General features: G+C 41.8%; 2 protein-coding genes and 1 long non-coding RNA gene across 4 annotated transcripts; 2 read left to right on the top strand and 1 right to left on the bottom strand.

The window, feature by feature from the left end:
* The first annotated feature begins 3,560 nt into the window (after window positions 1-3,560).
* ADAMTS5 (ADAM metallopeptidase with thrombospondin type 1 motif 5) lies at window positions 3,561-53,470 on the top strand. 2 transcript variants are annotated; one of them, XM_049627967.1, is made up of 8 exons: window positions 3,562-5,565; window positions 17,349-17,481; window positions 29,225-29,392; window positions 38,581-38,864; window positions 39,884-40,067; window positions 40,439-40,614; window positions 42,963-43,138; window positions 47,316-53,470. In XM_049627967.1, exons 1-8 carry the CDS (start codon window positions 4,462-4,464, stop codon window positions 47,881-47,883), a joined length of 2,793 nt encoding a protein of 930 aa, XP_049483924.1. In that variant the 5' UTR covers window positions 3,562-4,461; the 3' UTR covers window positions 47,884-53,470. The 2 variants fall into 2 exon arrangements, with proteins under 2 accessions (XP_049483925.1, XP_049483924.1); XM_049627968.1 differs by lacking the exon at window positions 29,225-29,392 and having other exon boundaries at window positions 3,561-5,565.
* A 67,158-nt stretch (window positions 53,471-120,628) lies between these two features.
* LOC125920800 (uncharacterized) lies at window positions 120,629-123,751 on the bottom strand. Its single transcript, XR_007457201.1, has 3 exons — window positions 123,526-123,751; window positions 121,674-121,807; window positions 120,629-121,027 (listed from the first exon to the last, which is right to left on the bottom strand). It is a non-coding gene; the product is annotated as an uncharacterized LOC125920800 (long non-coding RNA).
* A 2,291-nt stretch (window positions 123,752-126,042) lies between these two features.
* ADAMTS1 (ADAM metallopeptidase with thrombospondin type 1 motif 1) lies at window positions 126,043-134,911 on the top strand. The gene is made up of 9 exons (XM_049627969.1): window positions 126,043-126,983; window positions 128,647-128,993; window positions 129,340-129,472; window positions 129,753-129,920; window positions 130,600-130,886; window positions 131,135-131,321; window positions 131,412-131,587; window positions 132,516-132,691; window positions 132,854-134,911. Exons 1-9 carry the CDS (start codon window positions 126,299-126,301, stop codon window positions 133,551-133,553), a joined length of 2,859 nt encoding a protein of 952 aa, XP_049483926.1. The 5' UTR covers window positions 126,043-126,298; the 3' UTR covers window positions 133,554-134,911.
* Window positions 134,912-144,179: the final 9,268 nt, after the last annotated feature.

The raw sequence follows: 144,179 nt of genomic DNA on the forward strand, positions 1-144,179 counted from the left end.
TTCTGAGAACCAGAACTTGGAAAGCTGAGTGGCCACCCAAGGAAAGGGCTGGCCCAGAGTCTTCAAGGCATGCATAAAGGGCCTTAAGTAGCCACGGAGAGGCTGTCTTCCTCGCATCCACCATCAGGCCCCAAAGGGAGACGATACTAAGGAAGCTCGAAGTACAGTAAGGCCTGGGGTAGGGAATCTGGGTGTGGGAAAGGAAAATTATTGCGCAGAGTTGAGAGGCTGTGATTCTCCTGCACGGGAGGTGAGGAGCAGGTGTTTGGCTAGAGGGGGAGTATTTTATTGTCACTTATTTCCTCACCCTTACCATTAAAATCATAGATGGGGGAGGGGAGGAAATGACACTTTAGCAAATGGAAATGTGAGAAAATACTACTTACAAGGATACACAAGTCCTATGGAGTGAAGCTGTCCTGGAAATACATAGCTCAGAGCACCTGCAGGGGTTAGTTACTCTCTTGCCTTTCTCCCGCCATATTTGCATTTTCCAGCCCGTAGTCCAAGCAGCTCCTGGTACAATTGGCTCCTCTCTGAACCGTGAGCCTCTCTGAACATCAATCATGGCTTATTCATGTTTATGTGTCTCCGGAGAACTTCACACAGCACTTGGTAGCCAGCCCTCGACAGACATTTGCGAAACTGGATAGATTTTAAGGGGTGCTGTCGATTCAGCACCAACTGAAGAAGTCAAGTTTTCAGGATTCAGGAGAGCTGACCACCGGTGGACTTGTTAACCCTTGTTAACCGCGGGCAATCGCTTTGGTCTCTGCTCTCAGCTCCTCTTTGGTACCCGGAGGAAGCGGCCTTAGGTGATCACCAGGATAAATTTCAACTATAACTTCCCACTGGCTGGCAGAGAAAGTCTCCTTCCCCTTTTGGGAAATGTAAAATTACGTTATCAGGTGTGATCACGTCCTCCACCAACGCAGCGAAAAGTTCTGGTTAAAAATGCACAAATCCAACGGTATTTTTGGAATAATCAAAGACTGAAGTAGCAGTTAGCCCACCTACGCACGACTGCTAATATATTTTAGCCTTCTACTGTAAAAGGAAAATAACAACTTGGACTACTTTCATCCAGGACAAATGACTTCCTTGGACTGACAAGACATTCATTGCTCTGGAACTTAGCACTTCATCCTAATCCACGAGGGTAATATCTGAAAAGCATTACCAAACGAACTTCCTAAAGTATCCAAGTTACTTTCACAGAAAAGTTAAAATCACCCCCAAGTAGAAATCGCCTGACTATGTAAGAATCCACTCATCCTATTTATAAGCTGTCGTTACAGTGCCTTTCTTTGTGACTATGTGGTTCTAATAAATATTTAGTGCTTGATACTCCTGTTTGGAGCCTTCTCTGCCCTGTCCTGTTCTTCAACATACTTCTACACATTTGAATACTCTGAGGACAAATGTCATTATGTAATTAAGCTTAAAGGCATAAAGTTCAGAGGCATGATTCACATGAGAAATACCGTGTTTTTGAAAGAGGAGCAAAACTTTCACTAAGAGGAAAATTCGGCTGGCATTCCCATAAGTGCTAAATAAGACATTTCCTGCCTGTGAAGGCAAATAATTGTAATTCACAAGTTCAAGCCACTGTCATCTAAAATGCTTATCTCGCAAAATGATCTCTGGGAGTAACAATGATGAAATGGTTAACATTAGTAAATCAAAGTTGTTTCAGAGATGGTGTTGAGTGCCGAGTACTGGTGCTCACTTTTCAGTGAAACTGGAAGGAAAAAAAAAAAAGTTTGCTCTCTATTAAGACCGAAGGACCACAAGGTTTTGAGGAGGGACAGAGAAGACAGCTTCCATCTATCCTGATCCTGAACACCTCTGGTCCCTCCAACTATTCAACTGGTAGAATTGGCTTTGGGCAACTGACCACTGAGAGACCCAGGGGGTGTGGAATAAAAAGGGGATGACGGGCCTTAAGCAACAGCAATTTCCTGCCAAGTCTGGAGGTATTTCAGAATCCACTAGGGGCTGTTGGGTGGTCCAGGGTCCCCAAGCGATCATTTCATTTATACACATGAGCTAATGCTCAGGATATGCATCACCCCGCCTCCCCCATGACTGACTCCAGAGGGTCCTCAAGGCACTGGGCACTGGGCACCATTGCTGGGCAATTCTGAGCTTCCCACACGGGGTTCCCCGCCACTCTGAGGACCTCCAACCACTCCCGGAAAAAGCGATCACACCTCTTAGCAAGGATCTGGGGAAACCACCTGTAGCTCAGGGTCCGCTGAGGAAGGCCCACTATCCGGCGCATCTCTGTAAGTGAAAGCTAAGAAAGGCAGAAAAGTGCTAATTATACAGAATTCATTTTACCCACGGATTCATTAATTAGTCTGAAGAATGAAGGGAAGTGGGAGGTGCTCCTGTTCTAGGAGATCTACCCATTACCAGATAGTGGTCAGAACGCCCTGGGATGTTCTTTCCGTTTCTATTAGGGTCCATAATGACAGGAAACAAAGAAACTAGGAGAAACCTAGTCACAATGACTATGCCACTCACCTACCAATAAGCACCGACCTGCACCCCCCTCTCCCCTCTTCTCCAGTCTTCTTTTTTTTTTTTTCTCCTAACAGGAATTTCTGAGAAGGATAGTAGGTCAGGGCCTGGAGCGATGAGCGGTTGGTTGTTTTAGGACACATAAATACAAATAACGGGTATCTGATTTTCATTTAAGCAGGAGGAAGAAGAGAAAGTATGGGCACATATTTTTTTTTTTTAATCTTATTTAAAAAAAAAAAAAAAAAAGCTCAATTCTCTACCACAGTTAACTCTTTCTCGCCCTGCCTTCTTAGAGCAGAGCGAAGGAAGTTCCAGTCGCCCGGGATGAAGTGACAGATTGCGGGCGCCGAGGATCGGCGCGCGGAGAAAGGCGGGGGGGTGGGGGGTGAGCCCCGGGCTCGCACACAAAGGAGCGGAGTTCCCAGACGGCGAGCGACCCTGCCGCGGACACCGCAGGACTCGGGGCGCAGCGACGCGCCAGGAAGCGCCTGCGGCTCTCCGGCCGCCCGGCCCCTTTGCCGGTGGCTGGGAGAACTTAGTCACCCGGAGCCCGAGCCCGACGAGCGTCCCGCAGCGAAGAGGCCGGGGATCTGGGGAGGGGAGGCACCCCGGGAACGGGGGGCGGCGGGCCGGCGAGGAGGGCGCGGGGCGCGGGGCCGCACGGGCAGCCGAAAGCCCCGGGCGGGCGGACGGAGCGGCAAGGTCTTCGAGGCGGGAGCGCACGGGCGTGCACCGAGGAAAAAAACTTGCGGCAGGAACTTCCTACCCAGGGAGAAGGAGCAGGAGAGAAGGAGGCAGGGAGAGACTTGCACTGTCTCAGTAACTTTCAAAACACCCCTTTCAGGAGATGAGGTAAGCCGGGGTTAGCCAACCCCGATTGGTTGTGAAATATCAGACAAACCCGGAGCCACTGTGGCTTTAAATGAGGCCAAGGAAATCTGTTTTTCTTACCCCAATACTTTATTTTTTCCCCCCCTCTCGCCCTTGCTCCCTCCCTCGTTCCTCCTTCCACCTCGCCGGGTCCCTCTCGGTCTTCCTTTCCTCGATCACCCCCCAACCCCTCCCCTCGCCCGCCCTCCCCCATCTGATTAGGCGCGGACCGGGAAGGGTGGGAGGGGTGGGGGAAGCTCTCCCTTTAAGAGGCAGCTTGCAGTGACGAATTGTTGAAATTGCCATTGCAGGATGGCATGCCGCTATAAATTCATTGTTCCACCTCCTCGCATCTTCACAGCGCTCGAGCTGCTCTCCGCGCTCGCAGCGGCCGACTGGGGATGACGGCGGGCAGGACGACACTGCATCCGAAGGGACACGGACGCGCCGCTTCGCTGGCTGCCCGCAGGCCGCGCCTGGCATTTTTTGTTTCAATTTTTATGGCTTTTCTCCCTCTCTTTCTTCCTTTCCTCCCGGTTCTAGTAGAGTCAAGGACACCCACAGAATAAGAAAAGGACTGGGCTCCGGAGCTTGGAACCCCCGCTGCCGGCGGGTCCAGAGCAGCGAGGGGGCGGGAGGCCGCGCGCACCAGTTGCCAGCCTGGTGCGCGACACCATCCGTACTTTTTGTCGTGCACCGTTAGTGGCTGCACTGGGGGTTGGATTTGGGTTATTCCCCCCCACCCCCTTTCCTTGTATTTGCGGAACCTCCACAACCCGGCGTCCCCCCCCCCTTTTTTTTTCCTTTTTATTCCCCCCCCCCTTTTTTTTCCGGAGCACGCATCCAAACATTTTCCAAAGCAACAAAGAAAAGTTCGCACGCTGGCACCGAGGCCGGGACCGGCTGGCGCTGCCGCCAGGCCCTCCTCCCTTCGACACTTGACTCAGCCTTGCAAGCAAGTGTGTGTTGAGCCCCCCACCTCCCGCCCCGGTCACTTCCACACCGAATAACAGATACCCATCAAGTCCCCGTCGCGCGGCCCCTCCCCGCGGGCGGCGCACTATGCTGCTCGGGTGGGCGTCCCTGCTGCTGTGCGCGCTCCGCCTGCCCCCGGTCGCGGCCGGCCCCGCCGCGGCACCTGCCCAGGATACAGCCGGGCAGCCTCGGGCTGCCGCAGCGGCCGCCCAGCCCCGCGGGCGGCAGGGGGAGGAGGCGCAGGAGCGGGCCGAGCCTCCGGGCCACACGCACCCCCTGGCGCCGCAGCGCAGGAGCGGCGGGCTGGTGCACAACATCGACCAGATCTACGCCGGCGGCGGCAAGGTGGGCTACCTCGTCTACGCGGGCGGCCGGAGGTTCCTCCTGGACCTGGAGCGCGATGGCTCGGTGGGCGCCGCTGGCTTTGCGCCCGCGGGAATTGGTCCGGGTGCCAGCCGGCGCCACCGGGACCACTGCTTCCACCGCGGCACCGTGGACGGCAGCCCCCGCTCTCTGGCTGTCTTTGACCTCTGCGGCGGGCTCGACGGCTTCTTCGCAGTGAAGCACGCGCGCTACACCCTGAAGCCGCTGCTGCGCGGGCCCCGGGCCGAGGCCGAGGCCGGGCGAGTGTACGGAGATGGGTCCTCGCGGATCCTGCACGTCTACACCCGCGAGGGCTTCAGCTTTGAGGCCGTGCCGCCGCGCGCTAGCTGCGAGACTCCCGCGTCCCCGCCAGGGCCTCGCGAGCGCCCCCCGGCGCACGGCAGCCCAGACCCACGCTGGGAGCTGGCCCCGCAGTTCCCGGACCAGACGGTTCCCTCCTCCGAGGGGACCCAGGGACCCCAGACGTGGTGGCGGCGGCGGCGCCGCTCCATCTCTCGGGCCCGCCAGGTGGAGCTTCTCCTGGTGGCTGACGCGTCCATGGCGCGGATGTACGGCCGGGGCCTGCAGCACTACCTGCTGACCCTGGCCTCCATCGCCAACAGGCTGTACAGCCACGCCAGCATCGAGAACCACATCCGCCTGGCCGTGGTGAAGGTGGTGGTGCTGGGTGACAAGGACAAGAGCCTGGAGGTGAGCAAGAACGCGGCCACCACGCTCAAGAACTTTTGCAAGTGGCAGCATCAGCACAACCAGCTGGAGGATGACCACGAGGAGCATCACGACGCGGCCATTCTGTTCACGCGGGAGGTGAGTCCAACCTGCGTGGGTGGTCCGAGCGCCCGTGGAAGGAGGTGGGTCAGAGGTTCAGCCTTGCTGACCGCCTGGCTTCTCCCACATGCCGCCTGCCGCTGCGGATTTGCCGGAGTGCTCCTTGCAGGATAACCCAGCTAGCCTGCAGCCCTGCTCGCGTGGTCTGGGTGTCCCCAGAAGCATTCCCTGCCTTGAATGGCTAGACCTGCGTAGACGATCAGTCAGGCTGGGTGTCTCTAGTCTGAGATACGGTGTCCTAGAGGCATAAATAGGATAAGAAGGGACTAGAATGGTTGAGAAAATGTACAGAGCTAAGTGGGAGAAGGAGAAAAGCAAATCTGTCTTTTTTTTTTAATGTTTGTTTTTGAGAGAGAGAGAGCGTGAGGAGGGCAGAGGCAGAGAGAGTGGGAGACATAGAATCTGAAGCAGGCTCTGAGCTGTCAGCACGGAGCCCGATGCGGGATCTGAACTCATGGACCAGGAGATCATGACCTGCACTGAACTGGGATGCTTAACTGATTGAGGCACCCAGGCACCTCAAAAGCAAATTTATCTTTGGAATGGGTGGTCTTTCTTTCTTTTCTCTTTCTTTCTTTCTTTTTCTTTTTCTTTTTCTTTTTCTTTTTCTTTCTTTCTTCCTTTCATTTCTTCCTCCTCCTCCTCCTTTTCATCTTCCTCCTCTTTCTTCTCCTCCTCCCTCTTCTGCTTTTGTGGGGGTGGGGGAAGGGGGATCTTCCACCTCTCAGCGAGCCTAAATATACGACTTGGTGCAACCTCATGGGAGGGGCTTGTTGGTTCATCCCTTGTAGCCTACTTTATCCATGACCTCTCATTGTCAGTGTCCATACTTCCTTACTGGAACCACTCCTGTGGCATAAGCCGAGGAAAGACTTTTCAAAGGAAAGACTCTTTTTCTAGTTTGGCTTTTTAACGAAGTTCTTACGTGTCCACCTTGGTGAATTTTTGTTTCTGGTAAGGAAGGGATTCGGGAGGGCAAGGAGGATAACCCAGTCTTGTCAGGATCCTTAGTGCCTCCTTTGCCTAGTCCTCCAGTCAGGCACTGCCTGTCCCTCCGGAGCTGTCAGCGAAGGGTCACATCCAGCTTGCATGTTTGGGTTTTGGATGAACGTGTTTCTGAAGCCCCAGTGTGGAAAGACCTGGGCAAAGAGTCAAGACACGAGGAAGGAATGCTTTCCCAGGATTTCCCTCTTTTAAGGAAGATGGTTAAAGGGAAGGAAAGAAACTGATCTCTATAGGCCCGGAGGTTCTGGGAAGAACACAGTATCTATTTGCTCAATCATTCAGTCCCCACCTAAATGTGACATTCAGACACAGAGCCTGGGCTGGTTTTGAGCCTGGCTTCCTCAGAGCTCTGAGCCTGCTTCATGACTGTGCTCTGATTGGCAGTTTTAAGCCATGCCTCTCGGCTGCCTGGTAAGAATTGCCTTTCAAAGCTCATTCTTTAAGTATTTGGGATCCACCCAGGGTAGCTGAAGGATTTGAAAGTTTGAAACATCATGCAAACGCATGGTATGAAATGGAGTGCCCAGAGCTAGGATAGAAGATGCCATGATGGCTTGGAGGCTTTAGAATCATAGGGCTCCACCACCTAATTCTCTGTTTCTACCAAGGCACCCCTGGTATGAAGGAAAAGTGTCGATAAATTTGGAATGGAGAAACACTTGTGGTCCATGGGGGGGACATAAATGCAAACCACATGTAAACAAAGATGCCAGAGGGCAACAGTTTAGGAAGAACCTGGCAGGACATGAGGCTACGCACGATGGAAAATCTTCCTTCTCATTAAGTGATCTAAAAACCATCCTGTAATTTCTCTGCGCTACATTAATCTTTGAAATGGAAGAACATTCATTTTGTAGCCTCCTGTATGGAGTGAACTTCTCCTGTAAAACTAGTCCTTTTTTATTTGGTTTCCAAGACTTTTTTTTTTTTTTCTTGTAAGCAATTTTCCACGTCTGGATTTCTTGCTCTGCTGCATCACAAGAAGCTGCCAAGAAGAAGGCTTCAGAGAGTTTATGGAAGGAAGTTCTCTAGAGACAGAGGAAAAAATACTTTTGTAGGCACACTACTCCAAACGAGTAGGTCATTTTAATAGTTCACTTTCATTTTGGAATACAAATGCACGTTCCATAATTTTTAAAACAAACAAAAATTAATAGAAGACCCCATTACTCCCTACCTCCTCCTGCCCCATAATTTTCCTAATTGCTTCCCAGAAAAAAAAAAAAAAAAAAGGGAAATCCGTTAGTGGTTCTAAATGATCTGCCTATTGCTTTTCTGGATTTGTGTCTTATTTGGGGAGTTAACAATTCCTATTTTCCAAGCTCTGAAACCTATCGGTACGTTTTAAGTAGATAAAGGCAAGGGAGCAAGAGATTAATGGGTCTATCTTAATGTTAATGAGTATTGTAATAACATAACATTTTCCAAAGGAGTCTGCACATGGAAAATATTTTACATGGGCCCTCCGTCGCCTCCCTGCCAAGCAGAAGCATACTTTTGGTAAAGCAAATCTCACTTAGGTTGTGGTTGGCCCTCTGGTATATACATCTAACTTGAGAAGAACCAAATACTTAAAAAGCATGTGTATTGTGACTATATAGACTTAATCTCAAAGAATGCTGTTCACTGGGGGGCTGAGAAAAATATGACAAGACCCTTATGCAGCATCCAGTAAGAGTACCTTGAAATGTAAAGTTAAACTCCACCTAATGCTTCAGAAGGTGAGAAATAAGGGGACGAGAGCAGAAATCATCTGAGCCCTTCCACCGTGGAAATCAGGTACCCTAAGACCTAAGAGAAACGTTCATGGCTTTTTTTTTTTTTTCAATGAGAAATACCCGAAGTTGGCACCTGGAACCTACTTTTACAACTCTGTTTTGAATGTAAGAAGTACGTTGCTTAGCAACCAGACGCCAAGCCATCAAATCCATGTTTTGATGGGCTCTGAGAACCGTTCAAATTTTGTGTCCAGATGTCTTCTCTTAAATTGCTTGTTTTTCAGGCACCAAGTGAATGTGTGAGGATATGTTTTCCACCCCTGTTTACTGGCCCGGGCCACCTTGAACGTTGTGTCTGGGAGTCAGCAGAATGGTGCTAGTAATTCATTTACCTGGCACTCTAATTAGAGAAACTTAGCACCAGTCAATTTTCTGGCAGAGGAACCATTTCATCCTGGAATAGCGCTCATGCTGGAATTCGCACCCCTTCTGCCATCAAACAGTAGACATCTGATCTCCCCAGGATTTCGTTTTGCTTTCCAGAATCCTTTCCTTGTCTCTGGTTTCCTCTTTTGTTTTAAACTAGGTCCTTTAAAGACAGCCTCTTAAACCCGTTTAGGAGACCACACACTCTTCCTTAGGAACAAATGTCCTACCTGCAGGATGATTAAATTGGAGATTGTTTAAGACCCCCCTCATCCCAAACTTAACACGGATCGAAAGCATTCGACTGAAAATGAACCAGCTACAGACTGTGCAATATACAAGGTGCACTCGCCTTCATTAGTTATCACTCTGCCAGTTAATAGGCAATTGTCTCTCAACTAACACCTCTCCTTATGTTCTGCTCTGCAGTGCTGAGAAATAAGAGAGCATTTCTCCTCCAGCAGCCAGCCCCTTGTTAGCTTGTGACAATAGGGAGCCCTAAAGGGTGACCTGAAGCTAGGAGGAAGAAGGATGTGCTGTTTCTTACTTGCTTGCTGAGTAGATTGACTAATCCACTTGCACATCTGAGTTCAAATCCCATTTAAAGTCAAAAGTGAACTCTTAGCCAGGGTTCCTAGCCTGTGTAGATCAATCCTGATCAATAAACATCTAAATAACTCAGAAATGGGAAGACTGGGAGCAGATTAAGCAGCTGTAGTTGACATTTTAAAAACAAATGTAGGGGTGCCTGGATGGCTCAGTCAGTTAGCTCTTAGACTCTTGATTTCAGCTCAGGTCATGAGCTCAGAGTTCGTGAGTTCGAGCCCCGCATCAACAGCATGGAGCCTGCTTGTGATTCTCTGTCTCCCCCACCCCCTCTATGCCCCTTTCAAAAATAAGTAAATAGACATTTAAAAAAACGTGTTGGATGCCCGGGTGGCTCAGTTGGTTAAGCATCGGACTTTGGCTCAGCTCATGATCTCACAGTTAGTGAGTTGGAGCCCTGCATTGGGCTCTGTGCTAACAGCTGGGAGCCTGGAGCCTGCTTCAGATTCTGTCTCCCTCTCTCTCTGCCCCTTCCCCCCTCAAAAATAAATAAACATTAAAAAGAAAAAAACAAACGTGAGTTGCAAATTGCTAAGAGAATAGACCTAAAGGTTCTCATCACAAGAAAAAAAAATTGAAACTATGCATAGTGATGGATATTAACCAGACTTATTGTGGTGATCATTTCACAACATATACATATATCAGATCCTCATGTTGTACACCTAAAACTAATATAAGTCAATTATATCTCAATTGATAAATAAACCAATAAATATAGTGAAGAATATTCTAAAAAATCTAAGGTTCGTTACAGACAAGATACCAAAACACACAGAACTTATGTAATTACTGTCTTTCTGTCTCTCTGTCTCTCTCTCTCTCTCTCTCTCTGTCTCTCACTTTTGGCGCATGGATATGAATACCTTCTATGTGTGAGGCACTCATTGATGCAGCTGAATGCAGCATATGTGGAATATACCTGTTCCCTGCCCAACTGGGCTTATCACCAAGGGAAAAGCAGCAGGTGCACACATATATCACTCTGATTAAGGAAAACTTGGGTAAATGTTGTGACCAGGTTATAAACAAAGTATGTGAAAAGAGAAGGGAGGAATAATCAATTCTGCCCATAGATCTTAACATAATGTCATTGTGTATGTGATATCATGCTATCATTGTGTTATACAACCAAAATATCATCATAATTGGACAGATGAAGACATTAATGAAAAGAAATAGTCTTCTAAGAGTAATAACTGACAAGTGGCAGAGAGAGAACTTAGTCCTGTCTAATGCTCTCTAAATCAAATAGTATGACTAATTTAGTCAGACCGTCAATATGTTCCTAATAAACAGAGAGGGATTCAGAAATTTAAAACGTGGCCCCTTTCCTAAGAATCTGTCCCAGGAAACAGACAAGGAAATGGATAATTGCTATATAGCATGGTGATTTTTATGACACATGTGCCCATGAGATATCATGGAAATGCGTTAGAAGGTTGCCTAACCCAGCTGAGTTCAATTTGGAAGAAGTCTCAGAGTTAACCAGACCATAAGGAGGAAGTAGGCATTGCAAACTTGCCCGCTGTCATGTGCAATGGCCCAGGGACAAAGGGGGTTGGAAGTGATACAGCACACAATATGAAGGTAGAGGTTGATAGAGTCTAGTCTAGAGAAGATGATGACAACTAGATTATAGAAGAAATTGTGTGTCATGTGTATCTAGTCTGTTCAGGCTGCCATAAAAAAATATGTACCATAGATCGGGGGCTTAAACAACAGAAACATTTTCTCACAGTTCTGGAGCCTGGGAAGTCCAGGATCCAGGTTCCAACCTATTCAGTTTTTGGTGAGAGATCTCTTCCTGCCACGTTTTCGATGTATGCTCGCATGGCCTTTCTTCCAGGGTCCGGCATTGATGGTTGGAGGGGAGAGGAGAGAGAGGAGATTTCAATGTCTTTTGTTTGAAGGACACTAATCCTATTGGATTAGGGCTCCACCCTTATGATCTTATTTAACCTTAATTACCTTCTTTTTGGCCCTACCTCCAAATACAGTCACATTGGGGATTAAGGCTTCAGCATACGAATTTGAGGTTTTGGGGGAGACACAGGTCAGTCCAAAGCACCACACTTCAGATTTTCAGTTGTTAATTAAATCCAATGGGAATCTACGGATGTAAAACGGCCGTGACCAGGAGTATGTTCTGGGATGAGCCTTCCAGCGGGAGTAGTTGGACTCCATCCAGGGGGAGCCGTGGCAGGCTCCATCAGTAGCCTTCAAAAGGAGACTTGAGATAATCAAAATGAAAAGAACGGCATTAGAAATACAGAAGCAGGCACCAAATCAAGAGATTTTAAAATGAGGTGGCTGTGAGTTAATTAGCCCTTTTCCAACAGAAGGAGTGCTTGGGCTAAGGTTTGGCCCCAAAATGTTGATAAGATACGCAGGAAATAGTGGACAAGAGGGGACATGGCAGTGCAGTGGAGGCTGACAGGAAGCCTGGCTTGCAGGTTGAATGCCATGCTAATCAGATCTGGGCTCTGGAAGGTAACTGCCGCATACAGGCAGGGCAGTTACAGGAGACAAAGGGACCACTTAGAAGCCTCAGATGATGGTACAGGCAGGAAGCCATAATGGAAGGAAGAGGAGGAGACATTTGGTAGGCGGGATCAGTGACTTACGTGACCAATCAGATGTGGTAGGAGAGAGAGAGAGAGAGAGAGAGAGAGAGAGAGAGAGAGAGAGAGAGGTACAAGTAAATGAAGTCCAGGTTTCTTATCCAGCCCTTCCATTTTCTTCTTTTCTGGAACATCTTTCTCAGTGCTTTTTATACATTTAGTATGCTTCTAAATTGCTGAGTTTTACTGAACACACCATAGAGATAAAGACCATGCTGCATTATTTGTTGTAGGAAAGAATTTGCTTGACCGGGCACAGGCTATAAATGTAAAAGGTAACAGAACTGTCAAGAAAAATATGTGTGATGCCTTACCAGTACCATGGTGAAGGTGGTTTAGGAATTGGGGCGTTTAGATGCGGGTTCAAATTTTGGCTTCACCCGTCTCAGGCTTGCAACTTTGGACATTTATTGCCCTGAGCTTTAATTTCTCCACCTATAAATTGGAGTGTTTCCATTTAATATCAACACAGGTATAGCTGGAAAGACTTAGGGATCACCTGGTCCAAATTCCTTATGTTAATGATGAGGGAACTTTGTCTCAAAGCATTTAAACAACTTATGTAATGACTCTGACTAACAGTGTTAGAATTAAAAAGTGATCTGCGTTAAGGGTGCCTGGGTAGCTCAGTTGGTTAAAACTGACTCTTGATTTGGGCTCAGGTCAGCCCCGGGTCGTGTGGGACTCTGTGCTGACAGCTCAGAGTCTGGGATTCTCTCTCTCTCCCTCCCTCTCTCTCTCTCTGCTCCTCCCCTGCTTGCGAGCTCCCTCTCTCTCTCTCTCTCTCTCTCAAAATAAATAAATAAAACCTCAAAAAAATAGTGATCTACTTTGCATTGACTGTGTCTAATCAGCTTCCATTCCTGTTCTCCAAAAGGACTCTCCCAAGCATTTCCTCCCCCTAACCTCCAGCTTGCTGCTTCCGTCTTTCCCTTCTTTTTACTTTACCTTTAGCAGACGAAATGTCCCATCTTGGAACTTGGGCCACACCATCTTTCCAGCTTCCCCTGATTGCCTTTCACCCGACAAATCCTACATTCTCCAGTCATGACAAGCTTCCTGTCATTCCCCCCAAACAGAGCCTGCCTTCTACCATCCCCTGATGTATTGACCAATCTTTCCTGGTTGGGATACCCCTCCTCTAAGACTTTCAGACTTCTATTCATCCCTCAATATCAGTCACCTCCTTTGAGACACTTTGATTGATTCAGATTCATTCTACATTCCCTCAAAAATCAGTTGTAATAGCATGTCACAATTTGCTTCCTTCTTGGCATATCTGTTTTGCTCACTAGATCGCGATGCTTCTTAAGGCCAAGATCAGATCTTATTTATTTATCACAGTGTCAGCACTGAGCACAGCGTCAGCAGATTGTGGGCACGTCGTAATTGTTCTAGGAATCAATGCATCTGGATCCATGGTCTCGGTATATTTGTATCACCTAGTTGTGTCCAGAAGCATGGACAGAGATAGTATACCATGGGTCACCATAATGGTCGGACTAACAGACCCGATGAACCCAGTTTCTCTTGAGATCTAAATCAAGACCTCTACTATTGGGGATTGCTGTACAGGTGGCCAGAAAGGCACATGACACCTCAAGAATTGGATGCACAGATAAATCTGCATTATGGTGTATATGTTTGAATAGTACTTAAGACTAAAATATGTACCATGCAAGATGAATTCTTCTATCTTAATCACCTTTTCATAGGAATTGGGAAGTCAGACAGGCATCTGAGGCTTATTAATCCCTCTTCTGTGCCCTTCTCTTGAGCTCCATGCTTGCCCTTATGAGATGGTAATATTTATATAAACAGAAGTTGCTGGTATTTAACTCAGGATTCCATTGGACGACGAACTCTCCCTTAATTGGGGCTGCCATTGCTGCAGGTGTCATGATGGCTGCTCTTCTTACCTTGTGTTGCTTTTTGGCTCCTTCCCACAGTGCATTTATGCTGCATGAGAGACAGTCTCCCAGTCAAGGCAAGAAATCCCATGGCTCCCGCTATTCATTCCTCTTTGCACATTCTCATGTCTTCTTGCTTCATTACTGACCACTGGGATTTGCTAAGGGGTCATTGGGACCAGTGGGTCAAGTGGGATTTGTACTATCTTCTAGGCATCTGCTTCTCCAGGTAGCATACTTTTCTGGCTCCCTCCCCCCGACTCCATCCCCAAGAATAGGTCTGGGGTGCTACTAGTCCTTCTAAATTTCATGATGAATCACAGATGCTGACACATTCATAATCCCCTAAACGGCTACATCTGGTGAGTGGTCACCATGTCAATGACTTCCTTGTCAAGTCTTCATCGATCTTGTTGACCATCTAAGCTCTATTTTTGAGTTAGATCCAATGTCCCAGTCATATCTCCTGGCCTACACCACAAGCCACCTGTTAAGTTTCTGCATGCTTTTCCAACGTTTACATTTTACTAATCTTCCTTTGCAGTGCTATCTACACCATGGTGATAAGATCTGGATCCTGCATGAAAAGGGCCATCTTTAACATAACAAAACTATAACGAACCTTCAGATCTACACTGACCAAGCAGAAACTCTTATTAACAGTTTTCACTTAATTACCTTTTATGTGGATAGTATATATGAGTCACCATTTTTTTAGTATCCCCTGCCTCCAGATCCAGAAGACAGATAGGTGGAGGGATGGATGGATGGATAATAGAGATAGATAGATAGACAGATAGATGCTATCGCCCCCTCGTCTCCTTACTCCTAATCTGAAATAACATTTAAAAAAAATCCTACTAACTTCAAATAAAGTGTGCACCTGTAAATGTCATAAATCTCTACCACAAATAGGTATAGGTGTGATGTGCTGTATTCTCAGTAATTTGATGCACAAGTTGAGTTTTTACACGTTGGCATGAACATCGGATCACAACGAAATACAGACTTCTCGTTCGAAATCTTGGGGATGAAACTGTATCTGGGTTGCCAAGGTTTGAAATGCATGAATGAAGTGGAGAGGTTGCCAGTTTACATAATTATAGTTACGAAATTATGTAAAGTATGGCCATGTCATCAAGGGGTGTAATCAGTTGTGCTTACAAAAAAAAAAAGAACAACTGCTTCTGTTCATGATTTTGGCACATGCACACATTTCTGTGGCAAAGGGCCAAGCGCATTTAATGCAATTCACGGATAACAAGGAGAGTTGATAGCCTCTAATGAGCAATTGACCCAAGCACACAGAGAGATATTAAGAATCCAGTTTAAACTTTGTTCAAAGCAGGAGGGCCATTTCCATTTGATGTGACTCTTCGTCTAAGCTGCTGAACGACATACGGAGTAAGAAGGGGCAACAATTCCTGCATTTCGTTATTTGAAGATAACGACCCCCACATTGTGACGATACACGTCACTCTGGGTTTAAAAAAAATGTGTGCAGGGAAAGCCTGTCGTGTCTAGCAAAGACAAGTGAGTCTTTGGTCTTAACGTGACTGAGATGATTGGAGAAAAACTGGATTGAAAATGTATTGTGCTATATTATTATCTCGAAGACTGATTATTATGCAAAAGCGTGTTCCAGTTTCAATTTTAAAAACTACTAATTTGTTCTCAACAGCTGTAATTTGAGATCCCACGGGATGACATATGAGGATACACAGGAAACTTGGGGAGGCTATTGCTGGTTTGGGGACTTGATTCACCAAGGCTACTTGGCCGAGATTTCCACTGTCTGAAGCTACAATGTAATGCATCACAGCTGGGATCTCATAATCTATGGAACACAATAAGGACCTGAAAATGTAGAGAGAGGATCGTAGGGTATATATTTTAAATATTCTTTACCTTGGTTAGATTTGTATGCAGCAAAATAGGGAAGAGTTAGATGACTATGTTGACATGGAGTGGGTAACGTTGGCTATGTAGTAAAAACGTCGTGCTTCCTGGAACGTCCTGACTTCCTGGAACCTGCTGAGAGCTTTCTAGCATACCGTGTATTGAAGGTGTGCAAGGTCTACGTTGCATCTGACTCTATGTCCCAGTTCACCTCAATTAAGCAAATGAGCCAGACATTGTCGTAGTTGGGGATGCAAAGATAATAGCTATGATGGAAACAACATTATTATCTCAACCGGTAAATAGTCATCTTTTATAATGGTATTTAAAAAAACCCTTTTTCGGGGTGCCTGGGTGGCTTGGTCGGTTAAGCGTCCGACTTCGGCTCAGGTCATGATCTCACGGTCCGTGAGTTCAAGCCCCGCATCGGGCTCTGTGCTGACAGCTCAGTGCCTGGAACCTGTTTCGGATTCTGTGTCTCCCTCTCTCTCTCTGCTCCTCCCCTGTTCATGCTCTGTCTCTCTCGGTCTCAAAAAAATAAATAAACGTTAAAAAAAATTAAAAAAAAAAAACCTTTTTCTTCTGGAATTCATTTATGGCTCATTAGGATACTATCTTGCATTTGGGGATGTAGAAATACACAATGTTCATTAATTTTCATTGAAGACGGTGGTCAAACACAAGAAGTTCTGATGTCTCTTAATACTCAAATAGCATTTAAGGGAAGGCTTATTACAGATCGATCATGTACAAAATCCTGGCTTATATTTTCTCTTTATGCTTCATAACTTAAAGTGGTCTCGTGATGTCTCTTTCAGCTAACTCGATCATATTTAATGATCATTTTAATGGGATATGACCATGTTTTTCTTTGAGAAGCTTTTCAAAGCTATACAACTTCTCACCAGAAAAATGCTCCCACTCACTTCTATAAACACAATATATTGCACATATTTTCCGCAGATTGATCAGGTTGAGAAACGCTGCATCGGATGCTATGAGTAAGAATGTACGCATTTTTGAAGACGTAACCAATGAAATTACAGCTGCATTTGGAAATGAAGAGCCAATCTTTCAAGGGATTACGCTTTTGGATTACAATTTAGTTTCCTATTTGAGTTACGGATATACTTGTATTTTGCCACAAACACGTGGTTGCAGTTTGCCCGTGATGCAAAATAAATTATTAGGCCGGGCTTCTGATAAGCTTAGCATGACTTTCGGTCAGAATTTTAGGGCTTTGGTGAGCATGACTGTATGTGAAAGTGATCCTGGCCGTTAAGTGCCTGTGTATATGCTGTACCTCTTTGTGAGAGCCGAGGTTGCTATTGTAAGGGACAAGCTACAATCCCAGGACTTCTTTTTAAATGCAGTTGAGTCCCATCCCCTCTGGGGCCAGGAGATGTTTAGAAGAGTCCATGCCACTCATCTGTCTTTGGAGCATTTCCAGAGCTGAACAGGTGATCCCATAAACCTATCCCCCTCTTGCTGTTTGGAGTGAGCAAGTGACTCGACAAGGTGGCTCCTTCTGGATGTAAATTGATTTTAATGATTTCTTTCTTTCTCCCCGGCAGGATTTATGTGGGCATCATTCATGTGACACCCTGGGAATGGCAGACGTTGGGACCATATGTTCCCCGGAGCGCAGCTGTGCTGTGATTGAAGATGATGGCCTCCATGCGGCTTTCACCGTGGCTCACGAAATTGGTATGCAGCGCCTTTTCTCTTCCCTCGCCAAATCAAACACTTGTAACAGCTGCAACGGGAACCAAAATACTTGGCAATTAATTCCAGATCTCTCCAGGTTCAGATGTACTGCTGGGGATTAAATGTGTTTATATTTGCACTTTTAGGGTTAACTGGTTAGGGAGAAGGAAGGCAAAGTCAGGCACACAGGAGATGTTGCCTGTGGACAGTGTCATTTAAACGTGTAAGAGAAATTGGCGACAGCTACTGTCCTGTGACGTATATCCATCAATGACTCTGAGATGGAATTTGTCACAGTTGACTATGAAATGCAGAGAGGTCCCTCTTGAAAGTTACCCAAGAGTCTCCTGACTCCTCCAGGGCTAATCAGTTTTGCACAGAGATTTGTCATGTTTATTCCACTGTGAGCGATAATAGCTCCTGTCAAAGGTAAATAATAGCTTATAATAAACAGTCCTATCTCGTCTTTAATAACAAAGACAAACTGAGACCAGCAGTCCACAGGGTTTGTCTTCAAATGTCACCCGATATGTGTGTCATAAGAGACACATCTAAATCTTAAGATTGGGAATTTAGGACGGAGTTAATTGTTGAAAAATATCCCAGCAGTTAGGAAATGTGTTTCCCGGGCAGTGACCTAGGTTCCTAGGTATAGGAGTACTTTAGTATTTAGAATTAGATATTAGAATCAGACACATCTGGGCTCAATTCTTCCTAAAGTACTTTCTGCTGTGTCACATTGGTCTTATTATTTAAATTCTCAAAGCTTGTTTTCATATCTGAAGTATAGGCATAATGGTGCCGATTTCATGGAGTTATTTTAGGGTCCAAATTGGGTAGGTTACAGATACCAGCTGTTATTTATAACCACGTATGCTTCTGTTTTGCTTTTTAGGTAGCAAATTCATTTAACGTTAGATGTATGGCTCACCTTTTAGCATCATCTTTTTGGGAGCAGATACTTTTTTTGCTCTATTTCTCTTAAACAGATTGAGGTTTTTAACCTAAAACTGTAATTTTTAAACAGAAATTAAAGCTGCTTTTTCACATTCCTAGTAGGCAGAGAACATTTCACAGAGGGCAGGTTTCTGGCTGCTGTGTTTTCTTTGGAGAGTCAAATAACTTCAAATCAAAGATGTAATTGTGTAAGTCAGCACAATGCAACAGTGAAGTGGAAATCAGTGGTTAAATTTCAATTCTGAAGTATTAATCACGACTCTGATTTTCTTCACTGACACTCTTCTTACTATCTAAGGAAAAAAAACAGCACACGGACATAAAAGCCTTAACATAAATAACCACCTTACAGCATCACTGATAATAATTTAATTTACACATTAATTGGGCATCTGTAGCCTCCAGACGGAGTCTCATCTCTGCCTCCGTGGTCTCTGATTTGTCTCACGCAAGAGATTCAGACACTGAGTCTCCATTTCTTGTCTGTAACGTGGGCTAATGATGAGATGTGTGCTACTTTAAAAGACCTGGCAATGGGGCGCCTGGGTGGCTCAGTCGGTTGAGCGTCCGACTTCGGCTCAGGTCATGATCTTGTGGTCTGTGAGTTCGAGCCCCGCGTCGGGCTCTGTGCTGACAGCTCAGAGCCTGGAGCCTGCTTCTGATTCTCTGCTTCCCCTCTCTCTCCACCCCACCCCTGCTGTACTCTGTCTCTCTCTGTCTTTCAAAAATGAATAAACATTAAAAAAAAAAAAAAAGACCTGGCAAGCCTGAAAAGGTTTTTAAAACACATATGCTATTTGAGCTCTCTGAGCTTGGAATATGTCTTTACCTCTCTCTCATTTATACCTATTAAGCTGATAATGATACAGCCTAATATAGATCCTTAATCGGTATTTATTACCTATAGACGGATGTGCACGAGTGAGTAAGTGGGAAAAACACAAGAGCTGCCCAAGGCAACATTCTGAACATGCAGCAGAAGCTAAGAAGAATTAGCCCAAATGCTCCAGAGGATTATCATTAAGCAGAGATGATTTTGAAAGTACACCAGTAGTTAATCACCATTATTCAGAACGATGGAAGTTCCGAAAGAAAGGTTCTGTATCTGTGGGTAGGCAGAGGCTGCTTCATCTCAGACTCTGTGAGTAAGTGACACTGTTGGATTGTGACATCAGCCATCCATAAGATTATGAGCCCTACATCCTGATCTTCTAAAGAAGAGATTGCAAAGTTCTTGAAGGAAGGGCTATTTCTCCCTTTACCCCTGCAATGGTCTGTTATCACGCGTTGCTAGCATTTGGGAGGTTTCTCTGCAAAAGTATCGCTGTGGCAGTAAATTAAGTCTCTTTGGGGATGCATTAGACTCTCAAGACAACTGGGCTGGCATGAAGAACCTTCCGGCATCACCTTTCCCAGCCTTCCTGAATTCCTAAACCAAGGGTAAACGTGGGCAGGCCCAGCAGCCTGAGAAGTAGGAAGACAGGTGCTGATGAGAACAAATGTTTTATTAAAACTGTATATGTACAATAAGGACTTTTCTTCATGGTACAGTATTGGGCAGTTTTACAAGAGAACAATGATGGAGAAGTATAGGCTTCTATGTGAAAAACTCAAGCCCAAATCTTTGATTATGTGACCATGCCCTCTGTTCCCTTTAATTTCTTGGTTGGGTCATCTCTATTTCCTTCTTTAGAATTCTCTATAATCCATTCTTCAGTCAAACACTGCCCACTTAATCTATCTTTCTGCATTACATGTAGCTTAATTTGAGAAATTTAAGATCTGGGGATAAGGGGATATGGACTTAATTTTCCTTTCACAAAGGGATCTGGCTTGCATTCTCTTTATTTTCTAATTGCTTTATTATTCTTTAATTTCACCTCTTGCCTAGATATTGTGAACATATGTTATAAAGTACGAGCCTTAAAGAAATTAGAGACAATAACCCCACAAAATATTTCCTAATCATCTGTCTGTTATTACAGTCTTGCCTCTGCAGCCAGTGTGATCTTTGGTAATGCCACTCGCTGAGCTGTTTCCGGCACTTTATTTTTAGACTGTTGCATGAAACCATGGGTCTGAGCTAACCATGCTCTGGATTCTAATTCCACTTCATTCTTCTCGTGTGATTTCTTCCCTTCCTTTTATTAGACATTTACCACTTTCCAGATTGGGAGGTTATATATATATAGGCTAAGGACAGTGGTAAAGTGACCTCAGTTTTTGCTAGAGTGCTTTGAAATCTGCTTGAGGACATTCCAAAATGCACAATTTGCTTCATGCATACAGACTGTGGAGGTATGTTACTGTGCTCAAAGCATAAGCCATGAAGAAAATTTCTAGGCTGTTCCCATAATTTTTCTACTTTATTTCTTCTATAAGCAGTAAAAGGATATACAGTGAAACCTTGAAGTGCAAGTAACTTGGTCTGTGAGTGTTTCACAAGATGAGCAAATAGGTCTAATAAATTTTAACTTGCTAACTGAGCGATGTCTTGCAATACGAGTAGTACGTGAGGCTGAACATCGCATGATCACAACCGAGCCAGTGGTTCTTGAAATTTGCTTTGAGACACGAGTGCTTTGGATTACAAACGTGTTTTCCCAGAACGAATTATGTTCGCAAACCAAGGTTTTACTGTATTTGATGAAGGAAAATGCTTTCAGGGGTGCCTGTGGCTCCGTCGGATCTTGATTCCGATTCAGGTTGGGATTTCGCATCCTGTGAGCTCGAGCCCCAGGTCGGGCTCCACGCTGACGGTGCAGAGCCTGCTTGGGATTCTCTCTCTCCATTCTCTCTGCCCCTCCCCCACTCACTCTCTCTGTCTTGGAATGAATAAACTTAATTTTTTTTTTAATTGAGGAAGGAAAAGAATAGTGCTTCCATTAATGGACTTAAAGTTTCTCACGCTATGCCCATCACTGCTTATTTCTGTACCTAGTGGTTTAAAATACAGAGTCATATTTGAATCACAATTTTCTTTGGTCTTTTATCCCCTCTATCTAAAATATTTCTGAAGTTGAAAATTAACGTGAAGTACTTGAACTAGCCTGAAGGACCCATCTTACAGCTTCTCTGTCCATCAGGGTAAAATCAGAATGGCTTCAATGAACAATTCTGAAAAGTGACTCTTTCCCTGGACCAGATATTAATGTGAGCACTTCTCTTTTCCTGCTAATCGTTTCCATAAAAAGAGCTAGATTTTGGAGATATGTAGTCCACCGATGCCAGTGCAGGCTTCTGGAAAATAGATTTTGATAAATATAGACCCTACACAGGCAGTAATAATTTGTCTTCCTCCTTGCTATGTTTTGTGTATGTAAACATCGACTAAATTGTTCGGACATTTTAAGAAGTTGCTTTAAACTCTCGGGAACACAATCCTCATCCGTGTGCCTTGAGTGGAGGCAAGAATGGGGTTATGGCCATTTTATAACCCAAGTGTGAACTGTGGAAAGTTTGCAAGTGAATGTAAGTTTACATTTTGAGTTTATATTTTTAACTTGTCAAACTTTTATTATTGGCTTGTAATAATAAAGATTTCACCTGCTGCACACATGGTTCTCCAAAATAATAATTTTATTGATGTTGGGCCAGCTTCCCATATGCGAGGGAGAACAATCTGATTTTATTTAGGCTAATGAAATCCATCATTTGCGAACTTGCTGAAGCTTTGCTTTATCGTAGTTAATTATAAAATGTGCTAAGGGAATCTCTCCACCGTGAAAGACTCCAAAATGCTTCCTGAGCTAAAGTCAGGCAACTTAAAAAGTCAAAGCCAAGTATTCAGCTGGAGGCTTAGGAAGTAAGTGGTGGAGACACGGCAGCCCGGCTGCCCCTGTTTTGCTGTGGTTAGAGGGAGTTCTTTGGTTGCGCTGATGTGTGTGACTGTGCTCCCAGAGATGATTAGATTAAACAAGGCCATGTTTTGAAAAGCTGCAGAGGCCCTCGAAACACCATAGACTGAAGCCAACACACAGAATCAGATGTCAGGACCAACTGTGAATGTGGAGTGAAAGGAAGCTAGGATTAAACTTGGATTTAAACCCGAACGTATAGCTTTAATCAACATGAGCTAAACTTATTATTATTATTATTATTATTATTTTCTATCTAGTCTGGAGCCATACCACACTGTCTTTCTTGGCCCCCAGATGAAAGGTGGAAATGGGTCTCGACTCTACGTCCCGCAGCAATGGGAGATTTAGGGTTTTTTGTGTGCCGGTTCTGTGTTTTCTATATCCTATCCCAATTCCCATTTCTCTTGTGGAAGCCTCTAGATTGCCTGCCACATGTGTAGAAATCCAAGTTGAAGGTCACATAAAAAGTAAAGACATCACAAACTTGATGCATGATTTTTTCCCCCTCTAATGGTTAGCAAACGTCTCCTTCTCTCCTCAATTGTCTGTTAATATCAAAATTTATCAAAACTACTTAAGATTAGAGTACTCAAGAGCATAACAAAGCGGGGATATCGGTGAGAACAATAAAGTCAGCTCACAATCCCTGGGCCTTTGATACTTGTCAAGCGTATTTTCTAAGCACCTTGCATCTTTTATATTATTTAATCCCCACAAAATGCCATGGGGTAAGCACTATCAATGAGTCACCCAAGAAAGGAAAAAACACAGAGATGTAAGCATCTTTAAGAAGTTTCTAAACGTGCCTGAGGTCAACAGCTAGTATACTGCTAGGGTAAGACTCGAACCCAATTCACTTGGCTCTAAAACCCAAGATTTTGATGCTATCCTATAATGGTTCGTTAGTGTTGATCTTCCAGGAGATAATCCTGAATCGGGTTACAAAGGATTCAATATCCTTTGTATCCACAGCTAGCTAGAAGGCTCCCAAATGAAGTTTTCTTCCTTCCGAATTCTATAACTGATACAACACTTACCATTCATGCTTAACGTTTTGAAATGGGAGTTTGTAAGGGTTTTATCACTTCTGCATAAGGCTTTGCATTTGAATAGACATGTAGGATCCAGTTCCTGGAGCTCCTGGTTCTCTTCTTCAAGGATTCTGGATTCGGATCCCACGTGAGCTGTTGGCTCACTTTTCAACCCCTGGCAAGATCTTCTTACACCTCAATAATCCCAGCTGGAAAATTAGGTAAAATAAAAACATGACCTCATTAAGAAACAGATGCTTCATCCGAGCTGTTCTTTCTTAAGTAAACACATTACAGAGCTTTTTGTGACTTTTTGTAGGATGTGGTGCTCTGTCCCCTTGTCCGTTGGTCAGCTTAGGGTCAAGATACAAGAGTTTGAAATGCTGTCTAATTTTCAGACCAAAGTTTAGAAGAACAACCCAATTTCCTTCCTGAGGTTAATATTATAAGTTAGCCCTAGTTGTAGAGTAACGCCTGAGCTGAATAAGACGCTGGACCAACATTTCCCTTTCTGGTAACGTGTCTTCACCCAGTGTATATGCATTTTCTCAGATTTACTAACATCAGAGTCATTTGTGAATTTAAGGAGGCAAGATACTCTTTAAGTCCATACTGTGAATATCAAAGATGAAATTTATTTAATGAGATCTCACTCATTTTGCCTTTAAAAAGACCATTACCGTACTAGAGAAATTACCGGGTGACTAATTGTTTGCTATTTCTGAGATAACAGTATAATTCAAACTCCTACCCTACAGACTTTGCTTTGACATAATTCACCATGAAATTTGTTTCCTTGTGTAATCCAAATAAGCTCCTTCCAGATCTTACTTTGTGTGATGGGCACTCGTGAGCAAGATTGTTGTATTTGTGATATGATGGAATGTCTGTTAAGAATAGATAAGTATTCTCTCCAAAAGCATTTGCAATTTACATCTTGACTTTTAATAATGATTTCAAAGAACAAGAGGCAGTTCTGAAGTCTGTAGCACTTGGGAAAATATTGGATTACCCAGGTGCATTATTCTCCGAGCTTCCTTCTGACTTCTGTAATACCTTTCATGTTCTTAGTTCATATATAAATGCAAATGTCATTAACATGTGCACTCACTACACAAGTGTGTTTGTTCCTTTCATTGCCTCCAGATTTGAGGTGAAAGGTCTCCAGCTACGTAAATCAAGAATTAAAGATTGACTGCATGGGGTGCCTGGGTGGCTCAGTCGGTTGAGCTTCCGACTTCGGCTCTGGTCATGATCTCACAGCTCATGAGTTCGAGCCCCGCGTCGGGCTCTGTGCTGACAGCTCGGAGCCTGGAGCCTGCCTCCGATTCCATGTCTCCCTCTCTCTCTCTGCCCCTCCCCCATTCATGCTCTGTCTCTGTGTCAAAAATAAATAAACGTTAAAAAAATTAATAATAAAAAAAGAATTAAAGATCGACTGCAAAAGCTAGCCTTGGAAACAAGATGACTTAACGTAGTTAAAGCAAGCTGCTCTTCAATCTTTTGCACGTCTACTGATTACAAACACTAATACTTCCAATTTTAGTTTTCATACGAACACTAATTCTTGCAAATGCAAATACTAATTCCTCCTTAAAGCGAGACTTTGGGACCTCTACTTGAAACCCTGACAGTGAGTTATCGCCTTCTGTCTACTTTCTGCGTTGTCTCTTCTCGGTAGGGGTTTGACTCTAGGCGCTTGGTTGAGCTTCTTCAGATCTCTTCTTTTACCTTCAAAACTGCCTTGACTCCTCCTCACTCTACTTTTCTTTTCTTGCTTTCTTTTTTTTTTTTCAAAGTTTATTTGCTCTGAGAGGGAGAGAGAGAGAGAGAGAAAGGGGGAAGGGCAGAGGGGGAGGGAGAGAAAGGATCCCAAGCAGGCTCCTCACTGTCAAGGTAGGGCACCACATAGAGCTCTATCTGAGCAACCCTGAGATCGTGACCTGAGCCGAGGCCAAGAGTCAGATGCTTGACCGACTGAGTCTCCCACGTGCCCTCCACTCTTCTTTTCTACGTGGACTTTGGAAAGAAATATCTGGCTTTCTGAGGGTGAGAATTGCCTTTCTCTGTGGGTTCCTTGGTTCTATCACTCGGCCTCCTCCAAGGACTTCACCCCTCAACTAACTCTGCTCTGTATTGCTCTAAAGACTCCTCGTAAGATGCATTTTGATAAACCGACACCTAAGTTTAGGTGTTGTAAACATTTTCTCCACCAAGGCTTCATATGCTTCATTTGCCGTCTTAATCTCTGGGACACATTTGTGCAAATCCCAGCTGTGCTAATCCTGCTGAAGGCTGCTTCTCAGGGAAATGCTCCGTCTCTGCTCACATCTGCAATTTTCAACATCCCCGTGGGTGACTGATGAACGAATTCTCACCGGGAAAGGCAGATGTCCTAGGAGATCAGGGACATCGTGATCCATTCTAATTAAACCTTTCACAACACCGACTCGAAATGCATTATTGTCCACTACGACATTATATCTTAAGTTTCCTGGATTCTGGATGTTTCTATGTTTAATAAGCGTTTAGTGCCATAGTGTGTGGTCTCTGATGGGAGTGTCCTTTTAAAATATCCTGCGCTTTTATATGTATCTTGGCATTTCAGGGCTCAGAGATATTGGCAAACCTCAGGCTGACATTAATGTCTTAGCATAATGATCGGGGGACTCACATTTGAAAATGCCACAACTTTTGCTGCTCACGGCCTTTAGTATGGCTGTCACGTCTCTCCTGAAGAGCATCCAAACATTCCTCACATTGATCTTCCATTTTAATTCCTGTCCAGCTCCTGAAGGGAAGTCACATGGGTCTCTCTCACTGTGCCCTGCTTCTAGCTACTGGAACTGACTGCCTGTTTCTGTGGGTGCTTAAATGTTCTTCGCGTTGGCCATGACTCCTATTGTCCTTCAGAGAGCATGCTTCTCCCAACCGGCCGACAGACTTGCTTCATGGAGAACAGAATATTCCTCCAAAGATTCTGTCTCTCCCTTGACCCCTAAGCCGTCCATTCCCGATTCACTTTAGCAGATCTTAGAAAATTCACATCTTCTTTTAGCTCTTACTGGAGTGGAACTAGGATTTGTTCCTGCTCAGAATGGCAATCTTTTCTGGTCGCCATATAAAAATTCCTTATACGTATCTTCGGCAGCAACTAAGCTACGCTGATAAATTAGGAAATTGATGGAGCATAAGATTCACAATATCCTGCCAAGTGGCATGTCAAAAGATTCATAAAACTATAACAAAATATGTTTTTTGTTTTTTTTAACGTTTATTCATTTCTGAGAGGCAGAGCATGAGCGGGGAAGGGGCAGAGAGAGAGGGACACATAGAATCCAAAGCAGGCTCCAGGCTCCGAGCTGTCAGCACAGACCCCAACGTGGGGCTCAAACTCACAAACCATGAGATCATGACCTGAGCTGAAGTCAGATGCTCAACCGACTGAGCCACCCAGGCGCCCCACAAAATATTTTTAAATAAACTGTTTTGCTTATATAATTGAAATCTTTAAAAAATTATATGTGTCGCTGTTCTATATGAAAGAAAAAATTGAGGTACTCTTCAGGGCTTCTCAAAGGTACTTTGGTATTTGCCACATGGTCTGTAATCTATTCTTTTTCTTTTTCCCCTTTTTTAAGTTTTTATTTATTTACTGTGAGAGAGAGAGAGAGTCCCATCCAGGCTCCGCACTATCAGCTCGGAGCCCGATGCAGGGCTCGAACTCACAAACTGTGAAGTCATAACCTGAGCCAAAATCTAAAGTTGGATGCTGACCCCACTGAGCCACCCGGGCGCCCCAGCCTGTATTGTAATTCAGAAGTCTGAAATTTACCCTCCAAAATCACCTGATGCTGTAATGAAAATTCATACGGAAAGTGTTATTTGTTTCGACACATTTGGAGGAAAAGACTATTGCTTTGTTAAATAGATCCGAATATCTTATGAAATAGAATGCAGAAATAGAAAAATAGAAATAGAAAAATCACCTATTTTTCTCAAATATAAAACCTGGATTCAAATAAATGTTAAGTGGCAGAGGTCACCCTAGGCCACTTTCCCTCTCTCTCTTCTATGCCAGGGGGAAAAAAAAACCCAAGTGTGAAATTTCCACACAAATCTCACAGCATTAGCTGATAAAGATTCTACGACGGAAAAGTTCAAGAAGCACAGAGTGCCTTCTCCACAAGTGTTCTTTGCACTAAGTAACTTTAAGCCATTTTGGACAGGACACGGTGAAAGGCCCTGTTTTTTTCAGAGCTGTGGGTTGCATGAAGAAAACTCCATGTACCATCCAAAAATTGGACAACCCCCCCCCCCCCCCCCCACCCGTCTCCTTTTGCGTGTTATTTGGGACATACTTAACAGACGCTGATGCACATTCGTGCTACTGAGGAAATAAAACGTGAGAGCAGGAGGGTTTCCCACAGAAAACTTGCTAGGCTGGCAAATGCTATTGAAGTAAATAACTGTATAAATACCATAAAAATGTGGAGCTTTGGAAGGTCACTGAGCCCTGGCCACTTAAGTTCAGCCACAACAGCAAGCAGCTGCTTGGTGGACAGTTTTGTTATGAGGTGTTGGTGATTTAACAAGTTGGCCAAAAGTAGCTGGAATGTGGAATGAAAGATTTCATCTCTGTTGGGTTTTACTGTTGTGCACTGAACTTTTTTGGTGTTTTTTTTGTTGTTGTTGTTTTTTTGGCAGAATGACCAAAGTCCCTGCCTTTGGCATCCAGGAACCCAATGCAGTCATCATTTTTCTATAGTATTTTATACACCCTTTTTTTGATCCTTTGTGTATGATTCTATAAAACTTTACCAAAAAAAAAAGCTATTAGGATATACTTGTCTACTTTTTCAGAGTCTCTACAAAATACTGTCCTGGAATTAAAAAAAAAAAAAATTTAGATATCCTGGAGAACGTCATTTTATCCTTAGACTATGTGAAAATCTTATATAATAATAATTAAAAAAAAAGACTAGATTATAAGAATGTGGTTGGGACACCGAGCTTGATAGACTGGAAATGGCAGCCTGGGATTGCAGGGAGCATGCATAGTGACCTGGAGCACGAACATCCACGGGGCTGAGTGGTTTGGGACAATCGCCGACGTTTCCAGTAGCTGTTCTCTCTTTAAGCTCTAACACGCCGCGATGGGCATCTTGGTGCCCTAGACGGTTCTTCATTGGGTATGTTTTTCAAAATCTGTCATTTATTTGGGGGATGAGCAAACATGCAGAACTCTCTAAACAAAGGAAACGAAAGGGTGACAGCAAGCTTACCTTTGTTGGGAGCCAGAACGTTACTAATGTCACTCCTCTTTCTTTCCCCCCCTTGTCATCTCTTGGATAGCTACCTGGTAACTTGGCCAAGAAAACAGAAGTCACTGACATTCAACAACCGTCTATTAAGTGTTTGTAACTTGCAGAACATTGAGTTAAATACAGAGGTTTCAACAGTGGATGGAGGAGATGTTCTCTGATCTCATGGGGCTCCTGGTTGATCAGAGAAGGCGGAAAATTAGACAAGTAATCAAAATAATATGTAGTCAGGGCTATGACATAATCCCACAGTTGCCTTGCAAATTCTAGATTCTAAATAAGGCCTGTTTCCACATGTCGTTGAGCATGTGTGATCCAGATGGATTATGGGACCGTCTATTCCTTCGTGTAATTTTTCAGTCTTCCTCTAAACGTTCACCAAAAGTGACTGCTCTGACTACACACAGCTTTAATTTCCCTGGGGGTCCAGTCTGTGCATGAGAAAGCGGTTAAAATGAACTCATGTACAGTTGGGGACAGGGGAGGGAGACCAAGTGCTAGTCTAATTGTCACGGAAAAGTAGAAATGCAAAATCGCTCGTTATCTGCGCTCCCGCTCTTCTCTCCCTTAGGACATCTACTCGGCCTCTCCCATGATGATTCCAAATTCTGTGAAGAGAACTTTGGTTCCACAGAAGATAAGCGCTTAATGTCTTCCATCCTAACCAGCATCGACGCGTCCAAACCCTGGTCCAAGTGCACTTCAGCCACCATCACAGAATTCCTGGATGATGGCCATGGTATGTGTCATTCAAGACAACACGGGCTCAGTCACAAAACTTAGGGGGGATTATTACCAGTGTTACTTTATTACGTCCTCATGAAACCCACCACGCCCTGTGAGACGGTGGTTGTTTAGGTAGGGTCAGAAAAGGACCAAAGGGACTGTCTGTTGTTGCATAATGCCAACGTCCTTGGTGGCATTATAGCTATGGTATTTTTGCTTTGGAATTGAAAAGTTCAAAAGAGAAACAGTGTGGGAGACCACACAGAATGCCTAGCCAGTGCCCTGAAAGCCTGGCTTCTATTCCTTCTTTCACCACTAGCTTCCTGTGAGAATATTGGCAGACATCTTGTTTCCCTGCTATTAATATGACTCTCAGAATTATTTGTTACATGCTTCTCACAGGGGTGTGGTTAAAATGTAGGTGACCAGTCTGTTGGATCCTCTTCACGGCAACAGAAAGACAGGAAAGGAAGCTCTTTAGATTTGCATTCACTGGAAGAATCTGGTTTTATCCTGACAGCAGATTCTCCTAGAAGTAGAATGAAAACTACAGAAAAGAACGAGAAAATCAATCTGAATGGTGAGAAAATACTTTAAGAACTTCAAAGGAAAATCTTTGGTTTTATCCATTAGATACAGTTCAAGAGCATAGCACACTTTATTAAATTCTGTAAATCTAGGATTAGTCCTGTAAATTATATAAAAATACCAAGGAAGTCACAGTTTTTAGAAATAATACATTCTGACCTTTAAGTAGTTTTTGAAACAAGCTGTTGCTAATTTCCTAACATCCTTTTTTATTTTCTTTATTTTTTTCATCTTTTATTATTTTAAAGTTCTAGACACACAGGATAGATGCATTAGAGTTGAGGTAGTTGACCTACAGAGACCGTGTGGTTCACAATTTTCTCAGGTTATAGAAATGGACATATTCTCATTCCTTTCTTTCCTCTTAAAATTTGTCTCTTTCCGAAACTGGTGGTTGAACTGAATATGACAGAAATTTTTGATCGTGATAATTGTCCATAAAATTATCTCATGATGCATGGCTTAGAGTTAGCTGAAGAGGACCCGTGATAGTTGTTTTTCTTGGTTCCACAAAGCTAATGGCGTAACATTTCATAATATCTTAGTGAGTTGGCCATCTTGAACACTGGCTAAGTAACGTCAAAACAATTGATGAATCCTTCAAAGAAATTCTGCTACCAAGTTCTTTGGTATCTTGGAGGCAAAATCTGTTCATTAACTCCATTTTGCTATGTTAGTGGTGAACCAGTAATGGCTTTAGCTACTTTAAACTCTTTAAAATATCCTATTCCTGAAACAACCCAGGCCTAGCCTGGTTTAAAATTTCCCTCAATAGAAGCTGCTCTTTGCTCATTGGATGGACGTCCCAATATCTCAAGGATTTAGGAAAAAATACTAAGAATCCATGTGTCAGGCTTTTTCTTAAGACTAATAATAAGGGGTATTTTTCAGTGCAGCTCAGTTTACAATGCTGACTTAAAAATGATAAAGTCCTGCAATTGAATGTTTGCCTAATTCTCTGCCTGTGCACATTGAACAAGTCAGTATCTAATAAAGTCCCTCTTGGGTGGGGCGTTAGTCTCCGCTCTTAATATCACTTCTGCTGCTTTTTTCCCAGGTTTTCTGAAAATGAGATAGCATTAATATTTTAGTTCAGAATCCACATTACACATTCCAAAAGTTTGAGCTAAACTTTGAATCCCTAAATGAATGGATTTAGTTGCTAAGGCAGCAAATACTTATGGCTAAAACGGGACCATTTTTATTTTCCTGTGCAAGTATTAGGTCAGCTAATTACAATGCTGTGCAGAATTGTGTTCCTTATTGCCATAATTTTGGAATGAGTCATTTATTTCATGTTTGTGGAATTCATGATCTTACTTTCTGTGCAGCAAATATGCTTTCAGTATTGTCTTCATTTTTAAACGTCACTCCTGTATTTAAGAGTCCACGCTCAGATTTTTAAAACTTTTGCAACAAATTTACATAGTTTACATGTGTGTCTCTATGTCCATTCCAGAGATCTTCATGGTAGATAGCAACCAAGAGCATACTTTTAGTCGATGTGGATCTTATCACTTGCGTTGATAAAATCTTATCTGAATTTCCCACTCACATGTTAAATACATCGATTAAATTACCAAAATTCTTGGAACAGCAAATTCTCATAGTCTACTTCCTCATTTATTCATTTCATGAAGCTTAGACTCTCTCACTTTTGAATATATTGGTCAGGCAGTCTTGTGTTATGACTAACACACACACACACACACACACACACACAAAAGCACACACACACTGATTTTTATCAGGAGCCTGTAATGAATAAAGTCATTTCAGAATATGGAGAGCCAAAGAAAGTAGGGTACAATTGCAAAGCTCAATTACGCTCATTTCAAAACAGCACACACAGATACCGAAACAGTGATACCCTCTATGTACTGTGATTTAAGTGGGAATTCAAATAACTTAATAACTTTTACACTGCCACCAAAAAATCGAGTTAAGTCAGTTTAGGTGAAAGTGCAGTGATAGTAAGCCCAGGGGCGCCTGGGTGGCTCCGGCTCGGTCTGTTGGGCTTCCAACTTCGGCTTAGGGCGTGATCTCGTGGTCTGTGAGTTCGAGCCCCGCGTCGGGCTCTGTGCTGACATCTCGGAGCCTGGAGCCTGCTTCAGATTCTGTGTCCCTCTCTCTCTCTGCCCCTCCCCCGCTCATGCTCTGTCTTTCTCTCTCTGTCAAAAATAAATAAACATAAAAAAAAAAAAAGAACCAGTAAGCCTGATTTTGAGATGGTTGAGGCTCTGACATTTCAGCCTCAGAGCTTGGGAGAAAGCCAGGGAGAGCATCAAAATCCTAGAGGAAAGACAAACAAACAAACAAACACATCTTTCTCAAAAGACTAGACTGATACCAAGAAACCATATTGTAAAATCCTTTTACTTTGCTTATAGGAAATGACTCAGACTTCCATGCAAAGCCCTTTCATTCATAGTTAATAGAAATGGTTCTACTATTTTTCTGCACTACTTTTCTAGGCCGCTAACAGTTTAAAGCAATAAAATGGTCATCATGGCAGGGGCCAGGGGGAACTTCTGGCAGGTAAACTGAGAGCAAGAAGGGGTATCGTTTGACAATGAAGGAGAAACCAGAAAAGCTGTAAAATGTAGCCCTAAAACATTAAAAGCTCAGAGGTCTGGTACCTTTTGCCAAAAGGTCAAAAATGGTATCATATCACCATAATCCCCTAAGGTACCTCTATGTTTCCATGTGATACAATGATCGATGCTCAGAAAAAAATGATTTGCTCTATAGGAAGATTAAGTTGATTAAATTGTGACACTAATATAAAGGCAGCAAAGCCAAGGAGATGCTCTCACAAAATTTATACAATTTTTAGATGGTGTCTAAAGAGTTCCTTGTCTGGAAAATCTATTCATGGATAAAGAGCTCATCCGTCTCCTTCCCACCGGTGCTAGAGAAATGAGGTCTTAAAGCTCAGTTAAATTCCCATGATTTGATTTGTTTTTAAAATTATTAGCCATAAGTAGCTGGACATTTGTAGCACTCTCCCACTGCCAAATTTAAATTCATTAATACTGAGTGTTTCCTGATTTCATTCCAACAAGAAGTATGTAACAATTAGGTTATGTTTGAAAAGTCAACACGCACAGGCTAAAATGACTGGACTGCCGATTTGTGATTCAGAAAAGGAGAAGCCACGTCTCAGGGGCACTTCCCCACCAGCCTCGCCAAGATACTTGTAGACATTCTGCAGTGTTTATACGACTTAGCTCTATGCAAGCTGGCGAGGACTGTGATCCCCCAAAATCAAGGTAAGCACTGGCAGAGAAATTGTGCGGTGAAAGCAGGTTGCTGAATTTCTTTTCTCAAAGGCTAATAACCGTGAAGCCAAAAACGATAGCTGTGTCCACTATATCCCGAAGTCCGCGGTGCCAGGTGATGAGGAAGGCCACCCCCCAAACAGGTGCAGCTCAAGAGGACCCTTGACACAGGCTGCTAAGGAAAATCTAGAGACAACTTTGAAATATTAACATGGGACATACTTAAAGAGCTAAGTTTACAGCCATCTACTAAACGCGGAACTTTGGAGATAAAATGGTTTAGAGAACCAGTTCTCTGAATCCAGTGTAGACTATGACGCTAATAACAAGATCTTAACATTCAGTTTTTAAGGCAACACTCATAAAACTCCAGGCCCATCATGACAGTATCTTGATTTTCACAGCAAATGTATTCTTTAAAAAGAGTCTGCAAATAAGGACATATTTAAAGGACTGGTATTTTTAAACAGCTATGCTTCACCCTGTAACAAGGAGACTTTTTCATCTAATTTCCTCGGCATAACATTTGCTAAACAGTGCACTTCAAGCTTGTGACGGTGTCACCAACAGATCCCTGGAATTGCCTTTGGTTAGCGACAATGGTCTGTGCCTTGTCAATGGCCTCAAGGTGTCTCTGTCACCTGGCCCGTAATACATCACTTCCTCTTCTACTGCTAGCCATTCAAATAAACACCTATAAACATTGGGGTCCAAGTGCCCCTATGCATCAGTACTCCTGTATCCCTTGGGTAAATTCCTAGCAGTGCTATTGCTGGGTCATAGGGTAGGTCTATTTTTAATTTTCTGAGGAACCTCCACACTGTTTTCCGGAGCAGCTGCACCAGTTTGCATTCCCACCAACAGTGTTGATGGGGGATGGGAGGGAGGGGAGGGTGGGTGATGGGCATTGAGGAGGGCACCTGTTGGGATGAGCACTGAGTGTTGTATGGAAACCAATTTGACAATAAATTTCATAATTAAAAAAAGATATGAAAGGCCAAAATAACTTCAAGACCATTTTATAGGTTTATGAAGAATAAACATACATTTTAAATCTATATAAAAAAAATAAACACCTAAAAGAACTATGAGTTGCCAAGGAGATATGCTTGCAAGTGAAAGGGGACAAGTTTCATTGGGAATAGTCATTGATTTCTGATATACCATGGATATTCGGACCGATGCTTAATTTCATGCCTGTGCTATTGGAAAGGAAGAGAAAACAGAGAAATTACCATCGTGCTAGAAACAGAGAAGAAAATATGAAAAGAATAGAGAACAACCACATTTGATCTGATGATTTTCATTAATCATTGAAATGAAAGACAAACAGTGCTGGAAATCAGATAGAAAAAAGCCAGAGATCTTTCTACTCCATTTCCTGGAGGCATGGCCGACCTGGCATCCCCCTTAACCTTCTCTGTGGCCATGGAGAGACTACCACCGTCTTTCCTTTAATAGCTCATCGCGAATCTCTGCCTTTTACATTTTTTAATTTTTCATCTTTAAAGCATTTAATTGAACAGGGCTGGTAAAAACGAATATGCAATATGGACACATTTCTGTTGCCTTTCTTCTAGAAACTATCCATTCTTCTATGGAGAAAATGTGAACACAAAGGGGAAAAAAAGGAAGCAGGAAGGAAAAGAAAAAAACAATTTGGCAATTTGTGGAAGAGAGCCCAGCATAGCCCAGATAAGATTTCAGACTAGGATAAATTGGAAAATACGGGAAATAGGTGGGAAGAAGTGGTCGAGTATAAAAGTCAAACACATTAAGAAAAGTCAACCGTAGATGGCTGCTTTTAGAGGTCAATGCAAATGATGTCGAAAGATTGACAGATACCCTCTTTCGCTCTTCGCCCAAATTATACACATTTTTAGAAAAATGGACAATGTATATCCAACCCACTGTGATTTAGGTTTTAAATATTGTATACCGTGCGATTCAGAATCAGGCTCTAGGCTGACTTCTTTTTTATTGTTGTTCAAGCATTCCATTTGGTAGAGGTGTCCGTACCTATTTTATATTGCAAAAGGACATAATTAAGCATATAGATGAAACTGATAGACTGTATGTTTCAGGACACACAGAAACTAATGCAGCAACAAATCCTGATGAGAACACCGGAATAATAAATTAATGGCAATTCTGAAATAAATCATTTTATTTTAAGCAAGAAGTCATCCCCAGGTGACTTCTAAGGGAAAACCATAGAACTGAGATACCATTTTTTTTTTAATTTTTTTTATGGTTTATTTATTTTTGAGACAGAGACAGACAGAGTGTGAGTGGGGGAGGGGCAGAGAGAGAGCAAGACACAGACTCTGAAGGAGGCTTCCAGGCTCTGAGCGGTCAGCACAGAGCCCAACATGGGGCTTGAACTCACCAACCGCGAGATCATGACCTGAGCTGAAGTCGGACGCTTACCCGACTGAGCCACCCAGGCGCCCCTGAGACACCATATTTTTAATAACAAAGCAAATGTGTTATTCATTTTTAAAATTTACCCTTTGGGCGTGAAACCAATGTAACATCATGTGTCAACTTTACTCCACACAAAACAAAACAAAACTTAACACTTGGGTATTAAGCTTTTTAAAGCGACACCACATCCCAAAGTCTCCTTGTTAGAAGTTGATTTCAAATTGAATTCTATGTTTCTTTTTGCTCACCATCTCCTAGCCAGGTGAAAAGACATCAGTGACTGCAAGCCCACAAAGAAGTGGTAAATTATTTTGGCTCAAGACAAACGAAGTTCACCCAGGCCACATGTATCCACACACGTTAAAGGCTCCCCTGCCTAATCCTTAGTTACACAGTCTTACAGTTCTGTGCTTTTCAGTAAAATAAAAAAATTTCTTGAAACAGCACTTTTGAAGAATCGGAAAGTATTCTTGCTGTCTCAGACGTTTGTTAACAGTTCTTGTAACATCAGCCACCTGTCAAGCATTCCCTGGTTTATACAACGTTCTCTTCTCATGTAGCAATGAAGATAATGCTTTTCATAGAATTCTCAGTGCCTAGTCTTACTGTCTTCCAAACAAAGCTTGGTGAGGTTTGACTATCATTCTTTCCTATTGACTTGATGTTGATGTTTTTCTTTTAACTCGATGTTTTTCTCCCAGAGTTCTCTTTGGCTGGATGCTTATTTTTAATGCTTTTTCTGGCTTGCCTTCAGAAGCTTTACCTCTTCAAACGTTCTGGCTCGGAAACTAAATAGGAACTCTATTCTTTATTCATTTTCATATAATGCTTCCATCAGATTGACGAATTCTAAGGTATTCACTTTGAAGAAACTTGACCGTGGTTGTGAAAACATTTGCAGTATACTTAAAATGTGCTGAACTGTTCCTTTTCTCAGTGGAAAGTAGGATTGAAATGTGATTTTCTTTTGTTAAGTGAGAAGAATGACTTGAATGTGTCTAAAATTGTTAAATAATGTTGAGCATAGAGTCAACTGTCATTGTTTTGTAAATTTCCGGTCACCCTTTATATTTCTGTTAGTTGATTTTATGCTTACAGTGTCCTAGTGAGAAGAGAAGCATTCCACAGAGCTTGAAAATTAGGGAAAGCTTAACTGAGCTTGGTCAAGAATACTCAGCCACTTTGTGTTTTGCCAGAATTAGGCTTTAGACCAGGTGTTTCTACCATTAGGCAGGGTATCCACCATTTAAAAGATTCCTCCACGAGCCTGCCCAGTCAGCAATAAAAGCTAGAAATCTATCCACATGCTAAGCAGAGGCGAGAAGGAATATGATAAGGAAGGCAGGCTCTGAGCATAAACCCCTAATAGCTACATGACCTTGGGTCAGTGACCTGTGTTTTCATTTCTCAGTTTTCTTATCTGTAAAATAAAGAAAATATTAGAATCTGCCTCAAAGAGTTCTTGTGAGGATTAAGTAAGCGAGTACATTTAAAGACGTGAGGGGGTGCTTGGGTGGCTCAGTCGGTTAAGCATCTGACTTCGGCTCAGGTCATGATCTCGTGGTCCGTGGGTTCAAGCCCCGCGTCGGGCTCTGTGCCGACAGCTCAGAGCCCGGAGCCTGCTTCGGATTCTGTGTCTCCCTCTTCTCTCTGCTCCTCCCCTGCTCGTGCTCTGTCTCCCTCTCTCTCTCTCTCAAAAATAAATAAACCTTAAAAAAGTTAAGAAAGAAGTGAGAATAGTGTAAATATTTGTTACGTTTAGTACTATTGATAATCAGCAAGCAAATCCTAAAATCAAGTAAACAAAAACGTGCAGAAACCGATGGTTAATGGGCATGCTCCTGTAGGCCCAGAGACAATTCATGGTGCTAACTCACTGAGCAGGGATACTTACGGGAAGCTTTTGAGGGGAGGGGAGGCGTGTATCAGCTCATGAGTTCACCTTGCCTGCATGTATGCCCACTTCTACAGATTCCCCAGCATCACTCCTTGATGCTTCTCACAGTAGTATGTAAGGAGAGTACCAACTTATTTGTGTGACACGCTTCAAGCACCCAACAGCTACTAGGTGCATCCAAGACTAGACCCAAATGGGAGACAAAGAAGAAGAATTAAAAGAAGGGCTTTGTCCCAAATTTTCAAAGATTAGGTCTTGTCTTTGCCCACTGCTCCTTTATTCTGCAGCTCTTGAGTGCTCTGTAGTTAAAATTCACATAAGTCTAGAAGAAACGCCTCATTTCTTTTATTTTCTTCACTTTTGGGGGAGACGTGAAGGTGTAGATCTGGGTCGTTTTCGTGTTTTCCCCGTATCTAGTACGTTTGCTGGGACATCGTAGGTGCTGACCAAATGTTTGTTGATGTAGTGAATGAATGAGGTCTCCCCTTGTAATTATTTACGGAATTAATGGAGAGGGACGTGGATGGGCACATGAGGAAGACCTAGGCTGACAGTGGAGAAGGGTATAAACAGAGCGCACGGACAAATTCTGTTTCTCAGAGTTGTAAATGCTCGTTTATTAGTATTGTTTTTGCTGCTGCCGTTGTCGTTGTGTCCATTGTCTTTTTTCCTCCGGGTCCGTCCCGATTTCCTCTCACCCCTCAGCACAGCGGCTGTTCTTACAGCTCATTATTACAAAATAATTTCACTTGATCATCCCACAGTCATTGTCACAGATGCCCCAGAGCACGTACGTGGCCTGTGAAAATCCGGGAGGTAGTTAGTTGGTGAATGCAGAGAGGCGCCCGCGTCCCTCTCCTGTGGAGCCCCTGCCCCCGGGCATCAGCCTGCAGACGTGTGGCCGGCTTATGCTCCCACACCAGCTGGGGCGCTGCGTTTTCAGACCCATGAGTTGCGTAGGTAGAAGCCTAAACACAGAGCGGCGGTCAATCTCGGTTTTTCTTTCAGGTAACTGTTTGCTAGATCTACCACGCCAACAGATATCGGGCCCTGAGGAGCTCCCCGGACAGACGTATGATGCCACCCAGCAGTGCAACCTGACGTTCGGGCCTGAGTACTCGGTGTGCCCCGGCATGGATGTGTGCACGCGCCTGTGGTGTGCCGTGGTCCGCCAGGGCCAGATGGTGTGTCTGACCAAGAAGCTGCCAGCCGTGGAAGGGACGCCATGTGGGAAAGGGAGGATTTGCCTGCAGGGCAAGTGTGTGGACAAGACCAAGAAAAAATATTATTCAGTAAGTGATTTTGTCACGCAATGCCTGGGGACGCAGGATCTGAAGAACATTCCGGTGACATGTGTGGGTGCTATCACCAGAAGGCTTTATTTCCTAGTGAAGGTATTTTTCCTTGAAAGGCTCAAGGGGAGCATTTGCTCAGTCTCCTCCGCTTTTCAAGGTCCCGAGGAGAGCGTTGACGTACACACGCACAGTGCTTGTCTTTCAAGACTGTCACACAACCACGCATTCTCAGATGCCCCGACAGCAGCCAGAGCTCTTCGCCCGTTCCTCCCGCAAAGGAGTTTATAGCGTTCTTCCCTGCGGCCCCTCTCATCTTCCTGCTGCAGTTGCCAGAGTCGTAGACCCCTAGGGCGTCAGAACAGAGCTAATCATTCCCTGTGGTGCAGTTAACACGTGGCGTGAGTGCGTGGGGGTGTGGGTGCTCTTCGATATCTGTCATATTTCCTCTCGACAGAGAAGGACTCCAGGCTTATCAGGAACTAAGCCAAACTCACGTCAAATACGGTTATGCATGTGACAGGGGATCTGCTTCAGATGGGATGTGTGATGTCAACAAAGGGATGCAGAACTTAGGTGCTAAAGAGGGAGAAAAACATAAATACGATCAGCCATGCCAGGCATTGTGCAAAGGCCTCAGCGGCGTATAGCTTGCTAAAAATGCAGAATCAGAGCTGACAAAAAGTTAGCTGTAGAGCCGTGGTTATTGACGGAAATGGGCAGTATCAGAAGGCCCAGAGGGACCAGGAGTGATCCTTGCAGTGTGCTCAATACTGACAGGGAAACATTCAGATCCTAGTGCCACGGAATGGCAGGGAGCAGAAAAGAGGAATTGCTTAGAATTGGAATTGCACTGTCATTCCAGAACGTCCAATATCTGTGACCATGCCCAACTCAGTGAAAATTTACACCTGGGATGCGGTTTCCACTATGGCATTGAATGCAGAGGATTTCCAAATGTACGTCTTGAATGTTTTTCTCCTTTCTGAGTTAGAAATATCTTCTATTTTCTCTTTCAGACATCAAGCCATGGCAACTGGGGATCCTGGGGGCCCTGGGGCCAGTGTTCTCGCTCGTGTGGGGGAGGAGTGCAGTTTGCCTATCGCCATTGCAATAACCCCGCACCCAGAAACAGTGGTCGCTACTGCACGGGGAAGAGGGCCATCTACCGTTCCTGCAGCGTCACGCCCTGCCCACCGAACGGTACGCTGCTCCCAAGTGTCAGCAACCCACCATGTAGCACTTGTAACCTGTATTCTAGCAGTAATAAATAAAGGAGGCTAGAGAAATAGACTATTAATCTTGTACTTCACGGTTCCACCAGTGTGCGAATTAATAACAGATGCATGAGTGATTTTTAAATGGTTATTAAAAGTAACTCGGTATTCAGAGAGTAGGAAGAAAATAATGGTTGTTTTCAATTCCATGTACAGATAAAACCCTTCCACCCTTGTGTGTCAAGAGGCTCGCAAAGAAAGAAGTTTGCGCCTTCTCCTGAAAATTATTTAAAAGCACAAGATTATGTCTCAGGTTCAGAGTAGGTAAAGTAATCACATGACCTGTTTGTTTTTTAGGGAAATCTTTCCGTCACGAACAGTGTGAGGCCAAAAATGGATATCAGTCTGATGCGAAAGGAGTCAAGACATTTGTGGAATGGGTCCCCAAATATGCAGGTGTCCTGCTGGGGGATGTGTGCAAACTGACCTGCAGAGCTAAGGGGACTGGTTACTACGTGGTGTTTTCTCCAAAGGTAATTGCCCACCGCCTGTCTGGAAGCAGTCGAGCCTTGCTGGAGATTATTTGGTAGAATAAAACCTAGAGCTACCAAATATAAACAGTCATTATTCCATGGGGTGGCTAGATTTTGGAGGGTTTTCTTTTCATCTCTAGAAGGTCTATGTTCTCAAACCTTAACACAAAGAACAAGAAATTATTCTGTACAAACAAAACAAGTCAATATTTCAAAAGCTACTTTTGAAAAGCGTAGCTCTCCATCAGGGAAGGTGTGGTTTGACTTTAACTTCAAAATAAGCATGAAAACAACTAGAATTTCCGAGGTATGTTTGTATGGGGAACTGAAAGCAAGAAAGCTTTCTATTTTTCCATTGTTTAATTAAGAATTCCTTTGGCGGGGCACCTTGGGTGGCTCAGTCGGTTAAGCGTCCGACTTGGGCTCAGGTCATGGTCTCGCGGCTTGTGAGTTCGAGCCCCGTGTCGGGCTCTGTGCTGACAGCTCAGAGCCTGGAGGCCGCTTCAGATTCTATGTCTCCCTCTCTGTCTGCCCCTCTCCCGTTCATACTCTGTCTCTCTCAAAAATAAGTAAACATTTTTAAAAATTAAAAAAAAAATTCCTTTGGTGATTCATGAAGGTCGGTTTCAAGATCATCATCTCTGACCCAGACTGTTAAATGTCTTACACCCATAATATGAATTCATATCCCTATAGTTAGACGCGTTATGATATATGTGCATGAAATTATCCCTCATTTTTCACAGGAAAGCATTTGCTAAGTTACTAACAGTTTTATTTCTCAAAGTGAATGGTATGCAGCAATTTAAAATACTGTTTATCTAATTTGTAAACAGGTGCTGCATTTAAAACTACCTCTGAAATTGGCCTTCAGATACGTGTGACATACTACTGAAAACAGAAGTTAACATCCACCTTAAGTCATTTTGAAAATACTTTCTCTTTTCATTGTAAAATAATACATTTTCGGGGTGCCTGGGTGGCTCAGTCGGTTGAGCGTCCGACTTCGGCTCAGGTCATGATCTCATGGTTCGTGGGCTCGAGCCCCGCGTCGGGCTCTGTGCTGACAGCTCGGAGCCTGGAGCCTGCTTCGAATTCTGTGTCTCCCTCTCTCTCTGCTCTTCCCCTGCTCATGCTCTGTCTCTCTCTCTCTCCTTCAAAAAATAAATAAAAAAGAATTTAAAAAATTTTAAGAAAAAAAATAATAATACAATTTCATTTAAAAACTGACAAAGAAATAAGATCACCTGGAAATGCCACCATCTGGAGACCTGTGGGTCTGCTGAAGTATACCCCACTTCACTTTGCACACATATACACACACTCACATATTCACACACATATATGAAAATAGTAGTAGATACCCAAATGCAAAATACAAGTTTATTTATACATATGACTACATATGCTATTTATATACACTCACATGCACAAACCACAGAGTGCATATTCATACTATTTTATAGCTAGTTTTTAAAATATATACTATTTTTGGGTGTGATTCCTTCATTCCAAATGCATTCAGTATCTTCTAGTAAGTACTTTGCTCTGATTTCCCCAGACTCCCTTTCTGCACTAATATGTTTGTGTCTATTTCAATATCTGACGGTTCAACACACGATAGGGCATGCTTTTCAACCACAAGGAGGTTTGGATGTCAAGTGTAGACTTTCAAATGCATCACTAGAGTAACAATTATGCCACCAAGAAGGATCTCTGCCATCTTTTTTTTTTTTAAACTTTGTAAAATGTTTATTTATTACTGAGAAACAGAGAGAGACAGAGCATGAGTATGGGAGGGGCAGACCAGAATCCGAAGCAGGCTCCAGGCTCTGAGCTGTCAACACAGAGCCCAGGGCGGGGCTTGAACCCACAAACCGCCAGATCGTGACCTGAGCTGCAGTCAGATGCCCAACCGACCGAGCCACCCAGGCGCCCCAGATCTCTGCCATCTTGAGCTTGCTCATTTTCCGCACAAGAGACACGTCCCACATGCGAAGTGAAACGATCGTTTCTAGCAATGTAAAAAGGCGAGACGGTACCTTGGGAACATGCTCGGGATACAGAAAGGGAGAGGACGACCTTGGGTCTCCTGGCACATTTGGAATTAGGCTCAAGAGAGAAAGTGCATAACTGAGATTTATCTCAGATCTTCCTTCTGCCAATATGTCGAGGATGTTTCGGTTAGATACTCCTGGGAACTATGCTTTTTCGGTTGTTTGTTCATTTTTCGATGTACTGCCCCGATCAAACTCAAAACTCAACATTAGGACTTGCTCTCTTACCGTGCAAACCAAACCACCTGCGCACAAGTATCTCCCGCCGCTAACGTGAGCCTCGTTATTCAGGTGACGGATGGGACCGAATGCAGGCCGTACAGTAACTCCGTGTGCGTCCGGGGGAAGTGTGTCCGGACTGGCTGTGACGGCATCATTGGCTCCAGGCTGCAGTATGACAAGTGCGCAGTGTGCGGGGGAGACAACTCCAGTTGCACCAAGGTGGTCGGGACCTTCAATAAAAAAAGGTGAGGGGGTAGAACCCTTGCCCTTACGTGCATGGGACAAAGCTTTAGCCTTGAGAAACTGAAAGGGTGACTCATGTTACGTCACGAGCCATCCGTGGAGGGGTCCAGCATGGCTCCAGTAACATAGGGTCCACTTGAGAACCGGGGAGGGAGAGGAGAAAGCTCTGGTTGCAGAGCCGAAGCTCCTGGTGCCTCTGGTGGCAAATAAACCGCAATGGCTCTGATCAGGGTCAAGGTCTTGCAGAGTGGGAACACCCAGAAGGAAAAGTCGGTGGGGTCCCCACTAGCCATCTCGCTATTTCTGAAGCATCTCTTATTTCTGAAGCATAATTTAGGGAAGGATGGCCAGTTTGCATCATAACGATTTCACTTTACAAAGGATTTTTCATTAGGCTGTATTTTTCTTGAGAAGACCTGTAAGTTAATGGCGGTGATGGAGACAGCAATCCCATTTTATAGTGACCTCTGCAGGTTTAAATCTTCTCTATAAAGAAATATATGCAGTAACATCTGCTTCCTGTCATTGTCCTTGATTATGCTTTTGTTTTAAGTATGTAAATGTATAAAGTATCCAGTTTTGGGGGGGCGTCTGAGGGGCTCAGTCCGTTCAACGCCCAACTCTTGGTTCCGGCTCAGGTCCTGATCTCATGGTTGGTGGGTTGGAGTCCCACATCGGGCTGCATGCTGATGGTGCAGAGCCTGCTCGGGATTCTCTCTCTCTCCGCCTCTCTCTCTGTCTCAGCGCCTTCCCTGCTCACTCTCTCTCTATCAAAATAAATAAATAAACTTAAAAAAATGAAAAAAATAAAGTACCCAATTTTTGGCATGAAATATTATGTTATCAGCCAGGAGGAGGGAGCAGGCTAAAAAGTCTGCTGGAATGCAGGATTGTCTTTCCCCTTTGTCAAACCACTCTTTGGCTGAGTAGTGTTGGCCCGGTACGCATACATTCTTGATGTGTGTGCTGTATTGTCTTTACCGGCAGGTAATATGCAAACCCGATTAACAATAAGGATTTATTAAAATAGTCACATGCCATGTTATTATGCACCGCTGGAAATTATCTTTGATATAGTAAAAAAAAATTGTATGTCTGCAGAATCTATTCTGAGTTAAAAGATGCATTACTAATCTTATTTGCTAGCGATTCATCGGGACTGTATTGAGCCATCTCTGTAAAATACCCTCCGTGTCAATTACATACTGCATTTGTATATATTGCCAAGGTGCAAGACCCCTTAGAAATGAAGAAGTATACCTTTTTGTTTTACAAATGAGGAAACTGGGACTCTGAAAGTGTAGGGCTTATCTAATTTTGCACGGTTGTTAAATGCTAAAGCAAAGGCTATGCCTTAGGTCATAAGATGAGAAGGCTATCTTGTTTAAAAAAAAAAAAGGAAAGGGAAGGGAAGAAGTTCAGGAATCAAATAAGAAATAAAAAACCTTATGTACTATATGCTATGCATTTTTCCTACATAAGCTTAGAAGCCACTTTTTTAAGTGCTAAATTTAGCATTTTGTCTCTGTATTGACAACCAATGTCTGCATGTTTCTTGTCCCATGAAAAGATGAAGAAATTCATGGTAGCGACGAGTGGTGGTGACAGAGCAGCTTGTCAGTTGATTTAACCAAGATTATATTGTGTGATATGACCGTTGAACTATTCCAGATAAATTACCTTGGTCAAATGTGACATATGAGAAAGGACATTGATCTTGGAGCTGAAATCTTGGCAGTCAAGCCCTGACTCAGTGACGCACATCATGTGATCTTTGAAGGGTCGCTTTTATTTATTTATTTTTTTACTATCAGAGTTCTTTTTTTTTTAATGTTTACTTACTTTGGGGAAAGAGAGAGACAGAGACGGAGCATGAGCGGGGAAGGGGCAAAGTGAGAGGGAGACACAGAATCTGAAGCAGGGGCCAAGCTCTGAGCTGTCAGCACAGAGCCCGACACGGGGCTCGAACTCACGATCTGTGAGATCATGACCTGAGCCGAAGTCGGATGCTTAACTGCCTGAGCCACCCAGGCACCCCTACAATCAGAATTCTTGAGAGTAGAATGGAATTAATAGTAATTATCTTGCAAGTTAATATTGTTGTGTGCATCAGAGGAGATGATGCATATTAAAATATTTCAGCAAGCTCACACCTCTTGACAAATACGACCCTAATCTTAATTCACTCCTCCCTCAATGTTCCTCATCTCAGTAAATGGCAGCTCCGTCCTCCTCTTGCTCAGTATCAGGAGAGTAAGAGAATCATATTTTATTGAGGCGCTAAGAAATCAAGGCACTAGGCCTCCTACCTCCCGCTGCCTTGGGAAGGTCAGTCTCAAGACCTCCTGCAATGGCTGATAATCCCAACTGATTCTCACGAATATGAGGAACGCTAAGGAATAAGGATTTAAAACAAAAAAACAAAACAAAACAAAAAAGCTCTCCTACCTGATTCCCTTACCCTTCATTCTTTATTTTCTTGACATCCTGTTCGGCGTCACTTAAACTCTGTATATAATCAGAACGTATTTTCCTGTAACGGTTATAAAGTATGACTGGCAGAGGTAAGGGTGTCGCACATGGGGATGTTGTGAAAGGAGCATAAAGTAAGAGTAAGGGGCCATGGCTTTGGAGCCCAGCACTGCCACCGGCTCAAATACACCTGTTCAAATACTTTAATATACCTCCACTTTATATGCTTCCTATGTAAGATGAGATATCCTCTCCAACACCCCTCCAGGTTATGTTTCAAGCCACGGTAGGTTTGCCTATCATCTCTTGATCCTAGATATTTCAAAAAAAGTAAGTCCCGTAACAAACTCTAAGGCAAAACGTATTACAAAAATAAAAATAATGAGTCCAGTTGGATGGGTAAGCAGTATCATCAGCCTTGCATCTTCTTTCTCCCAACACAATAGAAAGTGGCAGTCGCTGTCCACGTCAGATTCCCAACACACAAAAGGATTTCCCTGGGGAGGAGCCCCTCTCTGGATTCAGAGGAAATGCCTGGGCGGGGCAAATACCTTAGGGATTTTTAGGGTACGAATTAGTTGCCCCGTAACCCCTCAACCTGAGTAAGAATTTAGCAGCAGGTCATTAAATTTCACACACACCAAACTACACGGGCAATTTGTTTCTGTTCAAGTAACTAAGAAAGTAAAGCATATGGGGACCTTATTATCAAATTACTTACGGAGGCAGAGATTTTCACAAAGATGAGTCCTTACACGTAGAGTCTCTTGGTGCTCAGTTAGCATTTCTGTCCTAGCCTTTTTCAAAAGCTGTGGATATTAGAGATATTGATGCCTTTGCCCATATTCCGGAGCAGATGATGGGTCATTCGAGACCTACCTTATTCGTCACCCATCACATAGCCTCACTTTATCTGTCATAAGGTTCACGGACACAGCATTTGAGGAAATTTGCTATGGCATTAAAGATTCACTTTTTTTTTGTTTTGTTTTGATGATACTAGTCAGCGATGGTTACCCACTTACAGAATTTTACATTTCATTGGTGTTCTGCTCAAAGAATCCAGAGTTCTAGTAGAAACAGAAACAGAACTTCTACTGTGTCTCTAGTTCAGCAGTTAAATCCGTGGTTCCCCAACTATTCTGCACATTTGGAACGACTCCCAAAATCCTGCTGTCTCTTCCCATCCTGACAGATGGGATCTAATTGGTCTGGGGTCTGGGGATTTAAATTTTTAAAAGACCTCCGCTTGATTTTAGTCTGCAGACAAATCTGAGACTCGTTAATTTAAAGGTTTCTATGAGATCGAGGGCGGATTTTTGTTAGTATTTACACATATCCCATTTTGTGCCAAAAGAACATAAAGGAGCTTTGTAAAGATGATAGGATTTGTTACGAGTGTGCAATGTGTTTGAAAATCTCAATAAAGTTGGTGTACGTTTTAAAACGAAGGCAGGTGGTTAACATCATCCTGATTTTGAACATCCCAATAAACACGTATACACTCTCATAGTCTACTCACAATTTTGTTATAAGGAAACTAATTTTTGAAGCCAATTTTTAACTAATCTCTTCACTACCTTAAAACGTGTGAAGGTAAGGTAAGACTTTTAGAGAACTCTTATTTGTTTATCCATTTACTAAGTGTTGACTTATTTTTCCTTCTTTCTCTCCCTCTCTCTCCTCTGTGGACATTCCTGCTTCCAGTAAGGGTTACACTGATGTGGTGAGGATCCCCGAAGGGGCAACCCACATTAAAGTCCGACAGTTCAAAGCCAAAGACCAGACTCGATTCACTGCCTACTTAGCCCTGAAGAAGAAAAATGGTGAGTACCTTATCAATGGGAAGTACATGATCTCCACCTCGGAAACCATCATCGACATCAATGGAACAGTCATGAACTACAGTGGTTGGAGCCACAGGGATGACTTCTTGCATGGGATGGGCTACTCAGCCACGAAGGAAATTCTGATAGTGCAGATTCTTGCAACAGATCCAACGAAAGCATTAGATGTCCGCTACAGTTTCTTCGTTCCCAAGAAGTCCACCCAAAAAGTAAACTCTGTCACTAGCCACGGCAGCAATAAAGTGGGCTCACACACTCCACAGTTGCAGTGGGTGACAGGCCCATGGCTCGCCTGTTCCAGGACCTGTGATACGGGCTGGCACACCCGGACGGTCCAGTGCCAGGATGCAAACCGGAAGTTAGCGAAGGGATGCCTTCTCTCCCAGAGGCCTTCTGCGTTTAAGCAATGTTTGCTAAAGAAATGTTAGCCCGTGGTCATGAGCTTACGCAGAGCTAACTGGATGATTCATCACTGATCAGTCGTGGCAAATGGTGGTGATCAGTCGTGGTAAACAAGAGGTCTACCTGAAGCACAGAAAGTCACACTTCAATGTCATTGTCAACAGGAGTCTAATTATGGGCAGAATCTGCTCTCTGTGACCAAATGGAGATGTGCACTGCTTCGTGCGACAGTAGTGACCTTGGAATACAGAACAACTTGGGAGTTATTGAACATCCCCTGGGCTACAAGAATGAAAAAACACTGGTGAATGTAGAATCAGGGGACATTTGAAGATGGCAGAACAGTCTCCCCTTTGTCACCTACCTCTTATAGAATGTCTTCAAAGGCATCATAATCATTCTCATCCATAATACACAGTAGCTTATTTTTACTGTTTGTAAATCATTCTCCCTTGGTATGTCACTTTATATCACTTGGTTCTATTAAAAAATATATATATATATATATATATTTCTATAAAAAATGTTTGACCAAAGTAGGTCTGCAGCTATTTCAACTCCTTCCAGTTTCCAGAAAGAGCTGTGGATGATTTACTGGAAATTAAGAACCTGCTGCTGTTTTCACAAGATTTCACATACTTTCAGACTACAGGAGATCAAATTTTGGTCAAAAACCATTTTGACAGGAAGCATCTTCTGCGAAATTCTAAAAAAGAAAAGGATCTCCGCGTTGCTGGTCATTTAAATAGATACACCGATCCATTTACTTAAATGTCAACTGCCTGTATTTTTTTCAGGCAGCCAGCCAAATGAATGCATAATTAGGACGTAGATGTAGTGTTTGCGTGTGTGTATGTTGGGTGTATTCAAGAGTCTAAACACTAGTTTCCTCATGTTAGAATTTAAAAGGAAGAAAAACACACAAATAGAAATTTTCGATTTCTATCTTCACACTGCTTGCCCTTTCAGAGGCTTCCAGCTAATATCCTACCTTGTGTAATATTCGTACAAAACACACTGCAGAGAGTTTTCTAATTGCATCCCACACGTTCAACACTGGTATACCTCTTACCAGCCAGCCTTGAAAATGCATTAGTTTTCGCTTGTATGTTTTGTTCAGGGGTTCTGTAAGACCCGCAATGTTTTGTACTTGTTGATTTAGTTTGATAGGAGTATTAAAGATCACTTTGGAGTTAGCCACATCTAGAAGTGATCATCATATATGTGGCTCTTGCAAAAGGAAAAAAAAATAGTGGTTAATATTAATAAGACTGTTTCCACACCATACAGGCAGCGATTCTTTGCATTGTCTTTTTAAATCCAAGTATACTGATACTGTCCGTAAGATTTTTCCCAGTTGGAAAGCACTTGGTTGTACCAGTAAGTGTTTGGTGAAACGGGACGATTTTTGAGAAGTTTGTTGTTTCTGTTTCCGTAGCCTGTCTGGGTAGGTTGTACGTTTGGGTGTTAGATATGGAATTTTTTTACAATTGACTGCCTAAAAATCTCTTTTTAAACGGTCAACTGCAGCCCTCTACCCCATAGCTCAGAAAATCCAAGGTGTTCAAATTCATCGGGATTTCTTTTTCTTTATGAAAGATTACAAAGCCAATTGTTTTATATAAAACTTTATAATAATTGTACCAAATGTGCCTATTATTAGAGATTTGCATATAAAGATATTAGGGGACAATTGTTTGAGTTCCCTTAAAGCTCACCAGAGTTTATTTTTATTAGAAAATATTTTTAATATAAAATAATTATGTAATTGATCTTGCTAGATCACATTGATTTCAGCGGGTGAGGAGAATGGAGGTCTCACTGTTTTAAGTATTTTCTTAAGAAATTATTTGGTGAAACAAATAACGTTTTACAAAACTGTTAATCATCCTTTGGCTTCTCATCGACTGACTTTGCTTTAGACATGGTCATTTACTCTTAATAAATTATTCATCAGAGAAATGAGTCCTATATAGAGCTGGTCACCTACATTTGATGGAGGTCACCAGATATCAGGGACAGGAAACCATGCTATTCAAATCACTCAGAAAAGAATTTTAAATCATACCGACTATTTGATTATTCCAAAAGAATTAATAGCCAGGCCAACCTGACTATTTCCCAGTTTTCAAAACAATTTTAATCAAGTAACTCAACTGGGACAAAATTTGTTTTTATCTTTTGTTGTTATATTCGTAGCAGCATGAAAAAAAAAATAATTGAAGGGCAGCCATGTTTGTATTCATAGATTTTTTTTAGTATGATTTATCATTTATTTTCCCCCCAAACAGTGAAGTTTTATTCTTCTCATTGAAATAATCCTAGAGAGCTTAAAAGGAATAAACCACTATTCCGTGCTTTTAAGGAGTTTTCTTTAGTTTTTTCATACGAGTATCAATAGTTTGACTGAGGAATGTATGTCTATCTAAACTCCTGAGAAAAGCGATACAGACTGGAAACTGAAATTCAGAGAAATGGAGTGTTCAATAGATAAAAAGAATGATAAAGGGAAAATCCCCCATAATGAAATCTAATTCAGTCCAGTCTAATGTTGGACTATGCATTTCCCCTTTCCATAGTTGCATCGTGAATGAAGAGTCCAGGATTCGCGATGCTGAGGCTCCTTCCTCGAGGAAAAAAGTTTGTCTGAAAATGCTCAGGATAGTAAGAATCTAATCCCACAAAACTAAACACTCCGGATTCAGTGTCACTAAATAAAGGGAGCCCAGAAGAAAATGACATCTCTTTCTTCTGGAACAGAAAAGGCCAAATTAAGCCCTGCCTTGTTGTTTAAAGGTTTCAGGGCATTGTTTGAATTTGTTCGGTAAATTCAACGTCCTTTGCCTTCCTGTGGAAACAGTTTTATCCCATGAAACTAAGAATGAAGGGATTAATCACAAACAAAAATAAAGTTGCAGCACTGAAAAAAAATGTAATTTATTGTTTTTGCGACTGGTATGTGAATTTGTGTGATAAAAGTATTTATTCTTATTTAACAAAAATATGTGCAAATTCTATATTTAAAAAGTTTTGCTGTTGTCCTACTTTTAATTTATGCTTCATGTTTGTGTATAAAGTACACTTTGTGAGTTTACATAATATACAGCACTGGTTGCTTTTGTATTTTTTTACAGAAGGCTTTCTGCGTGAAACAGGCGTATATGTATATATTCCTCACGTATCCTTATTCTGATACTGTAGTCTTCCTCTCTAAGGAAGTTTTAAACTTACCCTTTCTTGACTAGTGGTATTCGTTACTTGTAGTTACATTAATAAGTCTGTTGGGTTTCATTAATATTAGTTTTTCCAAGTCACAGATAAGAAAAACACTTATTCAAGCAACTGAAGCCTAAGTTCTCAACTTGGTGTATAGATAGCCTGGAAGCTTCCCACAGAAGCTAAGACACAGTTCAGAATCCCTGATACCAGTGATAAACGTAGACAGGGAGCTGTTGATATGTGAAATTTGTGTGCACACAGTGTCCAAGAGCTATCAGTGATGATAAAACCAAATACTGTCCTTTGCTGCTTTAAAAACACTCCTTAAAAATTAATACCATTTATTCTCTAGCATTGGCGGGATCCTATAGTTAGAGTAAACAAATTGCATTTAAGTGATTTAAATACTAGTAATCATGAACGTTGCTACAGATATGGGGTCTCCGTTGATAGAATGTCACTTTGTACTACTAATGAATCTCACAGAGTGAAAATAGGACTTGGGACAAGCAAGGACACCTTTTATCACATCAGCTTGCCTCTGACTGTGATTTCAGTCTGGTCACAGTAATAAGGCAAAGCACCCTTGGATATTCAACTGACCAGCTCCATCTCTGGCTCTGATGTTTCCCCCACTGACTCATTCCTTAATAACAAGGTCATTGTAATGGTTTAGGTGAGCACGGCAGCCAGATTCAATGAAGTCCAGGACTTGTGTATGACTTAGAGGTCACTCTTTGTGAAACAAGATTGGATTTAATAATGGCCAAATTTTGCTAATAGTTTATGGCTGAGGATTGGTGAATATTACTGATCTATTTATGATTAAGTGGAGGTGATAATACCTTATATTTTTTTAACATTTCAAAGTTAATAAATGAATAACCATGAGTATAGAAATGGTCGTCCAGAGCTATCATAGAGCCAGTCTATCATTTAAACACAGAGGAAAGGAACTTGTATGTTTTCTCTATCATTTTTCTCATTTGCCAACACCTATAGCTTTAGATTGTCAAACAGACCATTTTAGGTAATTAGTACACTGAAAAAAACCCAGAAAACTCCCTAATAGCCTCCTTGCTAGCATGAACTAGAGAAATGACGTCTGAAGTTATAGGATCATGAAACACATCAGTCTATAATGCATAATTATATTCTAATCAATTAGCACATGGGAACATATTGAAACAAGAACCCGTTACATTAGTGAGATAAAGAAACTGGAAATACACATGATGTTCAGATCAGAAAAGTATTCATCTGCCAAATGTCTTTCTGGGGTAATGATACCATAGTTCTCAATGCAGATTTTATGGGGAAAATAATGAAGGTATAGTTGGTAGAAGTTGTTGGTTTTAAAAGAGAGGAAGACTGAAATGTACATATTAGCCAACCCAGTTAATTGCACCTTCCAAATACAGTAGCACTTTAGCGATAAATTGGCTACCTGTGGTTCTTATCCTGGAGCTCCACCAACTGGTCCATGTGGACTGTCATAGGTCAAATGAAAAACCAAATGGCCCATCATCTTATAAGGCACGGCCACATCAGAGTGATCCAAAGTCTAACACTGTGAGGAAAACTGTGATTTGTAAATAAAACAGCATATATTTTTTTTTCAGTTTCTTTTTGGCACATCCAATGTAATTTTTATCAAGGTGCTAATATTGATCAGTGACCAACTATCAAATATGTTACTTCGGACTCACTATTTTATTCTACATGATTTTTCAATTTGCAAAAAAAAACTCTTTAAGTTTTTGGTCTAGGCGGGGCACAACTTGATACTCAATGTTTGGGAAATGCATCAAATGGTCAGCCTGATCAGCAGGGTTCAGTGACATAAGCTATAGGTACATCCAGGATGTTTAAGGTGACATCGAAACTTGAAGAGTGTCAGGCTAGAGGAACAGACTTTTAGATGAGTCGTGTTTCAGCACTTACTAAACCATCCGTGTTCCTTTCAAACTAACTTTTTGTTTCCGATACACAAGCTTTTGTGTATATTTAGCCTGACTTTTTTTTTTTAAGCTTTGCAATATTTTATGTCCATGGTAAACCCTTGGCAACTCTTTCTTGGTCTTTTCTTTAACAACCCACAGCATATTAGAAACACCTCAGACTGAGAGTATAATTAGAATAGGAGATCATATTGTGTGTGACTTTGTAAGACGTGACTTTCGATTAAGAAAAATATATTGTCTCCGGATGGTGTCTTTGCGTTACACGCTCAGCCATGACATCAATGTAGGAGTTGACAAACACTGCTTCCATTTAGTATGTTTATTAGAGGAAATCATGCACATGCTTTGTAAATAGACTGCAGATAACTAAACAGATTGCAGAAATATATTTAATTTGATGTGAGCCGTGGCACAAATTTTTGATTTCTATATAAGAGCCTTGTGAGTAAAGACAGGTAATAAACCTAAGTGGGTATAACTGAGATTTTTATATCTTGAAACATGATTTCAAGCCAGAGTAAAATATCGAAGATTTTCATGTCGTCGTATATAAGCAGTAGAATGTGACCTGCTTATTATCTTCAATTTGTCAGAAGTGATGGTGTGTTTCAGTAAATGTAATGCAGTTGAAAAACCAAAAATCTTGGAAAACTAAGACGGGTCTTGTTTAAAATGTCTCTTCCGCTTTGGCAAATTTTGAACCTGAATCAGCTATTGAAAGCATTACCGCGTCTTGTAGCCTGCATTCCACGACAGTTCTGTTATTCAGGTAAACCACTTGAACTGACTCGTTTGGGACCTATACTGTAATATTTTTCGTTGAGGAACAATATCCTATTTTGTAAAGCATTTCCCTATGTGTGACTTCAAACTGTAAAATTAAACATTGGCTTTGTGGTTTCAGTGGGCATAATAAATGTTAATTGTAAACTAGGTTAAAGTATGTACTGCATATAATATGTTTTAGAGTTGGAAAATAGTGTCCATTTATTTTTAATTTTCTCATAAGAGTAGGACCAAGCCAGCTCTTAAGGAAGTCCCAGGTTCCCTGCAGTTTTTACCATTCTTCTTCCATTTGGCTTAGACAATACTTCTACCTTAGTTACGGGACTTTGGAATTCTTACTTCAAGTTCTTCTTACCTGAGTATCACTCGCTAAAGTCTGTCTGGTATTGAAATTCTGATGTTAAATTAGTAACAGCAAGTAACGTAATCACCTTCATTTTTCCTTCTTTAAAGATAAACTTATTCTAGGTAGACAAGGAAAGAGTCAACAATGCACACATGGAAATTCAAAAAAAATTGGCATTCATTCACTAGCAAAAGCCTTTCTGTTTGCGAAAAAACTTTATGGCACTAAGGTTCTTAAGGACGCGGATTCCTTCTAAGCCTGAAATCATTGCTATTTAGTGTGCATCAGGTTGAATTTCTCCCGTATACCAAGTAATATTTCAGAATTGTTGTGCTTTACATGTGCCGCTTAGCAGGATATATAGATTTTGAATAAGTAGTTACAAACACCTAAACTCTTAAAAGACGGTATAGAAACTTAACCATAATAATATTGCTAAGACTGGTTGAACATCTCTTTGGGTCAGGACCTGTGGGAAACATCTCACAAACTTTCCTGCATGTGTTTCTCTCCATGACCATTATAAGGTTGTTCCTAAGATCCACATAGTAAAGGGGTGCCTGGGAGGCTCAGTCGGTTAAGCGCCAGTCTCTTGACTTCGGCTCAGGTCATGATCTCATGGTTCGTGAGTTCAAGCCCTCCGTCGGGCTCCGGGCTGACCGTGTGGAGGCTGCTTGAGATTCTCTTTCTCTTCCCCTCCCCTCCTTATGCTCTTTTCCTCTCTCTAAATAAATACATAAACTTAAAAAAAAATCCCAATATGACAGATGACGATCCCATTATAATAACTGTTAGTGGTCATTTTGTTGTTACCAAGTGTAGGCACTGTTATAAGCACTTTAGATATTTATTCACTTTTCACCCTCTTTAAGCGCTGGGAGTCTTCTATCCCTGTGGAATGGGAGTCTGGTGGGGGGGGGGGGACTATGGGGTGGGTGGCAGACTGTGTGAGATTGGAGAAGTGCAGGGAAGTGTTTAGATGCCCTGTGTGTGGTGGGACCCCTGAGTAAATCCAAGAGTAGTCCTGAAATTCCAATAAAAACGGCAAGGAAACTATGGAGAATCAGACAAGCAGCAAGAAAAGAGGCAAGTGCTCCAAGTGTACAAAGGAGCTTGTTGTTTAAAGAGAGAGGAAAGAGAATTTGATTTAGAAAACTAGTAAATTGCTGGGAAGAATTTAAAAAAAAATGCAGTATTTAACCTTACAGTCTCCTTCACAGCTAATAACGAGCTGGTTCAGACAAGGTCACAGGCATAAAAATGGTCCTGAGGGGTGCTTTTGGATCAGGAGTGGAGTGAAAAACGATGGTTAGAAACGGCACTATAGACCCTGGAAAAGTCCAAATCACCCATAATTCCTGGGTTCTGTGGGAATCTTTCTGGATAGCTCATTGTTTTGTCTGCTCAGTTAAACTCCTGTCTTCCCACAGAACGAATGACTACGTGTCCCAACGCAGACACAAGCGAAGGGTGCACCTTTATTTTTCTCAGTTTCCCTCCGTGTCCATCTCCCGAGGTGAAGAGAAGCAAATCTCAGAATGATCAACCACCTGGGTCGTTCCCAGAAATAGAGAAAGATACAGAGCAGCCCCAGGACCACATCTAACATGAATTCATGAATTCGGCTGTAATATTCGGTTTCTCTTTTCACCTCCAGATGCCCACAGCACCTTGTCTCCCTATTTCAGCCTTCGTCAGGGTTGGCCTCGAATTGCAGGTACAGACTTTGGTTGCGGTGGCTATTCATTATTGAAAACATCAAAATCTTGGGGAGCAGGAAAGGGTATTTCTTAATCACTTGTAGGTGGGCTCATTTCAAAAACTCAGCCATGCGCTGAGCCTAGACGTTGATAAGATTGTGGGGTAATATATTGGTGTTGCTTTAAGCTGCTAAATGTGTGACAATTTTTATGGTACCTACAGAGAAAGAGAACATAGGTGAAAACAAGGAAGGATCCCAATCTACAAGGGATTATTAGAAAGGCTATTAGGTTAGACGCTTAAGTGGAATGAATAAGGTTAAGACCCAGTTATTGGGGCTAGAATACAAGGGGGGAACACAGGACAAACACAGAATCTGAGTTATTAGAACTCACACAAAGTTGTGGAATGAGACTCCCATTTAAGCTAACTGACATAGAGTCACTTGGGCTGCTAGAGGATAGGTCCATATATACACTCAGACTCAAGGACAGAATTAGTTAAAATCTTGGTGTGAAGTCAGAATCACAGTGATAAGAACAAGCACAAACAGGTTTCAAAGAGATAGGGGCGGATGGATGGGAAAATCTACTGCCCGCAGCAATGTTTTCCAAAGTGCGGCTAAGAAATCCCTTGTTGCCATAAATAAATGTAGAGGTTTTCATCAAATAAGTTAAAAATTTAATAAGAATGTTGTGATTATATATTGCTATTCACAGGTCATGCCCAAACTTAGTAGCTTAAGACGGTGGTTTATTGAACTTCATGATTCTGTGAGTCGGGGTTGAGTTGAACAATATGTCTACTCCACAGGTCAACTGGGGTCATTTGGTGAGATGCATCAGGCTGGACTGGAGTGGAGGAGCCAAGATAGGTTCACTCACACACCTAGTGTCTTGACAGGAGCATTCAGAAGGTCAGGGTCAGCCCTACCCTTCGTTTTTTATGCAGTCTTAGGCCTCTCCCTGTGGTATCTTCACCAAGTTATGAGTTTTCTTACAAGATGGTTCTGGGTTCCAAGAGCGGGTGTTACCAGAGTACCAAATGGAATCTACTAGCCTTCTTATGGCTGAGACTTGGAAGGTCCAGAATATCCCATTTTAACACAACTAATTACAAATTTCAACATGTGGGGTGCCTGGGTGACTCCGTTGGTGAGGCATCCGGCTCTTGACTTCAGCTCAGGTCATGATCTCACGGTTCGTGGGTCGAGTCCTACGTAGGGCTCTGCAGTGGCAGTTCAGAGCCTGCTTGGGATTCTCTCTCTTCCTTTCTGTCTGCCCCTCCCCTGCTCACATGCTCTGTGTGTCTCTCAAAATAAATAAACACATTTTTTTTTTTTACTATGTGTGAATTGGCAACACTCAAAGACCTTTTCTTGATTCTTCCAAAAGTTAAGAGATTGTACAATATGCCATTTTTGGAAGTTTGGTTAATCAACCTTTAAGGTTAATTTTTCTGGCTAACCTGTCATTTCTACACACATAAAAATGGAGGTTTTTGTTTCAGAAACAACACTGTTCAGAATCAGAGAGGCATAAGAGTGAACAAGCAAGTGGAAATCATTACCCTTTATATTTATTTCTGTATAAAATAAGCAAGCTACAGACAAGGAGTCGCATAGTCTTATAATTAACTTGGTGTACCGGCCCTGACTCTGGGGAGTCTCCCGGGTTGGGTGGGGAAGATGAATTGATTTTTATTGTTTTTTGTTCTGTTTTCCCAATCTGCATGCCTTTCCCTAAAATAACATTTCAACATGTCTAAAACGTTGTTCTATGGGACCACAAGTGCCTGACTTAAGAAGGCCCCAAATTTAATGTTGTAAAGACAGGTTTTGGTATCAGTGGTACATGTGGACTTAAATAAATAATAAACCTTTATTTTCCAAAGTATATTAAGCTGGCTGTATGCAATAGCGTAATAAATTGTTCAATCACCTTCAAGTCATTTCGCGAGCCAGTAAAGCCCCTCTATTTTAGGAGGATAAGGACTCAGAAAATGAGCTGTTTAGGAGTTATAAATAGCACATTAATTCAACTATCTGTAATGCAATGATCAAGTTCCCATTCCTTTAAAGGGACAGACGTCACTCCTAATCCTGCCAGTTCTTCTGTCATTGGTCCTACAGGGGACCAGATTATGGATGAATCGGTATATAAATCCATCAGCACGGATTTTAAAAGGTATGTACTGTTGAAAATGAGTCAGAAGCTTTTTTTTCTTTTTCTTTTATATGTTTTTGAAAATTTTTTAATGGTTATTTATTTTTGAGAGGGAGAGAGAGCAAGAGGAGGGGAGGGACAGAAAGAGAGAGACACACACAGAAACCAAAGCCAGCTTCAGGCTCTGAGCTGTCCGCGCAGAGCCCAGTGTGGGGCTCAAACCCACAAACTGTGAGATTGACCTGAGCTGAAGTCGAGTGCTTAATGAATGAGCCACTCATACAACTCTAGGTCGGGAGCTTTAAGAAAGGACTCTTGGAGGGGCGCCTGGGTGGCTCAGCCGGTTTGGCATCCGACTTCGGCTCAGGTCATGATCTCATGATTTGTGAGTTCGAGCCCCACATCAGGCTCTGTGCTGACAGCTCAGAGCCTAGAGCCTGCTTCAGATTCTGTGTCCTCTCTCTCTCTCTCTCTCTCTCTGTCTGCCCCTCCCCCAGTCGAACTCTGTCTTTCAAAAAATGAATAAATGTTAAAAAAAATTAAAGAAAAAAAAGAAAAGAAAGGATTCTTAGATGTTGTATCTTCCTCCTCGTGAAAGAACAAAACCATTTTAATATTGGTAGAGTGTCTCCGGAGCCCATGATTTTGTTCCTATGATCCAATAAAGATAGATTCCTAAAACTTCTTTTTTTTTTTTTTTTTTTTTTTTTTGATCATAGGAAGAAACAGAAATGTCCAACACAGGTTCTTTCTGATTGTCCAGTTTTCCTGAAAATAATCCTCTTAAAGTACTTTTCCCTTGATCTTCCGTTTATTCTTTTTTTTTTTTTTGGAAAAATCTATATTGTATAAGGAGTTCAACTTCTTAAATAAATGCACATGTATGCAAAATATTATGTACAATTTCTAGAGAACTCAAGGATTTCGGAAGCTGAACATGAATTCCAATGTAACAGAAAGAAAAATATACATGTTGTAAATGACAAGTTTCCAATAAATAACTTGCAAGTGAAAATTTTGCTCCTAAGGTTACAGCATATTTAGTATACACTGATAATTTTTAAAAAACGTATTTACTGATCCCTTATGTAATGTGGTCTGTGATAAGCCATGATAGCAAATAATACACAGTTCCAGGATTCAAGGACCTCAAGCCAGAAAGAGGTCTCTACAGGTGAAAAAGAAATCATATTGCAGGGGCACCTGAGTGGCTCAGTGGAGCCTCCAACTCTTGATTTTGGCTCAAGCCATGACCTTGAGGTTTGTGATTGAGCTCCACATCAGGCTCCACACTGGCGACGGCACAGGGCACGCTTGGGATTCTCTCTCTCCCTCTCTGCCTCTCCCCTGTTCTCTCTCTCTCAAAATAAATAAATAAACAAAAGAAAAAAAGAAATCATCTTGCAGTCCAATCATTTCTACAAAACGGTTGAAAACAGTGTCATTCATGTAAGATAGTCACCAAGGAAGGAGCTAGACTCTTGAAGTGTGCTGCTAAACTTCCAGATTCTCTTCCTCTTCTGGACGTTGTAGACACTGCTAATGCTAACACCCATTCACCTTCCTTCCTGCGTCCATGTGAACAATGGGGGGCAGATGGTCAGCTGGAGAGTGGGTCCTTGAGCAGTTCACCCAATGCCAGCAGTCAACCACCTTTGAAATTCTTGTCAGTGGGAACTTTTTTTTAAAGGTTTTAAGTCCTTACTAGATTTTCTCTTTCCAAAGCATTTGTAATGGACTCGTTTTGGTCCTGGGAATCCTAATTCAGGAATTGTGTCAGCAGATGGCACCTCCACTGGGGGAAAGGAAAGGGAAAGATAGAGGAACCTCAAACTACATTCTATTTCATATGATGGAAAAGGTTGGGAAGGAACTGGAGAACAACGTAGTACGTTTTCAAATAGTTGACAGGTTATCACGGGAAAGAAAAATTATGATTATTTTATAGAACCGGGGGGGGGGGTAGATTTAAAACCAGTGAGTTTGTCAAAATAAGGACCAATGTAGAAAAAAGCTTCTGCCATTCTCACATTCCAGCTTTTCTTTCAAACACAGTTGCCTCAAAAGTAGCATAACTATAAAGGTTTCTTACTTCTCCCTCCAGTGAAAAATTTCTCAAAGTGTCAAGGTATGGGGCTTCTGGGTGGCTCAGTTGGTTGAGCGTCTGACTTCGGCTGAAGTCATGATCTCATCATTCACAAGTTCGAGCCCCACATCGAGCTCTGTGCTGACAGCTCAGAGCCTGGAGGCCGCTTCAAATTCTGTGTCTCCCTCTCTCTCTGCCCCTCCCTGACTCATGCTCTGTCTCTCTCTTTTTCAAAAATAAACATTTAAATTTTTTTAAAGTGTCAAGGTATGCAGTGTGTGTGTGTGTGTGTGCGTGTGTGTGTATATGCATGTGCATATATATATATATATATATATTACTTTTAAGTATATTTAATAAATATTTATCTTATTCATCCTATAGACTGATGTTCCCTTCATGTATTCATTCATTATGCAATGCTGTCAATCATGAAAGCTTAGTTTTACTTTTTCCCTAGTACAGTGGTTCTCATTCAGGGGAAATTTTATCCCCATAGGGTATTTGTCAATGTCTCGAGATATTTTTGATTGTCACGATGCGGGGGGTGGGGGGGGGTGTTACCGGCTTCTAGAAAGTAGAATCAAAGGATACTGCAAAGAACAGGATAGCCCCCTTACAACAAAGAATTATCCCCTTCAAAATGTCAGTAGCGATGAGATTGAAAAACACCACGTTAGTGGATCCCTCCCGTCTCACTCTACCTGTGTGATACACATTCTCAGGGGACTACTTCTTACCTTCTAAGTGGATGTGAGTCAACATGCCTGTGACTCTTTTCTTCTCGCTGCTGTGGAAGTTAGAGAGGCAGGGGCTGGGGAGTCAGTGCTTCATTCTTGCGACCTTGGCACTTGGTATGTATTCCTTCACATGTGAAGCAAATAATCTCAGGTAGGTTCGGAGCCCTGGGCATTGTTGGGACAGTCGACGGATTATTCAGGTGAACATGACATAGACTGATGATAGGCAATTACTATAAATCACTCTTAGTCTAACTTCCAGCCACGTACAACTGATCGCAAGAAATGCACGGAGATCAGCCTTGGCCCATCCATTCTAGAAAATTAGTATTGTGCCCAAAGCCAGGTTTGCACATTTTTTTGAATGAGCCAAGTGGAATACTTTCCATATAGCCAAATGAAATGAATGGAGAAGAATGAAAGTTTTGTTCCTTCAAGGGTATTTTTACACGATGTTGTAGTTTAGGTGAAAATGTTATTTATTTTTTTTTTTTTTAATTTTTTTTTCAACGTTTTTTATTTATTTTTGGGACAGAGAGAGACAGAGCATGAACGGGGGAGGGGCAGAGAGAGAGGGAGACACAGAATCGGAAACAGGCTCCAGGCTCCGAGCCATCAGCCCAGAGCCTGATGCGGGGCTCGAACTCACGGACCGCGAGATCGTGACCTGGCTGAAGTCGGACGCTTAACTGACTGCGCCACCCAGGCGCCCCTATTTTTAAATAGTAAGCGCTACAAATGAGCGTGTTTCAGTTTCTGGGGGAGTTTTAGAAGTATGACAACTTTAGGAAGGACAAAAACACCATAATACAACAGACAATCCCAATTCAAGTTTTCGATGGGAGTCGCTAACGATAGATATTAGGGTTTTCTTTAAGAATTTGTTTTAAGGATAAGAGCTGTATAAAGGCTTGTATACGAAGATTTTTTGCCAAAATATACATTCTCAAGCTGATTTTTTAGAATACCTCTAATGCTGTTATAATTGACTAAGGTGGGGGGGGGGTGGATGGGGTTTTCTTTTCCCTTCTTTCTCCTCCAGAGTTTCCTAATTTAGAAAGGAAATCGCCAGTAGTACAAATGCTGGAAATTTGGTCAAAACCAAAAAGAAAGCACAATACACAATATCTTGAAGATTAGGAAGATGTGAGGTGGACTGAGGGCGCGTGGTAGGGAGTAGGTCGCTGGCGTCGTGGTTAAGAGCAGGTAAGATCAGGGGAGGACACAGTACGGAAGTGCGCTTACATTTTCATGAGGCTATTACTCATTTTCAGATATATACCGCGTAGTTGCCACTGGATTTCATCATGCCAAACCAGAAGGATTCCTGAGGTTCTCGTTTATTTCTGCTGTCTAAAGCCATTACCTTCCACCTCCTAAAAGACTCAACACCACAGCTTTTAAGTCGAGGCCAAAGACGCTACATCTCTAGAAGCGAGTGTACAATTTGGAAAAAAAACAAAAACAAAAAAACGCTGGCGCTCTTGATGTGCTTTGTTTTTTCTCTCGCAGAAATGGTGCTCAATCATAAGGGTCGGTCTTGGCTCAATTCAAAATCTGACACACGGTGACTGGTATGTTCGCAAGAGTCATCAGAATTGAGGACCATCTCTAAGAACACGTTACCTTGGTTCTGAGTCACTGTGCACGTGATCTAGATGGCGAGTGACTAATTCCTTCTGTCAGTTCAAAGCTAAATGCTGGAAGCAGCCTGTTCTCCTAGATGTTTAACTAAATCTTCTTGGCTAGGTTTACTCGGCCAAAGTCACAAGCTGCCAAAGCACTGTTGCATTTAGAAAGACAGTGGCTTCTCATTTGCGGGGATTCCATGCTTTGAAGAGTATTTACAGGCTCATTCTTCATCCTGGAGGGCCTGACTCTGGAATCCAGCAGATGATGGATGATGGGTCCTCAGAGCATTTAAACCCCAGCCAAGTTTTCCAGCCACACGTCCGTTTTCATATCTGATCATGCTACTTTGTGTATCATTGTGTGTATTGGAACAGGAAGTTAAAAAAAGATAGACTAGGGGCACCTGGATGGCTCAGTCAGTGAGGCCTCCAACTCTTGATTTCAGCTCCGATCGTGATCTCACGGGTCATGAGATCGAGCCTTGGGCCGGGCTCTGCACTGGTGGCATGGAGCCTACTTGAGATTCTGTCTTTCCCTCTCTCTCTAGCCCTCCTCTCTTCACACACTTATTCTTTATAAATAAATAAATAAATAATAAATAAATAAATAAACTTAAAAATAAAAGAGGTATTTTATTAAGCGTGCTGAGTGTGTCGAAATCTTACTAACTTTGATAATCCAGAACAAAGTCATAATAATCCAGAAATCTTACTAACTTTGATAACCAGAGCAAAGTAATAAAGCTAGAATTCTGGTGTTTGCCCCACCTTCTGTAACATTAGATACAACTTAGGAGCTCTACCTGGACGTAGGCTAGAGGATCGCTTCTGTTCCCCTTGACCCTGGCGTCCGTGCCTTATGCCAGATCTCTGGTCCTGAGCCATGTCTTTCGCCTTGTCCCGACTGAAGCTTAGGCGTTGTTCATTCAACAAACCTGGATCTGAGGGTCCAGACGTTGGCACGTTTTCAACCTCTTGGCCCTGTTTTCCCTGTTTGTAAAATGGGGAGTTTGGTATGCCTGTATAATGAAGAGCACAGAGGAATAGCTCCTTAAACTTTGGTTGTTCTTTAATCCTCCTTTCTAAGTGTACCCACGTTCTCTTCGTGGAGTTCTACTTAAAGTTGTCAGTGTCTACAGAGTGTCAATTTTTCAAACAAAACGCCCCGTTCTGGCACTCCGGGGCATACCCAAGCTTGATTTTCTCACTTTGTCTCCCCTTTGCCTTTGTCCTGCACCACAGGGTCACTCTCACTCATCTAAAATGAGTTGGCCCTCGACCCATGTACTTGTATCGAAAGACCCCATCCCTTCTGTATGGCAGGACTCTATCCCGCCATTTTGCTATCGAAAGTGTGCTCTTTTTCTAAGGACCAACTTCACTGTCACTTCTTCCAAGAAGCAAGGAGAACCTCACTCCAAATGCATTCTCCCAAATTCAGAGACTGAAATTCACCCCTCGCTTTTTAAAATCAAAAGTCAAATAAACCAAGCACACACCATGAACTTATTTCAATTCATGGCAGAGTCAACAAGTGGACTAGAAAACAGATACACCTGAAAAAAAGAAACACCTTTTGTTTCATTTTAGCTTAACCTTTTGTCACTCTCAAAGAAGAGCCTGTGTTTGCGTTAATTCTCCACGTAGATCGAGTTCTGAGATCCTTGAGGGGTCTGGTATGCATCCTGTTTGCAAACTGAGATTTCTTTAGGAATGAAGAATAAAAAGTGTTTACGCAGGCCTGAAGCAGAAACCTTGCTTTGGGGCACTGTTATGAGCTCCAATCTTTATAATCGGCATCTCTGAAATATTCCATTTTTCCAAAGTGCAAAGTCGGGTTTCATCGTTCCCTCATAACTTGTTTTCCTAGTGCACTCCAATCAGTTTGATGCCAGTGAATTTCTGTTGTGTTTATTACATTGTGTCTTCTCTCCACCCAGGCCTCCCACCCTCAAGTCCCACACTGTGACCAAGCCTTTGAGTAACCAAAAGCTTATTAGCAAATTTTCCAGCAAATAGAATTTTTTGGAATTTGTTCCGCCTTTGGTTGATGGGCTTACACTGAAATAAACCAGTCATGTTTGTGCTAAACTTCTATTGGAATTTCACTTCCAGTCACATTTAATGAATGAATGAGAGGCTGAAATATACCAACAAAATCAAGCCTTGAGTAAAAATAAAGAGAGGCAGAGAGACACTGAGTAAAACAGAAAGAATGTGAAAAGGAAAAGTTGGGAGAGAGAATGAATGTTCAGTCTGGACTCTGTAACAAAAACGTAAAAAATGCAATGTTCCCTACATTTAATAAGAACATGCGAATGTTCAAGAGAACTAATTTGATTTTATTTTCATGTAGATCTATTTCATAACTTAATTTTATTTTAATTAAACCTTAATTTTATTTTCACATAGATCTATTTCATAACTATGCTATCAAAATATTGATAAATTGATTGATAATATAAATGTTAAAAGTCACAAAATAAACATGAGGTCACAATGAACTGACTTCTCTCCATGATCATGGAGAGAAGGGAGACACATGAAGTGAGCTGTGTGATCATTGCCACTTTCCTTCTGGAAGCACTTTCTAAGTCTCAAAGCAGGGAACAGGAGCCCAAGCAAAGCGTGGCAGTCCCACTGAGTGGATGAGGTAGGCATTAACATTTGGACATGACAGCAGATGGATCTCCAAGGCAGAGTACTGATTATGAGGAAGCTCAGAGAAATAGCTCTAGAAAGCTGCATGGGACCCTTTGAGATCTTAGTAATGTGCGCACAGGGTAAAGTTAAACCTTTCATATAGTAAAACACAATAAGGCTGGGCAAAAAAAAAAAAAAAGTGCTACGAGGGAAAGGGGCGCCTTGATGGCTCAGTTGGTTAAGCATCCAACTCTTGAGTTTGGCTCAGGTCACAATATCACGGTAGTGAGATCGAGCCCTGCATGTTTAAGAGTCTCTCTCTCTCCCCCTCTCCCTCTGCCTACCTCTCTCTCTCTCTCCCTCAAAACAAAACAAAAGCCACAACAGAGTCATAAGCTGAAAAAGTCTCAAACTATTTTGTCTGACTACTCAAACTGGAGAAAACTCGTCGAGTGCCTGAGGCATTCAATAGACACCCCAGATAAAGTCTTTACTGTAGAGCTAGTCCATGCCCCCTCAAACAAGCTGAAAGATAAGCTCAAAATAATCCACAAGTCTCTACATTTCCTGCCAAAATATACTTCAACGCTCTTGAAATGACGGCAGCAAAATCCATACACTTATCACCCATAACATGTGCCATGTCTATAATCATACAAAAAATACTGAACATGAAAAGAAGCAGGAAAGTGTAGTTCATAGTCAGAAGAGAGGTTTGTGAATAGAAATAAACTGAGAAATGACAGACGGTAGAATTGGCAGACAAGTATATTAACGCAGCATATTGGAGCTCCTGGGTGGCTCAGCTGGTTAAGCATCCGACTTCAGCCCTGGTCATGATCTCAGAGTTTGTGAGTTCAAGCCCCATGTCAGGTTGTGCTAACAGCTCGGAGCCTGGAGCCTGCTTCGGATTCTGTGTCTCCCTCCCTCTCTGCCCCTCTCCCGCTCATGTTCTTTCTCTCAAAATTAAACAGAAATCATTTTTAAAACATTTTAAATTAAACAAATGGCATAAATGTTCTCAAGGAATTAAATGAAAATAAGAACAGAATGACAAAAAAATTAAAGATTTTTAAAACATGATTAATGGAGTTGATAAACATAGTATCTGAAAGGACAATTCGCTGGATGGACTTTATAGCAGATTAGAGACTGGACAGTAAAAGATTAATGAATGTAAAGCCATAGCAGTGGGAAATGCAAACTAAATACTGAGGCAAAGAAGATTGAAAAACAAATAAACAGAAGCTGTTACCTGTGCAACAATTTAACTGCCAGAAAAAGAGGAAATTAAAAAGATTCAAAGAAAAAAAGAAAGAAAGAATGGCCAAAATTCCCCCACAAAGCTGCAGTAAACAAGACAGGGTGGTATTTCTCAGGCGCCTGGGTGGCTCAGTCGGTTGGGCATCTGACTTCGGCTTGGGTCATGATCTCGCGGTTCATGAGTTTGAGCCCCGCATCGGGCTCTGTGCTGACAGCTCAGAGCCTGGAGCCTGCTTCAGATTCTGTGTCTCCCTCTCTCTCTGCCCCTCCCCCGCTTGCGCTCTGTCTCTCTCTGTCTCTCAAAAATGAATAAACGTTAAAAAAAATGTTTTAAAAAAAAGACGGGGTCGTCTTTCCAAATGTACAAACATATCACTCAAAGGAATACAATAAAAGTCTTAGGTATAGTTCCACACATATCTGGTCATTTGATTTTCAAGGTATGTGCTAAGGAAATACAATGGGGAAAGGAGTCGTTTCAACAAAGAGTGGTAGAATAACCAGATAGCTATGTAGCAAAAGAAAAAGAACGTCAACACTTACTTCATACCCTGGAGACAATTTTCTCAAAATGGATCATAAGCCTAAAATGGAAAATCGAAAGCTACAAACCTTCCAAAAGTAAACATAGGGAGAAACCGTTAAGAACTTGCTGAAGACAAGGATATTTTAAGATAGAAACAAATTGTTGTATTCCAATACAATGGACTCGGCAACAGAAAGCAAATGAACTTACATGGTGATGCAACTGCATGGTTGAAGGTCAACAATATTCCCCTAAGCTTCGAAAGGTACCTACCCTAATGGTGGCTGATGCGTGACATATGGACACATGGCCTAGGCTGGTCCAAAAGTGTTTAGAGCTTGTGAGACACAGAAACAGTTGGTACGGAATCCTTTCTGATGTTGGCTGCACATCTATCATCCAGGGCACCAGTAGAGGTTCCTACAGTGGCTTCCAGAAATCAGATATGGAAGTGGCGGTTGGGCAAGCTGAGACATCAAGTTGTGTAGTGATGGAAAGGATCTATGGCATTAGCCTTGTTTGTGCAGTCATGGCCATCTCCCAGCCTTCTTTGCTCATGACAATTGCCTGAGCCTTGTTCTAAGTCTTTCTGGCAATTCTGTGAGTTGCTCAGCGTCCATTCGATACTCTTTGCTTCTTGCAATGGTCTCTGTTACCAGTTACTGAGAACTCTGGTTTACACAAATTGTGTCAAATACCATGCATATCCCGGTGATGTGACATTTTATATCTCTAGTTTTGATTCCATCTGCAGACACATAAACACCCTGGAAATCTCCCTTGGATACAAACTAAACATCTATAAAACAGAAACAGAATTCTTGACCTCCTCCTCCCCCGTGAAGTGGTAATTGGCTAACCAATGTACAGTATTTGCTTTCTACAATACATAATTTAGCAGCAACCTGACATCTCCAACTTTCTTTTAATTACTGTAACTATCAAATTATATACTGTTATGCAACCCAGTGCATCCCTTCTCACTTGTATCCCATCTGGATTCACCAGAGGTAAAAGTATCAACAATTGGAAAGCTACGCAAGCCAGGGGTCATCACCCCTTCACTGATCACAAACAATAGGAACTCTGTTGCCATCTGGCCATTGTGAGACCCAATTCTGGACTCTCAGTTTGAGAGGCAGCTTCCCAGGACCACTTCAAGAACCTACAAATGCTGGCATCGGGTTGGATTCCCCAGAAGCAAATACTGAGATGAGGATATTTGAGAGAACGATGTAAGTCAAATATTTCTAGCATGTAAGTAAAGGAGTAAGGATGCAGGGCCGGAAATGGAAAGAGGACAAAAAGAGTGGGATAGTAACAAAGCCCCACCGAGTGTAACTTCAGTTTAGGCACCCTGCACCCCTGGTAGGTCTCACCCCACCGTTGTCCTCCTTGGGGGACAGAGTGTCTATATTCCATCGTGCGCCAGCCATGGGCTAAGAGCTGGTTCTAAGGAAAACAAACTTCTCAGGCACTTCCCCTCTCTGTGCTTGCAGGCAAGGCGGGTTCCAGCAGCCTGGCACAAAAACCACAAGTGTTTGTTTTGTGCCTCTCCCGCTAGACTGCGGGTCACGGGAGGTCAAAAGCCAGGTCATCCTGTACAGCGCTGCATCCAGTGCTTAGCATGGTGGAAAACAGCAACAATGCCTCTGCCTCCGGCCTGGCACTGTTCTGCGCCCCAAGAGTCGGGGTGTGAAATTGGCACGACACTCCTTAGGAAGCAGCGTTCTGAGGGAAACCATGGGAAGTAATTTCGATCAGGATTAACAAGTGCATCTGGGATGTGACAAGGAGCGAGAGCGGAGGTTTAAGGCCAAGTTCAGACATCTGGAGCAGCCAACATACTAGCAGGACTGAAGCAGACAGAATGGAGAGATCCTTCAGGCATTACCGCATCTAAAATAGAAGCCAAAAATATTTGTAACGCCAGGCTCATGGCTGTTGGCATCAGTGAGCCTGGAGGATTAAGGGAGCCAAGGACGACCAGGTGAATTTGACTATTTGATAATAACACTCAGAAAAGACAAGGCACTCTCCAAGGAACTGGGAAATCACGCGGAAGAATGAGCCGTTTCGTCCTGAACCAGTTAGTAAATCAATGAAAAAAATCCAGATACGTAAGTATCATTTTGTGGGAGGAAATGAGGAGAGATTACGCACTGAAGTAATTCAGACATCTTTGAGCCCTACCAAGTTCAAGGCCAAACTGGCCGGTCCAATAGAAATATCATGCAAGCCACAAAGGAATTTTTATTTTTTTCGTAGGTAGTCACATTAACAAGAAAGTATAAAGCCACGGGTAACATTATTATTTTATTTTTATTTATTTTTTATTTTTTATTAAAAAAAATTTTTTTTTAACGTTTATTTATTTTTGAGACAGGGAGAAACAGAGCATGAATGGGGGAGGGTCAGAGAGAGAGGGAGACACAGAATCTGAAACAGGCTCCAGGCTCACAGAGTGCGAGATCGTGACCTGAGCCGAAGTCGGCCGCTTAACCGACTGAGCCACCCAGGCGCCCCGGGTAACATTATTATTAATAAAATACTTTACTTAACCCAATATATCCCCCAAAAGTTACCATCTTCACAAACAGGCAACATAAAACTATCAATGATATATTTTCTATTCAGTTTCTATTTAAAGAAGTTAAAATGAAATCAAATTGAAAGTTCAGTTCTTTTTCTCACTAGCCACATTTCAAGTGTTCGATCACATGTGACTAACGGCTGCTATATTGGACAAAGTAGTGCTAGCATTAAATATAATGATGATGTGAGACTTTCTGAAAAACACTGACTTTAACGACTATCTGTATCTAATGCTTACATCACTGAAATTCTTACTCATCTTTCAGAAGGGCAGATTTTTTTTTTAAATGCACTTATTGAAAGCTTTCTAACGGCAGATTATCAATGAGGCTACTGAGAAAGCCAAAGCAATCATCACTGACTGAAGAGCGTTCTAAGGTAAGCTGCTTTTGTTTAGAATTTGGGGCTCTCTGACATGACCCATGACTTCAACTTGACCTTGTCGCTCTGTTTCTAGATGTGTTGCCGTATGTTAATGAAGTTCTCACCGTGGCATGAATAGATGATCAACTCATGGGAAGGATGTAGAGGGTTTTAAATAGTTCCGATATAAGTACCACTGAAAATTTGGTGTAAAGGTGGTGAAAATTTTTGGCGTAAGCTTCTCAGACTCCAAAGGAATCCTATTGGTATTATCCTACCCGAAATAAGACACAGCAATACAGGAAATGTAAATTCTGAAAATAAGGCCAAATATTAAAAGTTTCTTGTGATAACTTATCATGATTCCTTCTCCCACTCCAGGGGGTGGGAGTGGTGCAAGGGAGAGAGAATCATGCAAAGTCAACTGATTGCATACTGGAACACAGCTAGACTTGAACATTTCTTGTAGTTGGGAATTTTTTCTTATATTATAGAATCAAGGACACCTCCTATCCATGAAAAATGATCCGGAAATATAATCATGAATGCAGTGCAATTTTGTGGGCATTTCTCAGGGAATACATTTTTTTTTTTTTATTTTGGTAGATAGCTCAAAATGGCTTCAGGTCCAGCAACTTCCATTTCGAACCTCTCTTGAAATAATCCCCAACATGAACATATAGTCTCACAATTTTGTTGCCAACCGTAGTCTGCACTAATTAGTTCAAGGGATTTCTCCCAAGTATCACACATGTTTCTGCACTCTCAATAAATGATAACCTGAAAGGAAGGTAGACATCACTAAGGGAGTTATGGGAAAAATTCTTACCAAGAATTACCAGGTTTTCATCACCAATATGCCCCTCCGTATTCTATATCAGAAGCTCTCTTGATTGCCATGTATGGGACAATATCTCAACATTCACTTCAATCGTACCCTCCCTCATAGACTGAAAAAGAGCTTACGAGACAAATAAGGATCTATCTTGGATTCCGTTTGATCTCTACCTACCTTCTTGTCTCACCTGTACTATAAAAATATAGACTGTGTTGGGGCACCAGGGTGCCTCAGTCGGGTAAGTCGACTTCAGCTCAGGTCATGATCTCACAGCTCGCGAGTTCAAGCCCCGCATCAGACTCTGTGCTGGCAGCTCAGAGCCTGGAGCCTGATTTGAATTCTGTGACTCCCTCTCTCTCTCTCTCTGCCCCTCCCCTGCTCATGTTCTCTCTCTCTCTCTCTCTCAAAAATAAATAAACAGTAAAAAAAAAAAAAAATTATAAGGTAGATTGTGCCAGACAAAGGAGATAGTGGAAAGTGGTTTAAGCTTGCTTTAACCATATTCCACAACAGATGGGCTGAGAAAGTATTAGAATATCAATCTACTTTTCCTCAAGACCATTAACCAATCGTCATCAGAGCTGTCCACTCTTTGCTAGTGATACATACATAAAATGCATTAAATACATATTGATATGTATACATACGTGCATGTGGGTATACATCATATATCATCATACATATATGTGTGTACACAAAAACACACATGGCCGCACTCGCTTACCTCTCTCCAGAACAATCAAATGAAAAAGCAACTGGGGAGGCGAAATTTCCAGGACTTTCTGCATCAACTAGTGTGTAGAATTGTACCTCTACAAAAGGCCACTTGTTTGTAACTTACAAATGGTAGCTGAGTCCATAGCTGAGAGCTTGCATTCAGATCCGAGCAGTCTGGATCACATCCGTGACCACAAGAGCAACATAAATATTCATTTTTGGAACGTAAGAGCTTCTCTAGTCCAACTCACAAATCAATGTTTAATGTGTTCAGTATCATCCCTGACAGTGTATTAATAATTCTTCTAGCAGTAGGACAGGGAAACATTTCTGAAGCAGAAGGAATATGCCAGGGTTTCTCCCCCTCTCCCCGCCCTGGGGTGACAAGTTAAAAATAATTTAAATTTATTCCTTAGGCAGTTCTGCTCTCTGATTTCCAAATTTCGAAGATTTACCCCTTCCCATCTGCTGTTCCATAATCTTTTTTTTTTTTTTTTTTTTTTTTTTTTTTTTTTTTAAGAAAGGAGGGGCACCTGGGTGGCTCAGTGAAGTATCTGACTCTTGATTTCAGCTGAGGTCATGATCTCACAGTTGTAGGATCAAGCCCGGGTCAGGCTCTGCACTGACAGTGTGGAGCCTGCTTGAGAATCTCTTTTGCTCTCTCTCTCTGCCCCCTCCTTGCTTGCACTCTCTCTCTCTCTAAATAAATAAGTAAATAAATTTTTTTAAAAAAGGAAAAAAATTAATCCATAAAAAGTAAAATTTGCATAAATGCAAAAAAATGAACTATCATTCATTATATATTTTCTAAGACATTTCTGTAGCTTGGGGGGAAGAAAAGAAAACTGGAAAGTGCTGGAGTGAGTTATAACATTCACTGTGCATATTTATTCAGCCCGTCTATAGACCGTGTCTAATACAGCAACAGGACCACGTTTCTCTCAGAAAATGCTAAGTAGGCTTTCAAAAGTACTTTTCACACGTCACGAGTGATGTTCCGTCTCCTTTTTTACCCTACGAAGGAATTCGGGCTTTCTCAAGGTGGAGCTCAACTTTGTTTGCGGAGAAAGAACAATTGTTGTTGTCTAAAAGAATTTGCCAGAAATGAAAGAAAACAGAAACATCACCAAAATTGTGGTTTCGAATACAGACCAACTTAAAATGCTTCCAAGGTTTTCAGAGTCAACCATACAAGCATGCAAGCAGTTCTATCAACGAAAGGGATGGGGTTAGGAATGTCACAGTGATCTCTAAGCAAAACTTTCAATAGGCCCAGGGTCCTGTTTCCCACTTTCCCATAAACATCCTTCGCGGTGATTCCATGGCAGCACCGGGATTGTCTGGCATACCAAACAAAGCCATAGTTGGCACAGGTACCTCCCTAGCTCTGGAATGAGATTAGAGACGGAAGAAATATCAACATCTACCAAGGCCAATGGAAGCAAATTTAAACTCTCTTCTGCCACCAAACAAACAACCCCAGCCACATCTTAAAAGCCGCCATCAGGATGCTGGTTCGGACCCCACAACCCTGAAGTGGCTTCCATATCTGCGTCCTGTAATTAGTGGCGGGTGTTCCCTCCAGACACTCAAGGGTTAGAGATTGGGTTTGAATGTTGTTCCGAAGTTTATCCAAATAAGGCTGGATTTTTCTTCTGTGGGTGTTCCTCCCTTCTTTGCCTTGCTTGTTTTCTTTCCCACCCCACCCCTACCTCTTCAGTTTTCTCCTCAATTATATTCTATATACTATTTCCTTCTTGACCAAGAATTTCCTATTGTGTCCCATAACTTAGTGCTTGCATTTGATTTTCCAAATGTTCGTTTTACTTTCTACAGACTAAAGACGAGATGAAATTTGTTGTCAAAGAGAGTGGCTAAACTGAAAAAGAGCCACGTCCCTTTTAGCCGGAGGATGAATTGCTCATGCTCGTCCTTCACGAGCTTCGTTTTCGTCTAAAAACAATTTTTTTTTGAAACAAAAAACAATAAAGACTAGAATCAGCTATGTCATTATTTGGCCAGCTAGCATAAGAGACTCTTAAAAACTGAGAACAAACTGAGAGTGGATGGGGGGTGGGAGAAAGGGGAGGGTGGGTGATGGGTATCGAGGAGGGCACCTTTTGGGATGAGCACTGGGTGTTGTATGGAAACCAATTTGACAATAAATTTCATATATTAAAAAAAAAAAAAAAGAACACCGTGTTTTCCAAGTGCTTGAGGAATTACCCCCGCCCCTCTTGTGGGACTGTAATCAGGGGCCCAAGCCTCTCCTACTTAAGCAATGGAGATGTTCCTTAAGGTGGACAATAATTCAGAGCACTCTGGAATTTGAATCTCGAGCGAAGGGACAAAGGGACTGGAAGTTGTTGTGGTTCATCCGTTTCCACTGCGTCTTCCTGACTGGATCCTTCGTGTTATGGCACACTTCTGGGGGCTCCCTGCACTCGCTTTCTCCCTGCCTAGTTCCTGTCGGTCAGAATCCCTCTCCGTTGCATGTAACCAACGAATCCCAACTAATATTCAATTAGGACCTGTCACTTCTGCTTAGATGGATAACACATATGCCAGATTCATTGGATTATAACCACACTCTGTGTGATCAATACTGTTCTTAGGGCTGGAAAAAAATTACAGGAGAAAAGGGAGACACTGACTTGCTCTCAGAGGGCTTACCCTATGGGTAAGATTATTCCACAGGCAACATTACCGTTCCCAGGCACACAAAGACCTCAGCAGGCCTGTGTTCATTATCCAAGCAATGACTTTTCTTGTCACCCACTTAGTTTCCCAAGCCTAAACCTGTAATTCATCCTCGACTTCTCCCTCCTCCTCACCCCACACATCCAATTAGTCACAACTCATTCGGTGAGAAAATATTTATTAGCAAACCGTGTTGACTGTGCTGATGTTACATCTCCTACCTCTTTCCGTTGGCAAAGCCTTGGCTTTAATTCACCACCTCATGATGCGTTTCTCAGGTTCACTTAACTGCAGCAACCTACCAACTGGCTCCTCTGCCTTTTTCCTTCTGATCCATTCGCTTCTATCAAGACGGCGTCTTCTTCCTAAAGTGCAAGTCTTGCCATGTTGCTCTCCTGAGGCTGGCGAACGTCTTGGGAAAAGCTTCACATGTCTCGGTCTGGTATTTACAGCCCTTCAAGGCACTTGAAAACTCTCCGGAAGCAAAGAGAGTTGTGACTAAACAACTGAAAAGGAAAGGTTATCAGGACGTGGCCCTAGCTTGTCTCTCCGGCCCCACCTCTTACCACTCTACACTACGAGCTGCTTACAGATCCTCCAAGAACCATCATCTCATCTCCTGGCTTGGGCACCAGCTACTCCTCTACCTGGAATGCCCTTCCTGCTCCCTGCCCTCATGTCACCTAACTCCTACTCTCCTACCCTCCGGGCCAAGGGGAGCTCCCCCACCTTCATTACCACATGCCATCACCCTGTGCACCCCTCCTACACATTATTTTTCTCTATACTGTAATACACACTAGCACTCTATATTATATTTTTTCTCTTCCTTTGTATGCCTTTCTTTCTAGAAGGCACATTCTGTTCTGAGTTTGTAAACCTTCCGATTCATCTTCGTTTTCCCTGTGCTCCGTAGAACACCTAACATGTGAAAGCATTCAATAAATGTTTTATTGACTGACTAAATACACATAAAATATTTTCAGAAATAATGCCTGCAGAACCTCTTTTATAAATTCAGGGAACAGAGAAGACCTAGAGAGAATACATGTTAAGGCATTCTATTTATAAACACAGGAAACATCCTAACACCTAGCTGTTGTAGAGTTTCAGGACTCTCTAAAAACGCCAACCCTGGATTATAACAAATGTATTACCGCAGCAAACAAATAAACTTTCTAGATTTATGTGAAGTTCCCATCGACTCAGGGCTCCGTAAACTCTCATGAAAAGATATTTAAAAACTATGGATTTTCAGAAAGCTTTACATTTTGTGGGTAACACCTTACATATTGATACGTCAAGCAGACTTGGAAGTATAAGTCAATCCAACAGAACTGGTTTTATGGAAGAAAAAGGATGAATTAAGCCAATCTGTCACAGCCAAAGAAGAAAGATGCCGCATTTTTTGACAATATTCTCTGATTAAATGAATTAAGTCAAAAATAATGGAAAGCTGTACAAGAAACAAGAGTACAATTGGGCTATTATGGAAGGGAATAGGATGGAGTCAAATGGGATAAAATTACAAAATAACATAAACATGGTTTCAGAGGCATTTGTAATAACGACAAAAAATGGCAATATGCATATGGTAAAAAGTGGGTGTGCTGGTCATAAAAGATACTTGAGATAGTCCTTTAAAAACTCATCATTCTGGGGTGTCTGGGTGACTCAGTCAACTGAGCATCCCACTTCAGTTCAGGTCAAGGTTTCATAGTTCGTGAGTTCGAGCCCCGCGTCGGGCTCTGTGCTGACAGCCTAGAGCCTGGAGCCTCCTTTGGATTCTGTGTCTCCCTCTTTCTCTTCCCCTCCCCTGCTCATACTCTCTCTCTCTCTCCCTCTGTCTAAAATAAATAATAAAGTATTAAAAAATTTAAAAAAAGAACTTGTCATCCTTCTTCTACTATGAACAGGTCTCAGTCATCAGCCCTTGGCTGACTGTTCTACAGGATGACTCTCTCTTCCTATCATTGCTGTCTTGGGCCATTGATTACAACTGAGCATTAATCCCAGATCTGTAGCTCCTGTTCTCACTTCTAATTCAGTTCTGATAGACAACCATTCTTCATACACAATTGTCCAATGGGCTTGCCCTTATTGCAAACAAAATGTATTCTGTCACCTTCTGCCTAATGTCAGTGCCTCTGTCCACCGTCTATTTCTGCAGATACTACCAATCCTCCAAAATCATACTTTTCTCAGCCTTTTTGTCATCCTTTACACCAGATCTGTTTCTCTGTTTCTCTTTCTTTCTCCCTGTCTCTGTCTGCCATCACTGAATGCTCCAGGAAATCAAAATCAGCGTAGTTGTAAAATATCCCTCACATGCCAAGTTTTTCTGACACCAGCTAATTTGGTAGAATATCATCTTATCTACATACTGTCAGCATCACTGCCAATGTCACCTCCCTGAACCATTGCCTACTGCTTCTGTCTTGCCATGTCCACTCCTCACCTTCCTCAAAGACATTCTACGGATTCCCAGACTGCCTTCTCACTCTAGATTCATCATACCTATGCAAATTCATCTTGTGTAACGTTAGAATTTAAACTCTCTCTTTCAGCCAAGCCAGTTTTACTGTGTATCAAACATCTCCCTTCCTACCTTTGATCAAAGTCCCCTGCTCCATATGCCTTCGAGGCTCTCTCAACTTATCCCAAATTCTACTTGTCTCCTAAAAGCTTGTTCTAATCTCACTTTTATGCAATTTTTCACTATTCCACCATTGAATCACTTCTGATAATATAACAGTGCTTCCAGTGAAACACGCAAACTAACTTGGATTCTTTTTGCACACAAAAGCTCTGGATAACTATATTCGTCAAGATAGACTAGTATATGCTGTGCTAACAAACAATCCCCGAATTTCAGTGACTTAACAAAAGTTCATTTCTCATTTGTACTCTATGTCCCATGTGAGTCATTGGATAGCTCTACTGAGCAATCACTCAGGTTTCCCAGCAAATAGAGCCTCTAATATTTGGTACTGCATTATCCTCAGTTGCCATGGCAGGCGAAGAAAGAAACTAGAGAATGATGCAGGGGATTTTTTTCTTTCCCTCTGATCAGAAGTGACATAATTCATTTCAGCTCACATGGTCTCACCGAGCTGCGAGTGGGCCAAGAACTGCAGAGGAACAACAGAATACTTAGTGAGCTTTGCTATTTCCGTCACAAGAAAATGTATTAATAATTTCAGCTTAGTTGTGTAAAAAAAAAGTGTCTTGGGGCACCTGGGTGGCTCAGTCAGTTAAGTGTCCCACTCTTGATTTTGGCTCAGGTCGTGATCTCATGGTTTATGAGATCAAGCCCCGGGTCAGGCTCTGTGCTGACAGTGTAGAGCCTGCTTGGGATTCTCTCTCTCTCTCCCTGCCTCTCCTCTACACACTCTCTCTCTCTCTCTCAAAATAAATAAATAAATATTAAAAAAAAAAGGAAGCTCTCAACTCAAGTATTGCGGTGTTTCACTTTGGAACATTACTGTCTGCAGGAAAAAAAAAAAAAATTGAAGACTATGACGACAAATCCCCCTATGTCTCCTGCTGTGGGAGACCAAACGGAAAGCAGCATGGATATAATCTTAGAATCTTAAACCCAAAAGCCCAGGCACATTAGCAGCTCCCTACTCAGCATGGACAAAGGACTACCATTTACTGATGTTGAGCTTAGCTGACCAATAAAGATGGTCTGGAACATATCTGATGTGATACAGCCAAATTCCCTTGAGCTTCCAGAAAAAATATTGAAAGATGGGAGCTAGTAACAGTTTCGTTTCATTGTTTCACTGCTTTGAGGGTGCACGTGTTCTCCACAATTAGAGAGAATTCTATGAGAACAGAAATTGCTTAAGATAAACTCCCCCCTGTCCTCCGGCACCCTATTATCAAGAAATACTCAAGGCTGTTTCATGGTGGACGAGAAGCTCTTCATTAGAAAGACCATTTGAGGAGGGACAGGCAATCCTTCTTCACACATGGCCTCTCCTTCTGTGTGGAGAGTGTTCCATCGTTGACCCCCCACCTCTTCCCATCCCCCCCCAACACTCAACCCCACACAGCTTATCTAACTGGGGAGTTTGGAAAGAGAACCCGGGCTAGTGAAACCAGCATCTTTTTCTCTCTTGAGACGCAGCTGCCCATATGTTCTATTTTACTTCTCTGTGGGCTAGCTCTATTTTTATAGGTAGTGCCCGGTCAAGCACTCCCGTGACAAGGTGAGTAATGCTACATGTAACTCTCTGTAGCTCTGTACACAGAAGCCCACGTCCTCCCAGATGCAGAACACATTCTCCAATTTCAGTTTTAACTGTAATAAGGGTGATATTTTTGTTCTCCATATGTTGGCTCATTTATTGTATTTCTTAATCGGTAAAGAATTTGAGTGGGAAGTAGGGTACAATTTATTACATCCCCCAAATAACCTCCAAAGGTAGCATATGTTTTACATTATTTATTTAAATACAGTTGTTGTCAATATTCATAATAGGCTTTTTGCCATTGTTAATATGCCGCCACTGCTTTAATATTCAATGACACTAATACATTTTTGCCAGTTATTAGAATGTGCAGCTGTCACTAATTTTTCATAGAAAATTTTAATATGAAGTAAGTTTTTGCAAGTATAACTTGCAATATACACGCATCATATTCTTAATCTACTACTTGTCCTATAACTTGGTTATTTACCAAGAGGTTAAAAAAAATAAAGAAGCAACTAATAAAAATCAGCTTTAACATAATATTTTTTACTGACATTTTCCATAAACCATAGACATGCAATAATGTATTAATTTGGATTCAGATAAGGTTATTTGTTCATTCGAAGTTTATGGTAGAGCCATGACTTTAGAGAGAATCAAATTAACCTACAAATGCCAATGTTCTCTGATGACCAAAAAAAAAAAAAAAAAAAAAAAAACTTTTATGAAAAAAAAAAAAAAAAAAAAAAAAAAAAGCCACTGGTCTTAAAAGCTAAAAGAGATTAAACATACACAGCTACCTTTCAAATCAACTCCAAATACTTCATGTAGGACTGAAAATAGAGGTCATTCTTCAGCACCTCTAGCCTACAAGCTGCTAAGAAGACAACGTATGCGTCAAAGCATAAAAGAAAACTGAGGTTTGTCAAATTACATTTATTTGAAGGTCACATAATGATTGTCTGCTTTTAAGCGTCCCCTTTTCGGTGGCCTTGTTATTATATCACATCAAAATTGGAAAACTAAGAAATCTGCACGCGCGCGTGTGTGTGTTAATTAAGCTCTAGCATATTAAGTCTCTGCTTTTCATTTTTCCCATTAACTGCACAGTTTATTGATATCAGCACATACATGGTTTAGTGACTATCTGTACACTTGCATTTTGTCATAAAACGGAAGCTATAAAGTTTTCATAGAGCTTTTCAAATCATGGAATTCAACCCCAGTCCATCCCAGCAGTTATATCCCCAAAAACAAACCCCAGCGCTCACATCCTTGTAAACTTTGGTCTAAAGTACATCTGTTCTTCCCCTGGTAGGAAACTTAAAATTCAGTGGACAACTATCGGACGCTAAGAGGGACCGTGTATCACGGATCGACACAGCCAGAGAAAACTCCGTGGCTTTTCTGATGCCTCATGATTTTTCAGGTAGTGGAGCTAAAATCAAACCAAAGTTTCATCCTTCCGGTTTTATGAATTACATTTATCCACTTCAGAGAAAATATTGGCTCTAACAAGCATCCCCTGTCCTGGTGGGGTGGATTGAACCCCAAGTAGGTGAGAAGTCTGCTCTCAAAATTTCACACAAAATAACAGAATTGCCTGCTTGCCTCAGCTGTTTTGAAAACTCACAGTTCTGATTCGACCACTGACCAAGACGGCTTTGCTGTAAGTTGGAAATGGGAAACATCATTCACTGACCCAGCAGCACCTGCCACTGACTCCCAGAAGTCACTCATTAAAGAGTCTATTTGGCATTTTACCCACCCATTCATCCAGACTCCCAAAGTCCTATTCCTGTAACTACTTAAATCATTGCAAAATAAGAAGCCTAAAAAATATTAACATAGTTGACATAGAAAATATTTCACAGGGCGCCTGGGTGGCTCAGTCAGTTTAAGTGTCCAACTTCGACTCTGGTCATGATCTTGTGTTTCATGGGCCTGAGCTCCGGATCAGGCTCTGTGCTGCCAGCTCAGAGCCCGGAGCCTTTTTTGGATTCTGTGTCTCCCTCTCTCTCTGCCCCTCCCCACTCGTGCTCTGTCCCTCTCTCCCTCTGTGTCTCTCTCTCTCTCTCTCAAAAATAAATAAACATTAAAAATTTTTTAAAAATAAAAATTAAAAACTGAAACAAAATCTTTCACAAATTTGTCGTATGATTTTCAGCCTGCAGGTCAGTAAAAACATCGTCTCTTTAAACATGATTTTAGAGTGTGTTGTACAACCATAGAAGTTTGCCACTGAAATTTAACGTTTCTTTTACACATACTTCTTTTACATTTGATTAAAAAAAAAAAAAACAACGAAAACAAAAACAAAAAAAAAACAGAACAAAACTGCCACATGTGAGTTTGTATCGTTGAAATTATTATGGCTATAAAAACAAAATTAGCCTCAATCCCTTTGCTTCCAAGCAAATCGAACTTTCTGCCCAATTACGGTAATTAGATCATGTCAAGTACTTGATCACATTTACTTTTCTGCTCTTTGCTGTTGACCTCTGTTCTGTTTTGTTTTCATTCGGAATTGTTCTACCTTGTGCTACGTTTACTCTTACAAATCGTCTTCAGCCTTGTTGGATGTGGCTCAAGTGCCAAACTGTTAGGAGTTAGTGCAGGAATTCAGCAAGGAGGCTGCGGTTACCAGACTTAATATCGTCTAGGAGCAGTACGGAAGAGGCAACAGCTCACCAGCCTTCCAAGACTTCACCCGTCTTAGCGGAAGTCACTGGTAACCCTTGCTGGCAGAGAGGTAAAGCAAAAAAAAAAATACTAGCCAGTGCAAGCCAGGACAGGAGAGATAAGCATCAAATATGCTGGGGTGCAGGAAGCCTTGCAATCAGTTTAAGGAGAGCTAAAGATTCTTAAGGAAAGACTTTGTAAGGCCCCCTGGGTCCGAATGAAAATCTGGGTTACCAGGAGTTTATTTACCAAAGAGAAGTCAGGGTATTTTATTGGAAGCACCACCACTTGGGTCATATGTTTAGTTCATGACGTTGAACTACAGAGGTAGAGGTAGAGGTGGCTTTTGAGAAAGGGACCAGGGCTTCCCTCCTGGACCTGTCCGTTCTGAAAAACACTGCCTCCTTGTGAGAAACGAGTAATTGGAGTAAAGGACGAGTACAAGCCAATCAGTTATATAAATGAACGCATTCCGTACAAGAAAGACTATCGACCTGCATCGTCGTGTTCATGAGAAAACTTCGAGATTATTTTCCCGATGTCACGTGGTATGATGAAACAAATTCGTTTCTAAGTCTTTGTCCTCCGGAAGCGTAGGTTGCCCACTGTGGGTTTGTACACTGACAAAAATTAAAGTCCATCAGTGATGTGCTACACATTTCACTCTGTAGAGTGGAGAAGAGCTTTGTTTAGGAATCAACATAAATGTCCACGAACATAGGAAAAACGACACTTTGTCAGATTCTTATTTGATTTAAATTCAGGGTAGCATTTAAAAAATAAGCAGGTTAGGGGTCCTGGGTGGCTCAGTCGGTTAAGCATCCAACTCTTGAATTCGGCTCAGGTCACGATCTCACCGTTAGTGAGCCCCGCATCATTCAGGCTCTGCACTGACTGTGTAGAACTTGCTTGGGATTTTCTCTCTCCCCCTCTCTCTCTCCCTCTCTCTCTCTCTCTCCCTCTCTCTCTGTCCCTCTCCTACTCTTGCATGCACTCTCTCTCTCTCGAAATAAATAAACTTTAAAAAGTGAAAAAAATAAAATAAAATAACCATTAAACCACGCAAATCTCATTGCTATTTTGTTATTACATCAAGAAACCATCACTTCCAGTAGTAAAGCAATAGAGCATCTGTGATAAAGTATTGTTTCTTTTTTCTATTTACATGTTCTACAAATCAGTTAATTTATTGCTCACTTAAATAGAATGCTCACATAGTGCTGACACATCCCCATAGACTTGTCTTCATAATATTTGAGAATTTCAATATATTGACTGTTCCTCTTTTACAAATTGGAAATGCAGCCTCAGAAATTATTTGGTTTTTACCAAGTTCATTCAAATGGAACTTGCTCGTTAAGATCCAGGAAACGTACAAATTTAACGCCGCTTTTGTATTTTACATATTTATATGTTAAAACCCTAAGGAATGTCCACAGTTATATGTACTGTCCTTTGGCTCCCAATAGAAGATCTAATTGATGCTCAGAGACCTTTATCCGAAATTTATACCTGGACTCATCTGAAACAAGTGTTTTCAATCAAAGGTGGACTTATATCTTCTATAGATAATCATATATTTTACATTGCCTACCATTAATCTATAAAATCTATAACATTAAATAATTCACCAAGAAACTAAATTGCTAAGTTCTTACGTAATTTCTCCTTTTAAGTAAAAACAAAACCAAAACCAAAAAACTTCAGAACAAATTTGATCTACACATTTAGCGGAATACCATTTTTACTTAAAACTTACACATGTTATTTTTCAAATAAACATCTTATTTTTAGTAATTCCAAATTTATAGAAAAGTCACAAAGAAAAAATACAGGGAGGTCCTATACCCTGCGTTCAGATTTTCCTAATGTCATTTCTTACATGACCACTATTTAATTGTTAAAACTAATGAATTAACATTGAGAAATTGATTAATTGAACTACAAACTTCATTCAGATTTTAGGTTTTACCAATAATCCTTTTTCTGTTTTGTGATCCAATCCTGGATACTACATTGCATTTTACTGCATTATTTTTTTAAGCTATGTTTATATTTATTTTGGATAAAGAAAATAAATCTCAGTAATACAACAAATCTTATTTGAATTTTTAAAATCTTTAGTATATAAAACATGTAGTAAATACGTAGAAATCTAATTCACTTACTTGCCAGAAGTTTTTATAAAACTTAGAAAACATTTAAAACGTTTCTGATTTTACTACCTTTCGTACCTCTAGGGTAATGATTATTTTCATTTGCTTTCTGTTATTATTAATTAACATGAGTTTGTAGCATAAGCATAAAATTATATGAAAATATTGAAATAATGAATTCACATACGCTCTGAAAAAGTGGAATTTATATTTCCACCTGTTTATTAATAGTATTATTTGCGCAGTGTACAGAAAGATGGGTTTCTGTGGCTACAAATGCTCTGGTTACAAAAAAAGGACTATTTACCTAGAGATTGTAGATGAAATATCTGAGAAAGTGGAGAAGGAGAGAGAAAGAGAAAGACAGACAGAGAGAGAAAGAGGGGGGCGGAGAGAGAGAGACTTCAGCCACACCAGTCTTGGGTATATCTGAGGAATTGTGAATAGAGAGATACTTCATTAAAGCCTTTTTGGAAATTGAATCTGGAACCAATACATATGGATTTGTCACTGAAATCATAGGGGATGATGCAGGCAGGAATTAAGAGATCGTCAATCCATTGCACTCAGGAGTAGTCAATTATGTCGAACAAAATTTTCAAGCCAAGAAGTAAGGAAAACTCAGAGAAGACCGGAGGAATCATCCAAATACGGTTAAATGATTAGAGAACATGATCTTTAAGATGTGGAATTATTTACTCTAGAGAAAGAAATGTAAAATCAATCTTCAATTTTAAGCTTGGCTACTACCCAGAGGATGCAAGAACTACACGTACTGAACCCATAACAGATGGAATTGATTGTAACATTGGAAAGATGTACGTGAGATCAAGGAAGAAAAACTAACTCTTTCTGATTGTGGAAGTTATTCAACTGTTGAAGTGAAACAGTGTTTTTGTTTTTAGCCAATAAAACGAAATAGCAATTTTAGCAGAATTGCATGTTTACCGTGTCCTTGATTTTCTTTGGATTATCTATCCCCACATACACCTGCGTCCTTTGACAATATGTCCACGTCTGGCTATTTCTAAATTTCATATAAATGAAATGTTACTGTATATTCTGCAATATATCTTTGTTTCCTCAAAATTATATTTATGCAATCAGTCCAGGTTAGGGTTGGGATATTTTTTGTTTGTGTTTTTGTTTTGTTTTGTTTGAGAGCTACCTTATTTCCTGGCACCATAAGGTACTCCAAACACATTTTATATTTCCCCTTCCCCCTCAAACACTTTACAGGGAGCCCTCATTCCTTCTACTGTAGGATGATATTTAGAAACCAAGACCTGGGTTCCAAGTGTGCTTATTTCTACCAGGTTGTCATTACTTTTAGACCTGCTCAGTACATAGATTTCAAAGGTATGTATACATATACTAACCCATGCATACATTATATTTATTTCTGTATTTATATATTTGTGCATATATATATATTGAAAACATAAGTAAATATTTTGTAGAAAATGAGATGCAAGTATATGTATTGAAAATATTAAATATTAAATATTCAAATATATATATCACAAGTTCATACAGATATCTCTAACGCCCATCCAACACCACAGGGGTCCCTCTTCCCATTTCCCTTTTATCCTTTTGTAAGGTTTTCCTCAGACAACCAAAAGAAAACTTGGCTCTCATTTTCAACAATATACTTATTTATTTATCCAATCATAATGTAAATCATACTACATAAAGTACTTTCATAATTACGAACCCATACCTGTAATGAGAAACAAATTTCCTCACCACAATGCATTATTTGTATAATGCTATTTTGTATCTAGTTTTAGACTATCCACATATTGTTTGTGGTATACAGTTCTACTGCTTTTTAAAAAACACAAAAAGTCATCCGTCGATGGATACTTGGGCTCTTTCCATAGTTTGGCTTTTGTGAATAGTGCTGTTACCAACATTGGGGTGCATGTGCCCTTTGGATTCAGCATTTTTGTATCCTTTGGGATAAATACCCAGTAGTGCCATTGCTGGGCCATAGAGTAGCTCTATCTTTAACTTTCTGAGGAACCTCCAACCGTTTTCCAGAGTGGCTGCAGCAGTTTGCGTTCCCACCAACAGTGTAAGGGTCTTCACCTTTCTCTGCCTCCTCGCCAACATCTGTTGTTCCCGGAGTTTTTAATTTGAGCCATTCTGACAGGTGTGAGATAGCATCGCATTGTGGTTTTGATTTGTGTTTCCCTGATGACGAGTGATGTTGAGCATGTTTTCATGTGTCTGTTAGCCATTTATATGCCTTCTTTGTAGAACTGTCTGCTTATGCCTTCTGCTCATTTCTTAACTCGATTATTTAATTTTTGAGTGTTGAGTTGGATAAACTCTTTTCAGGTTTTAGATACTAGCCCTTTATCCGATGTGTCATTTGCAAATATCGTCTCCCATTCTGTAGGTCGCCTTTAATTTTGTTGATGGTTTCCTTCTCTGTGCAGAAGCTTTTTATCTTGATGAGGTCCCAATATTCATTTTTGCTTTTGTTTCCCTTGCCTCCAGCGACATGTCTAGTAAGAAGTTGCTATGGTCGAGGTCAAAGAGGTTGTTGCCTATTTTCTCCTCTAAAATGTTGGTGATTTTCCATATCACGTTTAGTCTTTCGTACATTTTGAATTTATTTTTATATGCGATGTAAGAAACTGGCCCAGTTTCATTCCTCTGCATGTGTATCCAGTTTTCCCAAACCCATTTGTTAAAAAGACTGTCTTTTTTCCATTGCATATTCTTTGCTGCTTTGTCAAAGATGGGTTGACAAATAGTTGTGGGTCCATTTCTGGGTCCTGTATTCTGTTCCATTGTTGTGTCTATTTTCTCTTCCAGTACCATACAGTCTGGATGATTACAGCTTTGTAATACAGCTTGAAGTCTGGAATTCTGATGCTTCCCACCTTGCTTTGCTTTTTAAACATTAATTTGGCTATTGGGGGTCCTTTCTGGCTCCATACAAGTTGTAGAATTGGTTGTCCTAGTTCTGTGAAAAATGCTATTATTACTTTGATAGGGATTGCAATAAATAAGATGTGAATATATATTTATATATATTTATATATATATATCACATATGTATAAATATACATATATATGTTTTATATATATATACACACATATATATGTGTATATATATATATATATATATATATATATATAAAACAGAGGAATATTACTCAGTCATCAAAAAGAATGAAATCTTGCCATTTGCAATGATGTGGATGTAACTATAGTGTATTAGGCTCAGTGAAATAAATCAATCAGAGAAAGACAAATACCATATGACTTCACTTATAGGTGGAATTTAAGAAACAAAACAGATTAACATAGGGGAAGGTAAGGAAAAATAAAATAAGATAAAAATAGAGAAGGAGGCAAACCACAAAAGACTCTTAACTATAGAGAACAAACTGAGGGTTGCTGGAATAAAAGTGGGGGGGGGCATGGGCTAAATGGGTGATGGGCATTAAGGAGGACACTTGTGATGAGCACTGGGTGTTATAAGAAAGTGATGTATCACCAAATTCTACTCCCGAAACCAATACTACACTATTTGTTAACTAACTTGAATTTAAATAAAATCTTGGAAGAAAAGAAAAAATTCAAAATGCCACGTATCCGCCATTATTGTGATATAAAGCAGTTTTATCTCCTCCCAAAACCTCTCGTGCTGACCATTTGTTGTCAACATCCCTCCTTGCTTCTTGCCGTAGCAACTGTGGATCTGTTTTCCAGTATGTCAATGGGATCAAACAATATGTGGTCTTTTGAAGTTGGTGTCTTCTCCTTAGCAAAATGTATTTAAGATTTATCTACATTGTATAAATCGATAGTTCTTTCCCTTATATTGCAAAATAAATGTTTTATTTTACGATTGTAGTACAATCTCCTTATTCATTCAGTGGTTAAAAGACACCTGAGTTGTTTCTAGGTTTGGACAATTAGGAATAAGTTTGCCGTAAACAATCATGGAAAGGATTTTATGTTAATATATGTTTTCATTTATCTTGTGAAAACAGTGAAGAATAAGATTGTTGGGTCACGTGGTAAGTATATGTTTAACTTTAAAAGAATAAAGAGTTCAGTAATATTCATTTAAATTATGAAAACTGTGCTAATGTAATTCAATGGGGGAAAGGCGATGATCTTATCAGTCTGATGCTGTGGGAATAAAGACGGCTACAAATTTGTAGACCCCCCTTCCACTGAGACATGGTCAGTATCTCTTCCCTTGACTCTGAGCTTTCCTGTGACTTCTCTCCCCAACAGAGTATGAAGGAAGTGACGTTATACTGATTTCAGACCATAAGTGGACTGACAGCTTCCACCTTGTTCTCTTGACATCATGAGCCACCATGTAAGAAGTCCAACAACTCTGAGGTCACCACACTATGAGAATCCCGAGGCACACTGAGAAGCCGTTTTTGAGCATGAGATACCGGGAGAAGCCCTTTTCAGGATGAGACAGCACGTGAGATACAGAGCAAGAGAGAGTGGTCAAGGAGCCAGGTCACCACACATTTGAGTGAAGAAGCCATTTTGGAAGTATAATTCTTCAGCCCCACGTGCTCCAGCTGATGACATAAATCAGAAACGAACCATCTTGCCAAGCCCTTTCAGAATTCCTGATCCAAATAGTTAGTAAGGGGAAAAGTATAAAATTGGCTCCCACTTTCCTTCACATATTCGAACATTAGTTTGAAAAGGATTATGACTCCAAGTGTAAAAGGTAAAATTATAAAATGTCTAGGTAAACCACTGAAGAAAATCTTTATGACCTAGGATTAGGCAAAATCTCTTAAACAAGATTCAGAAAACACTAAGCATAAAAGTAAAAATTGACAAATGGTACTCCACTGAAATTAAAAACTTTTGGTTTACTAAAGACACCATTTAGAATTTCAAAAGGTTTGCCCACATATTGGGACAAAATACTCCTAACACATACATTTTTTATTTTAAAAAAAAATTTTTTTAACGTTTATTTATTTTTGAGACAGAGAGAGACAGAGCATGAATGGGGGAGGGACAGAGAGAGAGGGAGACACAGAATCGGAAGCAGGCTCCAGGCTCTGAGCCATCAGCCCAGAGCCCGACGCAGGGCTCGAACTCACGGACCACGAGATTGTGACCTGAGCTGAAGTTGGCCGCTTAACCGACTGAGCCACCCAGGCACCCCCACATACATTTTTTAAAGTATTCATTGCATATCTTTGTCCAGTCCTTCTTTTCAATCTCTATATATTTTATGCTTCTTAATTAAGACATAAAATTATATAGATGATTCTATTATTATTTTAATCTGACGATCTTTGTCCTTTAACTGAAATCTTTAATACACTCTCATTTAATATACCTACTCACATAGTTATTGACTTTGTTTTCTATTTGTTCTCTATTTGTCCCATGATACTACTCATTATATATATATACATATATATATGTGTATATATATATATCCATCATATATACATGGATATATGAGCTATATATCCATAGCTCTCTAGTGCGTTTCAAAACATACATTATTTTAATTTTTATCCACTTTTTGTAGTTGGTATGATGGAAGCAATGGTCAGCTTTTACCTTCTATATCCTATCAGAAGCTCTTCATATTAATTTTTCCTATCAGATAAGATTTCCCTTTGCAGAAGTATCATGTGCCCCCTCTTCTTTCATGTAAATTTTAGAATCAGTTTGTCAAATCCACCAATAAACTTTTGAGGTTTTTTGGTTTTTGTAATGTTTATTTATTTTGACACAGAGAGGGTGCACACGAGTGGGGGAGGGGCAGAGAGAGAGAGAGAGAGAGGGAGAGAGAATCCCATGTTGTCAGCACAGAGTCTGCCTGATGCAAGGCTCTGTCTCGTGAATGGTGAGACCGTGACCTGAGCAGAAATCAAGAGTCAGATACTTAACCGACTAAGTCACCCAGGTGCCCCTTGAGGTTTTTATTTTAATTGCATTTCATTTATCAATGAATTCAAGTACTAATTGCTTTCTTTAGATGTGTTTTTTTAAATCCATGATTAGATCTCTCCATTCATTTATGTCTTCGTTTTTAATTTTTTTTATTTTCCCCTTCAAATTGTTAGTACAGTAAATTTCATTCATTGGTTTTCTAATATTAAACTTCTATGGCATTTGGCCACCTGGCCAAGCAGTATTTACCTAATTTTTACACGGTGCTCTGTTAGTTTCTCTAATATTTGGCTAAATGCTTTTGCATCAATGTCACAAAACAGATGACTTGAAATCTTCCTCGTTCACTCTTTTTGGATGCTTTTGTATAGAGCTTATGCTTTCTTATATAATGAGCTGGAATGTTCTCTCTTGGTATATATTTGGAATCATCAATGTTAACATTTAAGTTGTTGATTGACCCCTGGCAAAAATCTTCCATCCGACATGATGTGCCTTTTTTCTAAAGTACAAGTATTCTTGGGGCACCTGGGTGGCTCAGTTGGTTGAGCATCCGACTTTGGCTCAGGTCATGATCTCGCGGTTCGTAGGTTCGAGCCTCACGTCGGGCTCTGTGCTACCAGCTCGGAGCCTGGAGCCCACTTCAGATTCTGTGTCTCCCTCTCTCTCTGCCCCTCCCTTGCTCATACTCTTTCCCTCTCTCTGTCTCAAAAATAAATAATAAAGATTAAAAAAAATTTAAAGTACAAGTATTCTTTTTTTTTCCTTAGTGAGAGTTTATTGCAAGTAAATTCTTTTAGGTTTTCTTTATCTTAAAATTGCACTATTTTGCTCTCATTCTGGTCATTTTTCTAGTGCACTGACAGTTATTTTTTTCTCGGTATATTAAATACATAATTACACTTCAAGCTGTTTCTGTTGCTGTTAATAAATCATCTCAGAATAATTGTCATTACTCTAAATGTTACTGTCTATACTGCTAGCTGGGGTTTAAAAACTAGTAGGTTTAGGTATAATTTTTTTGTTTTTAACCTTACTCTCTCTTCTATTTTTTTAAGCTGTATTCTTCTGTTTTCCGTCCTATGGACTCTCTTACATTTATAGAAATTTCTCCACTATTTCTCTCCAGCTCACAAATTTGCCCTTCACCTTTGTCTAATACACTAATCAACCCATTTTATTCAAATTTTATGTTCTTACTTTTGGAACTTATTTTCAACCATTATTTTATGTTTTGTATCTGATAATGCCAGTGTCTAATGTTTTGCAGGTTTCATTCTGTGATTTGTTTTTTTTTGTTTTTTGTTTTTCCTGCCGGTTTGCCTTCAACATGGCTGGCTTAGCTTGTTTTATTTTGTTTTGCTTTGCTTTGTTTCTGCTTTTACTGTCAGCTCATATTATTGTTGATATTATTTGAGCCCTGAGTTGCAGCGTTTTTTTATGAGAGAGAGCTTTTCTTTGCTCCTGCCAGGTCCCAAGGGCACTACTAACCAGGGACCACTTGACATTGAATGCTTGTATGTCGAGTATTGAGACCACCCAGGAAGTATGAATTCAGTCAGTAAAACTAAAGTCATCGGGCTGTGGTTACTAAGTATAAAAGAAAGCTTTTTATTCCCTTCCATACTGTATCAAAGTTCAAGACAGATTAATTTTCTTGTCCTCTTTCCACACGTAAATGTATGGTATATGGGGAGGCAATTCCTTGTGACATCCCCACAATATATATATATATATTTGTTTGTCCCTGAAGACAAACTTTATCTATACAGAAAATTCCTTCAAGGGAAAGTGAATTGAGAGGGTTTTTTTTTTTCCTCTGTTGATTCCTTGGCTTCTAAAAATTCTTTACTTTCTTAACTATTCACAGACGCATTCAGAAAGATTTTATTTTTAATATTTTCTCCCTCGGGGCGCCTGGGTGGCTCAGGCAGTTGAGCGTCTGACTTCAGCTCAGGTCATGGTCTCACGGTTTGTGAGTTCGGGGCCCTCCTCGGGCTCTGTGCTGACGGCTCAGAGCCTGGAGCCTGCTTTGGACTCTGTGTCTCCCTCTCTCTCTCTGCTCCCCCTCCCCACCGCTCACGCTCTGTCTCTCACTGTCTCAAAAATATATAAACTTAAAAAAAATCTTAAATATGCTCTTCTTTGAATCCTATCATGGGCAAGCATCATTTTTATACTAGTCTTAATAATTTTCAGGTCAGTCAATATGAAATAAACATTTGTTGGCTGAGTGTCTATAGTTTAAAGAAAAAAAAAATGAAAAGTTGCAGGTGGAGATAAAACCATCCCCGTCCTAGAGGACTTTACCCTCCAGTAGCTGAATTATAGAAGTAACCAAATAATTACCAAAATTTGATAGATAACAAAGAGTAATAACAGAGGGGTGCCTGGGTGGCTCAGTCGGTTAAGCATTTGACTCTTGATTTTGGCTCAGGTCATGATCTCTCAGATTGTGAGTTGGAGCCCCACACCAGGCTCTGTGCTGACAGTGTGGAGCCTGCTTGGGATTTTCTATCTCTGGCTCTCTCTGCCCTGAGCTCTCTCTCTCTCTCTCAAAAATAAATAAACCCACTTCAAAAAAAAAGTAATAAAAGAACTATGCATATAGCAATAAAAACAGAAGAAAGGTGTTTCCTATTACCTCAGCCTGTCTCTTTGTATGTGGGGGAAGAACTGGTATCATCTGGCATTTTCTCACTATGGAGTTGTCATAGGAGCACACAGAGAGTAAACAAAACTGCTCAGGCCCAGAAGACGCCAAAGCGTGTTCTGGAATCAGGAAGGGAAAATAAAATAGAGAAAGGTACCGAGATAGAAAGCAGCATTGTGCATGCAGGAAACAACAAACAGTGTTTACCCTGAGGATTTTAGATGGCAAGAAGGTCTGTGACAGGTGAGATTGTACTCATTGCCATGGGCCATGGGAAGGAATGCGAATTGTATCTGCCAGATGAGTAGGACGTATTGTTTTTAGCCGCCAAGCGGCAGAACAAATTTGTAAAGCAGATATGTTATTTATGAAATTTGCAGAGGCTAGAAGATGTGGAATATGCAGGTGTATTTTTTCTTCACTCTGTTTTGTATTTCTTTATTTTTGCTTTAGCATTTTCTGTGTATTTCTGTAACATTTATTTATCATTATCACGGAAATAGATCATTTTATCACCAAGAAAATCAATTTGATGCACACATATATCCCTTCAGAAGTTACATATATCCTATCTACCTGTACATATCCATAGATAGAGAGGTAGGTAGATAGATAGATAGATACAGGTATATATCTTTCTGCATGTTTACATCGTTTGTAAAGCATACAATATGTAATATACGCAATATACAATATTTTATAACTTTTTATTATCTTTAAAAACATAATCATAAAGATTTACCATGCCTTTAAGGTTTAAGGTATTTTTAGACTACATAGCACTAAATCTTATACCACTATTCCAATTTATTTAAAATTGATTATATTGGGGGCACCTGGCTGTCTCAGTGAAGCCTGTGACTCTTGATCTCAGAGTTCGAGCCCCAGGTTGGATGTACAAATTACTTAAAAATAACAAAAAAAAACTTTATAAAATTAAAAAAATATATATATAATTGTTTACATCGGACTATGTTTTGGTTTTTCACTATCATTAAAAAAAAATCCACACAGGGAGACATCATTGTACATACATGCATAAGTACACATTTAAGTGTCTCTTTAAATTATATTACTAAAAATGGAGTCTGTCCCAGTGAAAGGTTAAAAACATACAGGAAACATTTGTGGCACATTTCCAAATTGGCCGCCAATATGCGGTGCTCTTTTTCGTTACTTCAAAGAGTGCAAAAGAGTGCCAATTTCTTCACACTCTTCAACATGGGAATGTAACTTGAGAATTAATTTCAACTTATTTGGATATTAATAAAGGGTTTTTTTTTGATATTTGGTTTGAGACCAACTATGTGTCTTCCTTGGTGAGCTGTGTATACTATTTTAATTTTTTTTATTTCAATGCCCAAATTTCAATAATTGTTCATAAGTGAGCGTTGTGCTCTAAACGCATGAATACTTTGTCATGCACGCAATAAAGAAACAATATTATTCAAAGTAACAAAGAGTACTATGGCAGACTTTATTCAGGGGGACCATAACGATTGGTGTAGGGACCACTGCAACTGGGTTTTGCACTGGGGACAGAGATGAGGCTGTCCTCCAAATATAGCGAGGCAAGGTAGGAATTCTAACCAAGGAGCACTGTAGGGGTCAGTGGATGGAAAACTGCCAAGAGGAAACATCAAGGCCAAGAGGGGATTTGGCTTAACTGGCTTAACAGGATTCTTTGGGGAAGACTGGCCAGGGTGATCAGACATCACCTGGGGGGTGGTGAGGAATGAGGCATCTGATCAGGTATGGAGGGTGATCAGGTATGGGAGATAGGGGACTCTAGCTAACCTGACTTAGGAGGACTCTTGCTGACATTGGACATTGCAGAGACAAACCTGGAAGCCTCAAAGTCAGGATTACTAAGAGAATTCAGAGGAACTTGCATACAGTTGGTCAAAGAGAATGTCTTTGTCACACGTTTTATATATTATCTCAATTACGATCAATTTAATTTTTTTTATATTTTTTGACATTTGACTGTTTTTTAATTTAATTTATTTTTTTTACATTTATTTATTTTTGAAAGAGTGAGACAGAGCACGAGCAGAGGAGGGGCAGAGAGAGAGGGAAACATGGAATCTGAAGCAGGTTCCAGGCACTGAGCTGTCAGCACAGAGCCCCATGCGGGGCTGGAACCCACGAACTGTGAGATCATGACCCCAGCCGAAGTAGGACACTTAACCGACTGAGCCACTCAGGCGCCCCCTGAACACATGACAATTTTTAAGTTAAATCTATCAGTGATTTCCTTTTAATAATGTATGTGCTGTTATGCTTTAAAACACTTTCCTTGCGGCATCTGGGTGGCTCAGTCGGTTAAACGTCTTTGACTCAGGTCATGATCTCACAGTTCATGAGTTCAAGCCCCACATCAGGCTCTCTGCTGTCATGCAGAGTCTGTTTTACATCCTCTGTCTCTCTCTCTGCCCCTCCCCCACTTATGCACGTGCACACGCATGCATCCTCTCTCTCTCGCTCAAAAATAAAATAAACATTTAAAAAATTATAAAAATAAAACACTTTCCTTTCCCAACGATAAAGCAGATATATACATACTTCTATGTTCTTCTTATTCCTTAATTATTTCCAGTTTTAACTTCAGTTGTTAACTAGGATTCATTTGGTATGCACTATTAGAAAATCAATTTACTGGGGCGCCTGAGTGGCTTAGTCGGTTAAGCGACCAACTTCGGCTCAGGTCATGATCTCACCTTTTGTGAGTTCGAGCCTGAGGTCAGGCTCTGTGTTGACAGCATGGAGCCTGGAGCCTGCTTCAGATTCTGTGTCTCTCCCTCTCTCTGCCCCTCCCCCGCTCATGCTGTCTCTGTGTCTCAAAAATAAATAAGTGTTAAAAAAACGAAAAAGAAAACCAACGTATTTCTTGAGAATGTAGGCAAATTTAGTGAAGTGCAATAGTCATATATTCTCTGCTGGATCAAAACATCACTTTTGTCATAAAGTGATTTCACAAATAATCATAAATTGTTCATAGGCTTATATTTTGTGGCATATCCATTCATAAACCAGTTGTTTGAACAAGAATAGCTTTATGACGTTGAATGTCTATACGTTCTCCTTCATTGCTGTTTGTCAAAGATCACTTGCCTCTTCTTATCTGTTAATTCTTATATAAGAAATTCACAATGATTTTGTAATATTACAAAAAAAATCATTTAACCTCTTTCAAGTGTCAAAATTTTATGACTTTTTTTGCTCACATAGCTAAAAAATAAAAAGGAAAAAAAAAAGGCTATGGAGTGAAAAATGTGTTTCTCATACACTCCCAAATACTTTATTCTTCTAGGCAGGGACAATCAGTAGTAATTACTGGGTATCTTTAAGATATATTTCATGCTGGGGCGCCTGGGTGGCTCAGTCGGTTAAGCGACCGACTTCAGCTCAGGTCACGATCTCGCGGTCTGTGAGTTCGAGCCCCGCGTCAGGCTCTGGGCTGATGGCTCAGAGCCTGGAGCCTGCTTCCGATTCTGTGTCTTCCTCTCTCTCTGCCCCTCCCCCATTCATGCTCTGTCTCTCTCTGTCTCAAAAATAAATAAACGCTAAAAAAAATTAAAAAAAAAAAAAAGAAGATATATTTCATGCACATACATGAAAATTCTAATCTATTTACCTTTCTGGTATCTAGGGTTTTTTTTCCCCTCTTTCTTAAAAAAAAAAAGGATTTCTGGGTTGGAAGATTTATTTTCTTTTCAGTGCAGTAAAGATGTTACTCTATTGTCTCCTGGGTTGCCTAGTTGCTGATAAGAACTCTGCTGTAATTTTTATATTCATACTTAATGTATGCACGAATATGTACGTATTGTTTGTTTGTTTGTACGTGTTCGTTTGTATTGTACATATTGTAATGTTTGTTTTTCACTGGGTGCCAGCAAGATTTTCTATTTTTTGGCAGTGTATGATATATCTGGGAATTTATTCTTTTTCTTATTACTTATCACTCTTGGGGTCTTCTGTGTTCCTTACATCCATGATTTGTTGTCTTTCATTAATCTTGGGAAATTCTTGTCTATTATTTCTTCAAATATGTCTTCTGCTTTATTCTCACTCATTTCTCTAATTGCAATTCCAGTTACACATATGTGAACAAATTGCATATTGTCTCATAAATCTTGGATGCTCTATTTTTTTATTATTTTAAAGTATTTTTCTCATATTCAAGTTTGAATAATTTTCTTGACCTCTTTTCAATTATATGGACACTTTCCTCAGCTAGGTCCAGTTTATTGATAAGTCCATCAAAGGGATCCTTGATATCTAATAGCGTGTTTTTGTTTCTGGCATTTTTATTTTACTTATTTAAAAAGTTTCCAGCTCTCTTTTGATATGACACTTCTGTTCATGCATGCTGCCTACATTTATTCATAGTTTGGTTTTTTTTTTTAAGTTCTAAATAGTTTAAATAACTGTGTCATTTCTGGGTCTGCTTCTGTTGACTACCTCTTCATGATGTTTTTCCCCCAGCTTTATTGGGGTGCATCTTAATTTTTTGTTGAACGATGGTCATTGTGTGTAGAAGAGTAGAAACCAAGGTAATTAGAATTTATTCTCAGAAATGGTTACACATCTTCTTTGGTTCAGTACATTATATGGGAGTGGGGGAAGGTCAAGCTACTCAGTAGTCAAACTGGATTAGCTTGTTACCTTCAGGGTTCCATAGACTGCTACCTTGTTCTCAGGGTGTTGAGTATGGTACCAAAGGGTTATTGTGATGCTGTGTCTTCCATGGACATGGATAGGATATCATTTGATCAAATCATTTTGTATCCCTCAAAGGTTGTTTTAAATTTGTTATGTTGCTGTTAATGTTTTTTATCATGTTCCTGTCCAGGATTTTAATGATTTTTTTATGGTTGTAAAAGAGGATTTTCTTACATTATATCTTTAAACTACTTCTTTTCTACATGTCTGAATATTATGACCATGCTAATTTACCTTATGTTGTATAATAGTTTTTACCCGGTTTTCTCAGTTTTAAGTAAAATATCAAATTATGGAATGCGAAACATGTTACTTTATATTCCCAATTTTCCTTGTGATTTATTGGTTCTGCCTCGTATCACTGGTTAGTTCTTCCAGAAAAACGTTAGATAATATTGGTGACAGTGTAATTCTTACATTGTTACTTCAATGGTTTTCTCATTTAGGGATGTCTGGGTGGCTCAGTTGGTGATTAAGCATCTGACTTTGGCTCAGGTAATGATCTCACAGCTCGTGAGATCGAGCCCTGCATCTGGCTCTTTGCTGACAGCTCAGAGCCTGGAGCTTGCTTCAGATTCCATGTCTCCCTCTCTCTCTGCCCCTCCTCTGCCCATGCTCTGTCTCTCTCTCTCAAAAATAAATAAACATTCAAAAAATCTAAAAAGATGTTAACATTTGGGTAGGAATGCCAGAGAATATTTTTCAAGTCTCCAACCGTGGGTTCGGCTTTTGGTTTCGTCCAGCAAAGCCGAGGATGACTGAAAGGATTACTCAAGACTCCACACAAGTCAAGAGAGGTGAAAGGGAGGCTAAGAGTGGTCTCCCGGAGCTGCTTTCAAGCTCCCGTATTTATTGAGCATACATTTAGGATAACATTGCACAATACCCAGTGGGCTACATGCCATTAAGAATGTATAGAAAACGTCCAGAAAAACAGGTTAAGACAGGGTAAAATATTCCATGCAATAACATGGTCTAAGGAATGTATGAGCATAGGTAGGACCTAACCCCTAGATATACATTAACTAAATAAGCAAAGTGTGGCCGCTGTTCTCAGCAAGGCCAGAAAGCAGTGTTCTGCTTTGCAATGTGTTTCCTATAATCTCCTAACCCAGGACAGAGTTATTTGATTTCCCACGTATCCCCCTTTTTTGTATGAAGAATTTTCTTGTTCATGGGAGCTGAGGAGGGCAATCAGTCGTTGTTCATGACATCCTGAGGAGGCCACTATGGTGTAGATCATTCGGAGGGCAATGAGAAATACAAAAATGATTAACAAGCAGAGAGCTCCAATAATCCAAATACGTAGATTGAGGCCATGGAACCAGTTGGTTGGATTCAACCATGTCATATTGTCAAGTAAGTCCTGTTCAACTTGTAACTGTGTTTCCTGTTGAATGTCTCACAGCTGTTGATGGCAGCTGGGAAGACAGAGCATTAATCTCAGATTGTAAACTGTTGGAAAAAGCTCCTTGTAGGTGTCTTTTAACTAAATCCCGGGAGTGTTGAGACATATCGTAAGGAAGTGACACAAAGTCCGCCATGTTGCCAGTCACATTGTATATTTTGAAGATCGACGAGTACCTGTTAGCGGTCCCCCATCCATTCTAGTGCTGCTTCTGCAGCTTGTAGTCTCTACACGATACCGTTATCAACCTGCGTTTGAGTAATTATTGCCTCGGTGACATTAGTCATTACGTGATTGACTACTTTAGCAGTATGGATAGACTGTGTCAGGGAGACTGTTGCGACAGAGGCTGTGACTAGGGTGACAACTGCTGAGGTAAGGAAGGCAGGGAGCCATCCAACAAATCTTGTAGGACTCCACTCAGACATGGCGTGGCCTAATTCAGCAAGACCATTGGACCCTTCCCAGGGCTTTGTTACATTTACTGGCAGCCAAATTTGAGGCTGTCTTTTTAAGATAAACATAGGTGAGATAGAAAGTTTGGTAACATTCTAATGGCTGGCACAGGCTGTGTCCCAAGCCGGAGGAGGTACTTCAAGAACATCATATGGGGTGTCAAATGTTTTATTAACCGGCTTAGTGGAAATGACGAAAACGTAGGGATGAGGCATACAGATCATGATGCTGTCTGAGACATTCTGTGTGAGGCTCACATAAAAGTTATCACTATTAGCGTTCTAGCCACGAGAGATACTGCATAACAAAAGCAGAAGGCTAAGATGCCATGAGTTGTAAGGCCATGGGCTGCACGAATCGTTGTTTTCAATTCTTATTATGGGCCCTGGAAGCCGGCCATCGGTCCAAAGGATGGAGGAGTTGCTAGGTTCTGAACACCCAATAGGTTTGCTGCTGAGGTTAAGAGCCCTTTAGGACCCCCGTTAATGAGAGTAAGGTTTTGAAAAAGTTCCTCTTTATGGCCAAGAGAGGTCCGGGAGGGCTGCCAGATGACCAAAGAGCTACTAGGAGACCATGTCTTCTCCATTTGGCAACGATCAATGGGGAATGGAGAAGAATCATTGGTGGGGGAGGATATAGCGAAGGTGGCTACTGGAATGAATGTCAGATTTGCTCTACGGTCCTTTGTTTTAGGCAGGTAGTGAAGACATGTCTGTGCTGTGATTTTTAAACATCCAGAAGCGTTCACGGTGGTTACACAAATGGGAGGGAAAGGTGGCATAAAAGGACCAGGAGTATTCACCTTTAACCAATCTCTCCGTTCAGCAAGAGAGCCTTTCGGCCGAAGGCCAGCTGCCTCCAGCCCAAAGAGAATCAGTACCGGTTAGTGGAGGGTCTGCATCCCACCATGTAACCAGCTTAAAGTTAAGGAGGGGGGGTCTATGACATGAGCCCAATATAGTGATGAAAAAGCCGTAGCAGTCTGGATAAAGAAAGATTAAGCAAATCATTACCTTAGCTGAGTTTTGAGAAACTACAGCTCAATATGCTAAAAACCTGTTTTCTGGCGTTGGTGGTGCTCCCCGAGTGGCTCATGACCTTCAGAGGCATGTTGATCGAGCTTCTTAAGTTGTCCCCAGGTGGCATCATTTGCCTTGGTTGTTCATGGGCAAGGCGTCCCCTGCTGTCCTTGCAAGGACAAATTGGCCATCTGAGGAAGGGGGTTGAAGGGCTGATCCTTCCAACTCATGGTATGGTTTAATCAGATGGGCCGGTGCCCAGTGTGGTCCTGACGGGACAAGAACACATGCACATCCCCTTCCCCATGTTATTAATTCATAAGGCCCTCTCCATGAATTATCACCTTGCATGTCTTTAAGTAGCACGTTGGCTCTGACATTTGAGCCAGGAGCTGGTGCAAAACGCTGATCCCATGAGGCCATGGGAATCACAATTTTAAAAATTTAAAGTGTATAAGGCTTTATATAGTGAATTCCAAGGGGAGGCATTATATAGGTTCTTCGCTTTTTGTTTGTGAAGCGTTTGTTTTAAAGTGGCACGGGCACATCCTATACTAGCTTGTCTGGTAGGGTTCTGCGCTATGCCCAGGATGTGTCGTATACTCCAATTTTGGAAGAATTCCTTTACCACGGAGGAAAGGTGTCCAGGCCCATTGTCAGTTTTAATTTGTGGAGGCTTACCGGCTTGTGAAAATGCATGTAAAAAATGACAAATGATGCGTTTTTCCATTTTCTCCAGTGTGAATAAAGGCCATTATACATCCTGAAAAGGTGTCCACAGACACATGGATGTATTTGTGACGACCAAATGGGGCATAGCATGTAATACATGTTTGCCAAAGCTGATTTACAGTTAGACCTCTGGGGTTAGTTCCCATTTTTTCTGTTCTCTTGATTGCTTTTGACAATCAGGGCAGGCAGGGACAGCTTGTTTAGGTTGAATAACTGTAAGAGGGAATTGTTTAATAAGGGACTTATAATTTTGATGAAAAAAGGTCGTGGGACAATGGAACAGTATTAAAAGCCATGTTATAGCCAACAAATTGGTATACAACCTTGCTTCCTTCTGTTAAATGTCCAGGTAAGCCTGAATGCGATCTTACGGGAGCGATAAGAAGAGGGGGTGTTCGTTTACCTAGTAAGGTTTGTAAGGTTAAAAATATAGACGGTAAGGAGGAATCCTTTAATTCCCTGATAGAGAGGCCTGTTCTATACTCTGTGTTACATAAACTCCATACGGAGAATCTGCTACAATGTTAATAGGTTGGTTAGGAACTTACTGTGAAGCCACAAAAGCTGCCTTTAATTCTGCTCTTTAAGTAGATGTTTGTCCTTTCGAGACTACTTTATGCCGTCACTGGTCAAACCAAGCAACAGCAGATTTAGTAGTGTTTCCAGAGCCATCTATAAAAACAGTGACTGCTTGTGAAATTGGCTGTGGGGAAACTTTCTTCAGGTAAAGTTATGTTCAAAAGAGGGAATTGTTCTGAAGTCGTTATTCCACTATATGCTAACTAATTTGCATGTAAATTTTAAAAGAGAAAAAATAAAATTACAAAAGCCAAAAATAATAAAATAGAATGATACAGAAAGTTCAAGAGGTAATTGTTGTAACAGTTTGTCTGATGGCAGCCTGTAAACAAACTTGGTAGACAGAGTTTGCCACAGCACTTTGGAGTTCTACAGATTGAGTAAGAATCCACTGAAAGCATTTATAAGACACCCCAGGGTATCTGAAATCAGGATATCTTATTAGGTGTTGGCAACAATATCTGCCCTTAAATAGTAACTCTATAATTTCTTGCATATATAGGCAGTGAGGGTTTTCTTTTTATTTTTTTAACATATAGTTTTAGGCCTTTTTTGATACTTCCCTCTTTTTTTACTAATTTTTTAATGTTTATTTTTGAGAGAGAGAGAGACACAGAGAGACAGAGTGTGAACAGGGGAGGAGCAGAGAGATAGGGAGACAGAGTCCGAAGCAGGCTCCAGGCTCTGAACTGTCAGCACCGAGCCCGACGCAAGGCTCGAACTCATAAACCGCGAGATCATGACCTGAGCCGAAGTTGGACACTTAACTGACTGAGCCATCCAGGCGCCCCTTGATAACTTCCCTCTTGCTGATGTTTTTTTTTTTTTTTAATATAATTTATTGTCAAATTGGCTTGCATACAACACCCAGTGCTCATCCCAACAGGTGCCTTCCTCAATGCCCATCGCCCATTTTCCCCTCTCCCCCTCCCACCCCCATCAACCCTCAGTTTCTTGTCTGTATTAAAGAGTCTCTTATAGTTTGCCTCCCTCCCTGTATGTAACTTCCCCCCCCCCATTCCCTCCCCCATGGTCTTCTGTTAAGTTTCTCAAGATGCACATGAGTGAAAACATATGGTATCTGTCTTTCTTTGACTTATTTCACTTAGCATAATACCTTTCAGTTCCATCCACATTGCTGCAAATGGCATGATTTCATTCTTTCTCATTGCCAAGTAGTATTCCATTGTGTATATAAACCACATCTTCTTTAGCCATTCATCAGTTGATGGACAGTTAGGCTCTTTCCATAATTTGGCTATCCCCTCCCCCATGGTCTTCTGTTATGTTTCTCAAGTTCCACATATGAGTGAAAACATATGATATCTGTCGTTCTTTGACTTATTTCACTTAGCATAATACCCTCCAGTTCCATCCGTGTTGCTGCAAATGGCATGATTTCATTCTTTCTCATTGCTGAGTAGTATCCCATCGTGTATACAAACCACATCTTTATCCATTCGTCAGTTGATGGACATTTAGGTTCTTTCCATAATTTGGCTACTGTTGAAAGTGCTGCTATAAACACTGGGGTACATGTGCCCCTGTGAGTCAGCACTCTTGTATCCCTTGGGTAAATTCCTAGCAGTGCTATTGCTGAGCTGTAGGGTAAGTTCTATTTTTAATTTTTTGAGGAACCTCCACACTGTTTTCCAGAATGGCTGCACCAGTTTGCATTCCCACCAACAGTGCAAGAGGGTTCCCATTTCTCCATATCTTCACCTACATCTGTTGTTTCCTGAGGTGTTAATTTTAGCCACTCTGACTGGTGTGAGATGATATCTCAGTGTGGCTTTCATTTTTATTTCCCTCAGGATGACTGACATTGAGCATCTTTTCATGTGTCTGTTGGCCATCTAGATGTCTTCTTTAGAAGTGTCTGTTCGTGTCTTCTGCCCACTTCTTCACTGGATTATTTGTTTTTTGGATACTGAGATTGGTAAATTCTTTATAGATTTTTGGACACTAACCCTTTATCCAATATGTCATTTGCAAATATCTTTTCCCAATCCATCGGCTGCCTTTTAGTTTTGTTGATTGTTTCCTTTGCACTGCAGAAGATTTTTATCTTGATGAGGTCCCCATAGTTCATTTTTGCTTTTAATTTCCTTGCCTTTGGAGATGTGTCGAGTAAGAAATTGCTGTGGCTGAGGTCAAAGAGGTTGTTGCCTGTTTTCTTCTCTAGGGTTTTGATGGTTTCCTGTTTCACATTTAGGTCTTTAATCCATTTTGAGTTTATTTTTGGGCATGGTGTAAGAAAGTGGTCCAGGTTCACTCTTCTGCATGTTGCTGTCCAGTTTTCCTAGCACCATTTGCTAAAGAGACTGTGTTTTTCCCATTGGATACTCTTTCTTGCTTTGTCAAAGATTAGTTGGCCATACATTTGTGGGTCCAATTCTGGAGTCTCTATTCTATTCCATTGGTCTATGTGTCTGTTTTCATGCCAGTACCATACTGTCTTGATGATTACAGCTTTGTAGTAGAGAATAACGTCCGGGATTGTGATGCCTCCCGCTTTGGTTTTCTTCTTCAATATTACTTTGGCTATTTGGGGTCTTTTGTGGCTCCGTACAAATTTTAGGATTGTTTGTTCTAGCTTTGAGAAGAATGCCCCGTGCCATTTTGACTGGGATTGCACTGAATGTGTATATTGCATTGGGTAGTATTGACACTTTAACAATTTTTGTTCTTCCAACCCATGAGCATGGATGTTTTTCCATTACTTTGTGTCTTCTTCAATTGCCTTCATAAATTTTCTATAGTTTTCAGCATACAGATATTTTACATCTTTGGTTAGGTTTATTCCTAGGTATTTCATGGCTCTTGGTGCAATTGTAAATGGATCAATTTCTTGATTTCTCTTTCTGTTGCTTCATTATTGGTTTATAGAAATGCAACCAATTTCTGTACATTAATTTTGTATCCTGCAAATTTGCTGAATTCATGTGTTAGTTCTAGCAGCTTTTTGGTGGAGTCTTTGGGTTTCCCATGTAGAGTATCATGTCATCTGTGAAAAGTGAAAGTTTGACTTCTTCTTTGCCAATTTTGATGCCTTTTATTTCATTTTGTTGTCTGATTGCTGATGCTAGAACTTCCAACACTATGTTAGACAACAGTGGTGAGAGTGGACATCCCTGTCATGTTCCTGATCTCAGGGGGAAAGCTCTCAGTTTTTCCCCAGTGAGGTGATATTAGCTGTGGGCTTTTCATATATGGCTTTTATGATGTTAAGGTATGTTCCTTCTATCCCAACTTTCTTGAGGATTTTTTAAAGAAAGGATGCTGTATTTTGTTAAATGTTTTTTTTTTTCTGCATCTATTGACAGGATCACATGGTTCTTATCCTTTCTTTTATTAATGTGATGTATCACATGGACTGATTTCAAATATTGAACCATCCCTGAAGCCCAGGAATGAATCCCACTTGATCATGGGAAATAATTCTTTTTATAAGCTGTTGAATTCGATTTGCTAGTATCTTTTTGAGAATTTTTGCATCCATGTTCATCAGGGATATTGGCCTGTTATTCTCCTTTTTTTGTGGGGTCTCTGTATGGTTTGGGAATCAAGGTAATGCTGGCTTCACAGAATGAGTTTGGAAGCTTTCCTTCCATTTCTATTTTTTTGGAACAGTTTGAGAAGGATAGGTATTAACTCTGCTTTAAATGTCTGGTAGAATTCCCATGGGAAACCATCTGGCCCAGGACTTTTATTTGTGGGAGATTTTTGATAACTGATTCAATTTCTTTGCTAGTTATGGGTCTATTCAAATTTTCTATTTCTTCCCATTAAAGTTGGGTAGTGTGTGGGTGTCTAGGAATTTGTCCATTTGTTCCAGGTTATCCAGTTTGTTGGCATATAATGTTTCATAGTATTCTCTGATAATTGTATTTCTGAGGGGTTGGTTGTGATATGTCTAATTTCATTTGTGATTTTATGTATTTGGGTCCTCTCTCTTTTTTTTTTTTTGAGAAGTCTGGCTAGGGGGTTATCAATTTTATTTTATTTTTTTTCAAAAAAAAGTTCTTAGTTTCATTGATCTGTTCTACTGTTTTGTTTTTGTTTTTGATTCTCTATTGTTTATTTCTGCTCTAATCTTTAGTATTTCTCTTCTGCTGGCCTTAGGGTTTCTTTGCTGTTCTGCTTGTAGTTCCTTTAGGTGTGGGCTGTTTGATTTTGTATTTGGGATTTTTTTTCTTTCTTGAGATAGGCCTGGATTACAATGTATTTTCCTCTTAGGACTGCCTTTGCTGCATCCCAAAGGGTTTGGACTGTCCTGTTTTCATTTTCATTTGCTTCCACATATTTTTTTTAATTTCCTCTTTAATTGCCTGGTTGACCCATTCATTCTTTAGCAGGATGTTCTTTAACCTCCATGCATTTGGAGGTTTTCCAAATTTTTCCTGTGGTTGATTTCAAGTTTTATAGTATTGTGATCTGAAAATGTGCATGGTATGATCTCAATTCTTTTATATTTGTTGAGGGCTGTTTAATGACCCAGTATGTGATCTATCTTGAAGAATGTTCCATGTGCATTTGAGAACAATGTATATTTTGCTGATTTTGGATGACAGTTCTGAATATATCTGGTCCAGTATATCATTCAGTATATCATCCAGTATATCATTCAGGGCCATTGTTTCTTTATTGATTTTCTGTCTAGATGATCTGTCCATTTCTGTAAGTGAAGTATTAATGTCACCTGAAATTACTGTATTCTTATCAGTAAGATTGCTTATGTTTGTGATTGATTGTTTTATATATTTGGGTGCTATCAAATTCAGTGCATGAACATTTATAATTGTTAGTTCTTGATTGATAGACCCCATAATTATGACATAATGCCCTTCTTCATCTCTTGTTACAGACCTTAGTTTAAAATCTAGTTTTTCTGATATAAGTATGGCTACTCCAGCTTTCTTTTGACTTCCAGTAGCATGATAGATGGTTCTCCATCCCATCACTTTCAATCTGAAGGTATGCTCAAGTCTAAAATGGGTCTCTTGTAGACAGTATATAGATGGATCTTGTTTTTTTTTTTTTTGTCCATTCTGATACGTTTTTTGATTGGAGCACTTAGCTCATTTACATTCAGTGTTATTATTGAAAGATATTGACTTAGTGTCATTGTGTTACCCGTAGGTTTCCTGCTTGTGGTGTCCTTTGTAGTCTTTGCAACATTCCATTCACAGAGTCCCTCTTAAGATCTCCTGAAGTGTTGTTTTTGTGGCCATTAACTCCTTCAGTGTTTGTTTTCCTGGGAAAAGCTTTATCTCTCCTTCTATTCTGAATGACACGCTTGTTGGATAAAGGATTTGGGGCTGCATATTTTTCCAACTCAGTACATTGAATATTTCCTGCCACTCCCTTTTGGCCTGCCAAGTTTCAGTGGACAGGTCTGCTCTTACTCTTATGTGTCCACGCTCCTAGGTTAAGGCCTGTTCGTCCCTAGATGCTTTCAGAATGCTCTCTTTATCTTTGTATTTTCCCAGTTTCACTATGATATGTCTGGAGAAGATCTGTTCTTATTAAATCTGAAGTGAGTTCTCCATGCCTCCTGGATTTGAATGTCTGTTTCCTTTCCCAGATTGGGGAAGTTCTCAGCTATAATTGTTCAAGTAAACCTTCTGCCCCTTTCTCTCTCTCTACTTCTTCTGGAACTCCTATTATGTGGATATGATTACATTTCTATGGATCACTTATTTCTCTAATTCTCACTACGTGGTCTAGTATTTTTTTATCTCTCTTTTTCTCAGTCTCATCTTTTTCGATAATTTTGTCTTCTGTTTCACTTATTCTCTCCTCTGCCTCTTCAATCCTTGCTGTTTGTTTTGCACCTCAGTTACAGTATTTCTTAATTCGACATGACTATTTTTTAGTTCCTTCATCTCTGCAGCAATGGAGCTTCTGCTGTCTTCTCTGCTTTTTTCAAGCCAGCGATGAATCTTATGACCATTATTCTAAACTCTAAATCAGATACATCGTTTATACCTGTTTTGAACAATTCTTTAGCTGTCATTTCTTCCTGGAATGTCTTTTGAGGAGAATTCTTCCATTTTGCTCCCTTGTGTGTTTTAAAAGCTTGTTATGTGTTCTGTACCTGTGAGCACTACTATATTAAAGAGGAGTCATACGCTGTCCAGGGCCTGGCCCTTCAGGAGGTGTTTTTATGGAGTGTGTTACCTGCGCTCTGTTGTTATGACTCTGACTGTTTGAATCTCTCTACTTGCAGTGGTGGTTTGGACCCTCTACTTAGTATGCTTTGATTTGTTCGTTGAAGTAACCCTGGGGAAAAAAAAAATGTTCTTAAAAAGGAGGGGAGGGCAGTGGTGGCGGAAAGAGAAAAATGACAGGGACGGGGAAAAAAGAAAAGAAAATTGACCAGGCAGAGAAACGATGCAACTTCATCCAGAGAGAGAGAGAGAGAGAGCGAGGAAAATAAAGCAAGAGGTACAGAACATGTGCGAAAAGAATAGATTAAATATGTCTGCTTAAACAAACCAACAACCAGAATAACTAGATTAGCGAAGGGAAGAAAAACGAAGAAGAAAAGGAAGAAAAAAAATGCATATATAATAAGAATTGTCCAAGAAGTAAATCAGAAAAGTGCAAAACCACTGGGCGCCTTGGAACCGGTAGCTGCGCTGGTCAGGAGGAGGGGCTGTCTGGTTGGTCAGCATCAACCTTACTCTGGCAGGTACACAGTAAGCAGGCGCAGAGGGGCCTGGTTTGGTGCAGGCGGGTCCCGCCTCCCCCGTGGGTCCCGCTGGCGGTTCCCTGGAGCCCCACCTTGTTGGTGATGGGGAGAAAAATGGCAACACCCTTGTCTCTCCTCCCCTACGGGGTGTCCTAAACCACTCTGTTCACACCATCCTCACAGTGCTGTGCGGTGTGAGCGGGTGCTTTTGTTTTGTTTTCTTCCGCTCCACAGTCGGCTGTGCCTCCCTGGGGCTCCTCTGGGATTCAAACCTCGATGTCTTAAAGGATCCCGCCCCACACTCCCTGGTACCGGGGAAGTTTGGCTCCACCCAGCGGTTAAAGGGCATCTGGCTGGCGGGTGCAGGCAGGGATCTTTGTCCTTAGAAAAGCTATAGATCTTCTCACAGCACTCAAGGGAGGGGATTGCTTTCTCCCCCTGCAGACTGAGCCTCTGGGCTAGCTACCGAGCCTGGGGGGGGGGGGGGGGGGGGGGGGCAGCTCCCCTCCTCCCCAGGTCAGCCGGCCCCAGTTCAGAGAAAGCCCCACGGTTAGAGATTTCGATCCTTCTCTGTTTCTTTTTCTGATCCCCCCCCATCCGTGGTTTTTCTCTTGTGCAAATATAATCCTATACTTCCCCAGCCTCTCTTTCTCTTCCTCTTGTCTCTCCCCAGAAGGGGATCCCTCCCCTCCGTTCCTCCACTGCCCAATTTATTTTCCCCAGTTTGCAATCACGCACCTATGGCCTTCCAGGTTGTCCCTGTGGGCCCCTGGTCACTTAGCCGCCCAGAATCTTGGAGTTCAAAGTCCTCTGGCCTCAACCCTGCTGTGTTTGAGGGAAGAAGGAACTTTGGGTCCCCCTACTTCTCTGCCACGGTGAATTTCCCCCTTGTGGATCCTCTTAAATCACAATCTTTCATTTCTTTGGTAGTAACCAGTATTAAAATTTTCTATTTCCTCTCTAGTCACTTTTTGGTAAATTTTCAATGATGTCAGATTTTCAAATATTTTGGGATAAATTTTAGAAAACTTAATTCGCTTCTACCTGCAGTTATTTCCAGCCCTGTTATTTTATGAGTATTTCTTTCTCCTTAGGTTAGTTGGTGGTACATCTTCATCATTATTTTTTTCTTCAGTGAGTCAGCTTTTATGTTTGTTTATTTATTTATCTAAATGTGTTTTTATCTAAATTTCATTTACCTCAATTGTTTGTTTATCTAAATGTTTATGTTATTTATTTGTTTATTTATCTAAATGTTTTCCTTTTTTCCCATTAATCTCTGCTAAAATGCATTCTTCCTTCTGCTGTATTTTGGGTTATTTTCTTCTTTTATAAAAACATTTAAATAGAGGCTTACTCATAGGTTTTCAATCATTCATACATAGGTTCTGCTAACATGGTCTTTCACCATCAATATATCCTAGATATCCTATAATTTCACTTTGTGTATCCTTTCTGACCCCAAAATTGTTTGTATTTCCTTCCACTTTAATACCTATATGTTTGAGGATTTACATTATGTACTGTAGACATTTTATTGGAATTATATCCATTATGTAAATTAATTTGTAAAGTATCCTTGTGATTACAATATTGAATTGTTCTAGACTACTGCTTTTAAGCCTGTTATTAAAGTTTTATTTTATGTCCCTGAATAAAAGATTATAAGTTGTATTTATGTTTTATTTATTTATATATGATTTTACACAGTTCAAGGTGCTTATATTTTTGTTGCTATTGAGACTAAAATTTTTCCATTACATTTTATGTTGGGGGTTACATGAAACTTCTTGATAATTTTGTAATCATTTTGTTACCCTAATCTTTTTCATGAAACTCTCTTGATAATCATATTTTCCCTTTAGTTCTCTTGGGTTTTCCAAATAGCATATCATATTGTGACTGTCACCGTGGAACAGGGGTATAATTTACAGAAAATTGTGCACACTCCCAGCATAGGATACAATTCACCACAACATAAGAAAATGTCCTGACTTATTATACACAGACAGGCAAGTTTAACTGGCCTTTCCATTTCTGTGATGTGATCAGCAGCTGACGATACAGCACGGTTTGGTAAGATTAGCCTACCAGTCTTTGAGAAGTTCCTTGGGCTATTCTCATTGACAATCTGTGGGGACTAGGGTGTCAAATGTACCCTTCTGCCTCCTCTCAACTGTTAGAGACTCTGTGTGACGTGTATGCCTGTTTATCAGATGCAACTTCTGTTAAATGTCCCAGGACATTCTTGCCAAGAACCTGGAGGAATTTAAGATTAATTTTCCAGAATAAATGATCCAGGCATAGCACATATGTGGAAAACCCAGACTGCAGTTTATAGGAAGTTTTTTTTTTTTCCCCTGAACATTTAAATAAAATATGCGTCTTATGGTAGTTCTTTCTTTAATTTTTTCAGGAACCTCCATACTGTTTTCCACAGTGGCTGCCCCAATTTACATTCTCACCAACAGTGCACAAGTGTTCCTTTTTCTCCACATCCTCATCAACATTTGTTACTTCTTGTCTGTTTTATTTTAGCCATTCTGACAGGTGTAAGGTGATATCTCATTGCGGTTTTGATTGGCATTTCTTGATGATTAATGATGTGGGGCATCTTTGCATGTGTCTGTTGTCCATCTATGTATCTTCTTTGGAACAATGTCTATTCGGGTCCTCTGCCCATGTTTTAATAAGACTGTTCGCTTTTTTGGTGTTGACTCTTATGAGTTTTAAAATATATTTTGGATATTATTCTCTTATCAGATATGTCATTTGCAAGTATTTTCTCTCATTCAGCACTATGTTGTTCACCTGAAACTAAAGTAACATTGTATGTCTGCCAACTCAAATTTAAAAAATAATAAATAAATGAATAAATAAATAAAACAGATTTTTCTCCTATCTTCTACATTCTTCTTTCTAATATTTTCTTCTTAAGGCATTTACTAACATTTCCACAACAATGTTGAATGATAATGTTAATAATAGGTATCTTTGTCTTTATTTTTATGGGAATAACTCTAGACCTTTTCAAATGAATTTGATACAGACTTTGTTATTCTTCATCTCATTAAGAGAGTTCTATTTTGTTTCTAGAGGAAAAGAGGATTAAATTGATTGCAATTCAAAAATGGATGCTTAAAATATTTTGAAATTTATTTTTAGCATCGATAAAAATTCTTCTATGATTTTTATTTTTATTTATTGATATGTTTAGTTGTCTTAATAAATATCTATAGTGAACCACTCTTTTAATCCCAGAATAAAAATAACTCTTATTTTAAGTATTTTTCCTAGCTTTTAAGATATACACTAATGAATCAGCTTGGCCTGGTACCTTATATAGAAAAAGACCATCAAGGACAGATGGCTAATAATTGTAATATAGCTTCTCAGAGTAATAATTTGACTTTTTATTGTCACCAACGTAAGGTTACCTTAGTTCTGCCATTTTATCTGTTCCAATTATTTGGCTGTGTATCTCCAAATCTCAGAGGCTGAAAACAAGAAGTTAACTCTTACTTATACTAGATGTCTGTTATCATGGGCTGCCTCATCGTCGTTATCACTTCTCCAGAACCCCAGCTGATGGAGCAGCCCGTTATTTAAAACAGCCGCTGTCATTACAGAGGAGAAAGAAAGAGAGCATGGCAAATCACTCAGTGACTCTGAGAGTTTCCAGCTGGAAGTTACACTCTGCTCTCATATCATTGGCCAAAGCAAGGCACTCTGCTCACAGTATATTAAAGGAAGTCACACAGACACATCTAACTGGGTGGGTAGGGAAGTACAGTATTAACACACGTTGATGGGCAACACCAATGACTACATAAACGCTCTCTTAGCTCTGGCCTTGAGCAGGTCACTTGATCTCTCTAAGCTTCCGATGGTAACAGGGTATACTTGATAGGGCTATCTTATGAGCAAAGTCTATAAGGCAGTACCTGGCAATCAAGTCGTTGTCAATAAATGTGAGTTACCATTCCCTTTACCACCATCACCATCATTATTGTCGTCACTTACATCCAAGTCAATTTCACTGAAGTAATTAAAAAATATTTTACATATATTTATCTTGGATTACCCAATATTTTGAGTTGTTTATGTCTTTGACTCCTTCACTGACCTGAAAAACTTAGATTTGACTACGATCATTTTCTGAATTCTTTGTGATTGCCTGGGAACCATGTTGGGCCTGTACATTAATGTTTACTTCAGTATCTACCAGAGAGTGAATGAGAAAAAAAGAGTCATGTTTTACATGTTTCATTTAAATGGTGCTTTTAATCCTTCGAAAGATGCATGTTTCAAAATATAGTATATTGTTGAAAGTGCCAGTTCAGACAATGTCCTCAAAATTGCAGTATTTGTAAAAACATAATTGAAGGCATATATTGATTTCTCTAATACATATATATGTGTGTGTGTGCGCGCGCATGTATCTATATGTGTGTTTGTGTGTGTGTGTGTGCATAGTATCTTACCAGAAATTGTTATAGGATAAAAATTAAATTATTTTGGTTCTTAATATAAGCATTTCCCCTTTCACCCGAAAACCGAATGCAAATAAATCTATTTTTCTTTTTTCTTTTTTCTGTTTAAGTTTACTTATTTTGAGAGAAAGAGCATGGGGGAGGGGCAGAGAGAGAAGGAGAGAGAGAATTCCAAGCAGGCTCTGCACTGTCAGCCTGGAGCCTGACGTGGGCCTCAAACTCAGGAACCGTTGAGATCAGGGCATGAGTAGAAATCAAGAATCGGATGCTTAATGGACTGAGCCACCCAGCCGCCCCAAGGCATCTATTTTTCTTAATATAAGATTCTCCTCATAGCTTCACTATTTTGTACCACTGTTACCAAGAATCATTAGAAAAGTAACGAAACTTCCACGTAAGAAGGCCAAAAACCTATTCCTATTACTTATACTCAATCCTTTTTAAAAGAACATATAAAACTTAAGCATCCAACTTCAGCCCAGGTCATGATCTCGAAGTTCATGAGTTCGAGCCCTGCATCGAGCTCTCTGCTGTCAGCCCAGAGCCCGCTTCAGATCCTCTGTCTCCCTCTCTCTGCCTCTCTCATGTTCGAGCTCTCTTTCTCTCTTAAAAATAAATAAATGCTTTAAAAAAAAAGTACAAATAAATCATATATAAAGGAGAAAATACTAGAATATTTAAAATATTAACTTTTTAATATTAACTTGAAGACTTAAAGCTTAAGTATTTTTTCCTTTTACAATGCCCCAGTCATTCTTTTTACCAAATAATGAATAATATTTTAGTATTTTAGTTTTATAGGCATCCATAGTTTTTCTTCAAAAAAAAACATTGAAACATTGATAAAATTCCTAAATGATACTAAAGGAAGGTTTCTGCAGAAATGCAGAAAGAGTTAAATGGTACAAACCATTCATTAAACTCAAAATTAGATTTAGCACAATTTTCTTTCTCATTTCCTGATACTGCTAAATGGACATAAACTGAATTTCTCAGTAAGTAATCCCTTTCATCTTTGCATACCTATGAGCTATCATACCAATTCTATGTTGTTTCTATACAGAATGATTAATTAGTAGAATACAGAAACTAAGCCATACAGCATAAAATGTGCTAAGCCCAGTGACAAAAAATTAGAGAATTTCCCCATATTCTTTAAAGGTGGAAAGTGATCTTTTTTTTTTTTAATGTTTATTTATTTTTGAGAGAGACAAAGTGGGAGCAGGCAGGGGTAGAGAACGACACACACACACACAAAATCCGAAGTCGGCTCCAGGCATGGGACTCGAACTCATGAATTGCGAGATCATGACCTAAGCTGAAGTCAGAAGCTTTATCCACAGAGCCACCCAGGGCACCCTGAAAATTTCCCTGTATTCTTACCTTCTTAGAAAAGGAACATAAATGACAGTAGTATTCACATACAAGGTATTTTTATGAAGTCTCAAAAAACTGAAAAGAAAAAAATCAGATTGAGTAACTCTTTTTTTTGTGTGAAACTTTCACTGCTGTCCCTTTCCACCTGCCCCTGCACAAGGTTAACATTTCCATTTTTATGCCACGCCCTCCACCTTATCTGTATCCCCTGTGTAGCCCCTAACTACACTGGAGAACAACTGTTTAAATATATTGGGTAAGACTCTCAACAGCAATTTTTTAAATCATCCTGTAAAAGACTGTGAAATTTCAGGGGGCAGGGTAAATATCATCAATGCCCAGTATAGTAACTGACACAAGTAGATACGTAATAAACATTAAAAATTTAAAAAGGAGAAACAAAAAAGAGAAAGGGATGAGGGGTTGGAGGGAAGATTGACAAAGCCCCAGAAGAAAACCTTGATACAATTGTTTAAAAAAGTCATTTGAGGGGCAACTGGGTGGCTCGGTTGGTTAAGCATCCCTACTCTTAATTTCAGCTCAGGGCATGATCACACAGTTCGTGAGTTTAAGCCCCACGTTGGGCTCTGTGCTGACAGCTCAGAGACTGGAGCTTGCTTCAGATTCTGTGTCTCCCTCTCTCTCTGCCCCTCTCCCGCTCGTGCTCTGTCTCTCTCTCTCTCTCTCTGTCAAAAATAAATAAACGTTAAAAAATTAAAAAAGAAACAGAATCAAATGTAAAATGCAAAGAGGAAAAGAAAAAGCAACATAAAATCCAAAATCTTAGGAAAGAAATGGCTGAAGCCTCACATTATCAACGTAAGGGAGGTTTTCACATTGTGCCCTCATTTCTGATGTGCCAATCAAGTAAACAGAGATGTCTCTGATTTGACACACTGCTGCTGGGGACGAACCTCATTTTTTTCCGTCTTTTGCTTTTATGATATGAGTTTTATACTGCCCCTAAAATCACCAGGTCTATTCTCAAACCTCAGGTAAGAATTGCTTTCCCTCCTTGCACGTGGGCTCACGACAAGGAATGGGTGACAGTCTGCAGGTGCTGTCGAAAGCGATATCCAGAGATCCCAGCTACTCAGAAATGACATGCGGGGGACAAGGCTAAATTCTCTAAGATGATATGCGTTTGCTCTATACTTTCGGCTTGTTCCATGCAATGTCACTAATCCCCTTTCGTTTTAACTCCTAGTTTTTGCCAAGATGGGAACAGATGCTTGGCTCCTGCCTTCTCTGTGGCTGTGGTCGTGCTCAGCTCCCCCGGGCACGTGCTCTTGCCGGCAGTCGCTGATCAGGTGTCCCGACCCGGCGCTTGTGCTTAACAGGTGTGCTTCTGCCGCTCTTCTGCCACGATCTCTTGGGTTTCACCTGCTTCCTTTCATTTGATCTCTGATTTCGAATAAGAAGTATATATAGCTTGTGCAGTTGCCTGGAGTTCGGATGAACGTCAGTTGCTGAGCAAGTCTGAGCGAGGGTCACATTCTTCTTCTAAGCAGACAAGTCAATTTATCCTAATGAAAAGGTTAGCATAGATGTCTCCCTTCTTAGTTGCAACCTTCCCTTATAAATTGAGGAATGGCTTTTTGGCCAAGTTGTAAGACAAGTGAAATACACAGATCATCGTCTGTGCCTAGTAGTTATACATACTAGAGAGGAGGAGGATGTTGGCGAATTCCAGAAAAACACACTATATTTACATGCTCAGAATCCAATATACTTACTAAAGAGTTACAAAGTCCTGAAGTCTTTATTTTATATTTCCTACCTCGGGGATACAATATGGGAATTTGGAATGTATTTCTTCTTCCTGATATGTAAATACATATATATATATATAAAATATTTACATTTGTGCAATGCATATATACATATATATATTAATAAAATATTATATTTTAATTATATTTTAATTAAGTCATATAATCCACAAAGCGTAGCACTGAAGCTTTTTGAAATTACATTCCTTTATGCCATCAGATTCTCCAGTTCTTTCATCGGCTTAATTATGTAAGACAAAATAGTCTTATTCGATGTTTTACTTAATTGGTTCCTGACACTGGTGACAATAATACCATTAGCCACAGGGGCTTCACAGAACAAGAAAAAAGTGCGTCTGACTTTCTAATCTGAACAACGTTCTAATCACGCCAAGATTTTATTGAGGAATAATTACATCATCAAGGACACAGCATATAATAAATTGATTATACAACAGAGCTATACCATTAAAACAAATATACAGCACTTCGGACATCCATTGTCATTCAAAGTACTAAAATTACCTTAAAAGTCACAGAATATTTAAGCCGGCACTGTCTAACCTGCCCATTTTACAGATTTAGAAACTAAGTTCTAAACAGCCTGTGATTCAGGTCATTAGGCAAGTGGTTGCACATCTGAAATTGGTTGCTCTCTTATTTTTTAATTTTTTTAATGTTTATTTATTTTTTTAGAGAGACAGAGACAGAGCACGAGTGGGGGAGGGGCAGAGAGAGAGGAATCCGAAGCGGGCTCTGGGCTCCGAGCTGTCAGCACGGGGTTCGCAAACTGCAAGATCGTGACATGAGCCAAAGTTGCACACTGTACCAACTGAACCACCCAGGCACCCCGGTTGCCCTGACACTTAACCTAGTCCTCTTTCTTGCATAGTCTCACCACCCTTAACAAGTTTTAAATAGAGTTGTATACCTACTGTGCTTGGTTGCATTAAAGGTTAAAAGAACAGATTACCTGACTCTATCAACCATTAGCTGTGTGAACTCGGCCAAATTTCTTAGTTTCCATGTGCCTCCATTACATCATCTGTGAAACAGAGATAGTAATAACAATAAAATGACATGTGAGGCTTAATTAGCTTATATATGTAAAGTATGCATGGCATACAACGAACACTAAAGAAATAGCAGACATTATCGTCATGGTAAAACTTGAGAAAACATGAATTCAGATATAGTTGCATTTACAATGGGCTCCTTTCTCCTGCCTAGTTTGCTTGAGCAGACTGGAGTTTTAAATTGAGGAGCGGCATGAAAAAGAAGGCACAGCCTAGCAGGGAACAGCAGGCAGCCACTGCTCAGAAAACAGGGAACTGGATATAGATGAGTCACCCCTCTACACACACACACACACACACACACACACACGCACACGCACACACACATGCCCTCAGTGTTTGCCTAGCTCAATCTCCCTAGATCAGATAGGCAAACAAAGTTTTCTGGAATCATTGCTGCTAGCCTAGCCTAGAAATCTCAGACAGATGCCAGACAAGAACCATCTCCACTGATATTAATCCATAGTGGACAACCACAACCAATTCTCATAGAGTACTTGGGACGAGTCTGTTTGGTTATCACTTCCAGATCCCCAGAATTTCTTGCTAGCTAACTGCATATCCTCCAACAGGCCATATTATTAACCTTAAAATAATACAATTGTGCATTTTCTCTGTGGAGTTTTTGTGCACGATGGCAAAATTTTCACAACAGAACGATAAACTGTTCTATAATGTCATAAGAATAACCAAATTGTCTTCTTCTTGTCTTAACCAAATATAATTGGATGGTATTACTGTTATCAGTGCAGTGCTTTTGACTAACATTGCTTCTGCTCTCAGAATTTAGAAAATATTTGGGAACCATAATTCGTGTGGCCAGTGTTTCTTCAAAGAATTTCTCCAGGAAATAAGAGGATAGAAATGCAGGAGGTGGGGCAGACGTTAAGGTGGGGAAGGGTCCTTTGGAGAAGCACTTGTCTCTGCTGAGAACTTTAGGGTCTCTTGGCGAGGGCCGGCTGTCGCAGAGAGGTGATATCTGCCTCTGACAATCTGGAGGGTTCAGGAGAATGTGGAAGTTCAAGATACTCAGGCTAATCCCCCCAGATGTCTCCACATCATGTCTCAGGCTCCCACATTTTTCTATTAAGACCCTGACCTCGGCATAGGGCAACTATAAGGTGATGCATTTTCATATTTTCAGTACCATCTGCCCTCTGGCTGCAGGAGAGAAAGAGAACTTTCACGACATGCAATTAAGACTTAGGAAAAAAAAATCTCTTTAAAATGGTTTTCAAGGCTTCTAAAGCATGGGTTAACAAACTTTTCATAAGGGGGCAGGTAACAATTATTTGGGACTCGCGGGCCACGCGGTCCCTTTTGTACTTGTTCAATTCCACCTTGTCCTGCAAACGCAGTCATAAGCAACACGCGAACAGATGACAGTGGCTTTGTTCCAATAAAACTTGACTTACAAAATAGGTGGTCAGCCCACAGGCTGTAGTTTACCAACCCCTGCTCTGAAGCAACTACCAGAAGCCATCTGATCACACACTCTTTTTTCATTACTCTTTTCCCCATTCTGTTTAAGTGCCCTGACCGCCCCAGGCTACGCCACCCCACTTACCGCCACCAAAGGCTGTTTATCACCGTCTGATCCGTGAGCGGACTGTCTATCGCATCTTCTGATACTCATTGTTTGAGATTTACTTGGGCCCCAGAAAGCAGCCTCAGAAAAACGTTTGTGTGCATGGAGTCCTTGAGGAGGTAGGAAGTGCAAGGAGCCGGTCAGCTAGTTTAGGAAGCAGGGGAGAGAGACAAACAAGAATAAGACGGAGAAGGGCCAAAGCCGATGCAAGGGAGCGTTGGGGACAGCAGGAGCTTAGTTCTAACAGGCCCCTCTGAAGAGACATGGAGAATGGGCTTCTATACTGTCTCCCAAGGAAAAGAAGAAAACTACAAAGAACAAGATGGAGTCACTCAGGTCAAGCACTGGCCTATGTCAAGCGGTGACTCAAGCAGCTAAGAGCGTTGCAGCCAAGACCCGATATCGCTGAGGCCAGTGGTGGTGGGTAACACAGAACTGATAACCAGCAGAGCAGGGGAGGTCTGTAACGGCCCAAGACGGATTAAATCCCTTTAAAAGGGGAGGATTTTTGCAGCAAACGGTCAGATTCTCCAGACACTGGCTCCTCCGTGTACGACCATTTCAAAAAGGCAGCTGCCACCAAAGGTTCTGCAGATTGATCTCTGAACGGAACAGAGATCCTCCACTGCTCGCCCATAACCAGAGGTAAGTGCCGAGAGACGACCAGGACCGGACGACGGAGCCTCGACTCGACTGAGCGTGCACAAATGGACTTCACATTTGGTTCATTAACTTCCTGACCCCTGTGCTATCCCGTTTGTGCGCGACGTGTGCTTTGCTCCCTGGCATCTGTAACTAGTTAAACACGTGGTGAAGTGTCACTGGGTTCAGAATCCGGAAACTGCTTTGTCGTGCTATTACGTTAACTTTGCCTTGTGGCTGCGCAGAGCTGACGCTGCGGAAAGACGCAACTTGCGTGCGTGCTTTCATGGTGCGCTAAGGACGAGGACCCATTTCCCACTGGCTCCTTTTCTGGTCGAGGGTTAACCCTGCTAAGCTTCCCAGCTGCACATGGGCCCCAGGTGAGAAAGCATGTGGGACATGGGATGCAGGGAGGTTACACCAGCCCCAGAAGTGTTTAGTGCAGCAATGGCCAGAGTTGAGGGCCCAGAACGAGGGCCAGGAAAATGGGAGGCAGACAGCAATTCTAGGACTTTGAAGATACTCAAGGGGCAGTGACCTTGAGCTACTCATTCGAACTGCCCTAGTGAATTGCCAATAAACCATAGAACTTCACAATCCAGTCACCGGTTATCAATAAATTACAAAGGAGCATTGTAAAGTCTTATATCCTTCTTGTAGGAAAAAAAGCTTAGAAACCACCACGTGGCAAAAATCACTTCCAAAATATCTGGACAATTGATTTCTGGCCTTGGCTTCAATAGCTGTAGTTGGGGGGGGGGGGGCGGGAACAACAACAACAACAATAACACAACAACAACACAAACTTTCCATCTCCCTCTCTTTTCTAAATATAATTTATCGTTAAATTGGTTTCCATACAACACCCAGCATTCATCCCAACAGGTGCCCTCCTCAATGCCCATCACCCACTTTCCCCTCTCCCCCACCCCCATCCACAGTTTGTTCTCTGTATTTAAGAGTCTCTTGTGGTTCGCCTCCCTCCCTCTCTGTTTGTAACCCTTTTTCCCCCTCCCCTCCCCGCATGGTCTTCTGTTAAGTTTTTCAAGATCCACACATGAGTGAAAACATAGATATCTGTCTTCTCTCACTGACTTATTTCACTCAGCATAGTACCTTCCAGTTCCATCCACGTTACTGCAAATGGCCAGACTGCATTCTTTCTCCTTGCCAGTAGTATTCCATTGGATATATAAACCACATCTTCTTTAACCATTCATCAGTTGATGGACAGTTAGGCTCCTTCCATAATTTGGCTATTGTTGAAAGTGCTTCTATAAATATTGGGGTACATGCACCCCTATGCATCAACACTCCTGTATCCCTTGGGTACATTTCTAGCAGTGCTATTGCTGGGTCGAAGGGTAGTTCCATTTTTAATTTTTTGAGGAAGCTCCACACTGTCTTCCGGAGCGGCTGCACCAGTTTGCATTCCCACCAACAGTGCAAGAGGGTTCCCCTTTCTCCACATCCTCACCAGCATCTGTAGTCTCCTGACTTGTTCACCATCAGGTGAACCGTGAGGTGTGAGGTGATATCTCACTGTGGCTTTGATTTGTATGTCCCGGAGGATGAGTGACATTGAGTATCTTTTCATGTGTCTGTTGGCCATCAACCCTAAAATTTGTATGGAACCACAAAAGACCCCGAATAGCCAAAGTAATGTTCAAGAAGAAGACCAAAGGGGGAGGCATCACAATCCCAGACGTTAGCCTCTACCACAAAGCTGTAATCATCAAGACAGTATGGTATTGGCACAAAAACAGGCACATGGGCCAATGGAATAGAAAAATGAACCCAGAATTGGACCCACAAATGTATGGCCAACTAATCTTTGACAAAGCAGGAAAGAGCATGCCATGGAAAAAAGACAGTCTCTTTAGCAAATGGTGCTGGGAGAACTGGACAGCGTCATGCAGAAGAATGAAACTAGACCACTTTCTTACACCATACACAAAAATAAACTCAAAATGGATGGAAATACCTAAACGTGAGACCGGAAACTATCAAAATCCTAGAGGAGAAAGCAGGCAACAATGTCTTTGACCTCAGACGCAGCAATTTCATACTCGACACATCTCCAAAAGGCAAGAGAATTAAAAACAAAATTGAACTATGGGGACCTCATCAAGATAAAACACTTTTGCACTGCAAAGGAAATAATCATCAAAACTAAAAGGCAACCGATGAAATGGGAAAAGATATTTGCAAATGACATATCAGATAAAGGGTGAGTATCCAAAAATCTATAAAGAATTTACCAAACTCAACACCCAAAGAACAAATAATCCAGTGAAGAAAAGGGCAGAAGACATGAATAGACACTTTTCCAAAAAGCTTCTATCTCAATCATCTAATCAATAAATTGTGAGCTGAGTGGGGAAAAATATTTAGTTTAAAATTTCTTATTCTGTGGTCTCATGTGCCTCCTGCTGACTAAACTTGTCTGCTTCTAATTCCAGAATTTATTAAACTAGAAATATTATGTTAATATTAATTTATTTCAAGTCATAAAAGATCCTCATAATACAATTCTAAATTTATGTGACATTTGGAAGTCACTTGTATTTGGGGTAGTCAAACATTTGCTTGAAGTACTCACACTTGAGTGATTTTAAATGTTATCGTTTATCACCACCTGGTGGTAGAACATTTTCTTATTTTCTTAGACTTTTGCACTTGACGTTCTTTTTTGTTGCCAAGGAAAATCTCTAAACCAAGCAAATGAGTTAACTTTAGCAAATATTCGACTTTAGTATTGATAGTCAAGTATTAACGTATACTGACCAGACTTAGGCACTTAACTTTTGCTTAATGAATAAATGAATTTTTATTTTAGTAAATTGCAATGTCTACGCTCTTTTCATTTGAACTGAAAAAAGTCCTCAAATGTGATGAATGAAAGTGACCTATGGTATTATCTTCTCAGAAGTAGTTTTCTTTTTTTAAAGGCTAATTGGTTTTTGGTTTAAGCTAATAGAGCTACATTGATTAAAAAGCCATTAAAAGCCATTGATTAAAAATAAAAAGGCATTTTATTATTATTTTAAGGATGTAAATACGCCAAAAGGTAAGAGAAAATTGTATGAAAAATTATCAAATAGGATTGGAAAGATGTAAAAACTACACATTCCAGCCTTGAACTATTAAGAAAAAAACAAAAAACAAAAAACAAACAAAACAGCTGAAAACATCATTTGTTGTAGAACGTCGCCACCTCGTGGACCAAAAATGAAGTACTAAAGGCCGGGGATCTCTTAAGGTGGAAATTTTTTATTACCAGAAAATTCCTAGTTAGAATGGTTAAAATTTAATCATTGGAAACAACAGCAATCACGGATCTGACAGCATACTTACCTACCAGAGCAACTAGCTGGTTACAATTCCAAAAGGCATTTGATGAAAAATTATGAGCCAGAGTTATTTCTAGGTCCTCAGTTGGCTACAATGTAAGGCCAGTCACTTAACCTCTCGGAGGCAAAGTTCCACATCTGTCAAACAAGGGGAGTGGATTAGACACAGCACACTCTTTTCAGTTCTTGCAAATGCATGGCTTTGAGGTCATAGCTATTTTAAGTCCAAATGCAATTTACAGTAATTTTTCTGTTTTCAATAGTGGTGTATTTCTGGGTATATAACCGGCTTAAAATAGATGTTTTCTATCTATTTTCTCATTTATGATCAACTAAAATATCCATTTGTCCAATATTACTTTAGGCCATATGTTCCCCCCAAAAGCACGAATGCTAAACATCTTTCCTTTTCTACTTGGTAAATCCTGTGGTATGAAAATATGAATAGCATTACATGTTCATGAGCTACGTACATTAATTTTTTCTGTAGACAACATTTCCACTAAAACAATGCTAACAGCTCATGTATTTTACCAGATTCCTTCATTTCATGGCTACTTGTGGAATACTTAATTTGGTATAAACTTCTTGAAAATTATGAATAGACTATTGTGCCTGGAGTACATGAAAAAATGAAATACATACAAACATGGAAAGGATAAATAAAATTAATACTTGTGTATTTCTTTTACTTTAAAATGCACGAAACTTTTTTTTTCTCTGTTAATAGAAGACGTGAATGCTTTGAAAAGGTCAAACTGTTAATTGTAAAAAATATTTTTCTGCCAAATATTTTAACTTTTGGGGGTCATCTCTGCAAATAATAAAAACTGGTTAAGGTCTACAAATTAGGACATACCAAGATTTATGTTTCTACAGGCGCATATATATGCTATAAGGACAAAACCAGATATACGGTAAGGGTGAATTCGGTACGTAAGCGTTGGGTGCGTGTTCAAATTAAGGACCAAGCATTTTATGGGTGGCGGTGCAAAGCTTACTGACAAGGGTCCACTATCACATGTCACTTTTACTAATGCCGTGTACAAATTTGATTCCTTTGGTCTTGTTTCTATAGTAAAGTATTTTTTCAATCCACAGTTTTGTTTATAAGCCTGCTTATGTGTTATATGTGCATGTTTGTGTAACACCACAAAGGCCTGAACGGAGTTCTGGTCTTTAAAAACAAAAAAGCAAGTAGATTAAATGTTCTCCTGAGCATGGATGGAGTTTTTCAAGCTTAGTAATTGGCAACATCTACATCCATGCCTCTGTTGAAGCGATTAAAAAAGAATCATTTCCCAGAACTACAGGTGCACAACAGATTGGAGTCATTATGCAAAAGAACAGAAATCTGGAGAGAGACCCAGTGAATAAAAAAGCCATGTTCCTGGCCATTCTTTTGCCGCTAGCTCTCTGTTTTTTCAGCTCTATTTGTATATACAACATGAAATCTGCAAAAATTGTAGTGGATTTGAAGTAAACCATTCAAGATTAGAAATGTATGCCTTGAATTAAACAGACTTCCAACGAGAACCCCACTGGAGGCAGAAAGAAACCAAAGGCCAAACTTGCACAAATATATTTTAAAAGCCAAGTTTTATGTAAGAGAGTTAAAAGTTGGAAATGCATTACATGATTTTTTTATAAAAAAAAAAAAAAAAAGACACATTTCCCATCCTGTCCCAGTTCAAGGGAATCACACTGAACCTGACAGATCTTGTAGTCTTTTATTCCTGGGCCACCTCAAGTATCTGAAATTTTCATCTCAAAACCAGTTTGAGGCCCCACCTTCTGATCACCATATATTGTTTCCAGAACCCTCCTCTATGCAAGGGGTATCAAAATTTACTTACGGCTTTGCCATCATGTTTTCATGATTCCATAGTCAATATCCTGCAAGTGTAAAATGACTTTTCCTCAAATGTTCTCTCAAGTATCTTACCTTTCTTCTGCCTAGAATGAAAGAACAAGTGAATTGAAATCATTAAAAGAGGGCACATTTAAAAACTACTGGAACAGAGGAGGGAAATGTAGGAGAAGAAGAAAGAGAAGAAGGAGAAGAGGAAGAAAGTCTAGACATCAAACCGGGGAGTAGGGATGTTTGCATGGGAAATGATGCCCTGAAGCAGAGTGAAGTGAATTGCTTAGTTCCAAGGTGAACAGAAAGGCTACACAAAGTAGAAACGAATGAGGCCGCTCATGAGTATAGGTGGACACTAACTTTGAAGGAGAAATGGGATGGAGCGAGAGAGGGCTGGGAAGGGAGGCTGGGTGAAAGGAAGCAGGCAGAAAACACTGTCACATTGTTAGCTGGTGGGAAAATAGGAGAGCAAAGACAGGGTGGAAATTGGCCATTGACATACTTTAAGCTGCTAATAAAACATGTAATTCTTGAGTTGACCATTCAGCATGTAACTATGACCCTGACCTTAGGAAAGGAAAATTACATTCCAGAATGCAAACATTCTTAAGGGTGTAGGGCCAGCGGTTATTACCCTCTAAGAGTGAAGTGTTTCTGCTTCTCCTTGCCTTTCTTTCTCATGTGATCTTTCCTAAAGAGTGGCAAGCAGGGTTTTTGTGTTTGTGTTTGCTTTTTTTTTTTTTTTTTTTTTCCAGCAGGCAATCTAGAACTCGGAGAGTAGAGGAAGTTGGAAAGAATTCTGAAAGCAAAAGTTGGAAGAGGGGTGTGTTGGAGGACTGGGGGGTGGGGGGCGCTTCTGGCTGGGGCAGAATGAAATTGGGAAGGTCTGGGGAGGAGTGAGGAAGGAGCTGACACAAAACTTGGTGAAAATCGAGGGGCAGGGGCGGCCAGACAGGACACCGGGCGAGGAAGTGGGAGCGCGCGCGAGAGGGACACGGGTCTGCCCCGGGACTGCGGCGGCCGTTCTCACCATTGTCCCCTGGTTTTCCGCCTGTGGAAGCATTATGAAACATTTCCTTCCTCTGTGTCATTGAGCCCCTCCCTCCCTCGTTATCGATGGAAGAGAGGCTCAGCTTTTCCTTGGGACCTAAGGAGGTGGAAAGGCTCTGCAGCGCTTGCTTTCAGAACACGAATGCAGCCTGTTCCCTTCCTGGTGGGAAGAGGAGGGAGGGGGTCAGGGAAGAGAGCCAACTTCCTAATTTCCCCACAGCACACTTTGTAGCCCCGGCGGTCCCGCTGGCCCCTGGGTGGAAAAGTGGGGTTCCTTGACGTTTCCGCCAGCCTGGCCTACGTTCTGCAGCAGCTATTAGGGAAAAGAAGGCAGACTGGGCGGGAGTTGATTATTTGTGGAATGAAGAAGAGAAAGCCCAAGTCCCTCCCTAAGGCTCCAGGGAATTGAAACGCGTTCCAGATCACCTATTCCGGAAGTGTGAGCCTGGTCCCCAAAGAGAAGTCGCTAAGGCAGGGGATGGCAGGGTAGAGATAAAGGTCAATGAGAACGCATTTTAAAATCTAGAGCTTGGGAAGTGTCCCCCTGACCCCAGGCATGCTTTCCAGGTTGGCACTGACCCAAACAAGCTTACCCGAGAAATGTTGGGGCGAAGAGAGAGCAAGCTGCATAAACCCGCCCAGGAAGGCCAGGGAGGTGGAGGTGGGGTGAGGTATTTTTCTAGAAAGGGCAGTCCCGGCTCATCGTACAAACTGGGAGTAATGGGCTGCGGGAGGGGTTGGCAAAGGGAGGCGGCCCAGTGACAGCCCCCGGGCAGGGAAATCTTGGAGAAGGGACTCTGCCCTCCACCCCCACCGTCCCTTCTGGGAACTGCAGCCCAGCGCGCGAGCTGCGCTCCCGCACAAGGGCAGCGAGAAGGGAGGGTGGTCCGGGAAGCTAGCGAGGGGGAAGGCGCAATGGAAGGGAGTACCTTCTCCCCGCAGCAACCCCAGACGCACAAAGTGCTGGTCACAGCGCCCCTCCTGCGTCTTCCGCCCCCAGATTGACGAGCCCTTGGCGCCCAGCCAACGCGGAGGCAGTCCCCCTCCCCCGCCCCGGCCCGCGGCGCTGAGCGCGGTTTAGCACCGACAGAGTTTAGGGGGCGGTGTCTCTGGGATGGAAAGGCGGCCAAGAGGGAGGAAGAAGGGGGAAGGGAGGTGGAGACATGTTGGAGACTATAAAAGGGCAACCCGGGTTGCCTGGTTCTTGCACTCGCTGGAGAGCGGCTCCAAGTCAGGGGCCACTGCAAAGCCAGGGCGCGCTGTAGGGCCGAGAGGACCTTGTGGTGCGCAGAGCCAAGCCCCGCGGCCAAGGCGGAGACCGAAGAGGGGCTCCAGGCACCGGTCCTCGCGTTGCCCGTTGCCCCCCTGGCCCGGAGGCGTCCCGGGGCACTTCTTGTCCCTGCAGCAGCCTCCCGGCCAGCCCCTGCCGCGCGGTGCCTCCAACTCTGCGCTAGAAGAAAAACTTCCCGCGCGCCCGCAGAACTGCAGCGCCTCCTTCCCGGGGACTCCGGGAGTCCTGTCCACCGCCGGCTCTGCGCTCACTTTCAAAGAATAACAGTCACTGTAACAACCCAGAGCGAAGCCAGCAAGGCTCCGCGCTCCCGACCCGAACAATAGCCCTCTCTCTCCGTCCACTGAGGCGCGCGGTGCCTCCCGGGACTCGGGTGCAGCGAGCCGTCCCCGCGGGGTTCCGAAGGCGCACGGGAGGCAGCGACATGGGGAACGCGAAGCTGGCGCGGCGGCCTCGGGGCGCCCAGCCTGCGCCCGCGCTGCTACTGCTCGCGGCGGCCTCGGCGCTGCTGCTGCTCGTGCCGGGTGCGCGCGGGCGCCCCGCCGAGGAAGACGAGGAGCTGGTGCTGCCGGACTTGGAGCGCGCGCCGGGACACGCGACCACGCACCTCCGCCTGGACGCCTTCGGCCGGCAGCTGCACCTAGAGCTGCAGCCCGACCGCGGCTTCCTGGCGCCCGGTTTCACGCTGCAGACCGTGGGGCGCAGGCCCGGGCCCGACGCGCTGCGTCCGGACCCCGCCGGCGACCTGACGCACTGCTTCTACTCCGGCACCGTGAACGGCGACTCCGGCTCGGCCGCCGCTCTCAGCCTCTGCGAGGGCGTGAGCGGCGCCTTCTACCTGCAGGGCGAGGAGTACTTCATCCAGCCCGCGCCCGCCGCCGCCACCGTGGGCCTGGCCCCCGCCGCCGCCGCCGCCGCCGGGGAGGAGCCGCCGGAGCGGCCCCAGTTCCATCTCCTGCGGCGGAGGCAGCGGGGCGGCGACGGCGCCAAGTGCGGGGTCACGGACGACGAGACCCAGCTCGCCGGGGGCGCGGGGCCAGAGGACGAGGACTCCGGGACGCAGTGGCCGCCGCGGGACCCCGCGCCGCAGCGGGCGGGACAGCCGACAGGTATCAGTCGCAGAAGAGGTGCTCTCACTCGCCTCTCCATTCATCCCCCTCTCCCCACTGTCTCTGAGCGGCGCGTGTGGAGGGTCAACTCCTGTTCGCAGGCAGGAACATGCGTCTGCGGACTGGACGCGGGCCTGGTGTGGAGGAATGTGGCTTGAGGTTTGGGTTGGTGAACGAATCCAACCCGGCTAGAACCGAATCCCGTTGGCCCGAATAATGAATGGTCAAGAGAGGCCGGGCAGAGCAGCGATTTTCTGCTAAGGCGAAGCGTCTCGACGGGGAAGGGAAGAGTTGGTAACCCAACTCCTTTCCACCTTAGTCTAGAGTGAGCGTGTGTGACTTCTTTCTGTCCTGATCGTTTCTTTTTAACGACTGTGCATGTGTTCTTTGGTCGGGTTGCAACTTTGCGCTGAGTTTTGCAACCGCTGCCTGTGCGCGCGCCCTGCGCCGGGGGGGAGGGCGGAGATGGAGGGTGGAGGAGCGACGGTGACCTAGCAGTGCGCAACCCGCACGCCTGGACAGCTGCGCTGGGATCTCTGTCCTGCTGGCCTCGGCCTGCTCCCCCCTTCCCTCTTAAAGAGGCTGACCCCGACCGGCTGGCGGCGGCCCGGCCCCTCTGCAGAACCTGCTTGGGAGGTCTTTGCCCAGCTGGCCCCGCCTCCCCGCGCCTCCCACCCGGCCTCCCAGTTTGCGCTCCCTCTCGCGGCCAAAATTCTGCTCTCTTGCACTCTTGCGTGTTAGTCACTGCTGATCCTTCCTGCTACGCTTCACCCTGGCTCTTGAGTTGTGTGCGGTGCTTACTGTCTTCTTCTCTTCATCCTGTCACTTTGGTGCCTTTTTTCTTCTTCCTTAACTTTCTCACGTGGCTTGTTTTCGAATTTTCCGCTTTCCCCCCGGACATCTGCTCCTTGAAGCAGTTATGTGGTCTGCGTCCAGTTTGGGACTTCCCTGGGGTCCGGCTTTCCGTCAGGAGTCAGAAGGCTCTTTTCTAAATAATCAAATGTCTCCCCCCCCCCCCCCCCCAAGGCGGGAACTTATTTCCCTGGGGCAGTGGGAATGGGACGACAGGCTGCTGGGCAGAGTGGGTGGTCCTCGTGCCCGGATTTGGCAAGAGCAGAACACTCCCCCTCACCCCCCCCCCCAGGACCCCTGGAATGAGACAGCAGAGCAGCGCAGTTCAGCCCTGCCCTGGGCCTTCCACGTGGAGTCCGATGATCTCATTCAGGATTTGAGTCCTGGCCTGTGAAAGAGTGACTCAGGGGCTCTCTGCCTGCTGCCTTTGCTCCAAGTTTTTACTGCAGCTGGGTAGGATGATGTCTATACTGCCTTGTGCAGATTGTAGGACTTCCAGGAGGACAAAAGAAATCCTCCTCACCGCCCCCCCCCCAAAAAAAAAAGCCTGAACCCTCAGTGGCTCACATGGCCTTTTTTATTTAAGAGGCAGGGGAACAAAAAAGAGAAAGAGAGAAAATAAAGTAAAGGAGAAAGCCTTAAAAATAACATTTGCAGCGAAAAGAGATGCGACTATTTTTGTTATTGTGGTCCCAGGTATATTTTTATTTTGTTTGCTTTGACTGCTTAGGCTTTCCTTATATACTCTGGGATGGTGGCTATTCCCGGCCAGAAGGGCCCTGAGCAAACTACCTTTTCTGTTTCTTTACAGGCGCTGGGAGCGTGAGAAAGAAGCGATTTGTGTCCAGCCACCGCTACGTGGAAACTATGCTGGTGGCCGACCAGTCCATGGCAGAGTTCCACGGCAGTGGTCTGAAGCACTACCTTCTCACCTTGTTCTCGGTAGCAGCCAGGCTGTACAAACACCCCAGCATCCGGAACTCCGTGAGCCTGGTGGTAGTGAAGATCCTGGTCATCTACGAGGAACAGAAGGGGCCGGAGGTGACTTCCAATGCTGCCCTCACTCTGCGGAACTTCTGTAACTGGCAGAAGCAACACAACCCGCCCAGTGACCGGCACGGGGAGCACTATGACACCGCTATTCTTTTCACCAGACAGGTATGACTGCCCTCCGGGGGGGGAGGGGGCAGCGCCCGAACCCAGAGACGCGGATGAGGCGTTTCGCCAGTGCCCTTGACTTGCATTCTTTTAATTGGCTAACGTGGTCAGTTTTACTTACGGCCTCCGTCATTTTACTAGCTCAAGTCCCACAGTCCTGTTTGAATAGCAGTAGAGAAAAATCTTCATAGGAATCCCACAGAGGAGTCCCCAGATTTGGACAGCTCGGTGGCAGCGAATGTAAATGCTCCCAATACGAATGGGAAGATACCTGTTGCCAAAAGTTAGGTCGCAAGGTTCGCGCTCTCTGTTCCTAGGCATAAGGACCTACGTTTGCTTCTTTTAGGACTTGTGTGGGGCGCAGACATGTGACACCCTTGGGATGGCTGATGTCGGAACTATATGTGATCCCACCAGAAGCTGTTCGGTCATAGAAGACGATGGCTTGCAAGCTGCCTTCACCACGGCTCATGAACTAGGTAAGTCATTTCAGGGTGGGAGTTAAGTCCTCTTTTCCCACTCTTCTGAACGTGGCCAGCCTTAACAGATTTCAAAATAAGATAGGATGAGATCCTGACATTTGGAAATTTACCTATTTGTCTGTGCCTTGTAAGACATAGACGTATTGGGCCCAAGCTCGATTGTTTCCAAAATACATTTCTTCTAGAAATAATCACTTCAGGACAAGTGAATCCCTGATGGGGGGGGGGGGCGGCGGGAAGTGCTGTATTTTGATGTGGGTTTTGGATTGCTTCTTAGGCCACGTGTTTAACATGCCACACGATGATGCAAAGCAGTGTGCCAGCATGAATGGTGTCGACCAGAATTCCCACATGATGGCGTCAATGCTTTCCAACTTGAACCACAACCAGCCTTGGTCTCCCTGCAGTGCCTACATGATTACATCATTCCTAGATAATGGTCATGGTAAGATGCTGCAGCTACTCTTTCTAGATGTTATCCAGCCTTCCACATGTAAGATTCTAGTTAAACCAGTCCCTTCTTTCTTATGTGTGTTTTTTTACTTCCCCTTCTTCCAAATTGCTTTCGTTGTCAGGAGCATACATTTTTATTTTACTTTTTATTTTTTTTTAATTTTTATTTATTTTTTGGGCGAGAGGGGGAAGGAGAGCATGAGCAGGGCAGACAGAGAAGAGGGAGGTGCGGAATCCGAAGCGGGCTCCAGGCTCTGAGCTGTCAGCACAGAGCCCGACGCCGGGCTCGAACTCACGAACTGTGAGATCAGGACCTGAGCCGAAGTCGGGTGCTTAACCGACTGAGCCACCCAGGCGCCCCACGAGCATACATTTTTGGATCTTAATTCCCAGTAAATGACAGTGCTTCTGGCCGAGTAGCTCCTAAAAGTGCATTAATTTGAGCTTTTTAGCAGAACAGTAATTTCCTGTCACTGTTAATGCAGAAATCCCCTTTGGAGGACAGTATCTTACAAATTATTTAACTCTCGCTGGCATTTTCCCCAGCAGCTCTAGTTTTCAAATCACTCTGCTCTGTGTGATTTCTTACGGTAACTGTGTTCTGAAACTGATCTACCTTCTGTCTGTTTGCAGTCACCGCTCTTTAATATTGGTCGGCATTTCCTTTGCAGGGGAATGTTTGATGGACAAGCCCCAGAGCCCCCTCCAGCTTCCCTCCGATCTCCCGGGGACCTTGTACGATGCCAACCGGCAGTGCCAGTTTACATTTGGGGAAGAGTCCAAGCACTGCCTGGATGCAGCCAGCACTTGTACGACCCTGTGGTGCACAGGCACCTCTGGCGGGTTGCTGGTGTGCCAAACGAAACACTTCCCTTGGGCGGACGGCACCAGCTGTGGAGAAGGGAAATGGTGTCTGAACGGCAAGTGTGTGAACAAGACGGACAAGATGCATTTCCATGTGAGTTTTGCCTGTCCCAGCACGCGCATACGCCTTTAAGATTCGGAATTGGAAGGAGCAGACCGATGCTAAAACATCTGATTGCACGATAGGCACCCCTGTCTGTGTCCTTTGATGGGGGCGGGGGTGGGGGGGACACAAGACAGATGGTTTTTACAACGGATTCTTCATCTCTTACTTTTCTCGTTCGTTGCCTAAAAAGAGTTCCGTAAAGAGTTCTAATGCTGATCATTTGTGTCCCTATGCAGACTCCTATTCATGGAAGCTGGGGACCGTGGGGACCCTGGGGAGACTGTTCGAGAACCTGTGGCGGAGGAGTTCAGTACACCATGAGGGAATGTGACAACCCGGTCCCCAAAAACGGAGGGAAGTACTGTGAAGGCAAACGTGTGCGCTACAGGTCCTGTAACATCGAAGACTGTCCCGATAACAACGGTGAGTAGAAGCGGGTCGCAAGTGATGCGCCCACGAGCAGGCAGGCGAGGGTTGAAAACCGATGACGTCATGATATCATTTTCTTCCCAGGAAAAACATTTAGAGAGGAACAGTGTGAGGCACACAACGAGTTTTCTAAGGTTTCCTTCGGGAGCGGGCCCGCGGTGGAGTGGACACCCAAGTATGCCGGAGTCTCGCCAAAGGACAGATGCAAGCTCATCTGTCAAGCCAAAGGCATTGGCTTCTTCTTCGTTCTGCAGCCTAAGGTACTTACTTCCATCCATACTTGTTGCCCAAGAAACGAGGGCTTGGACTGCAACCTTTTCATGCAGCCTGTGATGCAGTTGCATGAATTCACATCCCAACGTGTTCGACTTTCGAATCGGATCTCCTTTTGGTTCTAGACATGTTGCCCACCGCCTTCTTTTGAGTGCGGCATCGTTTCCAGTTATGAACGAAGCCCGAATCAGGCACTTAGGATTCTTAGCATTGCTTGTTATGACTCTGATATGCAGAGAAAAGGCCTTTATGGTCAGATAAATGGCATATTAGCATGGCAGCCTGACAGCGCTTTTGGAAAATAGCATTAGCATGGAGCACAGTTCTTGTTACCGGTGATTAGCGGTAACGTGTGCAAATGGACTCATTAAAAGGAAGTCTGACGTCGATAACACTTGTGTTTGAGAACGTACGTTGAACTAGTAGAAGCATCGTTTTGCTGTTTTGCTGCGAGGATAAATCTGGTTCTGAGATTTAAGAACAACGAAACGAATGATGCTTGGATTATCATGTGCCGTGATCACCGTAGGCGGTGAAAATATTTCCCGGTTGCGGCTTCAACGGGCAACAGCTGACTTACTCAGCATCTGCAATTGGCGGGAATTATTCTAGGCACTGAGCGTACCGCAGTATGCAGATGGACGGGCTCTGCTTTCATTGCCCTGACCTAGACGTGAGACAGGTCAATAAACAAGTAATCAAAATGTATAGTATTTTCGGACGCCTATATCTACTGTAGTGAAAACGCCACCCAGAAGGGTCGCGTGGGCCACGTGTAGAGCACTCCTCTCGTCACGATGGTCAGGAAAGCAGAGGCATTATGTTCGTGAGAAAATCTCCCCTAATTATCGCAACATCATCTCTTTCCCGAGTTGACTCACGTGTGACACCAGATACGTGTTCTCCCTCCTCCAGGTGGTCGATGGTACCCCGTGTAGCCCCGATTCCACCTCTGTCTGCGTGCAAGGACAGTGTGTCAAAGCTGGCTGCGATCGTATCATAGACTCCAAGAAGAAGTTTGACAAATGTGGTATTTGTGGAGGAAACGGATCTACGTGCAAGAAGACCTCAGGATCTGTTACTAGTGCCAAGTGAGTCTTGAAACGTCATACCCCCAAAGATCTTGTTACGTAGAGGTAACTTGGCAGGTCTGGGAGAGCTGACGTTCCAAACGATCCGCGTGTTTTCCAGCTGAGTGTTATAATTAGCCAGCGACCGAGAGAGTTTTATATCTGTTTTTTTCTTGCCCGCAGACCTGGATATCATGACATCGTCACGATTCCTGCCGGAGCCACAAACATTGAGGTGAAACAACGGAATCACCGGGGGTCCAGGAATAACGGCAGCTATCTTGCCATCAAAGCCGCTGACGGCACATATATCCTGAACGGCGACTTCACTCTGTCCACTTTAGAGCAAGACATTACCTACAAAGGTACCGTCTTGAGGTACAGTGGTTCCTCCGCCGCGTTGGAAAGAATCCGCAGCTTTAGCCCGCTCAAAGAGCCGATAACCATCCAGGTCCTCACCGTGGGCAACGCCCTTCGCCCGAAAATTAAATACACCTATTTTGTGAAGAAGAAGAAGGAACCTTTCAACGCCATCCCTACCTTCTCAGAATGGGTCATTGAAGAGTGGGGCGAATGTTCCAAGTCATGCGGACTGGGTTGGCAGAGGAGAGTGGTGGAGTGCCGAGACATCAATGGGCAGCCCGCCTCGGAGTGTGCGAAGGAGGTGAAGCCAGCCAGCACCCGACCCTGCGCGGACGTGCCTTGCCCCCACTGGCAGCTGGGGGATTGGTCACCATGCTCCAAGACTTGCGGGAAAGGTTACAAAAAGAGAACCTTGCAGTGTCTGTCCCACGACGGGGGGGTGTTGTCTCATGAGAGCTGCGATCCTTTCAAGAAACCGAAGCATTACATAGATTTCTGTACGATGGCAGAATGCAGTTAAGCAGGGGAGCGTCGAGGGGAGGATGAGGTGTGGAAGGGCTGGTGCACTGATACCAAGAAGGCTGGAGGGATCCAGTGTACCTTGCCGGTGACGAACAGAGAGGGTAAGGAGTTGGGAGTGTGGAGGTAGGTAGAAAAGAAGTTAGATCGGCAGAATATCCTGCCAGTTACGAATCTGATAGGGTAGCTAATGAGGGTTATTAATCTCTGAGCAATGATATAGCATGATAAAGCCCCGGGGCATTATTATTATTCCTTTTGTTACATCTATGACAAGTGTAAGAAACAAATAGACGCAGTTGTCACAATTAGTTTAAGGAGTACACGATCCCCGTGCTGTGGTACCGATTAAATGATTAAATACTTTGTGCCGTGCGGGTTGGGAACTGAAAAGCAGGAGAAAGAGGAGACTTTCAGTTGCAGACAGGGCTTGCTTTACCTCGCGAACCACGGAGGGAGAAAGGAGGGCCCGTAGCATCTTCAGCCAGCGCTGATTGATCGCGGCTGCTACGATTTCGGAGAACACTTCCGCCGTCGTCTCTACTGAGAGTTAAGAATGCAAGACTGTCCTCCGTGAGAGAAATGCTTCGCAACATAAAGTGACTGAAAACAAACGCCGTCTTCGCTGTCCTGTGCCACTTCTGGGTCTTCATCCGTGACGTCATTTTGACAAAGAAACCATTCCACGTGTTTGTGAAAATGCGTTAAGTCTATAAGGAGTTAGAAAGAAAAAAAAAAGGCAGCAATGAATCAGACGCTAGTGAAAGTCAGAGGAGACAGGATAAGCTCAAAGCTTCCACCTTCTTTCCTCCTCATGCAAGCCTACTTTTGGAATGTGGGTGGAAAACACAAACAGAAAACAAAAACCGGTTCACGGCTCAAGAAGGACCGGGTGATCTCACACACACACACACACAAAAGGATGTAATGCCAGTATAAGGATGGGGCGTGTAGAGTGGGATCCCCAGTGTTTGGGGACATGGAGATCACTAGTCTCGCAGTGGGGAGGCTCCTGAGGGGTAGCAGGCCCACCCCCAGCAGCTGGCCCAACAGTCATATCCTGGTGAATGTCTGTTCAGCTCTTCTACTATGAAAGAGAATAGGACTTTTTTTTTTTCCCATATGTATATAGTAAAATATGTTACTATAAATTCTATGTACTTCATAAGTATTTGTGTGTTCCTTCTAAGAAGGACTATAGTTGGTAATAAATGCCTATAATAACATATTTATTTTTATACATTTCTTTCTAATGATAAAACTTTTAAGTTATATCGCTTTTGTAAAAGGGCATATAAAAATAGAGTATTTATACAATATATGTTACTAGAAATAATAAAAGAACACTTTTTGAATGTGTGCGTGTCTATTTTGTTTAAATGAGAATTCGCTCCTGGGAAGGACATCCGAGGCACAAAATAAATTCTGTAGAAATAAGATTTCGTCCTAATGAAATGTACCTGATGGATCCTTGATGTGTGTGATTGCTACAAAAAAAAAAAAAAAAAAAAAAAAAAAGGAAGAAAGAAAGAAAGACCCTATTCTATCTTCAGTGATTGATAGGTTTTGCTACTGATGCAATAACATACACAGATGGTTAGCGAATGTTTTCTGTGAAGAGCCAGATCATCTCTGTCACAACTACTTTCCTGTGCTGTTGTAGCGTGAAAACAGCCATAGACAATAACATAAACGAATGGGCATGGTGGTGCTCTAATAAACCTTTATTTACAAAAACTGGGCCAAATTTGTTCTGTGGGCAGTCTTCCGACCTCTGATGTGTAACATAAATAAGGGGCGCCTGGGTGGCTCAGTCGGGTTAAGCGTCGGACTTCGGCTCAGGTCATGATCTCGCGGACCGTGAGTTCGCGCCCCGGGTGGGACTCTGCTGATAGCTCAGAGCCTGGAGCCTGCTTCCGATTCTGTGACTCCTTCTCTCTCTGGCCCTCCCCCATTCGTGCTCTGTCTCTCTCTGTCTCAAAAATAAATAAACGTTAAAAAAAATTATAAATGAGGCCAGGTAGGGTTCTAAAAGCATTTTGAATTTGTGTCTCTTCGATTATACCATGTGAGTAAAATTTGTGAAAGTAAGCTACTGAGTAGAAAATGATGCTTCAGAAGTTACATTTGGGCTACACATGCGTGGTGAGCCAAGCTCTCCAAATGTTCCACTTGCTGTTCAGGAATGCACGAGGTGTTTTGGAGAAAGCCTGGAACATCCAGACCACTCTGGGTGGCCTTTTGTAAATCACTGTAATTTAAATACTAAATGGCACATCAATGACTTTAAAAGTTGAAACCACTTCCAAAATAACTACATTTCTCTCAGGAAATGGCTTATTTACTAGGAGACTCCGATTATGTGGTTAACCACAGACAATTCCAACATTACATTTTCATCCTTTTTTTCACCTTCCTTAGTTTTCTCAAATAGTTCTATATAACATGCTAATTTCAGATTCAGATGATAATTTCCCATTTGCCCTCAAGAATTACTCAGTGCTCTTTCTTCCCCTGAGCAAACTGAATATAAGATTCTCAGGGGCCAGGTGCATAGGTCAGAAAGTAGGGCAGGGGAGGGGAGAGTCATGTCTTCTCTGGTTTAGTTTTTTCCTACCTACTGGCCACTGAACTGAAAGGTGAAAGTCCAGTCTTCTTACGTGGGGAACCAGTCCTGTTCCCATAGAACTCAGTTAAACATAGAATTTGGCCATGCAGTTCAACGGCCTAACACGCTCATTGCACCAACTTCCATCATTATTTACTTGCCTAGATTATTACTATGGTGCAAATTCCCAGAGTGAGTGAGGTGGGGGGTGCACACACACAAGAAATGCCCTTACCCTCAATTACTATATAAGCTATTTGATACAATACTATAAGTATACCTAAAGTGACGACCCATAATATAAAGAAGTCATTTGTAGATCTTGCCTAATTCACCAATGAGGTTTTTTTTCTTTTCAAAAGCTTGCATTAGGGGTGCCTGGGTGGTGCCAGAGGTTGACCGTCCAACTCTTGATTGGGGCTTAGGTCAATCTCAAGGTTGTGGGATCGAGCCCCGCTTTGGGCTCCGCACTGAGCATGAAGCCTGCTTAAGATTCTCTTTCTCTTTCTCTCTCTCTGTCTGCCCTTCTCCTCTGCACTTTTGCTCTCTCTGTCTCTCTCTAAAAAAAAAAAAAAAAAAAAAAAAAGGCTTACATTGATTGGATGTGATAAACAGAAGGCTGAAATTCAGGACATGAAGATAAAAACCGCCAAGAGACTTTCCAGAATTCTCTTTATTGTCCAACGCAATGCCAAACAACTGTGTAGGCTGCCACATTATTTTATTTTTTTCAGCCCTCTGCTGGTAAGATTTTCTTTTTATCAATAAAACGAGCAGTTTAAGATACTCCATTTGGGCAGCAAAGAGAGTTTGGTTTTAAACATGCATCTAGTTCCCATGAGTTTGACCAGGCACCTGCTGAAAAGGAGGAAACTTTGCGCTCACTCACGTTGCAGGTGTAAATGATGAGCCAGCATGATGTTCAATACTAATCCAAGCGCCTAATTTTCAAAGCATTCAACGGGCACTTTCTCTTTCTAGCATGTCAATAACCACCGTGCTAGCACAACATTTGGATCAGAGCTTTCACTTAAAAATTGGCAAAAATCGTTTCCAACTTTTGCTCTTTATTTAATTTGTCACAGATCTTCATGTGACTGAAGAAGAATACACAACACAATTTGCTAATCTCATTGGTTTTCCAAAAGAAAGAAAAACAAACATTATTAATGTAAGGAAGGGTTGGTGGTGCTCGACCTGTCAAGGAAATTGACCAAAGCTACCTCACTATAGAAGTGTGGCCTGTTTGCCATACACATACTTCTGTGACACGGACGAGTTCACGGGCGTGAGCAGAAATGGGAACGGGGCGGGCGGGGGGCGCCTGGGTGGCTCAGTCGGTTGGGCGCCCAACTTCCGCGCAGGTCATGATCTCCCAGTTTGTGAGTTCGAACCCCGCGTCGGGCTCTGTGCTGACGGCTCAGAGCCTGGAGCCTGCTTTGGACTCTGTGTCTTCCTCTCTCTGCCCCTCCCCTGCTTGAGCACAGAACCACGCACAGTGCCTGCTCACTCTACTTGTCTCCATTTGGTCTCAGTCTTGGAAGTTCTTAATGTGGTGTTTGTTTGTTCAGTGTGCTCCAGTCTCCGTAATTCAGAAGCCTGAACCTTTCCTTACAGCTGCCTCGTATTAGTCAGATTGCCTAAGGGTAAATGTCTGTAATTACTATACAATGATTTGTTTCTAATTTTGCATTTTTTGGGGGCTATGGTAGTTTCTTTTTCCTTAGGATTACTATCGTTTTATGTTTTACTACTCTTAAGAGAAAGTTTAAAACATTCACTTGCTGGGATGGGAAGGAGGTGCAGTGTGATGTTATGTTGACTAATCCAGGTGAGCTTTTTCAATAAGGAGATATTTGGGAAGAAATCAGAGGGAGGTGAGGAGATAATTCTTCGAGGGATGAGATTTTACAATAGAGAGGTGGCCACCACAGGTGACAGTCAGCTCAGCTTCTTGGAGGGAACAGTAAAATGCCCCTGCGGCTGGAATAATGGGCAAAGGGGAAGGAGGGGAGATTGGTGGAGGACAGAGAGAGAGCTAGTTCCCGGGGAGTAGAAAGTATGCTTGGGTGTTGCTTTAAACCCAAGGGGAAGGACTTGAGGAACTGAGCAGAGGAGAGACACGGTTTGACTTAACATTTTAACGTGGAAGGGGACCAGATAGGAGTCAGACGGACAGATTATTGCAATGACCACGATGAAGGATAACGATAAGCTAAATGATAACAGAGCTGAGAAAAAAAGGTCAAATTCTGCAGGTCAAGACTTTGAGGTTTGCAGATGGATATAGATGTGAAAGTGGAAGAAAAAAACCCATCATGGATGAGTCCAAGTTTTTTGTTTCTTTCTTGTCTGTTTTTTTGGGGGGAGGGGTGGTGGAGAGGATGTTCTTTGCAACAGGGATGTTGTCTCCTACATTCTAAAGACAAACAGAAATTAAAAATACAAGATTTTCAGTACATATTGAAACCAGTTTTAAACATACAGCTAAATATTGTTGAAAATATGCTTTTCAAATTAACAGAAAATATAAAAAAATAATAGTTAAAAGAGACGGTATATAATGTAGAATATGTTAATAATAATAATTCAAGTGTGAAATCCTATGTCATATTGACCAAATCATAACAGCTGGATAGAAATGTTCATGTCGAGGTATCAAAGGACATCATTTTCTTTTTGAATTTTATAATTAGACCAATACAGATGAATGATGTTTCCTGAAAAACAAATTTCTAAAAATGTCTCTGTGGAGAGAGGATGCACGTAAAACACAACCCATAAAGGAAAGAATGGCAAGCAAAAAATAAGGTGTCAGAATACCAACTACATTATCACAATACATTGTTTAAGCTGTCCTGTTAAAATACAGATATCTTCAGTACCTGTTTAAAAATAAAACCCAGTGGCATGATAAATTAAAGGGAACTGTCTAAATCAAACTGACATTTCTTCAGAGAAGTCCAAATATTTATCAGGCAAACAGTAGGAAAAAATAAGACTAGAATAGAATATCAGCCAAAATTATATTTACGATGGAAAAACACAGTAAGCAACATAGAGAATAATGTTTCTTGTGGATTAAAGATAGAATCTACAATAAACTATGTACCCCAAATAATAGAATCCCTAGATGTGATTTAAAAACTGTTAACAATACAAAGGATGATCAAAAGGTAGGAACTATTCTGGTTGTCTTTAAAACCTCTCTCTAGGTAAAGCAGACTAAATATGTAAGAAAAAAACTACAAAACTTTAGAAAGACATAGGAAAAGACTTGAAGATAACAAGAGATGTACATTTATCTTTTTTTTAATTTTTGTTTTGTTTTGTTTTGAGAAGGAGAGAGAGGGCATGAGCAGGGAGGGGCAGAGAGAGAGGGAGACAGAGAATCCCAGGCAGGCTCTGTGCCATCAACATGGACCCTGGGGCGGGGCTCAATCTGACAAACCTAGAGATCATGGCCTGAGCTGAAATAGAGTCAGACACTTAAGCGACGAAGCCATCCAGGTGCCCCAAGGCATACATTTATTTTATTCTAAATCATAAACATTTTCTTTTCTCCCACAATGAGTAGATTTATTATAAAATTCCAATCATTAGCCATTCATTAAGTTTTGGAAATGGGTTAACATGATTCTAAAGTTCATCTGAAGAAATAAATTTGGTGAAGATACAGAGAAACGCAACCAAAAACCAAAGCGCAATATACGATACTTGCTAGACTTGATTTGAAAATGCACCATATATTATAATGGTGTTGCTTAGTGACAGATGGTGGCTATACTTGTGAGCGTAGCATAACTTCCAGAGTTGTAGAATCACTATGTTACCCCTGAAACTGATATAACATTGTGTATCAACTACACTTCACTAAAAAAAAAATATACATATATATTAGTGCACAAAATTACAATTAGAAGAAAGTGATACGTACAGGATTATTGATAAGCTTATCAGTGAGCGAGGAAGATAGCTCAGAAATAAACCTCAGTAACCATTACCACAAAACATTAGTATATGATGAAGTCAGTAACAAGTCTGTGAGCAAATAAGGATCATTCCAAACATTACCTTAAAAAAAATAGAAAATAAACAAAGAAAACAAGAGACCAAAAAAACCCACCAACAAACAGACTCTTAACTATGGAGAACAAACTGGTGGTTACCAGAGGGGAGGTAGGTGGGGAGGTGGGTGAAACAGGAGAAGAGGAAAAAAAGTAGAAATTCATTTGGAAAAAAAAAAAATTTAGAACCTTCTATCGGACCATTCATCAACTTAAATTCCAGATTCATAAAAAGTGAAAACATGTATTTATTTTTTAATGTTTATTGATTTATTTATTTTGAGAGAGAGGACATGAGTGCATGGGGGGTTGCAGAGAGAGGGGAGAGAGAGAATCCCAAGCAGGCTCCACACTGAGCACAGAGCCCGATAAGGGGCTTGATTTCCCCAACCGTGAGACCATGCATGACCTGAGCTGAAATCAAGAGTCAGGTGCTCAACCAACTAAACCACCCAGGAGCCCCTAAAAAGTTAAAACATTTAAATGCAACCTTAAGAAGTGCTAGAAAATATAGACAAATATTTATGTGATATCTCAACAATGGAAGACAATACACAGCCAACACGCACACACACATGCACGCAGGCACACACACACACACACACACACACACACACCCTCACAGGTGTTGATGTGATTGGCTTAAAAACTTTAAGCTTCTGTGTTTCAGAAGAATCCTGGAAAAAAATTTAAGTGTATTTTCAATAAACACAAAAGACATCCAAGCTCATATCAGAGCTTTCCCACAGGCCATTGATTTCTCCCCATGATTCCACATGGCCATCCAGTTAACAGCTAATCAACCTTCAGATGTCAAACTAAATGTCACTTTTCCAGGGAAACCCTTCTAAAACCCCTAGGTTAGGTTACACTCTAAAAACACTCTATACCTTCCCTTCTTGTCACTTTTCGCAAAAATCCTCTACTCTTCTGGCTCTGGGTCTGTTTTGCTCACTATTATTTCCCCAGTTCCTAGAATTTTGCCTGTGTGACCTTTCCTGTTCACTGAATAACCCTTAAAAATAGTCAAACTACTGGACATAGAAATTTCTACTCTGTATGTATTTGTGCTAAATAACCAACAAAGTTCACAAAAATTTAGATATGAATGTTACATACATCGGAGCACAGGCATCGAAGAAGTATGCTGAGGACATTTTATGACATAACAAAATGTGAATCACGGGTAGATATAATGACGCCCAATGTTCCTGGAAGTTATTGATGTGTTTTATATAAATTAGTTCAGTTATGACCAACCACACCAAAAAATACCCCCAAACTCTGATGTAGATATTATTATTTATATCTTATAGATAAGGAAACAAGCAAAGACAGATTGAACTACCTGATTGAGGCAGAACAGTTACCAAGCACCTGAGCAAGGATTCCAACTTTAGGCATCCAAGCTTGAAAGGCTGTTCCTTCTTTACTTTCAAGCATTAAACCCTATTACTGCTCCCAAGTTGTACATACAAACACATGTACACACTTGCACTTAATGCGTAGACACAAAAATAACCTAAATGGCTATTTTTATTTTCTTCTCAGTACCTTTATGCATTTTCCAAATTTTCTAGCAAAACACAACTGTATCTTTTCTATCATCATGAGAAAAGTTATTTTGAAAGGGTAGCAAACCCCTAATTGGAGTGATTTTCATTGGGAGAATTCATTCGAGGCAGTCATTTATAGACAGGTAAGTATTTTCTGGTTTTGTTTTGATTGCCCCCAGGAAGAACCCTTTAAAAGTTGAAACATTTTTGCAATGCCGTAATATTAAGGCAAGTCAGTTTCATTGGTAGGTGGGTGGTGTTGTCCACGCCAGATATGGAGGCAAAAATCAAGATAGATATATTGCTGGGGCACCTGGGTGGCTCAGTTGGTGTTGTGACCAACTCTGGATTTCAGCTCAGGTCATGATCGCAGGGGCATGGAATCAAGCCCTGCACTAGGAGCCTGCTTAGGATTCTCTCTCTCTCTCTCTCTCTCTCTCTCTCTCTGTCTCTGTCTCTCTTTGCCCCTCTCCCCTGCTTATGCACTCTCTCTCTCTTTCTCAAATAATAAAAAAAAAAAGATAAATCGGTCAGTTTATTACTAAATGACTTCATGTTGTAACTTCAGTATATATGTTATTTTCCAAAGAGATGTATACTATATATCACTAAAAATTTTTTTTAAATCATTTTTCAAATTCCAGTCTGTTTGGGTATGTATTCCTCCATTTTATATGGTTCCTCCTCTCTGTCCATATTTATCATTGAAGAGAATGAGTGAACAGTAAATCCCCAAGAATCTAGAATTACTGACACTTTAATTTAAAATAAAATTGTGTACCTATCAGCCAGAGGAGATCCAGGAGACTCAAACTCATAATTCCTATCAGGCATAAAATCCACATGGCTTGTATATCTGTGGGTGTGAGTTTCACTGTTTTATGAAGAAGTGCTTTAGTTCCAAAGCTGTCCAGGGTGCACAACTAGCCAGGTGTTAGCATTAAGTAAAAAGCTGGCCTCAAGATCCACATTGACATGACCAATTACCCAAGATTACCTGTGAAGCAAAAGAATTCATCCAAAGTTAAGAGCAAAAGAATAAAGTACAATTTTCCATATAGACATGTGCTTAAAGAGTAAAGCCAAGGTGTGATGATGCTCTTCCTCTTTATTTACAAAAATTTGTGAGCATAACTTACACAATCCCTTAAACTATCTTTTTTTAATGGACACTCTCAGAGGGGCAGAGAACTTTTTTCTCCTTTAGCAGTAGAAGAAAAGAATGTCCAAGAAGCACTAACAGTAACAAGTTAAGATGGAATAATGGCCTTTTAATTCAGTGGTGTTTATTGCCTTGAACAACACATCAGTGGAAAGGTCCTATCATCTCATAACCAAGGAGATATTTCCAAATTATCTCGTTCCGAAAACTAAACTAAGTCCTTCAGTAAAATGATATGTCTGGAATTTCCTTTTAAAATTTCTAGCAAAAATAGAAAAGGCGGGGATAGATGAAACTAGATCAGCAAAATGATGATAATTGTTGATGCTGAGTGATAGATAGAGACCCATTATACTTTGTCCTCTACTTTTGTGAACTAATTTTTTTCTGTGATCAAAAGTAAAAAAATAAAAACCAAAAAACTATGGAGAAGTTATACTTCTTTTGTCCAATTTACAAATCAAGCCAATTTTGAAGTAATTTAAGATATATATTGGTCTCTTTTTCTACTCTTTAGCTTGTTTTGGGGGGAGAATAGATGTGTTTAAAGTATATCCGCTTAAAAACAGAGAAACACTGTCTAAAACCAATTTGGTAGAGAGCCAAGAAGAAATCATGTGGTAAAATTGAGGGAAAGAAAGGAAAGGAAAGGAAAGGAAAGGAAAGGAAAGGAAAGGAAAAAGAAAGAAAGAAAGAAAGAAGAAAGAAGGAAAAAGAAAAAAAGAAAAATGAAGGAAGAAAGGAGAGAGAGAGACATTCTTCTTACTTGTAACACTGCAAAACACAGAGCACTTAAGTGAGGTCTGTGTTCATAGGCTGTGAATTTATCACTTTTCTAGTGAGGCCTGATTTAAATATGATCAGAGTCTATAAAAAAATTCACTATTCTATATTACAGATTTTGCATCCAGAGGAAGAAAAGCAAGTCAAGAGAATGAAAATAGAAAGTCACCTTTCCGTATAAATATATATGAAAGAAAAGCTGAGGAGGGGGAGGAGAACGAATATGAAGAACCTCAGAAGGACTCTCAGTTCCCAAAGGTGAGGGAGGCAAGGCCACCCTTGGTGAAGCAGGAACACAAAGGTGGGCAGACAAAGGGCACATTTGGCAACCTTGAAGTTGCGGACGAGGGAACGGAGATCCAAGATCTCCGATTTTTAACTGAAGCTCTTCACCAGCTGTATTAGATTAGTTGTGTGCAAAGCTTTTTTCCTGTTTCCATCTTCCAAGTGG

The sequence above is a fragment of the Panthera uncia genome, chromosome C2 (assembly GCF_023721935.1).
Source record: "Panthera uncia isolate 11264 chromosome C2, Puncia_PCG_1.0, whole genome shotgun sequence".
Classification (NCBI taxonomy): domain Eukaryota; kingdom Metazoa; phylum Chordata; class Mammalia; order Carnivora; family Felidae; genus Panthera; species Panthera uncia.

Coding starts and splice junctions, on each gene's coding strand:
- ADAMTS5 (XM_049627967.1), top strand. CDS start 4,462: ATGCTGCTCGGGTGGGCGTCCCTGCTGCTGTGCGCGCTCCGCCTGCCC. Junction 5,566..17,348: donor CCATTCTGTTCACGCGGGAG/GTGAGTCCAACC, acceptor TCTCCCCGGCAG/GATTTATGTGGGCATCATTC. Junction 29,393..38,580: donor ATTCCTGGATGATGGCCATG/GTATGTGTCATT, acceptor TTTTTCTTTCAG/GTAACTGTTTGCTAGATCTA.
- ADAMTS1 (XM_049627969.1), top strand. CDS start 126,299: ATGGGGAACGCGAAGCTGGCGCGGCGGCCTCGGGGCGCCCAGCCTGCG. Junction 130,887..131,134: donor CGGACAAGATGCATTTCCAT/GTGAGTTTTGCC, acceptor GTCCCTATGCAG/ACTCCTATTCATGGAAGCTG. Junction 132,692..132,853: donor GGATCTGTTACTAGTGCCAA/GTGAGTCTTGAA, acceptor TCTTGCCCGCAG/ACCTGGATATCATGACATCG.